This window comes from Populus nigra, chromosome 9 (assembly GCF_951802175.1).
Source record: "Populus nigra chromosome 9, ddPopNigr1.1, whole genome shotgun sequence".
Taxonomy (NCBI): domain Eukaryota; kingdom Viridiplantae; phylum Streptophyta; class Magnoliopsida; order Malpighiales; family Salicaceae; genus Populus; species Populus nigra.
This window is the reverse complement of record NC_084860.1, coordinates 17528100-17637582: the sequence shown is the minus strand read 5'-3', so window position 1 is coordinate 17637582 and position 109483 is coordinate 17528100. Positions and strand designations below refer to the sequence as shown.

Here is a 109483-nt window from a genome sequence, read left to right as displayed (position 1 = left end):
TCTATACTTGCCTGTGGACGTAGCCCAATTGGGTGAACCACGTAAATTCTTGTGTGTCTCATTTCTTATTTTATCTTATTCCTTGCCTTTTGTCTTGTCGAGTTTGCATGCCAGTATCCTAACAAATATAATATGTATGAATTAATGTCACTTGCCCCTTGTTAATCCAAGAATTTTTTAAATAAATTATCATCTTAAATCTATTCTTATATTTGTTCAGAAAAAAAGTTTTTATTTAATAATATAATAATAAAAATAGATATTCATAAAATAATCAAGGATAAATCAAATATCATGATATTTATTTGAGATTTTAATAACCTTATAGAAAATAAATTAAAATAATTTATAAAAATATAAATTTAAAATCAAGAAAATATTAAAAAAATTAAAAAAGAAAAGAAAAGACTACCTCCTTCACTATTGATATAAATATTTGACATCTCAATTCTTAAAAAAAAAATAGAGAAAAAAATGAGAATATTTTAATGTTTTCTTTGATTCCCTATCTTCTAAATGAGTGTTCATGTACATTGTTCTATATTCTAACTGGCATGCCTGGCGGACTTGAGGGTTGATTGAATTTAGGTTTTACAAAATAAAAAAGAGAAAGTAATCTTGTGTATCCATAAAAAAAAATTAATGGGTTGCAATTAAATTTTTAACCGGATCATCAGATTAATTAGATTTTATTTTTTTCTATTTGTTTTTAAAATTAACCCGTCCAGTTCTAGTTGTATTAATATAATCAAAGTTTATTTTTTAAAAAATTGACTTTTTGATTAAAAAATTAAAAAATATTTATTTTAAATTGATGTTATTCTGATTTTTTAAAAAGAATTATAGAATGATAAAAATTCAACTAGGAATAACTTGCTTGACCCGTGAACATGACTTAGACCTTATCATAGATAGAACCCGTGTTGAGGATAATAACTATGCCTATGTATTCTTTTTCTTATCTTCTCTTCCTATTTCCACGAACGCCCACTTCTTTCTTTCTTTTCTTTCCCTTCTTTTCTTTTCTGTGTTCTTTGTCGTGTGTCTATCCTTTCTTTCTTTCATTTCACGGCAGAAAAAAGGAACAACTTATGACCACAACAGGAGAGGTTTGCAGACAAAACATGTTAACACGAGCTCAATCAGATAGCAGAAAAGTGATGGGTGACAGCCAACAGGTACTCATCAATGGAGAAGCTAATTAAAGCATCTGGAACCAGACAGAGGAGCCAAAATTAATAAAAGAACATAGACATTCATCTGTTGACATTAATGCATCCCTAGCTAGCCAGGTTATTTCTCGTACCAACAGCGGCAGCACTAGCTAGCTAGCTCTATAGCATTGAGGAGAAGTACATCAAACGATGGTATACAAGCTCCTTGCTAATAAGCAATTATTACAAGGAAATTTCAGTCAAACCAAAGCAGCACAGCAGTAATTAACAATAGTACTAAGCAGGAAAATTAATGATCTCTTGAGAATAACAGCCGCATGGCATAGAGTTATAAAGCACGAAGATTATTGCGTCTTTGGAAGCAGAATTCCTCGAGGCACTTTCATGGTAGTGATCAATGGAGCCAAGCTGACAAGTTGAGTGAAGAACATACATGTATTAGGATTGCTATAAGAAACGAGTTAGTTTAGAGTGAATATATAGAACAATATTGAAAGATAAAAATGCTTACCAATTAGCTAGTGAAGGGAACAGGTAGAACTTGAACATCATCGATATTACCTACCACAAAGAATGGAAGAACGCTGATAATTGAATGTGGATTGTAATGAGTAGAAAGAATGAGAAAATTGAGAAATAATTGAAGAATTTCCTTGATGAAATTGAAATTATCATTTAACTTCGCATTACCTGTAGTATCACAAACCCTTAAGCCAGTTTGGTTAGCTACCCAAACCAGAGCTTCACCCATGCTCCATAAGAACTTTCATCATCAGGATCGTAAGTGCCGTCGTATTGGAGAACTGGTACATGTTTCACTATCCAGTAGTCTTGGCCATTATTGGGTGACAATCTCTCATTGAACTCATCTGACATCTTTGCCAATGATAGCTGTTTGAGATTTTTCAAGTGTTGTATCCCAGAAGGCACCTCCTTCAGACTCTGGCAAAAACCTATTTCTAGTTTTTCAAGAAGGGGCATTGCTCCTTGGTCTATTATCATTGTATTCAATTCAGTCATGCCTGCAAGTCGTAGAGACTTGAGTTTCTGAAACCCTCCTCCTTCAAAATGCATCTTCTCTTCATTGTATCCACGAATGAACCTAAGAAATCTTAAATTGGGCAAAGCTTGTAGGACTTTAATCGAATCACCATCCATCAACATAGTAAGAGTCAATCTCAATTTAGCTAGATGGTGCAGTCTGGAAATCCACTCAGGCAGCCTTTCTAATTTCCCCCAAAGAATGAGAGATTGGAGGTGAAGAGGAGGAGAAGACATTGCCTGCAAGTCAAGAATTGCATCCCCATAACCCTCTGAACCAACCCAAAGCGACCGCAGGTGAGGCATATTCTCTAGCGCAACGCATAGATCCCTTCCATATTCAGTTTTCATATTCATGATCCCCAGTTTCCTCAATCGCTTCAACATTCCAATCTCATTAATTAACTCCCATTCATGATGGAAACCTGCATTAATTAAATAGAGTGTTTGCAACAGCTCTAACTGCCCTAGGCTACCACGTACAACGAACCCATAACCCTGTTTAGGTTCACCCAAAAGATATCGCAATTTAGGGAATCTGTTAACCTCAACTGGCAACCTTTCCACCAAGGAATCACTCAAGTCTAAGAACTCTAGGTTTTGCAGCTTTCCAATTGATTTTGGAAGATTTGACACCAGTGTATCTCTTAAGCTTAAATACTTCAGGTGCAGCAAATTTCCCAACTCTTTTGGAATTTCATCTATCGGACACTTTTCAAAATCTAATGTGGTCAAAAGCTTACATTTTTCAAATATTGCATCAATTATTGGCTTTTGCAGCTTTGCCCCGCAGAAGACCATGACAGAGCGAGTTTGAGACCTGGTGCTTCCCTTTGGATTGTCACTTCCTCCCTTGCTTATGGACATGTGTCGTGCTATGCCTTCCAAAGCTGAGGAATTCCAAGAAACATGGCCGAAACTTAATTCTTCTGACCTGGAAAGAATGACGTCCCGTACCAGATCATGCACTCGACATGTTGTGGGGATTCCTTTCATGCTAGCTTCATCTACTTGGACTAGACTTCGACGAATGAGTCCATTCAAGCACTCTTCCGCGGCTTCTTCTAATGTCAATCCTCGTTTTTCTTGTACAAAACCTTGAGCCACCCATAATCGAATTATTCTTGTACGTTTAATGGAGAAATCTTCGGGAAGCATCCCGAAATACAAGAAACATGCTTTGAGGTCGTAAGGGAGGTCGTGAAAACTGAGGGAGAGAATTTTAGTGACATTCTCAACATGAGGATCACTCGCCATTGTAGAATCAAGACTATTGACCAATTTTTGCCATTCTGAAATGACCCTTTCTTTGGTTGCTAGAAGTCCACCAACAGCCACAATTGCCAGTGGCAATCCTCCGCATCTTCTAACAATGTCTTGCGACAATTCCTCCAAATCTTTTGGACAATTCCCTTCAAAATCAAACTTGAATGCCTTTTTGCAGAAGAGTTCCCAAGCTTCTCGTTGAGGGAGAGATTTCATCTGATAGACATGAACCAATGAAGATCTCCTGCAAAAGTTAGCAACATCCTCATTTCTTGTCGTGGCCAGTATTTTGCTACCTTTGTTGTTATCCACCAAGGCATGCTCCACATCTCCCCAGAAGCGGATTTCCCACACATCATCGAATACAACTAAATACCGTTCTTGTTGTAAATATTTTCTAAGTTCATCAATCAACGATAAATCGTCCATTGTGACAAAGGCCTCAGGAAAAGGCTCTTTCTTAGCTTCATATAATTTCTTTAACGTGCTCCTTAAGAGTTCCACCCTATCGTATGATTGAGATACAGTAATCCAAGCATGGCATTGAAAGTGTTGTTTCACTACGTGGCTGTCATATACTTTCTTTGCAAGAGTGGTTTTTCCCACTCCTCCCATTCCAACCACCGCGATCACTGTCCTCTGACATTCTCCGCTTACCAAGAGGCTTATCAATTCATCTTTTGTAGATTCAATGCCAACAAGCTCGGAATCTTCAATGAAAAGAGAACCTAATCGAGGATCATGCAAGACAATGTTACTTGAGCCTCCCTGCTCTGAAGATGCGAACCGGAATCCTTCACTTCTGTCCTTGATTCTCTGAAGAGTTTTTCTAACACCATAAATGTCTGATGCGATCTTATGGCGTAGAGGCAATTTCCGAACCAAGGAAGAGACTTTAGTTAAGAAGCCCGCGAATACACGCCGATCACGATGTTGTGCCACATGAAGCGTCTTATATTCGTCGATGACATCTTCAATCTGATAAGCAACTTCCCTTGCTTGCTTTACCCATACTTTCACACTTTCGCTCACACCTTCTTTCTCAGCCTTTGAGTCTGCATCTTTCAGAAAAGCTCTGATGGCCTCCAGATCATCTTTGATATCTAAAACTTCTTTGTAAACACCTTTCAATAGTTGCACCCCTTGAACTAGCAATGGAGCCAACTTGTCAATTACAAGACTCACTGCTGACTCTGCCATTTTTTCTACTCCTTTCTATTTGATCTTCTTTGCTGCGAGAACAAATTTTGAATTTAGGCTCCTTGAAGTAATTAAATTATTGTAGGTTAGTCATGTTACAACAGTTGAAACCTGACGCATGTAAGCATCAGACGAGTTACTATGGTGATCTACCAGACCACCGGACTGTTGGGAAATTCCAGAACTCAAACACACATCAATTTACGTGGTTCGGCAACTTGCCTACTCCACGGAGCTACTGGTTTGTATTAATCACTTCAAAGAAACAATACAAACAAAGGAGGAGGAGAAAAAACTCTTCTTAACTCAACTCTACTCACTCAAGCTCTCTCTGCTGCTCTCACTTTTCTTCTGTTCTCTCTGTGTTTTTCACACACACACGCAGCTCTTCACTGAGCTTATATATATACAAGATGGGAGTGAAGGGGCATAAATCATGCCTTGATTTATGCCCACCGTTTGTGTCCTCCACCATGTGCCAAGTGGGAGATTAGGTATTCCCACTTGCATATGGTGGGACATTGTTTGTCTTCCACTTGCTAACAATCTCCCACTTGGAGACAAACAATGAAATCATCTTTTATCCTTGAAGACCAACTGAAGTTTTGCACAACTTCAGTTTATCAAGTGTAACTCCTTTGGTTAACATGTCAGCTGGATTCTTGCTTCCGCAGACCTTTTCTAGCAGTAGTTGCTCCTCATCTAGCAATTGTCGGATGAAGTGATATTTGATCTGAATATGCTTAGTCCTGGAGTGATATGCTGGATTCTTGGCAAGGAAGATTGCACTCTGACTGTCGCTATACAAAGTACCCTTTCCATTCATCTTGCCCAATTCTTTCAGAAAACTCTGCAGCCATACGATCTCTTTTGCAGATTCTGAGACTGCAACATATTCAGCTTCTGTTGTTGAAAGAGCGACGATCTTTTGCAAGGTAGAACTCCAGGAAACAGCAGTACCTCCTAGAGTATATACATATCCTGTAGTGCTCTTTCTGCTATCAACATCTCCTGCTAGATCAGCGTCTACAAAACCTTCAAGTTTCAAACCACCAGCTGTGAAGGTAAGACATGTCTCTGATGAACCTTTTAAGTATCTCATGATCCATTTCACCGCCTCCCAATGTTGCTTTCCAGGATTGCTCATATATCGGCTTACAACTCCCACTGCATGGGCAATGTCTGGTCTAGTACAGACCATAGCATACATCAAAGAGCCGATAGCTGAGGCGTATGGAATCTTATCCATGTATCCACTTTCTAGCTCAGTTTTTGGTGACTGGTCTTTGCTGAGCTTGAAATGATTCCCCAGAGGTGTACTTACTGGTTTAGCATTATCCATACTAAACCTGCTGAGAACCTTCTTGACATACTCTGTTTGTGAAAGCTTTAGTATGCCTTTGTCTTGATCTCTGATGATTCTCATGCCAAGTATTTGTTTAGCAGCTCCCAGATCCTTCATTTCAAACTGTTTTGACAATTGTTGTTTCAGCTTGTCAATCTCTTCAATGTTGGATCCTGCAATCAACATATCATCCACATATAATAGTAGAATGATGTAGGAGTTATCAAAATGTTTGACATAGCAACAGTGATCAGCCTGGCATCTTGTGTATCCCGAACTACACATGAAGTTGTCAAACTTCTTGTACCACTGTCTTGGAGCTTGCTTCAAACCGTATAGGCTTTTCTTTAGCTTGCAGACTTGGTTCTCCTTTCCTGGTATTTCAAACCCCTCTGGTTGTTGCATGTAAATGTCTTCCTCCAATTCTCCATGAAGAAAAGCTGTTTTTACATCTAATTGTTCAAGATGTAAATTCTCTGCTGCTACTATCCCCAGAACAACTCTGATTGTTGTAAGCTTCACAACTGGAGAAAATATCTCAGAGTAGTCAATCCCTTTCTTTTGTTGAAACCCTTTTACAACAAGTCTTGCCTTGAACCGTTTGCTTCCATCATGCTCAGTCTTTACTCTGTAGACCCACTTGTTTTGCAAAGCCTTCTTTCCTTCAGGTAGTGTGGTCAGCTCCCAGGTCTTGTTCTTCAGCAACGAACTCATCTCATCCTTCATGGCTAACTCCCACTTGCTTGAGTTTCCATCTTGTAAGGATTCTTCATAACTTAGCGGCTCACCACCATCTGTCAGCAAAATATAATTCAGTAGAAGTGTGAACCGTTGTGGGGGCTTTACAGTCCTTGAAGACCTGCGAACATAAACAATTGGTTCACTTGGCTCTGCATCATCTTGTGTAGTGGTGGGTACAGATGTGCTTGAATCTTCTTGTAAAGACTCTTGAGTTTTGTTTTGCTCGGTAACATCGGGAAGCCCTTCTAATCTGATGAATTCAGATTTTTGTGGACTTGTATCTGAATCAGTCATATCTGTTTCTGCACTTGATCTGTCTTTGTACAAAACTTTCTCATTGAAGATCACGTTCCTGCTTCTGATAATCTTTCTGTTCTGATCATCCCAGAACCGAAATCCAAATTCTTCATCTCCATAGCCAATGAAGAAACATTTCTTGGATTTGGCATCTAGCTTGTTGCGAGCATCAGAATCTATATGCACATAGGAAACACACCCAAAGACCTTTAAATGAGAAAGTTGTACCTCTTTTCCTCTCCATACTTCCTCGGGCAATCTGAACTCCAAAGGAACTGATGGTCCACGGTTGATCAAGTAAACTGCAGTATGAACTGCGTCAGCCCAGAATGTTTGAGGTAGCCCTGAATGCAGCCTCATGCTTCTAGCTCGTTCATTGATGGTCCGGTTCATTCTTTCAGCAATGCCATTCTGTTGTGGTGTGCCTGGAATGGTCTTTTCCATTCTGATACCATTAACAGCGCAATACTCCTTGAAACCTCCATCAATGTATTCTCCTCCATTATCAGATCTTAAGCATTTCAACTTTAAACCTGATTCATTTTCAACCATAGCCTTCCACTTCTTGAATGTTTCGAACACATCAGATTTATTTTTTAGAAAGTAGACCCATACCTTTCTGCTGAAATCATCAATGAAAGTTACGTAATACCGAGAACCTCCAAGAGATGCCACTGGAGACGGTCCCCATAAATCTGTGTGCACTAGTTCTAGCTTTCTTGGTCTTAAGGCCCTGCCAACCTTTAAGAAACTAAGCTTCTTCTGTTTTCCAAGAACACAGCTTTCACAAATGTCTAGATCAACATTTTTAAGCTCTGGCAGTTTTCCCTTCGACTGAAGTATCTTCATCCCTTTTTGACTCATATGGCCGAGTCTACAGTGCCATAGCTGTGCTTGATTTTCTGCTTCAGTAGAGGCAATAATGTCTGCAAATCTTGTGGTCATATACAGGGTGCCGGTTTTCTTTCCACGAGCCAAAACCATTGCTCCCTTTGTTACCTTCCACATACCTCCAGAAAAAAGGATTGAATGACCACTCTCATCAAGTTGTCCGACTGAGATCAGCTTCTTCTTTAGTCCAGGAACATGCCTTACATTTTGCAAGTTCCATGTAGATCCATTCATTGTCTTGATCTGCACTTCTCCTATGCCCACAATCTTCATTGGTTGTCCATCGGCTAGATAGACTACACCGTGATCTCCAGCAACATAGTTTTGCATCATCTCATGGTGTGGTGTACAATGGAATGAAGCACCAGAATCAAGAATCCAATCATCAATTGGACTTTGTACAGCAAGAATCAAAGCGTCTTGCACCTCATCTGTGGTAGTGTTTGCAGAGTCAGCTTCAGGTTTTTTCAGTTTTGTGCAATTCCTCATGAAATGACCAGGTTTGCCACAATTCCAACATTCAACCTGCTTTCTGGGTCCGAACTTGCTTTTACTTCTGTATTTTGATTTGGATCTGCCTCTGGATAAACCTCTATCCTGTCTCCTCCCTCGAGTGTTAATGTTGAGAGCTGATCCTGAACTTGAACTTTCACCTGAGTCTTTCCTTCGCACTTCTTCAGCTAAAATCAAGTCTCGGATATCATCATATTTCAGTTTGGATTTTCCAGCTGAGTTGCTCACGGCTGTCCTCATACCTTCCCAACTGCTTGGAAGTGAAGCTAGTAAAATGAGTGCACGGATCTCATCATCAAACTCAATCTCTACAGATGACAATTGATTTGTGATAGTATTGAAGTTGTTGAGATGTTGCGTGACGGAGGTGCCTTCTGTCATTTTCAGGTTGAACAACTTCTTCATCAAGTGCACTTTATTGTTTGCCGAGGGCTTCTCATACATCCCAGACAAAGCTTCCATTAGTCTTGCAGTGGATCTTTCTTTTGTAACATTGTGCGCAACTCTTCTTGATAAGGATAGCCGGATAATACCCAAAACTTGTCTATCAAGAAGCAACCAATCTTCTTCTGGCATATTTTCTGGTTTGCTCCCCAACAGAGGAAGATGAAGTTTCTTCCCATATAAATAGTCTTCAATTTGCATTTTCCAATATCCAAAATCTGATCCATCAAATTTTTCAATTCCCGCAGCCTTTATTTCATCTGCCATTTTTACTGTATCTCCGATTTGAATTTGTCAAATCTGACCTTACAGATGTGTCCGGAACGGCCAAAAATATTGGAAACGACACTGAGATCACCCCAATCGGACTTCGGATGGCTCAGATCTTAACAGTCAAAGTTTTGGATCAACGGACGGTGCAGATGAAGCCGCGTGTCAGTCCAGAATAGTGTCTGCGAAGCACTGGATCAAAACCCACGTGTGATGACGTGGCAAGATGACGTGGCCTCCACGTAGACCACCCCGGGACCCACTTTGCTGACGTGGCAAATACACACGCGATTTTTGATGACGTGGCGGGGTCTGACGTGGCTGATGACTGGGTGGATGACGTGGCAATTGACTGCTGAGGTGGCAGGTGACGTGGCAGGTGACTGTACGGTTTGCTGGCGTGGCGGGTGACGTGGCGGGTCAACCCGGTTCAGATGCAGGTATCCGGGTAGAGACGACGCGTGGAGAGCGTGCGGCGCGTGGGCGCGCGTAGGCAGTGGCTTCGTCGGCGCGTGTGGGCGCGTGCGGGCATGCAGGACGTCGGTTTTTCTCCGGGTTTTCACCAGTGAATTCGTCTCCTCTTGCTCTACACGATGGTATGTTCAAAAACACGTTTTGAGAACTTTGATTTTTGAGTTTGGATCAAACACCCTCTTTTTCAAGAACAAGCTCTGATACCAGTTGTTGGGAAATTCCAAAACTCAAACACACATCAATTTACGTGGTTCGGCAACTTGCCTACTCCACAGAGCTACTGGTTTGTATTAATCACTTCAAAGAAACAATACAAACAAAGGAGGAGGAGAAAAAACTCTTCTTAACTCAACTCTACTCACTCAAGCTCTCTCTGCTGCTCTCACTTTTCTTCTGTTCTCTCTGTGTTTTTCACACACACACGCAGCTCTTCACTGAGCTTATATATATACAAGATGGGAGTGAAGGGGCATAAATCATGCCTTGATTTATGCCCACCGTTTGTGTCCTCCACCATGTGCCAAGTGGGAGATTAGGTATTCCCACTTGCATATGGTGGGACATTGTTTGTCTTCCACTTGCTAACACGGACTAGGTTAATAGGGTGTTTTATTAAAAAAAATGATGTTAAGGATAAATTTTTTAATAAACTTCATTGCACAGCATTATTAAGCTCTCTACTCCAATTCATATGGATGATGACAGTAAACACACACAAGTGATTAAATTCCCTGTGAGCTAAGCTAATGAAGAAATGAAATAGTGCATAGTCTACGAATTGAAGTTGATTACCTTGCTCCATCACATATATAAAACTGAGACTTGAAGAGATATGCTGATTCTTATGTAAAATTTCCTCTAGCTTTTCACATTACATTGAAATCTTGTTGCTCAGCTGACATTTCTAGTTTATAAACAGAAGAGTGTAAGCAAATAAAGTAAACAAAAGAAATAATAATTAGAGTGTACGTATTATAGAATAGAATAGAATGTATTTATATAGGAAATATTGTATATAGGAAATATTGTAGACATACTCTTGTGTGGTAAGCTCCACCATTACTATTGTATATTGCCCTACCTATATATATAGAAAGGGTTGGCTAACCATTAGGTTAAGTCTCCCAATTATTCTCAACTGTACAAAAATTGATTTAATCAAAAGTTAAAATTTTTAAATTCTAAATATAGATTCCAACTTATACTACATATTTTCTTCAAAAACATTGTTTGATTTGGGTGATTTTTACCAAATATACTTTCATATTTTTTATAAGAAAATAATGTATTTTTTTAAAGCTTTAAATTATGATCTAAAATCAAAAGTCTATTAATTTCATAAATAATTTCAAACGAACTCTAAATTCATATATTAATGTAGAAATTGAAAAAGAAATTAAGAAAGCAGATATAGATGATGCCATTTATTAGATGGTTTGATCGAAACCAGAAAAGTTCGTAATCTTGTCATTCTGACAATGAAATTTCATAACTTAGTGAAGGGAGTTTGGTTGGGGGGAGCAGCACAGGAAAACTTTGGTTTGATCAAAATATATATGTGCAAAGGAATTATACAAAGATCACCAAATAGTATTCTTATGTGGATAAAAAAGGAAAGAGTGCATAGTAAATTCTCATGGATTCCTCTTCCTCAAGGTATGCTTAAGTGGAATGTAGATATATATATATCTATAAATGGCGAGCCTTAATCCGACCCTTATGGGTTGGGGGTGTCCTAAGAGATAATAAACTAAGGAAGATTTCTTTGTATCTTTTTTCTTTCCACAAGTATTAAGGGATTCGTTGAGGTTGAGATTTTCATTATTTAAAAAGCTTTTATTGTGAGTACTGATTATTGTTATGTATCTGAATTATGAAGTTCAATTCATACAATGCATTTAATTGGTTAAGAGGAAACAATATCATAAAGTGATGCCTGTTGTGCACGCAGCTGCACAAAAACTGGACAACCTAGCTTTTATATCTCATGGAAACTAGCCCGGACACTAGCAATTATCAATAATAATGATGCTTTCGCTTTTGCTTGATGGCCACCACAAAAACAAAGAAGCATGTACGATGTGCCTAGCCTTGCCTTTTGTCAATGGAGCTGAGTAGATTCCGACTGTGTAACTGACATTGCAAATAAAGATTGATCACGGCTTGCACGATTAAAGTAGATGTACAATTTTGTTTCTCGTTTGGGTATAGAAAGAACAGAGAGATCGATTAGACATGTGTTCTTGTCTTTTTTTTGCTGTTTAGGGTTTAAGATATTTTTATAGATCCATTAGGATTTAACAGGGAGATGATATTGCGTATCCATGGTTTTGTTTTTATTCCCTCTTTAAGACAAGATATTTTCTTGCTTAGACAGCTCGAGTGAATCATTCGGTATAAATAATCCATTTCAACTGCCCATTTGAGCCTCTGCAGATAAGTAAACCCACATATATTCTTGGGAATTAATTATACACGCACATAAATTGTTTTTTTTTTGTTTTTTTTAAATACATTATATATATATATATATATATATATATATATATATATATAATAATTTTTAAAATCACCACAACATAATAATGCAAAAGCACAAAAAAAATTCAAAATCTTTAAAAACTCTAATTCTAGCACGGGACCAAATTTTTTTAATATTCATTTAGGAACTCAAAAATCTACCAAGAAATCTAGTCAGGCTAAAGTCCCATTTGTTTTCACGATCAACCATGTTAAAAAAAGAAATTCTTGTTTTTTCTTCAAAATAAAATTTTTAATGTTTTTGATCGTTTTGATGTGCTATTTTTATATTTGTTTAGAAAAAAAAGTTTTTACTTAATAATAAAATAACAATAATAAATGTTCATAAAATCAAGTATAAATCAAATATTATGATATTTATTTAAGATTTTGATAATTTTATAGAAAACAAATCAAAGCAATTTATAAAGATAATAATTTAAAATCAAGAAATAATGAAAAAGAAAGAAAGAAAGAAAAGACCACCTCCTTCACTATTGATATGAATAGTTGACATCTCAACTCTTTAAAAAAAAATAGAAAAAAATTAGAATATTTTAATGTTTTCTTTGATTCTAAATGAGTGCCCATGTCCATTGTTATATATTCTAACCAGCTTGCCTGGTGGACTTTACTGTTGATCCATTTTAGGTTTTACAAAATAGAAAAGAGGAAGTAATCTCGTGTACCACGATATAAAAAAGAAAAAGAAAAGGCATTGACATGTGATATGATCAACCCGTATTAAACACTGCCGAAGTCTATTTTAAAAAACATTAACTTTTTTATCAACAAATTAAAAAATATTTATTTGAAATTGATGTTATTGATTTTTTTTTAAAAAAATTATAGATGGTTGAAGATAATATCATATCTACTGAAAATAATACTGATACTAAAGATAATTATGATTAGGGATTGCTATCATAATCAGGGATCCCTGATACTGAAGAGATCATGATCAGGGATCACTGATACTGAAGATAATTGTGATCTCTGATCATATCTGCACAATAGATTACTGATACTGAAGATAATGTAATCATATCTGCAACAGATATTATAGGACTTAAGTATATATCTTATCATTCATTGCATTCTTAATGATAGGATTTTTGAATCAGGGATTGTAATATATATAAGACCATGATGTAACAGTATTGTAATAAAGCAAAAATATTTCTGTAATTCGTCTTCTACACATCTTTCTCTCTTTATTCTTTTATCTTTCATGGTATCAGAGCCATTGACTCACGTCACACAAATGACTTCTTCTTCACTAAACACCTCAGATGCTGCTACTAATGGCAATCCTCCACTTGTTTCTCCTCCAGCCATAAATGTTACAAAACTCTCAAAAGACAACTATCATGTCTGGAAAGCTCAATTAATCTCTTTCTTCTGTGGGCAAGGTCTCTTTGGATACCTTGATGGAACCATTCCCATCCCACCCAAAGAAGTTTCCATGGCTGAAACCTCCTCTGTCACCTTCAACCCTCTCTATGAACATTGGCAGCGATAAGATGCCATCATAGTTGCTATTCTCTTCTCTACAATTTCAGAAAATGTTCTTATTCAAGTGGTTTCTCACACCACCTCTGCTGCAATCTGGTGTGCTCTAGCCAAATCCTTCTCCTCTCAATCACGTGCTCGGGTTATTCAACTCCACACTGAACTCATTAACACTTGTAAAGGAGCACAATCAGCACATGATTTTTTTATGTAGATCAAGCGCATGACAGATGAGCTTGCTGTCACCGACCATGCTCTTCATTGTGATGAAATCATCTCCTATCTACTATCGGGTCTTGGCCTTGATTATAACTCCTTTGTTACTACCATTACAGCCCGCACATATCCTATCACTTTAGAGGAAGTATATGCTCTCTTACTCACCACAGAGTCACGTCTGCTGCACAACAATTCACCCATTGTCCAGCCCACTGTTCACGTTGCTACTCGTCAGTCATCTTCTTCTTCCTACAAAGGAAGAAATTCATACAGAGGCAGAGGCTGTAATTATAGAGAAGTCTCCTTCTATAATGGCTCCAATGGTAGGAACACATTTCATAGAGATACTATGATCTGTCAGGTCTATGATAAACCTGGCCATTCTACAAAAAAATGCTATCATCGGTTTGACGTTACCTATCGTGACAATGCTGCCAAATCTAACAATCTGCATGGTCTGATGGCTACAACAAGTGTTGTTTCTGCAACTGATTGGCATCCTGATACAGGTGCTACACACCATCTCACCAATAACATGGCCAACTTGAATCTACGGAGTGAAGACTATACTGGTTCAGATCAAGTCCTTGTTAGCAATGGTGCAGGTTTGTAAATTTCTCAAATTGGTTCTTCTATTTTAACTCCCTAAAAAACACCGTTTGTGCTCAAACAATTACTTCTTGTCCCTGAAATTCAAAAAAATCTAATTTCTATTCAACAGTTTTGCAGTGATAATCCTGTGTTTTTTGAATTTCATGATCGTTTTTTCTGGTTAAAGACTACTCGGGGAAAATCCTTCATCGCGGCACCTTTAAAGATGGTCTGTATTCATTCTCCAGCTTGTCAGACACACTCCCTCCTCATGCACTCACTGATGTACAAGCTTCTTACCAAATATGGCATAACAAGCTTGGTCATGCATCCTTTCCAGTTCTTCAAAAATCTATTTCTGTATTTATGTTACCTGTTGCAAATAAAAAGCTTCCAGTTTGTTCAGATTGTCAACTAGCTATAAGCAGTCAATTGTCTTTCAAAACCAGCAATCATAAATCTATCAATCTTTTAGACGTAGTGCATACTGATGTTTGGGGACCAGCACCTATCTTGTCAAACAGTGGTGCTCGATACTATTTATGTTTTTTAGATGATTGCACTAAATTCATATGGTGGTTTCCTCTTAAACTTAAATCTGATGTTGAGAAAGTCTTTTTGCTCTTTAAGACTTCTGTTGAACGACAATTTAATCGTACCATAAAAAACATTAAATCTGATTGGGGAGGCAAATATCACCGCATGTCTACACTTCTAACTCAAATTGGCATTCATCATTGTAGAGCATGTCCATACACTCATCAGCAAATGGGTGCAGTTGAACGTCGTCATAAACAAATTGTTGAAGTCGGCCTTTCATTACTTTCACATTCTAAACTTCCACAACAATTTTGAGAAGATGCTTTTCTCACAGCAATTTATATTATCAATCGTCTCCCTACTCCTATTATCAATAAAAAATCTCCATACGAAATTGTTTATCGTCATACTCCTGACTATCATTTCCTTAAAGTTTTTGGTTGTGCATGCTGGCCTTATCTTCGACCATATAACAAACATAAGATTGATTTCAGATCTAAAAACTGTATTTTTATTGGTTATAGATTGGACCATCATGGATATAAATATCTTCATCTTGCAACAGGTAAAGTTTATGTATTCCATCATGTCGTTTTTTATGGAAACCATTTTCCATATAAAAGTCCTGATCACCACCCTTCTATCTGTCCAGACACACCCTCCACAATAGTTCCATTTTCAAATACCATTTCTTCCTTGTCACCAACACTTACAAGTACATGTGCAACTTCACCATTGCCACACATTGACTCTTATCTACCAGCATCATCTTCAACTCCAGAGCCGACACCTCAATCATTAACGGATACTACCCCTACCTCCCCTCCCATACCAGTTCTAAATCCCACATTCACAATCCCGGCTATTTCAAATACTCACCCGATGGTAACAAGATCCAAAAATCACATTTCCAAACCAAAAAGAACCCTTGATGGACACACCTTATATCCTTTGCCCCGAGCACTGCATGTTTCTGCCTCTCTCTCCTGCAAAGAACCTACCTCATTTACTAAAGCCTACAAATCTTGTCATTAACGATTTGCAATGAATCCTGAATTTGATGCCTTGCTCCGCAATCAAACCTGGGAACTAGTCCCTCCATCATGCCATCTTAATCTCATTGGCTGTCGCTGGATTTTCAAGATTAAAAGGAAAGCTGATGGCTCCATTGAAAGATATAAGGCCCGGCTGGTTGCTAAAGGTTATCATTAGGAGCTAGGAGTGGATTTTCATGAAACTTACAGTCCAGTTGTAAAACCTGCAACTATCCGGCTTGTTTTATCCATTGCAGTCTGCAACAATTGGATAATTTGTCAGCTGGATGTCCAAAATGCATTTCTTCACGGCAATCTAACAAAGTGGTTTACATGGATCAACCTCCAGGCTTCAAACATCCTCAATTTCCTGACCATCTCTGTAAGCTCAAACGTACCTTCTATGGCCTTAAACATGCACCTCGCTGGTGGTTTTCCTGTTTTGCTGTTATGTTGATACAATTCGATTTTATTGGCAGCAAGGCATACTTGTCACTGTTTGTGCACACTGACACCTCTAGCATCATATACATCCTCATTTATGTTGATGACATTATCATCACTGGTTCTAATGCTGCTATTATCACAGATATCATTCAGCGGCTGCATAAGGAATTTGCTATCACTGACCTTGGCCCTCTCAGTTTTTTCTTAGGCATTGAAGCTATATTTGATGTTACAGGACTCTATCTCACTCAACGCAGATACATTGTTAATCTTATTACAAAATCCAAAATGGATGGTGCCAAGCCATGTTCCACTCCAATGTCCACCACTATGGCATTGACAGCAACTGATACTGAACAATTTGATGATCCTACCCTGTATAGAAGCATTGTTGACGGCCTTCATTATCTCTCATTCACTCGGCTTGATATTGCTTTCGCTGTTCATCGCGTTAGCAAATTCATGCATCAACCGAAACAGTCCCACTGGATATGTGTAAAGAGAATCCTGCGCTATCTCAAACACTCCATCTCCTACTGTTTACTATTGTCTTGTAGTAGCTCCTTCACATTTCAAGCGTTCTCTGATGCAGATTGGGCAGGGGACACAAATGGTCGTCGATCTGTTGGCCTACTGTGTGTTTCTTGGCTCAAATTTAATTTCCTGGCATAACAAACAATAGGCTACAGTTGCTCATAGCAGTACCGAGGCTGAATACAAGGCTCTCGCAAACACTGCAGCTGAACTCCAATGGTTGCAATTTTAGCTGCAGAACTTGGTTTGCACCTATCCCAAAGTCCCACTCTTTGGTGTGATAATATCAGTGCCACGTATCTATCCTCCAATCCAGTGTTTCATGCACGCACAAAACACATCGAGATTGATTTTCACTTCGTCAGAGATCCTGTTTCTAAAAAAAATTGACTGTTAATTTTTTGTCTGGTACTGATCAGCTAGCCAATCTCCTTACAAAACCACTCTCTGTTGCACGGTTCAATCTTCTGTGCTCCAATCTCAACGTTCGCAACCTCCCGTTCAGATTGCGGGGGCGTGTTGAAGATAATATCACATCTACTGAAGATAATACTGATACTGAAGATAATCATGATTAGGGATTGCTATCATAATTAGGGATCCCTGATATTGAAGAGATCATGATCAGGGATCACTGATACTGAAGATAATCGTGATCTCTGATCATATCTGCACAATAGATTACTGATACTGAAGATAATGGTAATTATATCTACAACAGATATTCTAGGAATTAAGTGTATATCTTATCATTCATTGCATTCTTAATGATAGGATTTTTGAATCAGGGATTGTAATATATATAAGACCATGATGTAACAGTATTGTAATAAAGCAAAAATATTTCTGTAATTCGTCTTCTACACATATTTCTCTCTTTATTCTTTTATCTTTCATAGATTAATAAAAATTCAACTAGGAATAACTTGCTTGACCCGTGAACATGACTTAGACCCTATCATAGATAGAACCCGTGTTGAGGATAATAACTATGCCTATGTATTCTTTTTCTTATCTTCTCTTCCTATTTCCACGAACGCCCACTTCTTTCTTTCTTTTCTTTCCCTTCTTTTCTTTTCTGTGTTCTTTGTCGTGTGTCTATCCTTTCTTTCTTTCATTTCACGGCAGAAAAAAGGAACAACTTATGACCACAACAGGAGAGGTTTGCAGACAAAACATGTTAACACGAGCTCAATCAGATAGCAGAAAAGTGATGGGTGACAGCCAACAGGTACTCATCAATGGAGAAGCTAATTAAAGCATCTGGAACCAGACAGAGGAGCCAAAATTAATAAAAGAACATAGACATTCATCTGTTGACATTAATGCATCCCTAGCTAGCCAGGTTATTTCTCGTACCAACAGCGGCAGCACTAGCTAGCTAGCTCTATAGCATTGAGGAGAAGTACATCAAACGATGGTATACAAGCTCCTTGCTAATAAGCAATTATTACAAGGAAATTTCAGTCAAACCAAAGCAGCACAGCAGTAATTAACAATAGTACTAAGCAGGAAAATTAATGATCTCTTGAGAATAACAGCCGCATGGCATAGAGTTATAAAGCACGAAGATTATTGCGTCTTTGGAAGCAGAATTCCTCGAGGCACTTTCATGGTAGTGATCAATGGAGCCAAGCTGACAAGTTGAGTGAAGAACATGCATGTATTAGGATTGCTATAAGAAACGAGTTAGTTTAGAGTGAATATATAGAACAATATTGAAAGATAAAAATGCTTACCAATTAGCTAGTGAAGGGAACAGGTAGAACTTGAACATCATCGATATTACCTACCACAAAGAATGGAAGAACGCTGATAATTGAATTTGGATTGTAATGAGTAAAAAGAATGAGAAAATTGAGAAATAATTGAAGAATTTCCTTGATGAAATTGAAATTATCATTTAACTTCGCATTACCTGTAGTATCACAAACCCTTAAGCCAGTTTGGTTAGCTACCCAAACCAGAGCTTCACCCATGCTCCATAAGAACTTTCATCATCAGGATCGTAAGTGCCGTCGTATTGGAGAACTGGTACATGTTTCACTATCCAGTAGTCTTGGCCATTATTGGGTGACAATCTCTCATTGAACTCATCTGACATCTTTGCCAATGATAGCTGTTTGAGATTTTTCAAGTGTTGTATCCCAGAAGGCACCTCCTTCAGACTCTGGCAAAAACCTATTTCTAGTTTTTCAAGAAGGGGCATTGCTCCTTGGTCTATTATCATTGTATTCAATTCAGTCATGCCTGCAAGACGTAGAGACTTGAGTTTCTGAAACCCTCCTCCTTCAAAATGCATCTTCTCTCCATTGTATCCACGAAGGAACCTAAGAAATCTTAAATTGGGCAAAGCTTGTAGGACTTTAATCGAATCACCATCCAACAACGTAGTAAAAGTCAATCTCAATTTAGCTAGATTGTGCAGTCTGGAAATCCACTCAGGCAGCCTTTCTAATTTCCCCCAAAGACTGAGAGATTGGAGGTGAAGAGGAGGAGAAGACATTGCCTGCAAGTCAAGAATCCCAGAATTCTCTGAAGCAACCCAAAGCGACCGCAGGTGAGGCATATTCTCTAGGGCAATGCATAGATCCCTTCCATTTTCTTTTTTCAAATTCATGATCCCCAGTTTCCTCAATCGCTTCAACATTCCAATCTCATTAATTAATTCCCATTCATGATCGTCACCTACATTAATTACATAGAGTGTTTGCAACAGCTCTAACTGCCCTAGGCTACCACGTATAAAGAACCCACGACCCTCTTTAGGATCACCCAAAAGATATCGCAATTTAGGGAATCTGTTAACCTCAACTGGCAACCTTTTCACCAAGGAATCACTCAAGTCTAAGAACTCTAGGTTTTGCAGCTTTCCAATTGATTTTGGAAGATTTGACACCAGTGTATCTCTTAAGCTTAAATACTTCAGGTGCAGCAAATTTCCCAACTCTTTTGGAATTTCATCTATCGGACACTTTTCAAAATCTAATGTGGTCAAAAGCTTACATTTTTCAAATATTGCATCAATTATTGGCTTTTTCAGCCTTGCCCCGCAGAAGACCATGACAGAGCGAGTTTGAGACCTGGTGCTTCCCTTTGGATTGTCACTTCCTCCCTTGCTTATGGACATGTGTCGTGCTATGCCTTCCAAAGCTTAGGAATTCCAAGAAACATGGCCGAAACTTAATTCTTCTGACCTGGAAAGAATGACGTCCCGTACCAGATCATGCACTCGACATGTTGTGGGGATTCCTTTCATGCTAGCTTCATCTACCTGGACTAGACTTCGACGAATGAGTCCATACAAGCACTCTTCCGCGGCTTCTTCTAATGTCAATCCTCGTTTTTCTTGTACAAAACCTTGAGCCACCCATAACCGAATTATTCTTGTACGTTTAATGGAGAAATCTTCGGGAAGCATCCCGAAATACAAGAAACATGCTTTGAGGTCGTAAGGCAGGTCGTCAAAACTGAGGGAGAGAATTTTAGTGACATTCTCAACATGAGGATCACTCGCCATTGTAGAATCGAGACTATTGACCAATTTTTGCCATTCTGGAATGACCCTTTCTTTGGTTGCTAGAAGTCCACCAACAGCCACAATTGCCAGTGGCAATCCTCCGCATCTTCTAACAATGTCTTGCGACAATTCCTCCAAATCTTTTGGACAATTCCCTTCAAAATCAAACTTGAATGCCTTTTTGCAGAAGAGTTCCCAAGCTTCTCGTTGGGGGAGAGATTTCATCTGATAGACATGAACCAATGAAGATCTCCTGCAAAAGTTAGCAACATCCTCATTTCTTGTCGTGGCCAGTATTTTGCTACCTTTGTTGTTATCCACCAAGGCATGCTCCACATCTCCCCAGAAGCGGATTTCCCACACATCATCGAATACAACTAAATACCGTTCTTGTTGTAAATATTTTCCAAGTTCATCAATCAACGATAAATCGTCCATTGTGACAATGGCCTCAGGAAAAGGCTCTTTCTTAGCTTCATATAATTTCTTTAACGTGCTCCTTAAGAGTTCCACCCTATCGTATGATTGAGACACAGTAATCCAAGCATGGCATTGAAAGTGTTGTTTCACTACGTGGCTGTCATATACTTTCTTTGCAAGAGTGGTTTTTCCCACTCCTCCCATTCCAACCACCGCGATCACTGTCCTCTGACATTCTCCGCTTACCAAGAGGCTTATCAATTCATCTTTTGTAGATTCAATGCCAACAAGCTCAGAATCTTCAATGAAAAGAGAACCTGATCGAGGATCATGCAAGACAATGTTATTTGAGCCTCCTTGCTCTGAAGATGCGAACCTGAAGCCTTCACTTCTGTCCTTGATTCTCTGAAGAGTTCTTCTAACATCATGAATCTCTGATGCGATCTTATGCTGTAGAGGCAATTTCCGAACCAAGGAAGAGACTTTAGTTAAGAAGCCCGCGAATACACGCCGATCACGATGTTGTGCCACATGAAGCGTCTTATATTCGTCGATGACATCTTCAATCTGATAAGCAACTTCCCTTGCTTGCTTTACCCATACTTTCACACTTTCGCTCACACCTTCTTTCTCAGCCTTTGAGTTTGCATCTTTCAGAAAAGCTCTGATGGCTTCCAGATCATCTTTGATATCTACAACTTCATTGTAAACACCTTTCAATAGTTGCACCCCTTGAGCTAGCAATGGAGCCAACTTGTCAATTACAAGACTCACTGCTGACTCTGCCATTTTTTCTACTCCTTTCTATTTGATCTTCTTTGCTGCGAGAACAAATTTTGAATTTAGGCTCCTTGAAGTAATTAAATTATTGTAGGTTAGTCATGTTACAACAGTTGAAACCTGACGCATTTTAAGCATCAGACGAGTTACTATGGTGATCTACCAGACCACCGGACTAGGTTAATAGGGTTTTTTATTAAAAAAAAAATGATGTTAAGGATACATTTTTTAATAAACTTCATTGCACAGCATTATTAAGCTCTCTACTCCAATTCATATGGATGATGACAGTAAACACACACAAGTGATTAAATTCCCTGTGAGCTAAGCTAATGAAGAAATGAAATAGTGCATAGTCTACGAATTGAAGTTGATTACCTTGCTCCATCACATATATAAAACTGAGACTTGAAGAGATATGCTGATTCTTATGTAAAATTTCCTCTAGCTTTTCACATTACATTGAAATCTTGTTGCTCAGCTGACATTTCTAGTTTATAAACAGAAGAGTGTAAGCAAATAAAGTAAACAAAAGAAATAATAATTAGAGTGTAAGAATCTTGATTTAATCAAAAGTAAAATTTTCAATTTCTAAATATAGATTCCAACTTATACTACATATTTTCTTCAAAAAATAATTGTTTGATTTGCGTGATTTTTACCAAATATACCTTCAACGTATTTTTATAAGAAAATAATATTTTTTTTAAAGCTTTAAATTATGATCTAAAATCAAAAGTCTATTAATTTCATAAATAATTTCAAACGAACTCTAAATTCATGTATTAATGTAGAAATTGAAAAAGAAATTAAGAAAGCTTATATAGATGATGCCATTTATTAGATGGTTTGATCAAAACCAGAAAAGTTCGTAATTTTGTCATTCTGACAATGAGCTTTCATAACTTAGTGAAGGGAGTTTGGTTGGGGGGGAGCAGCACAGGAAAACTTTGGTTTGATCAAAATATATATGTGCAAGGATTAATGACCACAAACCTCATATGATCTTCGATCCGAATATAGCTTTAAGACTTCAGCTACACCAATATCCCAGTTGGCCAGTGCCCCTTGCCTTTTTTATTTAGAAGAGTTAATTTGTTGAGAAGCTATGGATTTGGTTCGAGCTGGAGGAAGGAGACCAGTGCTTGCTGCGTCAACTCCTCGATCTCTGTGATATATGGGTGCTCTCTCTCTCTCTTGCATTATTGTTTTCATTGTGCAGTGAACCAACTTAAGTACGCTGTAAATTAATGGCCAGAATAGTCTAGTGTTGTGGAAGTTTATATATATGGTGGTACCAGCAGACAAATTAAATTTAGACACATTTCTTTTAACAATGACAATTAATAATAAAAGTACTTGGGCAATCCCAAGAAAGCAAATTAAATAGGAAGATAATTAAAAACGTCTGCTACGTACGATTTTAATTAGTTTTAATAACACAAAATTCTATCAATTAGATCATCATATTTTGATTAAATTCCGAATAGGTTACCTTCTCTGTTGCATAACATATGAAATTCCCTAGTTATTATAATTGCAAAATATATTAAAAGAACTAGCTAAATCATTTTAGTAATCCATAGTACCAAAATCCTTTTCACTTTCATCCTCGAATTTTTTTTTCAATTATAGTCTACTTACAATTTTATTGAGCATTCATATCTCCAATCCATAAGAATCATCTTTGTATGGAGACAATTTTCTTTCCAACTCCGGATTAAATTTTAAACAAAGACATATATATATATATATATATATATATATATATATATATATATATATATATATATATATATATATATGTCTTCATGTGATTTGTGGAATCTGAACCTTTTTTTTTTTTTGTCTCGAACAAATATAAGAATAGCTTTAATAAGCTGACAATTTCTAAATAAATTACTGGATCAAGAGAAGACAAGTGACATATTAATTCCTACGTACATTAGATTCATGTGTAAAAAGAAAAGCTGACAATTTAGCCTCCAACTTTATTTTTCTTGATAGATATCACCACCGCAAACAAGTTCTTCACTGTTAAATCAAAAACTGCACATCACAAGAATATATTAAACAAATCGAAACCTTCAAGAAATTGCATATAGTTTCACGGAAAGTACTGAAATTACTTGCTGCAATCGACATTAGGGCTGCTATTTGATAGGCAGGGTGACATGGAGTTTGCAAAGCTTGGGAAGTCGCTGAACTTTCTCAAGGTTAACAGGGAATCTCTTTATAGCTCGCTCCCACAAAACATTTGCAAAGATGGTTGAGTTTGTCAACGGTAAAATTACATGAAATTAAAAATTTAAAGGTAATTATAGATGTAATTAAAAGAAATTAGAGGAATAGGGGTTTAATTGAAATTTATCGGTCTCAAATCAAAAACCCTAAACGAAACATCATTGAAACTTAAAAAAGGGGTTAATATCCAAAATATTATAAGAAATAATAAATATTATTCACTTTTAATATAATAATAAAAAAACCAAAAAGGGTTCAAAATTCAAAATATTATTAGGGATGATATTTTTACTACTTACTTTAATATAATGATAAAAAACTCGTATGACGTTAATATCCAAAATATTATTGTGAATAATACAACTCATTTATTTCTAATATAAAGATAAAATCCGTAAAGAATTTCATCTGAAATATTTTTTGGAATGATGCGTTAGTAAAAATTCTAGTTTTACCCCGAAAGAAATCTCAACAATAATTGAGGATATTTCACCCTTCTAGATTGAGTTCTTAACCTGGAAAACCAGGGTTTGTTTATCTTAGTAAGTCCATCATAGTAGGCCAGTAGAAATAGACATCATCAGACCATAACAAATAAAAAAAAAACATGGCTTACTTTAGGTAAAGCGTATTAGGGGTATTAATACCTTCCATTTACACAGTCAATTTATTGCCTAGAATCTCTATAAAAAAATCAATTAGGGTTCCTAGTAGCCGTAATACTAGATGGTGACTCCCTAACCAATCAAAAAGACCTTTCAGACCCTCATCTAGAAAAGGTTGTCGCGACATCACGCCCTCGCAATTCAAGAGTACGACTATTTTTTAGGTTTAATGGGTTGATAGGTTGGTTTCTTGGTGTTCTAAGGGTGTTTTAAGGGTGTTGTGTAGTTGAAAATCATGTTTTGTTTTTTTTGTAAAAAACTCGTAGACCCAATTTTTTAGCCATCATAGTTGTGGCTGAATTCTAGGTTGGTATACAACACATAATCTGTCATAGCGAGCAGCATGTCATCTGTCTATTTTTTTTTTAAATAGAGGCATTTGCTCCTTTTTAAAAAAAAAAATAATTTTGCAGACTTAGGCGCATGGGCCTGGGCTTCAAGGCCCACAGTCCTGAACTTTTCATTTTTTTGTTTTTTTTTTTCATTTAATACCTTTTTCATGGTCTTCAAATGTTTCTTAAGTTTTTTTTTTAATGAATATCCCTTCTATGTAATTTGTTTTTGGCTTATTTAGCCCCTTTTAAATAACAATTATTTTTTGTGTCTTTAATTTTTCGTGAGGTTAATATGATTATTTTGTAATTTTTTTATGTATTTCATATAAATTAAAATTATTTTTATAAATTAAAATTTTTATTATTTATGATATTTTTAATATATGCAACCTTACATAATATTTTGTTTTTCATTTTATCTTATTCAAAAAAAAATTATGTGTTTGTCAATTTCTTTTACAAATTGATTTTAATTGAAAAATATTAAATACAATCAGGTAAATAACCTGTGTTACGCTATTAAATATATTGATTTATATTTATCTTTTAATTTTTACAATTTCACTTTTATTTATCATCAATTTCTTTTTGTATCGAATTATCTCGACCTCGTGATCTGGGTTATTGATGGACACATAATCTTGATATATCTCATGTTCAAATTATAAATTTCACGTGTTAACCCAGCTTTGTCCAGAACAATATTTTTTTCATTTATATTTTATTGTAATTATTTTTTTATCGTATTATAAAATTAATCAAGATTTAACTAATCTCTCTCAACTTTTTTAAAACATTATCATTTCTTTTTTATTTTTTGTCAAGGTTTAAAAAAATTGATCATGATCGTGGCAGTGCGCAGACCATCAATCCAGTGAAGGCATAAACAACGTTCTGTTCACAAACCATCAAACCAGTGAAGGCATAAACAACGTTCTGATGTTTCAACATCTGGAATGCATGACTCTTATGAGTGTTCCTTCTGCAATCCAGTTGATCAAGTACGCATAACTTTTAAAGATGATGGACTGGAAACTGGAATGGAATATAAAGAAAAATGCAGCATGACACCATAATTAATTGAAACCATTAAAAGCTGATAGACATAGTTGCCCAAAAGTTTGAGCTGGTTACTGCGCGCGCGCGCGCGCGCGCGCGCACATGCACACCTGTTAACTTCTAATGCCAGAGTTACGAACACTAATTAACATAACCAAGAGCGTAAGGCTGGTTTTACCACTACTCTGACATTTTTTTTATTAACATCTTCAAGCAATCATGTACAAAGAGGTGCTCTAGTCTCCCTATAAACATTAAACAAACCCCCTTGTTCCCTCTGGGTGGTGACCATATCTGCGTACAATCTCTCGATGCTGTGATAATGAGTCCCCGTTGCTAAAAGGTTGATTAATTCTCTGAAGTCCGTGGGACGTATATGGATTTCCATGCATGAAAATTTCTGAGAATCTTACCATGTGCCTTCCAAACTCAGACATTGGGACTTCGTTAACAGAGTTGCTCCAGTGCGTAAAACCTCTGCCACATGTTCCAAATGAGTGACTAACATCTTCCATCGTGATATCAACAGCCAAAGGTGTCAGCCTGTAGTCTGAGAAGTCTTTTGAATTCATGCTGAAAGTTGTTTGAGGAATTCCTCGATCAAATGTGATTTTCTGACGTTTCCATATTTCCATTGGATTGCCCTGAATCTGCCGAGATCTTTTGAGTGCGGAATCTGAGTTATTTATCACTCCATAAATCTGCTTATCAGTATGGGAGGATCTGAATTTGAAAGTACTACACTCTCCCAAAGGGAAAGGCTGATCGCATCTATCACCTTCTCCTCTCTTGTTGCTGTAACCTGGATAGTCTTCCATCTTAAAATCATCGCGCCCGATAAATTCTAAAGAATTTCTCCGAGCAAGTTCCAAAATGTTCCAGTGGCAGAATGGAGATGATGTTTTGTGGGTTACATGAATTTCCCCATAAGCTTGTAACATGTCATTCGCATTCCCAAAGAAGTTTCCCACAAGCTCCTTATGCATCCTAAGATATAATGCCAGAGAACAGGTAACAATAACAAGTATGTCCAGTTATGTTGTGATTAATTGAACCAAACAACTATAGATATCATAGGATTTGGATACTCTCATGTTCCAAGGAACATGATATAACATTCACAATTGCTACGTATTCAACATCCATGTAAGTCTAATGCACTGTCAGTTCCTTAACCCTGTATGACATCTAACCATTTGAAAGAAATTTCCCTTCTATTTATTAGATTCAGCAGTACAGTCCTTGCTAGAATGAACCAATAGCAACACTGTTGAAATTCAATAGCAACACTGTTGAAATTTTAGGCACAAAAAGCTATAATTGATCTCCATCAAGTCTTAAACTTCATAGTTCGACTCTGTCAAGTTTGAAAATATTGCATATTTATGCTTGTATTGAATATAGAACAGCTATTAAGCTAGAGTAGGGCTGTAAGATTGCCAAATATGTAAATTTTCAAGTAAATGACCTTTCCATGTCTTATAAGCCCCAAAGAATAGAAAAGAATCACATTATAATAAAGAAGACTACTTCACCAATAAGATGAGTACTGAAGGAAAATAGCTTACTCAATCATAAGGTTATTGTCTTCCTTTAAATAAAAACCTGCATGAGGAAAGTTGAATATGATCCGATCAAACTTCTGCATCCTCAAAGGTAAGTGATGCTTCATTTTTGTTGCATCCATCCACTCCATATAATGTAGATGCTCCTAACTCCTATAAAGATTCCAAATTTGATTTTGCTTTCTTGTATTTCTGGATCACGGCATCTAATAGAGGAGGAGGAAAAAAATGAAAACAACTAGTATGAAGCACATTATGACATGAAACTGCAACGACACAAAGGGTCTATTGTTTAGGTTTTGTCCAGAAAAGCATTTTCAATACACTTATCAATTACAGTAACAAAAATTCATTATATTTGACAAACCATAAAGCCTCTCTGTTTGATACCCGGGGGATAAATAATTAATAAAAGTAAACGTCAATTGCATAAAGAACTAACAATCTTTGTTGCATAAACAGTACCAAATATATGTTACAAATGCATAAAAGAGCATAGAACGGTCTACAGAGAGATTACCGTAGGAGTCAAGAGAAGAAGCAACAATCTTAGAGCCAGAGCCAAAAGAGCGAGCCGAGCACCAAGAGAAAGAGAAATCACCTTCACCAACTAACAGTATCTGATGTTTTGATGAATAGTGTTTCACCCATTTCTCCTTATCTTCTCCTTTTCCAAAATCCACTTGTTTGCCTGCCTGTTTATCAGCCATTATTGGACTCTCTTTAGTAGAGACAGTATGATGTTTTTTTGAGAAATTCAGTGTATGATCAGCATATAGGCCAGAGGATGAATTGCCACTGCAGTCCAACTTTAGTTGAGTGGTGATAGTGTTTCTCTCATTTCTCCTTATCTTCTCCTTTTCAAATATCCACTTGTTTCACTGCCTGTTTATCAGCCATTATTGGACTCTCTTTAGTAAAGACAGTCTGATTTTTTAAGAGAAATTCAGCGCATGATCAGCATATAGGCCAGATGAATTGCCACTGCAGTCCAACTTTAGTAGAGTGGTGGGCTTTTGTGATGGTGAGCTAAAGAAGGGTATCTTTAGAGATGGTGGACTAAGAGGGGTAGTTTGGGAAGGAAAAGAACATGTAAGTTTGCTGCGTTATGTGGGACACTGCTTCTCCTACAGGGACATGAATCAATGATCATTGATTTGACTAAAAACTATTACAGGAGGAGCACCTGAAGCTGCTATCCTGTTTCAAGTCCAAATGTGTAACTTAGGTCATATAAGCCCATGGAAAATGTATCAGAAAACAACACATTGGCCATGGGCTTGTGGCCTAGGCTAAAGAAAGGGAAGATGAACAAAATTCACTTTTTGGATGCAAACCCTGCTATGTAAACTAAACTTGCCTTTTGAAATAAGTTTTCAGATCTGCACCAAAATAATCTTCACAAGCAAATAAAAATGACAATCGGCGCTATCAAAATACCACTTACCACTGCTGTCCCGCCTGGTCCGCCTTTGAAGAAGCTAAGTTTTCCTTATATTGATTTCATTATCTTAGTCAGATCACGGCATTTATCTTTTAACTTTCCACTCAATGTTTTCTTAATGCAGTCTAACAGAGCTGATATCATATTCCAGAACTATCTTAAATTTCATATAACCAAATCATAGCCATTGGATCAGTAGGATTTTGAATCATTGGTCACCAACTTAAAAGGTCCAAAATACAAAAAGTACTTGATGAAACAGTTTAGAAACTTGAGCCTTTTGCGTGACCATTTCTTTAGCAATTTCTTATACAGCAGTGCATATTCAAAAGCAAAGGGCAATTCAAACCAAAACAGCTGTGATTTCCAACTTTAAATCCACATACACATCCTTTCGCCAATCTCAAAAAACAAATGTTGGCCCACTACCAAAACTTTACTTACTCCACATCCTAATACACTTAAAGAAACAACAATTTTAATCTCCATCTTCTCCAACAAAACTTGCTTTAGAAGTTTTTTCCTTCAAAAAACCTAGAGATGCTTTCACTCCCTCCTCCACCACCCTCACCGCTGCCCACAGAAGCAGCTCCACCACAAGAAAAGCGAAGCTTTCCAGTCTCTCTTAATCAGATTGTTATATCAAAGCAAGCCAGAAATCCACAAAGTTCTTCAGCAGAGACATCAAATTCAGACAGCAAGAAATTAAGCAAGCCACCAATATTCAAACATCCTCGACCTCGCCATACCAATCCAGTTATATGGTGCGGCGCAATCCTATGCCTCATATTCAGCCTTGTTCTGATCATCTTTGGAATAGCAACTTTGATCATCTACCTAGCCATTAAGCCAAGAAACCCAGTGTTTGACATACCCAACGCAAATCTAAATAGCATATACTTCGATTCACCAGAGTATTTCAATGGGGATCTTACCTTCCTTGCAAACTTCTCCAACCCAAATCAGAAAATTGATGTAAGATTTGAGTATGTGGATATAGAGCTCTACTTTTCTGACAGACTTATAGGAACCCAAGCTCTTCAGCCTTTCACACAAAGAAGTAGGGAAACAAGATTGGAATCAGTTCATATCATATCAAGCTTGGTCTATTTGCCCCAGAATCTTGCTGTGGAACTTCAAAGGCAGGTGCAGAGTAACAAGGTAAACTACAACATAAGAGGAACTTTTAAAGTGAAAGCAAACATGGGTCTGCTCCATTATTCATACTGGTTACATGGAAGGTGTGAGATAGAGATGACCGGCCCACCCACTGGTGTTATTGTTGCCCGAAGTTGCAGAACAAAGAGATGACGAAGATGAAATTCTTAATTTTTCTATTCCTCGTTTGTTCAGATTGATGCCTAGCTAGAATTTTTGCTATTAAGACATTGTCTGATAAGCTTTGTGCGATGGATCAAACAGAATTCTTAGAGGTTGTAAATGTCTACGCCCTAATGATGTTATTTTGAAACCTTGAGCTCAGCAAACACAGATAATATTTCAATTTATATTTGAGTTCTTGTAATTCTGGTGGCTAACTTTTGATGAGGTAACATATGAAGTGAACTAGCATAAATAACTTCTCAAGATGCCAGATTAAATTATGCTAGAGGAAAGGATTAAGCACATAGAGTGTATAATATTGAGAAGTTTGATATTCAGATACCTACTTCAATAAAACAAATGTACTAAACCACCTTTGATCAAGTAAATTAAAGCAGGTTATTCTCTCAAATTTGAAAATCCTCACCACCTCGCCATAGGAATTCACATATCTTTAGTGGATTCAAAGCACTTCACAAAAAATTATTGTCAGAACTCATTAAAGAAGGACCACAAGGTCTTCCTATGCTGATCTCCCTGTTCAGAAATTAACTAAAACCAAATATTAACTATCAAAACTCGCAATCAATGGCATTTGCAGCAGCATGTACTGAAAACAAATCAAAACCACCTCATGTAAGCCAAATTCATTCAATATTTCAAAAATATGCAACTGATTCAATCATTTCAAAGATCATTATCAGTACAATTTAAACTTTCTGACCAATCACATTGTCTTTAACAACTGAAAGCTAGAGACAATATTTAGAACTCAGCTGTAGAATCAAATGAAAGAAGAAAAATGAACCTCTATTTGCATCCCCTCTTCACCTCTCACCAACTTCATCCGGCGTCTTCGCTACAATAGACAATGCATGTAATCCACTCTCCAACTCCTCTTGCAACAAATTATAAATCAGCCTATGCCTCTTCACCAAGCTCTTCCCTCCAAACTCCTTTGACACAACTTTCACATTAAAATGCGTCTCTCCATCACTCCCTCTCACACCAGCATGCCCAGCATGCTGATATGAAATATCATCCACCTCCAATTCAACAGGACTTAGCTCCTTCTCTAATTTCTCCCTGATCCTTAATCCCCTACTCCCTAATCCCTCTGAATTCGACCCCTTTTCACTTCCCTCCAATCCCAAAGTCTCACCACCATCAGTTTTCCCATCAAAACTCAAGCCCTTAACAAAATTGTCACCAGAAGTTTCAACACCAACATCACCATTTGATCCCAAATCTTCAACCTTTCCCTCATTATCACCATTACCACCACCAAGCTTCGAACTTTCAACAACCCCGCTTCCCTTTTCAGCCTCTAAATACAATTCAAGTGCTTTCTTCTGCATCAACTTCAACATATTCAAAAAACCATTATTCCTAGACGGTGTCAAACTCTGCTGCAACCCAAGAAGAACAACAAAATTAGGAGAAACCCTCAAAACTTCCTTAACTGGCCGGCCCGAAAGCCCTTGAACAAGCAAAGCAGCAAGACCCTTAGTTAAAACCGAATCAGAATCAGCTTCAAACACAGCATTCTTCTCCAAATCCAAATAAGCCCTAACCCAAACTTGAGAAACACAGCCTTCAACCTTATTCTCCCTAGTTTTAAACTCACTATCAAGTGGTTTCAAATTCTTGCCATAAAAAAGCAACTGCTCATACTTAGCTTTCGGTTCTTGAACTGACTGAAAGAGCTTGATGATTTCTTGAAGCTTTGGAGGTAGTTCTTCAATGGGTTGCAAAGACATAGAACTTGATGATGAAGAAGCAAGTACAGGTTGAGTCTTTGTAGGAATTTTTTGGAAAGAAACAGGTTTTGAGAAGATAAAGAAGGAAAGATTCATGGGTTTTAAGGAGGAGGCTAAGGTTTTGGTGGAGTGAAGAGAATTTGGGATTTTTGTGGTCAATATGCGAAGAGAAGTGGAAGACATGGTTGAAGAACGAAGAGAGAGATGCAAAGGTTTCTAGAGAGAGAGTTAAAATAGAAGAGGGGAGGATATAAATAGATTGTGAGGGAGATCTAAACGCACCGTTTATTATTTTATTTTATTTTTTTGGAATATATTTTGTAGTAGTTACTTACTTATTTCCGAATTTGATATTTTTGTGTTGAATGATTATTTACCTGTTCGTACTGATGTAAATGTTGTTTTTGAATGTATATTTTTGTTTGGAAATACTTTAAAATAATATTTTTTTATATTTTTAAATTTATTTTTAATATTTTCACATCAAAATAATTCAAATTGAAACATAAAAAATAAATAATTAAAAAAAATCAAAATATTTTAAAAGTATAATTAGACCGCAATGTCAAACACCACTTAAATAAATACAATATTTTTTGCATATAGAATTTTGAATTTAATGGTTTTAACTAGAGAATTGAAATGTATCTTAATATTTAAAGAGTGCGCATTTACTATTATTAAATAGAGTATTTATTTTTGTAGTTAAACTTGTTTTTTAAAGTAATTTTTAATTTGTTTTTTGTTTAAAAAATATTAAATTGATATTTTTAGATATTTTTTGATATTTTTAATGTGCTAATATAAAAAAATAAAAATTATTTTAATATATTTTTAAAAATATCATACACCGCATTACCATATAATTTCTAATAGTCAGCCAATATTCTCATTTGGTTATAATAAGATTAAAAGTATATAAAACAAATAAATAAAAATAATAATCTAAATAAGATTTGATGAAAAGAAATTGAAAAACTAAACATTATTTTAATAGTTGAGATATATAAATTAAAAAACTTTTGAAACCATTACATGGAATTAGAAATTAGAAATTTTATACTATAATGTTTTTTTAAAAAAAATATAAATGAGAGAGTTTGCATCAAGCTATGATTTATGTTACATACTATCATTAGTGTAAAAAAAACATAAACTAAATATTTTGGAGCATGCATACCATGAAACCATGTAAAACACTCATTAATTAATAATAATAGCAATTTCTGCCAGCTTAATTCCAAACTAATTAATATAGCCAAATTAAAGCTTTGAACAATAATAACATTGCTAGCAAATCAAATTAGTATTTCCCAATACTATTATGTGTGTGGTTGGGAGATACTATATAGTTAAAACCTGTCATTATACAACATATACATATAATAAATTTTATGATATAATTAAGAAAAAAATATTCATAATATCATCATCTTTTTCTTTTATATTAGAAATTAATCTGTAGTTAATCACCAATACTGTTAATTAATATGGCTAGGAGATACTATAGAGTAAAAATCTGCCATTACACAACTTTTCCTAGAGCACTAGAGCAAGAATAAAATATTATGCGTAAGATCTAGCATGAAATATTCTCGGTAAGGTGCCTATGTCCATCGCATCATTTCATATTTTTCTTTCAAGATTTTCCTCTCTTTCTCCCATCTGCGTCTCTCCTCGTCATGCTTGGCTTCCAATTCTTCCTCCTTGATTTTCAGCTTCTTCTTGAATTCTTCCTCGCATCCTCCTTTTGCTTTCCTCAGTTCTTCATCACCGAGGGCTCGGTATTTCTTGAATTCATCCTCCACTTTGTTCACCACCATTTCCTGCCATTTGTATGAAAGCTTTTCTGCATCACAATTATTTGTAGCTTTCTTCAATATTTCAAAGAGTTTGGACGTCATGGTCAAGTCCTCTCCTCCTTCACCAGAGGTAGCTCTGTTGTTCACTCCATCCTCATCAACTGCTTTCTTTTCTTCGTTGGTGTTGCTCTCGACATCAGAACATCGCTCGATATTGATCTAGCTAGAGAAGGTAAATTATTAGTAAGAACCTCAACTGCATAAAAGAAACAAAATTTACACAAGCAAATTATTATTATAAAGATTTTGTAGATAGTTTTAAGAGTAAAACTCATAATTACTCTTGAGTTTTTCCATATAATATGTATTTTGATATTAAAAATACACATTAAAATAACTTTCAAATATCAGAAAAGAGAACTAACCCTCGAGTCAGAGTTCTTTAGATTTTTGTGGAGCTTCTTCAATTTTACTGCAGAAGCCTTTTCTTCCATGGCACACCTAAACAGGAAGTTAGACAGTGCCAAGAGACCAAGCACGGCCCCCCAGCCAAAGCCACAACTTTCGATGCTGGTAAAGCACGATAACAAAAGGAAAGCAATTCTCTCAACCCAGAGAGCAACAGCGGTGGCTTCCATTGACACACACGCGTACCTTCACTAGCTAGGGCACCAAATATGTGTGCGCGAGGAGGAAGGGTGTGGGTTTCACAGCATCTCATGAGCACATACGTATATATAGACACCTTCACTAGTTGGGAAAGTTTTCCTGTTTTGGTATCTTTCCTGTACAGGAGGGTGTTTTTGCCAGGGAGTGCCCAGTTTCTCCTTTTCTGTTGATAAAGGAAGAATATTTCCTTTCCGCATATATTCTTCGAGCTTCTTTATTTGTTTGTGGATTTGTGCTAGCCCTAGAAAGTGGGTCTAGAAAGAAAGGACTAGCATTCTTTGGCCTTAAAAATCAATGTTTAATTAATCTATATAAATTAATAATCTCGATATAAATAATATTTTTGTTTGATGCCAACTTAAGTATTAATTAATTTTAATAATGTAATTGATAAATTTTAATAATCACAAGAATATTAATTTATAGAAATTTGCCATTATGATTTTTATTTTCAATGTTTGGTTATAGAAAATTGAACCTGGCTAGGGAATTATAGTTTTTTTATTAGATTATAAAGAATATATATATATTCGAGATTGCTTGAGAATCAATCAAGCTAGTCATTTACTCGATCGATTAATTTAATCATGCCACTAATGTTTGGCAATGAAGTTTTAATAAATAATAGACCACAAGTGATCTAAAGCATAATTTTTGCGGTATTTATTATTATAGTAATTAATGATTATTTTTTAAATATATTTTATTTAAAAATATATTAAAATAATTTTTTTTTAAAAAAAAAAATTATTTTTAATAACATTATATCAAAACAATTTAAAAATTATAAAATTACACGACATCCGCAAGAACAAGCACAGCCAATTGTGACGAGCAATGAATAGAACATTCAAAGAGTGGCCTTTCTCAAAGCCCTTATGAACATGAAAGCGTTGAAACCATGGAATTCAAGTGTTCTTGCGTTTGTCTCAAGCTCTTAAAATTAAATTAATTACTCAAAATTCTTAGATCTCCACCTTTAGCTTTCGAGCTTCTTTGTACGATCATCATGTTGCAAGGATAGCAACAGGCAAATCTAGTTGGGGGTTTGTCACTGTAATCAGATCCGCGCGAGAAGTATTTTTATTTGCAGACAAATACTAATATAGAATCGGTGATCCATGAATTCACACCGATAAAATCCTTGATGTTATAGAATGATCAGCGCATGTAATCACCGGAATACATTGAAACTATATATCCACAAGTGCTGAGCAATAGCACCCATGACTTGTAAATTACAGGAAAACTTGCCATGGTTTAGGATATGTGGAAAGGCAGTCATCTGGACTACCAGCCTTAAAATCTCTTGAAAGATGAAAGCAACCAGGTATCCAAACAAGAACAGTCACTATACAACATGTGGAAATAATATTTGTGGAAGTATATTCATTACTATATTCTGTCTAGTCTCAAGGTAAGATCGTAAACTTTCCACGAGGAGTAGATCGACTCCTTCTGAATTCAGGCATGGATGTGTTTCCGGCTTCTTTCGCATTACGAGTTATGTTGTTTGGAAGTTTGTTTTCAAGTTTGCCAGCCAATAAGGGTTCCACAACTTGAACAACTCTGCACGTCATTGGCAATATTTCTACCATTGTTAACACAAGCATATAGATAGATATACCAAGATTCACGGGAGAAGAAAGAAAAAACTTCTCTGTGATATCAAGGCTTCAAAAAGAACAGTTTGAATCATACCTTGGCTCAAGATTCTGTGAGTTCTTCGAGAAATTCATCTGAAGCTTCTTCACCATTAAAGCACCTATTGTTGGAGACACGGGAAGCAAACGCTCGTTTTCTGGCTCAGAAGAGTCACTCTTTCGCGGCTCCTCTATCTTTTCACCGGCATCTATGTCAGAGAGCATTGTTGTCCCAACATCAACCTCGTGGAACTTTGCTGGCATTTGATGCTTCGCCTTAGCTTTGCTTTCATTTTTGCTTTTTTTAATGCCTCCTTGTCTTATATTAAGAGCTTGCCTACACTGCTCCTCTTCGTGTTCCGGGTAATATTTCCTGGTGCTAACCTTTTGGAGGTTATAGAATGCTTTGGAGATGTTATCCTGCTTCAGCGCTTCTTGTGAGCCTATATATGGACCTTTTGAGCTGTTATCTGCTGATGGGATCACTGGAATTGCAGCTATGGATTTGTTGACAGGCACTATAGCTGGAAAGGGTACTCTTGCAACTGGTTGATTCTCAACTCTCTCCTTGACCCTGCTTCTACTGAGGGCTCCTCTATCTGTTGAGGTTGATCTCCTAACAGGAGGGGATGGTGATCTTGGTTTTGCGGAGTTTGCTAACCTCTCTTCGCCTAGGAAAGGAATCCTTGGTAATGTTTCCTTGTCTGTGAGTGAAGAAGGAAAACTTGATCTCCTTTGCTTACCCGAAGAACAACTTCTAGCCTGAAAATCAAAATCAACCCTTCAGGATATTCCTTAAGAATAGAAACAACTCAAAGATTGCAGCAAATGAAATAGTCTCTTGTTTTGTTTTACCTCTGAGCTTCTAGAGTCATCAATTGACCTATGAGATGTCTCGGGTTTTGAGTTGGCACTTGTACCATATCTTGGCACATAGAAAGGAGAAACCGCTCTTGTTCTTTGAGATTCTGCTGTGCTTCTAGTACTGCCACCTTTGATTTGCTCGATTTCAGCTTCCTTCCTCTCCAATGCCTCTTTGAGGTTTGATATCTAGACAAGGAGAAATGATCACATGAATTTCCACCAAAATTAAAATAAGTCGAGAAAAGAATGTACAAATGAGAGAAGAAAACTAAACCTCTTCTTTCAGCTCTCGGATTTCGCCAGTTTCTTTGTTCGATCTAGCTGCCCCAAGTTCAACAGATGCAACTCTCTCAGCAAACTTCAGTGTGCTAATTGTCTCCCCAATAGAATTAAGTTCAGGATTTATATGTACAAACATTAGTGTTTTAGCATGCCCACCTAAATATAGAAAGAAACAATAAGAAGATATTAGTAGGAAAAATATTTGCAAGGAAAAGTTTGCTTCTTATGATCATATGAGCACCTAAAGAATCCTGCAGAACTTGTGTAAGCTTGCTGTTTCTATAGGGAACATGTGGACTCTTCTGTGCAAGAGCAGAGATGACATCTCCCAAAGCGGAGAGAGATCGATTAATATGTTGAGCTTCTTTCAATCTCTCGCCAACAGCTTCTGATTTATCCACTCTTTCGCTTCCAGCTAAATCCACCATGTGTAAGCAGCCTTTAAGAATTGATCCAGAAACTAATTCTTTTCCATAGACATGAACTGTCAAAACACTGCAGCAAAAAAGAACCATTACAATGAATACTTGAAGAGTGAATTTTAAATTCTGCTAGAAATATGTGTTCCTACCTATGAGATCGACTGCTTCGCTCGTTTAAAGCAGTTGCACCGACAGCACGATTTCTTTGACCGATTTTCATTAGATCAAGAACATCTTGTGTACTTGAAACTGGAATCCAGCTTGCGTCAGGTACATTAAGCCCATTCAACTGGGAATTGTTACGGATGTCTAATGTTTGAATGGTTGAGGTAAAATCAACTCTTCAATGAAGAAATTTAGCTGATAGTTTATGAAACTTTAATAAACAATAATCATGCTGTAAAAGTCAGTTTTGAAGGATATCTTCTGTTGGAGCCATCACTGACTAATAGGTCTCTCACTTGTTCATTATATATTTCTACCATTTGAACTCCAACTTCATACCTAATGACATCTCCCCTTGTCGTTGAAATCTGAAATAAGTCGCGCAGAGCTCGATAGTTCACACCCCATGTTTGTTCAGAAGTCAAATCAGGGCCACTCTGTCAAATTCAAACAAAAACATTGAATTGCATAATTGATATTGCTGAAAATATTGTTAGCTCAGAACTAAACATCAATGGCATACCATTGTATATGTCTTCCCTGATCCGGTTTGTCCATATGCAAAGATGCAAACATTATAGCCATCTAGAACTGACCGGACCAATGGTTGAGTGTCCACATATATTTGGTCTGCAAACGAAAATGAAAATCATTAATATTTAAGAAAACCTGTGGGAAAACAAGTAAGCATGTTGCCTGTATTCTTCTTAAAGGCCCATTCGCAAATGTTTGCGCCGTGAAGAGTTACAGAACCTTGTGAGACCGACCACCATCTCACAATTCAGCTACAAGAAAGAGATCGTACCTTGAGTAACATTCGTTCCAAATACTTTGTTGAAGGAAAACACCTTTCTTGCTTCTTTCCCGTTCTTAAGAGGATTAACAATCATGATATTTCCATTTTCTCCAATGTAGTCCACAGTAGATTGCACATTCGATTGCCCCCGCAAGAAGGGTCTGACTCTACAATAGACCCTGATTGTTCCTGCTCAAAAAACAGATGTCATAAAGTGCATAAAGTTTTAAGTTACTTAGAACAAATCACAAGAAGTGTTCACCTTTAAGGTCTTGTACTTGATTGTAAAGCTGGCGATTTTCCTCTAAAACTTGGTGACAAGAAGAAGATGCTACTTCAAGATCCCTGATATGTTGTTCTGAGACACAAAATCAAAATGTTTAAAGGCCTAACAAACCATTCTAAATAGACAAGGAAAATTCACTGAATATTATTAGAAATTTTAGTATTCTGACCAAGCCTGCTGACTTCTTCTTCCCAATCTGCTTGAATTTGTTTCACTTGTCGCCTCATTTCTTTGTAATAAAATCTCAGATCCTGAAAGTGACAATCATGTCAATATAAACAAAAACATATTATGTAATGTAAGTAGATTGTTGTCGATAAAAAGACCATGGGAGTAAACTTCTGATGGCTGACATTCAAACCTCAAGCTGTTTCTGATGAAGATCAATTACTTCCGTGTGACCGGAAGAGTTACTAACAGTATGCTGAATAGTTTCTCTTTTGCCACCACAGATGCAAAACTTGGAGAAATCACTTGAACCCAAACTAGCTCTTTGTCTAAGATATTGGGAAATGGCTTCTATGAATTCATTTTTTGATAGGGAACCGATATCACCCTTCAATATTTTCTTCAGAAATTGTCCAAGCTGCAAGTAGTGGTAAAAGGAGACTAAATTACTTTGCAGGAGCACTGGATTAGTAATATATTGATCTTAGGAGATCACTTTTAGATGGAACTGGGAAAGAATACTCAGTGAGACTCCGAAATTCTTATTACCTGTGTGCCCTGAGAAACAAGCAATGCTGAGAAATCTTTAACTGCCTTTCTGAGCAAAGTATCTATTACCTGAGATTTTTCACCCATATAATCATATATCAAATTCCTTTCAGTGATAGTATTGAGTGGCAACACACTGTCTAGTTTTCGATTCCCATTGTTGGATTTCATTCCCATATATATTAGGTAACTTGTACTCAGGTCTGCTTAGTACAATTGTAGACATATGTAACACAAACTCGAAAGGGTCTTACCTACCATTCCATTCAAAGGCAGCTCTTCAATCCCATTGATCTCCTGAAGGTAAGCTTGTAGAAGTCGGAGTCCAAAATGATCGAAAAGAAAGGCCAGAGCATTGGCAGTTTTGGTTTCTTCAATTGAGACCTCACTGGAAAGATGAAGAAACTCTAATACTTGTTCATATTGTGATGATTCAGATTCATCAACAGACTCATCAGCACTTTCGCTGCCGACCAGAGAAGATGGCGATCCCTTCTGGAATGATTCGATCTTAATAAGCCCTCCATATCTCCATACACCAATTCCACCAGCCTGCTTCCATTCATAATATCCTTTCAAACAGAGAATGCAATCTACAACCTTACTCGACGAGCCTCCCTGTATCCAAGATTTCAAACACAAAAATGCTTGACTATCAAAGGCAGAGGACAGCAAATAAAGCGCAACAGATGTGAGAAGATAGAATTACACCGTTATTGTCTGAACTCTGAATTACACTTGGACTAGAAGAGATGTGGAAAACTAGAACTTGATTAGCAAATTCCAGTGCACATAAACCTTTCTACATTGTATATTTAGGGAAGATTTCAGACCTTCTCCAAGTCAGATGCTTCAAAAGTCAAAAGCTTCATATCTTTAACAGCCATCAAAAAATTCCTCATGTTCTCAAAGTACTGAATCGCAGACTGTGCTGCTCCTTCCGTAGACTGCACTGTGAGATTCGGAACCACCTATTTCAATTTCAGAGATGAATCAAAGCTCCCATTATTATTAGAATGAACAATAGAGATCCTTGTTACAATTATGCCAACAGAATATTGTTAACTCATATCTAAGTTATAGAAACTGTCAGGTCCTGACTAAAATTATGCACCCAGAAGCCAGCATTTACCTTTTTGTCATAGTAGAAATAGAACATCAGTTTCATTCACGAATGCTAATAACCTAATGCTGACACTCCAAGCTTCTATCAAGTAAAAAAGTTTCTGCACTTGGCAATTACTGACACAAAATGAAGGGTTTGAAGAAGCAAGTACCTTGAGAACAGCACCAGGGTTGACTTTATTGAGGACATTGCAGAGAATGAGGCCATTTCTTAGAGCAAGGCAAAACTCTTCCTCTGAGGGTTCTTTGGGCAGGGTTCTTGATGCCCCCGTGTCCATCTGCCTCAGCCAATCTGCTGCTTGGTACCTCCTTGAAGCTGAGACCCATGAACAACAGATATTGCAGTAAAATTCCCAAGCCCATTTTTGCACTTAGATTTCTAAACTAACTCGTACCGAATTCAAATCCATTAATCCACAAATGGGAAATAATGTAGAAAATCTGCCAATAATTTTCTTTTTATTTTTTTGTTTCTTTTGAATTATCATTCCTAATATAACATAAAAAAATGATTTTAATTATAGGTCATGTTGTATAGGGAGGTTGGCTGGCTAAAACCATTTGAGCTTTGAAATACCCTCCAATTAGACTTGGGAAGATGTTATTTGAGCCACTTTCATTATTTTCCTTCTTATTTTTTTATTTTTAGCTTAATTTCAGATTTTATGTTGACTTTTCTATTTATCTTAGGATTTTTCTGACTTATTTAAAAAATCATAAATCTCTTTAAAAGACAAAATATATTAAAAAATAGTAATAAAATAAGAATTCAACCAACTTTATCTTTTTCTTTGTGATCATTATTTTCTTGTGTTGTTTTCTTCTATGTTTTGAAAGTACACAATTTATACATTAAATCTTGGTGGTTTTTTCTTTTACCACTACAAACCTTGCCTTTTTATTTATGGTCCTAAGCAAAAGAATTTGCTAGGGACAGGGTTTTCGTCAGCATCCTCGAATATGTCATAATTCATCATCATTAGCATTTCAAAAAGCGAACCTTCTGAAATCTAGTCCTAAGGATAGTCTCTTCCTACTTACTAGAGGAGACTATCACTGGGCTAAATCTTCATCAGCTTCAAATTACGCATTTGTTTTCGAGACAAGAAATGTTTCAGATTGTGACAGAACATCAATGAAAGAAGAAATGATCCATGGTTTAGGCCCTGCTATGATTAATTGCAATGTTCCATTGCTTCCACCAGAAAAAGGGTGACAATGAGGGTAGGTCTGTTTCCATAATGAAAGCTTCTTTCGGCTACCAAAAACACAGGTAGGGCTAATTTGGACCCACTTCAACACAAAGTGATGAATACCAGTTTATTTTCAACTCTATGGGATCACCCACATTCTTCCTTTCATCATGATATGCTGCACAATCTTTTATTCAAACTTTTTTCAAGCAAAGGCAAATAATTACTTGACCACTCAGAATTTATTGCATTGGACAAAAATTTAACAAATTTTTTGACAAAAAAGTGTAGGAACCATCAAACGCAAAAGAGACAACATTGGAGGAAGAATCTGTGTGAATTTGTAATGGTAGAACATGGAAGATTAGCATTTCTTACCTGCTTCTTCAGCTTTTCTTTGAGCTAATTCGCGGTCATTGATAATCTCATCAGGGTAACAAGCCTCATTGCTGGGAATCAAACCTCTTAACCCTCTCAAGTTCTTGCAAGGAGAGGTGAAAAGGGAGCCATTGTTGGTTTCGTGTGGCATCTTTATGCCTAATCAGTACTCTCACCTGGAAATGCTACCCTGCTTATCACTGCGGAAACAGACATAAAATTGCACAGAAACCTGATCAGAACATTTGAAACAAGTTGGTTAGAGATTCAAACCTAGAAAGTAGTAATATATTCCAACTTTATTAGAGCAGTAGGTTTGGTAAGAAGTTAATGTAATGCTCTTTAAGAAACCAAAAACATGAACATTTAACACAAACAAATGTTGGTAAGAAATATAATGCTCAAAAAGAAAGAAAATCCAATAGGATTGGAAATGATACAGAGAAGATTAATAGAGAGAGAGAGAGAATTGGCACAAGAAGCTACATAGAAAGAAATGGAAATGAGAGGAGCTACAAACAAGAAGTCTTGCAGGAACTACACTTGATCATCACCACCACCCTAGAAAAGAAGCAGCAAGCGCTTTTGCAAGGAAGAAGCGATAAAGTTCAGTTTCTATAAGGCACAGACCTTGAAATGGCCTTCTTCAAATTCAGAAAATTCAACAGGTTGCATAAGAGTTTGAGCTATATAAATGTGGAGCAGCACATCCAATGTAGTTATCCAGATATATTGGAAGGTGAGAGAAACAAGGTTCTCATGTGTAGTGAATATATGAGAGAGAATTCAGAAATAACATAAGATTGGCATTAAATGCTTCCCCCTCTCCACTTGTTTGTGAGAGAGACACTAGAGAAGGAGATGTTGTGTGAGCTCAAGAGGAGAAAATAGGAATAGACCTCGTCAAAATTGAAACGTTAGTACTCTCTAGTCTCCCTCTTTTTTTACCCTTTGCCTTCATGTACCTTAAGAAATAAGGGCAATTGCTTTTCCCAACTCCCAGTTTCACTGATGGTGTTGATCACTACCATTTTATCAACTCTGTGAGTGTGAACATTTGCTTGGAAAAACACAGTAGTGTTTTGAGTTGAAAATGTCCTTCCAAGTGGGCATGCAGTGAGACCAAAATTAGATGATGACAAGTGTGGTCTCTTCTGGGGCCCTTGGATAGTTGGACCGGACGGCAAGATCTGGCCAAAATGATGGCATGGATTGCTTTACAAAACTTTGGACCATGATTTTGTTACGACTTTCTTTGATGTAATTGTCTTTTCCTTCATGATACATGTACATTCCATGCCATGCAACTCCTTTTTTTCCTCTAGCAGTATATATTTGCGATGTGTTTGTACAGGATATAGTGGGTGGTGGATCCAGACCATTTGATGTTCGCATTGATTCTTGGAGTTGGTGATGATAAGGTTGTCTATTGATGGGATCTAAATTACTTTGATCACTTGTGTTGGGATCACTGTTGTTTAAATCCTAGGTTACCGAGTTGTTTGGTTAATTAATGGATTATTGGATTAATTGGAATTAATTCCAAAAAATATTGAGATAAAATTAAAAAAATCTTTTAAATTTTTCCTTACCAAATCTTAACCGGGTTTGATGGGATTAACTTATTAAGTAAAATAGTTTAAAAGGGAACCTTAATCAAATTAATTAAGCCTCTGATTAATTGCCAGGTTATACCTAGATTAATTACTATAGTTGACTATATATAATTACTAAGTCAATATATATGTATATATGCTCTTTTACTTTAAAAAAAAAAAAGAATATATATGGTTTGGGAATAGTAATGTAGCATTATCAACCTCCCTTGATTTGAGTGACTAATCTAAATGTTATCATAAAAGTATATAGTATGTGTGTTTGCTTTGCTAAATTTATTAATTAGTCCCATCAAGTCTGGTGTCTAGCATGAGTTTCAACCACAAATTCTGGGTGAGATCAGAAAAGTAGATTGAACAAATGATTTCATTCTTTAGATAATTAATTACAACAGCTCCATCTAGATATTGTGAATTTATATGAGCCATTCAAAAGTTTGAAAGAACATTATTTTATGTAACACAAGACATTCTCACACATATAATATCACAAATCCTTTCCTTCTTTCTTTCTTTATGAAAACGGAGTCTAGTAATGTTTATTTTTTGGGAGTCTTTTAAAAGTATATTTACATTGAAAAAACATTAATTTAATATTTTTTTAATATTTTTCGATAATTTAGATATATTGATATCAAAAATTAAAAAAAAACTATTTTAATATATTTTCAAGTTAAAAATATTCACCATCACAGTACAAAACAAACCATTTATATATATATATATATATATATATATATATATATATATATTGTTTGTATTAATGAACCACTTGGAGAAGTTTCCCCTTCCTTTATCTCTCTGAATTAAGCCATATGGCCCTAGCTAGCTAATTGAATTGCTTTACTGCTTTTGTGAGGATCACTTTAACCTAGCTAGTTAAAGGTATGTCTAGGAGAAGATCTCTTTTATAATTAAGCAATGGTGATGAGTGTGATGTGAGTCAAGATTTTTACAGTAAAAAAGAGCGTGCAGTGCATATATAGTCAAAAGCCAGTAATAGCGATATTCCCTTTTCTTCTGAGGCATTGAAACCAAAAAAAAAAAGAAAAGAACAAGTTGTTGGGAATTTCTTTTCATGGGACTTGTTAATTGAAGGTTATTTATTTATGGATTTTCCATTTATCGATGGTATTTTTTTTTTTTTATGAAGCTGAACGTCAATGTTTTTCATGATGATATTCATAAGATATTTCTATATATATTGATACGATGTGTTCATGAGAAATCCTTCTCAAGATTCAAATCTATTAAGTTAAAGAAACAAATAAACTTCATTAATTAATTATTACAACTACCCTTTTATGTTTTTTTTTTTTAAAAAAAAGATGAATATTTGCAGTTATTTCTCGCTAAAAACCAACGTGAAAATCTGTAATTTTAACATTTTTGGATTTGTTTTCAACATGGAAAAGAGATTGATGAACACAAGTTGTGAAATAATGCTTGACACAATGGTTTTCTTCCATGAAAGAAAGATCAGGATTGTGTAAGAGAAACATGATGGCTTTACTTAATTTGGTCTCTTCATCATAATTAAACGCATGCTTTACCTTTTAATATTGTCAATGGCTGGCTTTATAACCTAATATATATATATATATATATATATATATATATAAAATCTAGATAAATCTAGGTTATCAAGGAAATATTCGTCATGTTACTCACTTGTCCTGTAATCTAGCCATGATTTATTCCTTCCTTCCTTCCACAATCATCAACGGACTGGTCCACAAAAATAAAAGTTGATAAGCCCAAAAATAGATATTTCATTCGAGTTCTGTTCTGTTCTCTAGAATGAGGGCCACATAGCCCAGATAAAGAACACTGGCAAGTTTTGGCCAGAAATATCATATAATGATATCCCTTTTGTCTACCATCAAAGTCTTTGATAGGGCAACACAAGGCCTTTTCAGGAACAGAAAACACTCTCTGTTGCCCTACCTTCTTCAAGTTCTCACCTCCTTGAAAATGGGTTGCTAGCTGCTCAAGCAGTGGTGCCCATCGTCATCATGATGAGATTAATTAGCTAACATCAAGATTTTTCCACCGGGAAAATGCAATGCTTGCTTATATTGTAAAGAAAACATTCTCTGCTTCCTTAGCCTTCAGCTTTCAACTCCTTTTCTATTGCCATTTTTGCTGTAAAATATGTTTAGATTGCACAACTTATATAAATAAATTTGCAAAATTTAAACTATGTTTGTATGTTTGTTTGTCTATGCAGTTCAAGCTTCCTTTAGCTTGAAAAAACATTAAAAATTATATATTTTTAAAAATCAAACACGGTTTAAAATACAGTATTATCACGTATGAATTTATCTTGGAAAATTCAAGTTATATATAATAATCACTCTCACCCAAAATCAAAAATCCATTTTAAATTTGGTATTTGATCAACTAGAACTTTTAGCAAACTTTATTTTGATGTTGCTCGAATTTCACTTCAACAACTCAAAAAAATAATCAACTTTTTATCATTCATTACCTAAATCATAATCAACGCAAATTAAATACAGAACCAAATGATTGATAAGTTTAAACAACAAAATCTTCAATCATACCAGAAAGAAAAATCTTCAAAACAATGTGAATTCTCGATAGGCAAAAATCAAATGAAGGAGCTTAATTTGGACATAAAGGAAGACAGAACTAGACACCACAACTACCCACCTTTCTGGCATGGGGTCACCTCTTCCCTTTCGTCCCTCCATCTCCTTGAACTTTTTTGCTTTGGAGGTCCTACCAAGCTACAACAGTACTATTTTTCTCTCTATCAGATCAATAATTTTGAGGTAAAACAAAGCAGATGCCATGCTGTTTAACATCCACAGTGCCTCTGGTCTTTGGCTAGCCACTCGAAACATGGTAGAAAAAATGCTTCTACTTGCTGAAAATCGTTTATTTTTCTTGAAGATTTCCTAGAAAATAAAAAACTAAAGAAGGATATATTTGATAATTCATTTTGCAGGCATGATTAGGTACATGATCCTGATCAACACAATCAATCAATACATAGAATTATGCCATATCAAGTCCGACAACCACCGTAAGCATCACGTAACCTACTTTGCTAAGGATGCCAGTTTTTGTTAGAAACAAAATAATCAAGAAAACTTATGGCAAACAAATTGACCACAGGGACAGATTTCGAAAGACAACATGTTCAGCCATCAAAATAACGTTGGATGCTGCAGCATGTTGGTGCCCGAAGGGGGACAGACAGAATCGTGGCTTAGCTAATTGGAACTAATCACATAATTTCACATGCATGACCCAACACCCAACACTACTTTGTTGGAGTGGCTATTACCCCCATGCACATCATGGACGGTGAGCTATCCCCTTTTTCTGATTTTTTTTTCTTTTTTTTTTGTTAATTACATATATGGTGCTTAGTATTTTCAGAGAAAATGTCTTGTCTGTTTGGAATAACAAGACAATCGACTTCAGCAATTGCTTGGAAATTGTGGAGGTCAGATTTCTGGTGTGTGTTTCTCTTATATATAGTTTGATTTGATCGAAATTGTCACATGTTTTAGATAAATTTTGTTGTTAATCGGAAGATGCACGTGGGATTTCCCTATTGCCCAAAATTGGAATAACAAGACATTAATCGACATATATAATTAGCAATTGCTTGGAAATTGTTCTTTTCTAGCAGTTTGATTTGAAAATTGTCACATTTTTTAGACAAATTTTGTTTTCAAATATTCCTCATGTTTTTAATTGAAAAATGTGTAGTTTCATTGCAAAGGAGAATTATTCGATTTTGAATGCCATTTAATTGATTGAAATGTGGTTATAAAATCGGGTAGAAGCTTGGAAAAATTTAGAGTCCGTTTTGGAAGAATTATGATTTTTAATTAACCGTAGCTATAGCTTTTAATTGTAGTTGTGACTTTTGATTATAGTTAATTAAGAAGCAATGAATTGTAGCTTCTGGAAATAACTGTAAAGTTATGCATGAAAAGGGCTATATATGATATTAGTTCTTAAGGTCATTTTTGAGTCTAAGAGATTTTTATTTTTTGATATTTTTTAAAATTATGTTTGCATTGAAATAATATTAAATTATTATTTTTTTCAGTGTTACTTAATTATTTTGATGTATTGATGTCAAAAATAAAAATAATCTAAAAATATTTTTAATATATTTTGAAGTGACAAACACTTTAAAAAATACTTTATATCACAATACTAAATACATAATAAATATTACCAAGCATGTTGAAAATACTAGTTTTTTAAATAAAATACAATTAAAAATTAAAAAAAATATAATTTTTTTACTAGATTGAATCCGGTTCAATATATTTAACCTGAGATCGGACTCAGTCCGACTACTAACAATGGATAAACAGAATTTTGCAAAGTAAGTTTTTAATTCACTTTGCATGGTTTTGCAGAGTGAATTATTCATCTGTACATAGAGACGGAATGCAGGTATAAGCAATAATTTTTTGCTTTTGTCAAACTTGAGGCACAGCCGCAAATATGATGGTTCCATCCAAAAAAAATTATATTTTTTAACTTAAATAAACATCAATCTTGTCCGCAGCCGCAATATCAAATGGAAGAGTCTGTTTGGTTGTGTGTTTTAATCTGTATTTTGTTAAATTTTGAATTTTTTTTTGTTAAAATTGAGTGCGGTTTGTACGTTTTGGATCGTTTTGATGTGCTGATGTCAAAAATAATTTTTAAAAAATAAAAAAACATCGTTGGCATGCATTTTGACACGAAAAGTTATTTGAAAAGCACCCGCAACCACACTGCCAAACACGCTCTAAAGCAAGATAGAGCTAATCCTAGCTACACAAGTAGATTTCATTTATTTGAATTTCGTTGCAATGTATTTCTTTTATTTGAATGGATATTGAATTCATGATCAATTTCATTTAATAAAACGTTATACATAGGTTTGGTATCATTGTGATGCATTGTGCAGTGGAAAAATCAACGGTGTCATAACTATGAAAAACACTTAGAATATTTATTTTTTATTTATTAAGATTTTATTGTCAAAATAACCTTTTAAATAAAAAAAAGTAAAAAAAAACCCAAATATATAATCCTAAATAAGAAAACAAAATAGAAAAAAAATAAGATCATAAAATTATTATCGACAAACCTAAAAGTCTTAGAAAATCTTATATATCAATTAGAAAAGGTATTACAATAAAAATATCCGAGGCAAAAATAAAATAATTAATACATGCCTCGCATCATATTGTTTTAAGTGAAGTGGATGGTGACGTTTTATTCTAGTAATTAATCTATTTTGAATCTTTCATTTTGCAACTAAAAACAAACTGATATTGTTATGTAAATTTATTTTATTTTCAAGTAAAACGCATAAGGTTTTCAAAGCATGATCATAATTAAGTCACTTACACTAACTGTGTTTACGAATTAATTATACAAAGATAAATGTGAGTAACAAGCTCCAAATTAGAACAAGATATTGCTAAATGATTATATCCGATTCGAATCTAGATTAATCATAGCTCTATATGGTCTTATTAAATAAAAAATCTCTTTCTTTAAATGATTCTTAATATATTATTGTGTCATGTTATTTTGCTATACAAATTTTATATTATTATAGATATGGTGTGATCATCAAAATTATATTTTTTTATTGAAAATTATAATGATAGAGAGTTTGATTTATTTTTAAATTTGTAAATAATTAATTTTTTTTAATAAAATTATATATAATATTTACTATTCTCAAGTCATAGATATTATTTACAATTTGTTAAATTATGTTATTTTTTAAATAAATTTTAAACTATATTATTTCTCTATTTTTTTACTATACTATTTTAAAAAGAAAAAGAAATATCCCCATCATACTTTAAAAAACAATGGACCCCACAGCTGATTCGATGCTTAGGTGGATCCTTCTCCTCCTCGATCCAATCACTTCTACTTTTCAAGATCTGGAATCTGTACGACAGATGGCGGTGGTGCGGGGTGGAGGAGCAGTGCTCTCGTTCCCTTTCTGTGTGAAACGCTGGATAGAGTAGCACTAGGGTTAATACTATTTCACTTAATATTCATAATATTCTTTTTTAAAAAAAAAAAAACAAATAAATAAATTTGAATCTCTACTCTATAGACTATAATCAAGAGATTTATAATATATCAAACAAATAAATGCTAAATCCACGACATTCTATAATATGACATTTTACTCTAAACTTTAGAGATTTATATTTTCAATAGTATTTTTAACATTTTTATTTATATATTTTCTATACATTAAAACTGAAGATAATAACATTACCAATGAAATAGATATTGCAATAATTACAAATATTTTAGGAGTTGGGAATTATTTCTGTAATCAAAGACTTTGTTACAAAATCAGACTCTATAAAGACTCCAAATTCAGTAATGTCTAACACACGCGCGCGCGCCTAAGCAATCATTCCGTCCCTGATCTCTCTCTGCTTAAACAGGAAAAAATAAATCACAGCCAGCCTCCCTAATAATACTTTCTTCAAACGGCAATCTGTTATTATTCCCAAATAAATAATTAATTGAAAAGCAAAAATTTTTACACTCATAAATCTCTTTCTCTCATTGATCTCTGAATTTTGGAGCTGTACACCAGGTACAATCTGCATTTTTTTTTGTTTTTGATATGTTATTTCTTGTTTGATTGATCAAATCTAGAATCTCCGGTTTTTGTAATTAATTAAAGTTTTTATTTTTGATTTCTTTGTGTGTTCATTGGCTGATTGTTGTTTTTGGGTGGGTTAGAAATGGTGAAAAGAGTGACCCTTTCGTGTCATCTTGATGTTTTTGTGTCCTGTGACGCTGATACTTTTGTTGGGACTTGGGAATTTTCATTAATTGATTTTTCTGCTTTTTTAGTGCTATGGCTATGCAACTTAGTGATTGTTATCGAATTAGAGAATGCAATGGTTGATTTGGTTGCCCTTTGATTATTGGACATGAGAGATTTATTCTTTTTGTAAAAAGTGGGAGTTTTAGAGGGGCGGGGGTGGGTGCATAAAGTGGGAAATGTGTTTTAGGATAAAGGGCTCTTTTGTTTTTTGTAGGTTTTCTTCATGGGTGCTAAATCAGTTGAGGATATGATAGAGGCATCATCAGGAGTTCATTTTTCTGGGTTTCATATGAATGGTTTGGAGTTGAGAAATACACAGGTGGGGCAACCGACGACGCTGGCAGCTGAAGAGATGCATAAGCAACCCTTTGTCATTGGTGAGTTAGTGAGTGTTCACTTTGTCGATTTTGTACTTGTATTGTTTTGATATAGGTTTTCAGTGAATTCTTTGATTGGTTTATACCGAGAGGTGTTGTGTGGTTCTCTACTTGTTTTGGGAGATCAATCATTGGTAATGTGCTGACTGACTAGCAATGGTTGCTGAAATTCAGGATGTATGATCGGCGTTTGCAATGATCAAGAAAAGTCCTTTCATCAAAATGAATTTTTGAATTTCTCACTCTTCCACGTTTCGGCATGTCCATGGAGATAGTGAGAAGAGAACAGATTAGAGAAAGCTCATGAATTATTGCATTTATTTATTATCAGCTCAAAAGACATGTTTTATGCCTGGGTGCATGCAAATTGTCTTATGTACATTTTGATAATGCCATATCGAAGTTTTTTCATATTGGTTTGGCTGAACATTGCACTTGTTATCTACCTTCTTCTATTAGAAACTTCTAACTGGTCTACTCTTACCTATCAGTTGAATGTTTTTGAACAGCATATATTTGCCTGCTCTAACCAGAAAATGAGAACAACAGAGGATACACGAGTTTGGTGTGCAGAGCATAGACATTTGAAGTGTGAAAAAATGAATCTTTATGTGGGTAATGCAATTGGAATCATCTAATAGGGAGTTGGATAACAGGGATGTAGAGTAATCTCGTACTGAATTATGCTCTTAAACATCTCCTAGTCAATCATGAAATGGGTGACATTGGTTTCGATGTAGATTTGGTGAAGCAAATTAAAACAGCAGGATTAGGTGGGCAGGAGGGATCTGATGTCGAAGAAAAAATGAAATATTTCTACATCTATAATTGCTGCTGATGCATTGGTTTCTTCTAATTTTTTCATGGGACCATGTATTCCCTTTTCACTTTTTTGATATATTTTTTATGAAATGTGCCATTTTTACTAATTGTGGTACAGGAGTTGCTGGTGGAGCGGCTTCTGGGAAGACTACAGTTTGTGATATGATTATTCAACAGCTTCATGATCAGCGTGTGGTGCTTGTTAACCAGGTAATGACTTCCTGATTCCAAATTAGTTTTGGAAGTTGCTAAGGAAACACAATATCAAAATTTGAGTTCTTGGTCATAAAGGTTTGATGCTACTATCAGGATTGATTGAATATAAAAATAAGTCTCGTTCATGGATGACATGGCAGGATTCTTTTTATCATGATCTGACTGAAGAGGAACTTACAAGAGTTCATGAGTATAACTTTGACCATCCTGGTGAGTAGACTTCTCTAAGATACATTTTGCTATTTGAGGGATCTTGGATACAATGATTGGTGTGTATTTCCTCTTACACTGTCATTATCCAAAATAGGCCTGCTCTTCTACTTGATTCTTGGTGAGAAAAAACCTATACCCACTAAAGCCAGAAAATGCTTTGCTATTTTGTCATGCTCTGAGCTTCCTTCTTTCTCATTTCATTTTCCAAACAGGAACATTCTGTAATGTACATCTCTAGTGGAGGCATTTAAGGACATAATTCTTGCCAAGTTTATTGAAATGGCGGGGAGAAATTTTTTTGTGTGGTGGATGCTATTTCACCCTGTTTTTTAGCATAATATTTCTCTTATTGTCAGATGCATTTGACACTGAGCAACTATTATGTGCTATGGAGAAGTTGAGGCATGGGCAAGCAGTAGATATTCCAAAATATGACTTCAAGAGTTACAAAAACAATGTTTTTCCAGCAAGAAGGGTACAGTTTTTCCTATTGTCCCCTTGTCTTGTAAAAGATAACTCTCCTTGATTTATGCCAAATCCCATTGGGGATATCTTGCAATTTGATCTTGGCTACAGATACACTTTGGTTCTGTACTATCATAACAAGTGTTCTTCAGAATTTTCTAAGATTTTTATGTAGTATTTACTGGAAAGCTTTGTTTTCTATATGGATATATATTTTCTGGGGGGCATTATTTAGTGAGGGTAAAGTCGTTAGATTGTAACCATAAGGTTGCCAAAGGAGTTGTGAGAGCAGCCATTTCATGCAAATATGTTGAAGGTAGGACTATCCCAAATCATCCCTTCTGAGAGTCTTGGACATTGCTTGATGGGACCTGAATTGGATAGTGGAAAATGTATTGTTTGGCTTTATGTTCACTTGCCATTTTCTTTGTAAAATTCTTAATGTTGAAGGAGATTGCTGGTGAACCATGAAATTGCTTGTAGCTAGATTTTGGGTTTTGCCTTGTGTTTGATTGTGTGTTCTATTGCTTATATTGTCCAACATGGAATGTTACGGGCACAAAAAATTCTACATGTTAGAGCTACAAAAAGGTAAAAAAACTAAAGGGAACAATACTACTATTATGATTGTACTATACTATACTACATTACATAATTGGATTCCTTCCTTTTCTTTCTCTTAATTGGGTTCTTTTTTGAATTTAGGGAACTATTAATATAACAAAAAAAAGAAAAGAAAAAAGAAATGACTTGAAACTTCAGTAGTTAGCAGTTTCTCTTTTCCACCGTATTGATTGTAGTCTTTGTCAGTGACTTGGGTGTACATGTGCAAGTATGATGGGCACCTTCATATTAATCATTGGTGGACAAATGTCTCCTTTTATGTTTCAGCTGTACATGCTATATTACACTGGTACCAGTGTTTTGCCATACTGAAATTTCTCTACATAGTGCATTTGAATACTTCTTCCATGATGTCTTTGCACAACATTGTTATTCGAGCTCATCTCTGATCTTGTAGTTGGACTGATAGAATGTAAATCCCATGTCTGATTCTTCCATGTGCATTACATTCTGAACTCTTATTACTACAACTATTTTACAGGTCAATCCTTCAGATGTTATAATCCTGGAAGGCATTCTAATTTTCCATGATCCTCGCGTTCGAGAGTTGATGAACATGAAGCTATTTGTTGATACAGGTTATTTAGTTTTCCAGCTATCGGTTAACTTTTGCATCACTGTGTATAATCTATACGGGGACATTGTGTGAAGATGTGGGTTCATAAAATGCTTATAACCTATAGGGCATGTTATATTTTAGTTGTAGCCTTCTGAGAAATGTCATAATCCTTACCTTACTGGCCTTATTATTGGAGTTTTTTAATGGCAGCCTATCTTTCTCAGGTTGTCTCAAGTAGCAATTGGTTTTTTCCTTTAACAAAATGTTTACACGTACCTGTTTTTCTCCAAAAGATAACAATTTTATGTTGTTTCTTGCCATTTGTCTTTCTGTTTTGTTTTGTAACCAGTAGGTTCTGATGTTCCTTATAAAATGATTGAATATATGACACAAACGCATCTTATATGTTGCTAGCACCATTGCTTGACATTGTTCAATTTTCAGTGCAGATGCTGATGTACGTCTGGCAAGGAGAATAAGGCGTGATACTGTTGAGAAGGGTAGAGATATTGGCACAGTACTTGATCAGGTTAGAGACCTTTTATTTTGTAGGTTTGAATCTTGAACTAACGGGAGCCTAAAAGTGGAATTGTTCTTTCGTTTCTTGTATTGTTCTCTTACAGTTTTATTGAAACTAAAATCCAGGAAATATAATATTTTTTTTCTTTTTGGTTGTTTGGTTTTTAAATATGGTGAGAAAAGAGAAAGGAAAAAAATGAAGGACTTCTTAGATCTACAGCCTGTTCCCCAGCCAATTTATTCAACTTAGAACATGTGAGGCTTGGAGAAGAGAGATAGGATGTGCACTCCTACTACTCCCTTTTCTTTTTTCCATTGAGTTTTTCTTAATTTCTACCCATGCTATCCCAAAATCACTGTCATTCTTCCTTTTTACTTTTATTATGTTAAAAAATGAGTTTATGTGTAACCTCACCCTTCCTTTGTTGTCTCCATCTTTAAAGAAAAAATCCAGTTTCCTTTTTATTTACTATTAACTTTGGATGGTTAACAACAACACGTGATTTCTTATGTTTTCTTTTTATTTTTAACTTGATGAATTATGATACTTATTTAGAGACAAAGAGAATCTTAAAGTAAACCAATAGAAAGCCTTTTATGCAAGTGAGGCTAGGTTTCATCTCATCTAAATTGCTATCATGGTGTATTACCTTCCTCTGGTAGTAAGTAATAGAATTATTTTGATGCAGTACTCAAAATTTGTGAAGCCTGCTTTTGATGACTTCATACTCCCAACAAAGAAGTATGCTGACATCATCATTCCTCGCGGGGGAGATAATCATGTAGCCATTGATTTGATTGTGCAACATATTTGTACGAAGCTTGGCCAACATGACATGTGTAAAATATATCCCAACTTATATGTCATTCAATCAACTTTTCAGGTGGGGCTTCTTACACTCTAATCTAACCTGGCAAAGGGATATGAATTCTAATGGAGATCTAATTAATCTTGATTAAGAAGAACATATTACCAGCTTTTCTGGCTCTGTGTACTGTACTGTAATTTGCTTATTCTCATCCAATAATCATTACTTGTCTCATGCAGATACGCGGTATGCATACCCTAATACGTGATTCCCAGACAACAAAACATGACTTTGTTTTTTATGCTGACAGATTGATTCGTTTGGTGGGTTTATGTTTTCTTAATGAGTTTGTTTAGTATGTTTCTTTCTTGAGAGTGGGATATAGTGGCCTTTTCTTTTATTCAGTTTGTTCACTTGTCCAATCTCTTTCATTTACCAGGTTGTTGAACATGGTCTGGGACATCTACCATTTACAGAAAAGCAGGTGACCACTCCCACTGGTAAGCTGATGTTTCTCAATGTTCTGAGAATCTTTAGGCTATCCAGTTCTTGATATCTAGTTCACTCTTACCTGGTATTTATTTTGTCAATGAGAGATGAAATCTTGGAGAAATATTTGATGTTTTTTTCTACAAATAAAAAGGTTTATACTTTCTCTTTACTAGATAGCTATAACATGGATGATGTGCATGTTGGCACCCTGGTAACAGAACATATCTTACTTGTGATGGTACGTTTATAGCTGCAAGATTAGGCATATGGCTTATTTCTACTCAGTTCATACTTTTAAGTGATGGGTCCATGTTTCTCTTGTTTGAGCTTGTTTTTTAATTTTGTAAATAAAACTGCTTGGATCATGGTTTTCACTACATTTTTTTCCTGTGTGATGCAGGGTCTGTTTACACTGGTGTGGATTTTTGTAAGCGGTTATGTGGTGTCTCCATTATTAGGAGGTTCTCATACAATCTCAATTCTTGAAGCAATGGATTGATATGTTCCATTGTCTGTTTAACATTTTGATTTACTTGCATGTTTTATTCCCCTGCATCTTCTATCGCAAGCTGTACATGAGATCGAATACCATGGGCAATGGCAATAAGTTAGCTATATAACATCGATCTTTCTTTCTGTATGATTGATACCAACTGCAGTTATAGTGAAGTTCCTCTCCTGATAATATTATGCAAGAAACCAACAATAAGCTAGGTTGTGTTAATTTCTAAAGCTCAATGTGGTGGTCACATGAATGGTAGCATCATGATTGATTGATTGTTCTAGTTTCTTGGTTAGAGGAAGAGAATCAGGAGCACAATTGGAATCTGTAGCCACTATAACAATCATTTCTTATTTTTTACTTTTTTATGAACTTCTCCTGCATCTTTCCCGGTGTCATGAAAAACAACCACTTATCTCTCTTATATTGACACCAGTGGCGAGAGTATGGAGAATGCTCTACGAGCATGTTGTAAAGGCATCAAGATTGGGAAGATTCTTATTCATAGGGAAGGTGACAATGGTCAGCAGGTTTGTGAAGGCTCTTCTCTTTGTTTTCAAGCGTGTCTTGAGTTGATATCTGTGTGTGTCATACAATCTCTGAGTTCTGACTATTCTTAACGCTTCAATGATTTGGCAGCTTATCTATGAAAAGTTACCACAAGATATCTCGGATAGACATGTGTTGCTATTGGATCCCATTCTAGGGACAGGTTGGATTGTTTCCTCTATGGATTTTTGTTTTGGAATACATTAGTAGTAATAAAAAATTTACTGCATTCAAGGACTCACAAAATCTTGCGGTTTTATTTATTTATTGTAACTTGATGGAGAAGCACTTACTCCCTTGAACTTGGCTACAACTTATCCCCCATCATTCTCTACTGGCATACAGCATAAAAGATAGTAGTTTCTATATTCAATTCAAGTTTGAATCTGAATATTATAGCAAATTACCTGACTGAATGTATGACTTGCACTGCTTATTGGTATTAACATGACTTTCTACCTTTTGTTCAGGCAATTCAGCTGTTCAGGCTATTTCTTTACTCATTAGCAAGGGTGTGCCAGAATCCAATATCATTTTTCTTAATCTCATATCTGTAAGCGAGATCGAATTTTTGGTTTCATCTTTACGTGACTCATCAGTAGACATTAATTTAGGACTTTCCAGTTCTCTGCTTACAAATATGATGTTTGTTTCCACCAGGCACCCCAGGGAGTGCATGTGGTCTGCAAAAGATTCCCAAGAATAAAGATTGTAACGTCTGAGATTGAAACTGGCTTGAATGAAGATTTCCGTGTCATACCTGGCATGGGTGAGTTTGGAGATAGATATTTTGGCACAGACGACGACGACGACGAACTAGTGGTGGCCCATACACAATAGAGATATTAAGGGCTGCGCTGATTAATCTGCAGAGAGCGAGCAGCCGAAACTGCTGGACTCTTTATGTGCTGAGTTGTGCGATTTCAGTTTTGAACAAATTTTGACTCAAATCAAACCTATAGTTTCTTCCTTCCATTTCTATATGTTTATTTTTTAATAAACAAAACTGAGTCACAGAGGAGGTGTTTGATTCTCTGTCACCACCTTAGTTCTATTTGCAGAGGGTTTCTCCAAGGAAAAAAAAGTGCAATAAATCCACAACCAAAAAGTTACTCGGTTTGCATGGCTCAGAGGAAAGTGATTGGTGATTACAGGCACCTACTCGGAACTTGATGGTGACAGCCTCCCCATTAATATATGTATCTGTGAACCCAGATATTTTATATCATATGTGGTGATAAAATTTTATGGTGAACCTTTATTTTGGTTCAGCTAGGTTTGAATATCCTATGTCGATTCTTAGTTGTTATTGCGGTTTGCAGATTTTCTCTCCCAGGCTGCATTTTTCCTTTTGTTTCTTCCCCTCTTCTATAGTAGGGCATTTATCAAAAAATGAAGTTCAAATGAATTAGAAGGGACATTGACATTAATGGTTAAAAATTATTGGTTGAGACAAAGATGTTAGCATCTACCTCTTCAAATTTTGGAGGGAGCAAGCTGCAGATGAGGGAGGAGCTTTTCCCCATGATACTTTAGGGTGCACAAGCTAAGATATAATAATAAGAAATGCCACTTGGCAGAGACAATGATCACCCATTGCTTTATCCAAGGATGATAATCTGTGTTGGGCCAATCTTTTGACACGCGTTGAGATTTGTGGGGTGGATTTCTTTTGGTATATTCTATTGAAGATGATCTATATAGAGAGGTGCTTGTGAAAGCTTGTTTTTGCATTTTTCTCTATTCGTCATTCTTTATCCAATATCCATCCTTGAAAAAGCTTTAGCATGTCGGCCTTTGTTGGAAAGTATGCAGGTATTACACCGCTCTCCCTCTCCCTCTCCCTCTCCCTCTCCCTCTCTTTTCTATGGCCTACCTTTTGAACTCCGTGAAGCTTATGTCGAGCACTCAAGCTCACTTCAAGGCAACATTTTGACTACGAATTCATCACCACTGAGCTGGAGGCACTACAGCAGAGAATTTCCTTCTCCTTTGCAGCTATGGATATATGCATATCCATGTTCTTTTGGTGGTTACAGAAGAGAGGCTCGAACGCGAAATCACTTCAGGAATGTGGGATATGGATGTGGTTGAGCTACTAGTTCAGTGGCGAATTAAATATATATCCAGTTTAACTTAATTGCCTTTGTTGTAGACTTTCATATGCAAATGATTGAAAATTCACCTCTTGCAACACAAAATCATCTAGTGTTGTGAGTATGGGGCAATGAGTCATAGTGTATGGTTTGACAGATTCCCTACTATACTCTAAATGCATGCGTACACATTTATTGAAGCTTCAAATGCTAATGTATAGGTTATCTACTCAAGCGTTATATAGCTTCTAAGGTGGATGGTTTTTTCCATTGTTTACTCCAGATGAGCTGATCAAGACTGCCAAGTACATTGCCACACCAGGGAAGGGCATTTTGGCTGCAGATGAGAGCACAGGCACCATTGGCAAGCGTTTATCAAGCATAAATGTTGAGAATATCGAGTCCAACCGCCAAGCCCTGCGTGAACTCCTATTCAAATCCGGCAAAGCCCTACCTTACCTCTCTGGTGTCATCCTCTTTGAAGAAACCCTCTACCAGAAATCCTCTGATGGGAAACCATTTGTTGAAGTCCTCCAAGAGAACAATGTCATTCCTGGAATCAAAGTTGACAAGGGTGTAGTTGAATTAGCCGGGACTAATGGTGAAACTACAACCCAAGGTTTTGATTCACTCGGAGCACGCTGCCAGCAATACTACAAGGCCGGTGCGCGATTCGCGAAGTGGCGTGCTGTCCTCAAGATTGGCCCAACTGAGCCATCTGAATTGTCTATCCAGCAGAATGCACAAGGGTTGGCTCGTTACGCTATCATTTGCCAGGAGAATGGTCTGGTGCCTATTGTGGAGCCTGAGATTCTGACTGATGGGGCTCATGACATAAAGAAATGTGCTGCTGCAACTGAGACTGTGCTTGCAGCTGTTTACAAGGCATTGAATGATCACCATGTTCTTCTCGAGGGCACACTCCTCAAGCCTAACATGGTGACTCCAGGCTCTGATAGCCCAAAGGTATGATCAAAATACCAACATCACTGCTTAACCTAATTCAGCTTGTCATACTTGTCTTCGATTATTGATTAATCTTCAAAGGGTTTGATTCTTAAAGGTAACACCTGAGGTGATTGCTGAATTCACAGTGACCGCGCTACGCAGAACCGTTCCACCAGCTGTACCAGGCATTGTGTTCTTGTCTGGCGGGCAAAGCGAGGAGGAAGCAACACTGAACCTCAATGCAATGAATAAGCTTGAGGTGTTGAAACCATGGACTCTATCATTCTCTTTCGGCCGAGCATTGCAAAAAAGCACACTCAAAACATGGGCTGGAAAGAAGGAGAACGTTGAGAAAGCTCAAGAGGTATTCCTGGTTAGGTGCAAGGCGAATTCAGATGCAACTCTAGGCAAGTATGCTGGAGGAGGTACAGGTGGGTTGGCTTCAGAGAGCTTGTTTGAGAAGGGGTACAAGTACTAGGCTTCTCCTTGTTTATGGGGCTGGTGATTTCATTCATGTAATGTATAACTAATTGTATTCTCCCTCCTTACATTGCTAATTAATCAATTGCTTTTGGTATATATTTCTTAGAGATAAATTGTTAACGAGTACAAGGGTTGAAGGATTTTGTCATTTTCTTCTAGCAAGATGCTCAAAGATACATAATTATGAGGAATTTAGATTTCAGATTTCATATAGAAGAGCCTTGGGCTTGCTTCGTTTACGATAGATTGATGGTCTTTATGATGATGTATTGGGCCTATGGTCTACGTTCACCTGCAGAAACAAGTTTTTGCATGGCACAGAGATTATTTGATGATTAAATTAGTAAATTTGGAGGATAAAAAAAGGTCTATAGAGTATCTGCGATGTGATGAAGAAGAAATGAAGTGTAGAGATATATAGGTTTGATAATTGCGATGATCGGATATTATCGAGGAGTATTTGTACTTCAACCAACTTGCATGGCAGTGAAGGCATAAATGACAAAATATTATCAGACCTCGTAGAAGGGCAGTAATGAAAAATCTATAACTCTTGGGTGTTTGCAGAATGACAAAATATTATCATTTTTAAGTGTTCCCCCATGCAACAGAATCACGTACGTACTGGTGCAGGATCAAGTGGATTTTATTGCAGTAGGGCTAGTCTTTCCCGGTTCGTTAATGATAAATCTGGGCTTTCTCGGAGCACAGAAGTCACTTTTATGGACAAGGAGATGCATGAGGCCTTCTCTTATAAGCTGTTTGGTTTGAGCTCGAAATAAGAGAAACCTTACTCATTCTTGTGGAGCATTCGGAGAAGAGATATGATCGGATGATAGATAGCTCGAAATACTTCTCCAGCCTGTGTTATTCTCTAAATTTTTTTACTAAATTAACTATATTATTTTTATACAAAAAATCAATTTTAGACTGCACATGGATTATAGTTTCTTATTATTTATTCCAGTTTCCTCTTAGTTGATTTATTGCAACCAAGATTATCAATTGGCGTTCTATTTTTTTTTATTTGAACAATAAATTTTGATTTCAGAGCATTTTATCATTCTGTTTCGAGTCATGTATTGCACTCACACACACACATACACAAATGATTCAATAAATTCTTAATTGTGCCGAGTTTGAACCCAACCCTATCAGTTTTATTTTTTAAAAAAAACGCATGCACTTCAATTAGAAATCTTATGGTTTATAGATAACTTGAACAAACAACACAATAGAATTGCACTTAGACTAGAAATCTTTCATAAACAATGTAACACTAGGTTCGTGTTTCATCGAAAGCCAGGTTGATTTTTCTTGTAACTTAAGAAAAATAATATTTAAGCACTGCTAGCGTGTTTTAAAATGGAAAAAAAAACTTGTGATTCGAGTTATAGACCCTACTAGATCCAATAAGATAGTTTAATTTATTTATATGATAAAAAAAAAAGCAATCATAATAAATGTACTGAATCTAAAGAGAAAAGGTAATAGTGATTTCATGAAGAAAAAAAGTGCTAGAAAAAAAAAACTATGAAGCTAAATTCTAAGAAAGAAATCGAAAAGAAAACTGAAATGAAAAAAATAAAGCTTTGAGTCAATCTAAGTTAATATGAAAAACTCATGACTTTGATCGTGAAGCTAGCCATCCTCATAAAAAGCAAATAAAACAAGAAGTTCAATATTTAATATACTCAATGTTGAAATGAAAAAAAGAAAATTGGTGTAAAAAAATATAAAAAAAAATGATCAATTTCAATTTACATTTTATATTTATGACCTGGGTCATAAGACCAGGATCATCATATCGGGAAAAAAAATTATGAAGCTTAGCTCTCAACAATTTAATGTTGAAGGATAAAATTAAAAAAAAAATTTCAAAAAAGGATCCAAAGAAAAAAAAATTTTAGGGTCAAATTTTATATAAAAATAAAATGAGATAAAATGATGTAAAAGCCTCGAGTCAATTTGAGTTAGCAAGGCAAATCTACAACCTAGATTATGAAGCTGGGCTAGTCTTATTAGGTTGTTTGGAATCAATTCTCTACTATAATTGAATTCAATTACAATGTTTAATTTGAATTCAATTACCAAATAAATTGAATTAATTCACATGTTTAAAAGAGATAAAATTTAATTTATTTTGTTTTCTATATTACCCTCTTTACTTTCAATTTATTTCTTCAAAAGTCTTTTTTTTTTAGGGGCTAGATGAGTATTTTGAAAAAGTTATTTTTACTGGGTGTTTTGAACCAATTCTCTACTGTAATTGAATTCAGTTATAGTATTTGATTTGAATTCTATTGATAAATAAGTTGGATTTACATGTTTGGATGAGATAAAATTCATTTTGTTTCCTATATTACCCTTATTACATTCATCTTATTTCTTTAAAGGTTTCTAAGAAAATATGAGTAGATGGGTATTTTAAAAAAAATAGTTTTCACATTAAATTTCTCATATTTAGAATTATAAGTAAGAGGGGTTGACCTTTGATTTATTTTTGTAGTCTTTTTAAAGATTGAATCCCATTTAAAATTCAATTCTTAACACTTAAAAAAGTTCCAAACATGAGATTTTATTAAAATTATCACACCCAGGTATCGCGATGACCGATAAAAAAAAATTAAATCTCATAGAAAAAGAACATATATTTGACATCTTATTCTTTGATAGGAAATGTCTAGTTCAAGGAGTCGCCACCTAGTATTATGGTCACTAGGAACCTTAACTGGTCAACAGAGATTTTATGGTACGGGATTGGTTACGTAAAAGGAAAAATACTATCACCCCTTAAACGTCCTACCTGAGGCAAGCTGCATTGCTGATTTTATCTTAGATTGCTAAAGGTTTGTTTTTGTTCTATTCTTATGTTCTTCCCATAATATTCCTGACTTTGACGTCAGTGAATATTCGCCTATGAATATTTCCAACTCTGGCGTTGAGAAATATTGCGTAACCCAAAAAGTACGATATTCCTGACTATGACGCCAGTAAATGAATCCATAAAATTCTGTATTAAAAAAAGCAGAAACTATTTTTTTTATTATTTATGTAGCTCAGTCTCAAAACTTAAAAAAAAAGGGTTGGGTCACTGGTCCAAACCAATGACCTGACTAGCCACTGTTGCACGCATGCGTGAATGGTTCACTCATGCATGCAACAGTAATCAGTTAATTATTTTAGCAAGTAAGGAAGGAAACTTACCTGGGCATGCCGCTGTTATTATTTGAGATAATTTATGAAATTATATTTTTTTAATTTCATTTTAATTCAACTTTTAATTTGTAAGATTTGTTTCTCATTACTTTAAAAAACTTGAGAAAAATAAAATATTAATAAGTTATTTTCCAACTCATTTTCCATGACATAACCAAACACTGAAAAATATTTTTTAATTTATTTTTTATTATACTATCAAACATCAAAAAATAATTTATTTTTTTCAAATTTATTTTTTTAAAACTTACTTTTCAAAATAAAAATATTTTTCAACGAATAAATAAACAGGGAATAAATTTTTTGCAGAGTTAAAGAGGTAGTAATTACTTAACCTCCGTACTGATCACTTGTGAAGTAGCTATGTCAAAATCACTTTGACTTCGCTTCACCAGACTCGCCGTTACTGACCTACAGATCAAACGGTATCGTTTCTTTGAAAACTATCATTTTCCCTTGACTTCTAAGCTTCAAACGGAAATACCATTTCACCTCCACTGTTTCACCGAACTGATAAGCATCAAGACAACATCAAGATCGTTTCTTTTCTCAAAATTCTCGAACCTTAACAAAAATCATCAATTGGGCTGTCTTTTGTTTCAATAAAAACAATGCAGAGTTGGTTTTCAAGCAGTGGAGAAGATCAACAACAAGAAAAGCCCGCATCTTCTTTGTTGGCTGATTGGAACTCATATGCAGCAACGAGCAATTCAAATGAATCCTCTACTGGATTAGCCAGCATCGGTAGCTTTGATCTTGAAGCTGCTGTTCGCTCTGCTAATGACACTGTTTCTGGCACCTTCAATGTGTAAGGAAAAAAAAAACTGAAGGAAAGAAAATTTATTTTCGGGAATTGAAATTTATGTATTTTTCTGTTTTTAAATAGAGAAATTTAACTGTGAGATGTCTTGATTTTGTTGATTAGAGGGGTTTTAGGCACCTTCAATGTGTAAACATATGCAAAAAGAAAGCAGCTTTATACTCAAGAATTGGACTTTATATATGTATTTATGTGATTATATGGGTGGATTTAATTGTGGGTTTCTTTTTTATGTCGTTCATAGGAGTAATTTTGGCAAATCTTTAGTCGTAAAAAGAATTGAACTTTATGGGTGTGTGTGTGTGTGTTTATATAGATGAGTGTGATTGTGGGATTTGATTTTGATTTGAGGAGATTGACTTATGATTTGATGGAAGATATAATGGTTGTGGGGTGGGATTTGAATTTATTGTAATTTAGAGTGTTGCAAGTTAACTGGGTAGTAACTTGTATGGCTTCTGTATTTCTAGTATGCTGTTTTTATGCAATGAATGTGAGTGAGCTGATTCTAGTACTTGTCTGTTGCTGCGTGCCTTTGCTGACTTATCTCTCCCATTTCACTTATTCCAAATATCCTTTCGCGATTTAATTTCTATTAGCTACTGGAAGGATTGACGAATTTCAGTCGGAATAGAAGATGGGATGTTATTTTATTGTAGTGTGTACTAAAATCAATTATCTTAGGTTTTCTGATTGGATGGTAATATTACAGTGGATGAATGCTATCAGATGACCCTTTTTTCACAGTTTAGATGTGAACCAAAAGCATTTGTTGCATGGTATGAAAAAGTTTGCCGATCAGAGAAAGTTCTTATTAGTTACAACACAAAGAATCTCCTGGACCAGGGTTTGATTACTCTAGTCATGCAGTAGTGTCATGTGGAATCCATAGGACTTTGTTGATCAATATTGAAATGCATAACGTCTTTGCTTTAGTTCTGGCAGGGTATTTGAATTCTATGATTGATTAAACTCCAATAATTGCACCTTGGCATTTCCATTAGTATATGAGTATGAATATGCCACCAACTGCACCACAGTACTTCATCAGTGAGGGAAGTGTTCACTTATATCATATCATCTATTGTATTTCGTCGTGCCTTGATGTTATGTCTGAAATTTTGAATACAACCTGCATTGCGAAATGATTTCATTGGTGAATATTTATTTAATTTTTTTTTATCTTGCTTCTTATCGCAAACTCTTAACACATTTTGTTTTTTTCAATCTAAGCTCAATTGAAAGGAAAGTTTTGAAGAAGGTGATAAATCTTGTATTTCTCTTTTGATGCCTATCCAGGGTTTCTAAAGGTGTGAGTGGGAACTTCCAGTCTGCCACCAGTAACATCCCTTCAGGAAAAGCTCTCATGTATTTTGGTTTATTTCTAGCAACAGGCGTGTTCTTTGTTTTCACTTCATTTGCCCTGTTCCTTCCTGTCATAGTACTCGTGCCCCAGAAGTTTGCTATCTGTTTTACACTTGGTTGTGGCTTTATCATTGCGTCATTCTTTGCACTCAAGGGTCCCAAGAATCAACTTGCTCACATGTCATCGAAAGAGGTACTGGCTATGCCTCCATTAGAAATTTGCATGGCATGTTTGTTTTCTATATTGTGGCTGTGCACTTCTAATCCGATTTTCTTCTCTTCAATTTTTCTACAGAGGCTTCCATTTACTTTGGGATTCATAGGCAGTATGGTGGGTACCCTATATGTTTCCATGGTGCTTCACAGCTATTTTCTATCTGTGCTATTCTCTGTGATACAGGTAGCTACCACCATACAGTTTCTCTCCTTATATCTCATCTGTTTATGTCTTGCTATGAGAGTTTGGCTCGAGATACTGATTTTATTGCAGTTCATCTGTGTTTGTTTTTCATAATGTCCTTATTTCATTAGAAGAGTAGATTAACTCGTGTGCATGATTGAAGTAAATATCTTTCGGAAAGAGGAGTACTGGAAGTTGCCAGATGCATCCATCAAACATGATTTGAAACACCAAAGAATACCCTTTCTGATGTTTTCATTGAATATGCAGGTTCTTGCCCTTGCATACTATGCGATTTCCTACTTCCCTGGTGGATCTACTGGGCTGAAATTCCTCTCATCTTCCCTGACCTCATCAGTGATGAGACGTTTCGGGAGTTGACATTGGCTGCCATGCTCATTTTTCCCTTGTATATCTTTTCTTTTTCCCTGGCTTCTTGTTCTGCTAGTGTATCTAGAAAGTAGGAACTGTGAGGCATGTTCCTGAATTGCAGCTTTCAGCTTGAATACTTTGGTTGCCTTTACTCTAGTCTGAACTCTTAAAAAAGAAAAGGAGAGTGAATTTCAAAGTCTGCCACATTATTCACATATAATTTTGTTCATGTGCTATGTGTATTTGAAGAGAAATAGAATTTAAAAAATTAAATTAAAATCAAAAGAATAATTTTTTTAAAAAAACTATATAACATATTTTATTTTCTCTATGCATATCAAATTTAAATTTTTAATTATTCTTGATTCCTTAGAAAAATATTATTTTATCATTGATTTCATTATTTTATTTTTAAAAAATGTTTAATTAAAAGATAATAAAGAATTAAATAATACATAAATGAATCTTATACTGTATAAGATTTTTGAACAACTCGAAGGGTGGTAGTGGTGATAATTTTCTCCAATGCTAGGGTGTCCCTTCCCAAACCGTCGCCACCTGGATTGATCGGAGGTTGTGCCCAGAACGGGAGAGAAGGGATCGCAGAGGGAGGTCATGCCTATGACTGGTAGCTGGTTTGCTTTTTTTAAAATTAAAATTAAAATTAGTGCCTAAACAATTTTACAATTCATGGACATTCTCTGTTCATCATGTAGAAAAATACTTTTTTATAACGTTTGATTGTTTGTTGCTGCGAAGAGAGACATTGAACATGTTTTTCTTTTATATTTTCTATTTTAAAAATACAGAAAATTATTTTAGAACTATTTTAAAGATGTATTTATTTTATATATGTGTATTTATTATTTTAATCATATATATATATATATATATATATATATTCATTAAAAAAACACACATAAATGCATAAAAGATATCCCAAGGCAAACCTTGCTCCAAGGCCATGGGCGATTTTTTTAATGATGGGTCATATGGTATGGGTATCATTCATGTCTTTCAAAAGGCTGTTCTTCCAAGCCCAAACATTGGTATCCATCATGCAGATCCTTTTCTTTGTTTCCCTGGTATGTCAAGTTTTAACCATTATTGTTTTTGTGTTTAAACAATATTTTTGAATATTTGAATTTTTTTTCTTCAATTTTTTTATAATTTTTAATTGTTTTGTGTGTATGTCAAAAATAAATTTTTAAAAATTTAAAAACAATACTTTAATATATTTTCAAACAAAAAACACTTTAAAAAGCAGTCTCTGCCGCAGAATCAAACAAACAATGTTAACAAACTCTAAAGTTTAATTTGTAGGGCTTAACCAAATGTTAAAGATTGAGGAAAGAAAAGCCCAAACACTTGGATTTTTGACTCTTGACCCTCATTAATTATATTAATAGGCTGCAAATGCAAACACTAGCTGTGCTCTGAGGCAAGGCAGTCCAAGAGCATAATCCAACTTTACCACTCGTATAATAAACATTAAGAGATATAGAAAATTAAAGGGATTTGTGAACAAAATCCTGAAATTAAGGAAGATTAGGTCATCAAAACTTCGAAATGGGGGCATGGATTTGACCTTTTAGAGTCTTGTACATGACAGAGCCAGAGCCATGGTTTTTTCAAAGGGCATTATTGAAAGCAAAAGGCAAGTTGGAAAAAACAAAGCTAAAAGCAAATGGGTCAGAAGTGAAGTGAAGTGAAGGGTTGATATTTATCACAGTATAAAAATATACACACAAGGTTAAAATAAAATGTTGAACCCAAAACTATCATCAAAACTAACTAGGTTTGAAGGTGTTTCTATTAATTACTAGTGTTTGGATTTTTCAATATACACACACACACACACATACACACACGCAAAGTTCTTCGCTTGAGCAATTCAACAAAAAAAAACGAAAAAAAAGAAGAAAGGAACACAATAAAAAAGAAATAATCAAAGGAAAAAAAATGATCTAATTAGATCTCTTGTTATGATCATATAAATTAAATTTTAATTAATATTCTTAATGGAATGGATCTTATTGGAGATGACTTGGAATGTGGGATTAAATTAAAAAAAGTGCCAAGTTCATCTTTGAATGCGTTTTAATTTGTTCAAAGTCCAAATCAGTATATATTAATTAAATATGTCTTTTTTAAATCATGGGTTCGCATTGATTTCTAAATTAATAAAAGATTTAATCATGACCATGCACGATGATATATAAATGTTATCAACATATTAATTTCTTTTGTTAATAAAGCTAAATGACATACTGTATATTTTATGATAGATTAATTATTATAGATAATTAATTAATATATAAAGCTGCGACAAATTAAGGGGGATTATTCCTTTCTTTTCTTCAAGCCAGGAGAGATTCCTTTCTCTAATGTTTCAAATGTCCACAAAATCAACAAGTTAATTGGCCATAGATCGATGATCACACACTAGCTAGCTTTTGTGAGGCCAAAAAGTAATTCCTCCATGCATTTTTTTTAATCGAACTTTAATTTGAATCTTTTTAATTTGTCAGATATTGTCAAGATATTGTTTGAGATATTGACAACAAGAGCTAGCTAGAGAAAAATAAACTATATATTATTAATATTGTTTTATTAGTTACACAACAACTTAAACAAAAATGAATATAGTAATTATTATTTTTTAATATGTTAATGTAGTTTGTAAATTTCTCATAAACATGGTAGTATATTGGGGATTTTGGGTGAAAATGATTAACAAAAACAGAAAAAAAAAAAACAATATAATTGTCAAGATGCATGTAGGACATAGATTTGGCAAATTATTAAGAGTCAAGTAGTCTAATATTGAGACTTGAAGGCCAACCAAGAAAATCAATGAGTGAGCTAAAATTATATGCACGAGCAACTAATCCTTGAATGGATAGGCAATTTTCTTTTGGAGGGCTATGGACCCTAGGGATTTAATTGATGGGATTTCAATTCAGCAAATGCCAAATCTTGTTTTGGATTCATCATAGTGTATTATTAAGGGACTTGAAAACGATAAAATACATCCTAGCTAGGGTTCATATCCCCCCCCATTAAATCATCCATGCACGTGTGGCCGATCGTGTACCAACCAAGAAAGTCTCTTGATAGCTCTTAATTTGGTAGACCAGAGGCTCCACCTCTTTTCACAAATCCAATGTCTAATCGACCCATCTACCTCCCTTCTCCCCCTCTCTCTAATTTCTTCCCTCTCCTCTTTTCTTGCTTGCTCGCTCGCTCAAGTGTGAACATGTTCTTGTTTTACTATGTTGTGCAAGAAATGTAACATGTACATGTGTCATACAGGCATACAATGCAATTTCTTTGATTTGATTTGACCCTCGATCGAATTATATCAATGTATCAATCATGTTCATCTTCTTGTTCTAAGTTGGGATATTTATAAAAATATGTCCGTCTTCCCTTTCTACTTAATTTCCGATCAACTTACAGTAGAGAAAGTTATATTTATGTTTTTGATGATATGTAATTTGAAAATTTATAGTTCGTTTGTTTTACGAGAAATATTAAATAATAATATAAATTATATGTTGGAATCTTATCTAATAACTTAAACTTTAGGTTAAGATGATTCTTTGATATGATATCAAAGTTTTATTGATCAAGCGATCATCTCTTTGAATCTCATCACCCCTATAATATTTAAAAATTAAAACATAAAGTAGCGTGAGTATGTACAAATTTCAAGTCCAAAAAGCTTTCACTTGAGGGTATGTGTTAAGAAATAGTATAAATTATAACTTAAAACCTCATCTAATAGAATAGTGTCGATCTGGAGAAAAATATTTTAATATCATGAATAAAGAAGAAGTAATTTCTTTGACACTACTAATTCATAATATTCACTAAATACTATTACAACTAACACTACCACCAACCTCATCACCACTACCGCCATCCATCACTATTTTATCATCATTCCACCAAACTCTCCGATATCACCACTACCACATACATCACCATGTTCATTATCTACTATTTTGTTATCGATATAACCATTATTTTATTATAATTCTCTAGCATTACTATCACTACAATAATTAATTATTGTCACTCAACTATTCATGAATTTCATTTATGAACATATATGCTATTCATCTATAAGAAATTCATTTGTACGTGACCTTTTTCTCACTTTGTATTTTCATAATCTTTTATACATACCCTTGAAAGTCACTATCCATTCCTCACTCACTCACTCCCTCTCATCATGTGCAACTATCCATGCCAAAACCAAAACTGACAAAAAAATCAATTAATTAAAGCTTCCACCACGAGGGGAAGGGAAGCATATGCTTTATCGCAATAAGAACACCCAAAAATATATCTTAATTAGATCAAGTCATGTGCCCTTCCATCTCGATCGGTTGATGCCAAGACATTGCTTGATCGATCGGATTCCAATATCTGATCATGTTTTGTCAAAAATATTACATGAGATCATGTCCATGTGATGATGATGAGGCTCGACAATATTTTTAAGAGCAATGATTGGTTTGTCAATAATTTTTATTTCTGTAAATAAATGAAAAAACATGAAGAATTGAAAGGTTTGATTAGGAGTTAATTACCAATACAATGGAGTCCTTAAATATTAATTTTCACATGTAAATAATAAAAATTATTGTTTTATTATGTCAAATCATTGAATTAAATAAGATTCTGTGCTCTCTTATAGATTTATTCCCACGTAAAATTAAATCTTCAAATATACATAATATCAAATCACCAAATTAAAACCCCTTAATTTTTCGTCTAATAATCATCACTAAGGCTTACAATTTATTCTACATAAATACTTTAAATCTTAAATTAATTTTCAGTATAGATTTTCAGTAAGGATCTTAATTAAACCTCTTTTTTTTGTCATTAATTTTTTCTTAGCGTTTAACTTGCATTATTAATTAATTTCTAGGTGAGGAAATTACAATATCACCCCATTTGGGTATGAAGAATTCATTAAAAAGCATACAAATGGACCCTTTATTTCTAGGACAGGGAACCCTTTTCAGGTTGCCTTCCATGCAAGGATTAAAAGGTGAGGATATAATTTATCTATCTATTGTCGTCTTTGTCTCTCCTTTTAATGTTGTTTGTACGACGTCGTCCTTTTGTTTTTCTCAAGGTTTGGCTCATAGATCTTCACTTTTTCACCACCGAGAATTTCTTGCCCTAATTCCTTTTTTTCATCTTCATGAGTAAATTATAAATTATTCTCTATAGTTTTTTTTTAACAAATGTTGCCATTATAAATTATTAAGAATTCATTAAAAAAATCATGAAACGATGTTATTTTTATTTTTAAAAAAAATATTATCATTAACTCAGCTAAGACTAAAATCAGCTCGATGAATATTTTAAAAAACAAAATTAACTATAGATTTTCCTATCAATTTAGCCAAAATTATACAAAGTCACTATATAGATTGTCCTATTTAACTAGTGTATATCTTATAACAATTATAACAATGATTAATTAAGAGGAATATTAATGTATATCCAAGTAAGTCTCGCTATCTAAAAAAGTTATTTGTCACCATGCATTTTGAGTTTGTTATGCAACTAATTAATCATTTAATTAAGAAGCTTCATTCAATTAATCTTCAAGCTTGTACAACTATTGATCTACTCGCCTTCCTGTCAAAATTAAGCTAAGCATATGAAAATTAAAGGCCTGCAGGCTTAAATCTATAGTTGCATTATAATTAAGGCTAGTATTTAACTTTTTAAAAAACTTTTTCTTAATTAAGAATATGTATTTTCATTTATACTAATGATAGTGAATTATCATTATAATTTTCATAGCACATGAAAATTGAATCTAAATAAATAAAAATAGATTCGATAACTAAAACAATAATTATTGAATTTCTAGGTTTAAATCTATAGAATAAAAATTTATTAAATTCAACTAGATAATAGTTCTAAAAAAAATAAATGAAAGTAAATGGAAACTACTGATATGACATTTTTTTTTCATGTTTGATAAATAAATTATTGCTAATTAGCACAGTTTTATAAAAAAGTTTACATATTAAATTTGTTTGTATTTAAACAAATTAAAAAATAATTAATGGTTACAATACCGAGTAATTAAACTTGGCACATATAAAAGAGAATGTTCCTCAGTAAGAAAACAAAGATAAATTAAGAAAGTTAATTAATTAGTGCTTCCACTACAATAATCAATTCATAAAACTTCTACTAATTTTTTATTTATTTTATTTTTCTAGATCCTGCCCGTGACCGGTAGCAAACTGTTATGGCACGTGACTAGTACTGGCCTATCATTAGTGGCAATTAACAAATCCTTAATTAATTAGTTAAGTCGGTGTATTTCATGTTGTCCTTTCCCATCATTAAGACTTAATTTAACGTTGTTGCATTTTATTAGTGTCTCGTAATTAACAAATATATATATATATATATATATATATATATATATATATTAAAAGATATAAATTTGTTTAGTTAAAGAAATAAAATGAAAATATAAAATAAATATATCTTGATTATAAAAGTGTAGCCAAAACCTGTAATTTGAGTTAAGAGACGAGAATACATTATAAAAAACAAATTAAAATAAATCATGAAATTTAATTCTTAAGCAAACTAATGTTGAATAATAAAATTAAGAAAGAAAATCAATTAGATAAAGGGAAAAAAACTCAAGTTAATTAAGTTAATTTATCAAACTTGTGGTCCGGATGATAAGACTAAAATAATCTCATAATAAGTAAATTGAATAAAATTACGAAGTTTAACCCTGTAATAAATCTAATGTTAAAAATTAAAATTAAAAAAAATATAAAAAAAGTCAAATGAAAGAAAAAACACTTCTAGTGAACAACGTTATGAGAGGATCAATCCTCAAAAAGCATGCCGTGATGACAAAGGGCTCGAGATCTGCACAGCAGGTCTCGAGTTCGAATTAGGGCGTGCACCTCTTGTAAAAGCCTGGGACAACCAATGTTTTACTCGCTCATCTAGACCCATAAAATACACTTTTTAGAGGGTGGGGTTTCCTCTAATAAAATTAAAAAAAAAAAGAAGTTATAAGAGGATCGGTATAATAAAATTCCCTTTTTAATTTTTTATTAATTAATATCAAATCTATTAACTATATAAGAGCCAACTTCTTAAGGGTTGGGTAGCATAAGTTGTTATACATTAATCTATTTACTGTATAAGATTCTGTACTTAAGATTGGTTAATCACATCAAACCGTAGAAAACCCAGTGAAGAAACTGTAGACTGAGCTGCTAAAAGCACTGAAAAGCCATTAAAACACTGCAAGTAACAGCACAAATGATAAACTCAGCAACTGTGACCACACAACATGATGGACCACCTTCTTCAGTTGTCTTGGATTTATTATTAAAGAAGAAACGATCATATCTTGATTTATGGAATCCTCAGCAAATTGATGCATATCCAATGGTTCCTGTGTCAAGTTGGTTTGATCTTAAGGCAGCTGGCTATCACAATCTAGTTTAGAAATCCATCAATCAACCATGCCCTAGAGATGCAAACTCTTTGATTTTAACCATAATAATATAAGCCAATTAAAAAAAATCTTTGGAGATTTAATTTCCTTGTTCTTGTAAGCTTGTAGCTGTTCTGTGACCAGAAAAGTGCATGCAAGATGGTTCAACTTGACTTGAAAAGAGGAGACAAGATTGAATAACTCTAAAAAGTGAATCTTTAAAAGGGAAGTTTGGTTAACAAGTCATTCAGCGCCAGATTTTTCTTTTGCTGCTCTGCTGGGAGTTACTCTTGGTAAAAATATGAGCAGCTTTTTACACATTAGGGTTTAGGGTTAGCACAGTCTATGGTCATTGACCTCCTATCCCAGCATGGATGATGGGAAAAAAAACACCCAAGTTTTGCTGGGGGATATATAAAAGATATAAATATATTTGGTAGGAGAAACGCAGATAAAAATATAAAATAAATCTATCTTATAACGATTTGTTTTGGAATGAATTTATGTTTTCTTAAAACAGAGAAAATATATGATATATCTCGTTTGTCTAAACTGTTTTCATCTTTTCTATCTTGAAATACTAATTAAATGTTAAATTACAAAAAAAAAACTAAAAAAAAAACTCATTTATAAATTAAAGATTAGAGCATTCATTCAGTAATAACTTTAAATAAAACCAAATGTGCATCTGCATCAACATGTCTGAATTACAGCTATGTCAATTAGAATATTAATAATAAAGAAAAGAAAAAAAAAAAAAGAAGAAGGTGGTGGTGGTCTTGGATCCAGATCTTCTGCTTTTCTTCTATAAACAAAACATGGGGTTCCCCCCTCAACAATCCCAACACAGACCAACTCTTCTCTTCTATCAGCAGCAATGCCTGCTCCTCTAAGGAATCTCTTATTTTCTCCCAGTATCTTCTCCCTCACCTTACTTCTATCTGTAAACTCTCTTTTCTTTCGTTCTTGTTACTCCATTGATGAACAAGGCCAAGCCCTTTTAGCATGGAAGAACAGTTTAAACATCTCCACAGATGTACTCAATTCTTGGAACCCTTTAGACTCAAGTCCATGCAAATGGTTTGGGGTCCATTGCAACTCAGATGGCAACATTATAGAGATAAAGTTGAAAGCAGTAGATTTGCAAGGCCCCCTGCCTTCAAATTTTCAGCCTCTCAAGTCCTTGAAGAGCCTTATCCTTTCATCAACCAATCTTACTGGTGCAATCCCGGAAGCGTTCGGAGATTATCTTGAGCTTACTCTCATTGATCTTAGTGATAATTCTCTCTCAGGTGAAATCCCAGAGGAAATATGCAGACTAAGGAAGTTGGAAACTTTGTCTCTCAATACAAATTTTCTTGAAGGTGCCATTCCTTCTGATATTGGAAACCTTTCAAGTCTAGTGTATCTGACTCTCTTTGACAATCAACTCAGCGGCCAAATTCCACAGAGCATTGGAGCATTGAGAAGATTACAGATTTTTCGAGCAGGTGGGAATAAAAATGTTAAGGGTGAGCTGCCTCAGGAGATTGGAAACTGCACCGAATTGGTTGTTTTAGGCCTCGCCGAAACCAGCATTTCTGGGAGTCTTCCTTCATCAATTGGGATGCTGAAAAGGATTCAAACTATAGCCATTTACGCAACACTATTATCAGGTGCTATCCCAGAAGCGATTGGAGATTGCAGTGAGTTGCAGAACCTGTATCTATATCAGAATTCTATATCCGGTCCAATCCCAAGGCGAATTGGGGAACTCAGCAAGCTTCAGAGTCTGCTCTTGTGGCAGAACAGCATAGTTGGGGCAATCCCGGATGAGATTGGAAGTTGCACAGAGCTTACAGTCATTGATTTATCCGAGAATCTTCTAGCAGGAAGCATACCAAGAAGCTTTGGAAACCTTTTGAAGCTTGAAGAGCTTCAGCTGAGTGTTAATCAGTTATCAGGTACCATACCTGTTGAAATCACAAACTGCACAGCTCTCACTCATCTTGAAGTAGACAACAATGGAATCTCCGGTGAGATTCCTGCTGGCATCGGCAACCTAAAGAGCTTGACTCTATTCTTTGCCTGGAAGAACAATCTCACAGGAAATATCCCAGAGTCTCTTTCAGAGTGTGTCAATCTTCAGGCTCTTGATCTTTCATATAACAGTCTTTTTGGTTCAATACCAAAGCAGATTTTCGGATTGCAAAATCTCACCAAGCTACTGATACTTTCCAATGAATTATCGGGCTTTATACCGCCTGATATAGGAAACTGCACCAACTTGTATAGGTTGAGGCTGAATGGCAACAGGTTAGGAGGTACTATTCCATCGGAGATCGAAAAGTTGAAGAGTTTGAATTTCATTGATTTGAGCAACAATCTTCTTGTTGGAGGAATCCCTTCATCAGTATCTGGATGTGAAAATCTTGAGTTTCTTGATCTCCATTCAAATGGGATCACTGGTTCTGTACCTGATACTCTGCCTAAAAGCCTACAGTATGTGGATGTTTCAGACAATAGGCTTACAGGTTCACTGGCTCATAGCATTGGGTCATTGATTGAATTAACCAAGCTTAATTTGGCGAAGAATCAACTTACAGGAGGAATTCCAGCAGAGATATTGTCATGCAGTAAGCTACAACTGCTTAACCTTGGAGACAATGGTTTCTCTGGAGAAATTCCAAAGGAACTTGGTCAAATTCCATCACTGGAAATCTCTCTCAACCTAAGCTGCAACCAGTTTTCTGGCAAGATCCCATCGCAATTCTCTGATCTCATCAAGTTGGGAGCACTTGACATCTCTCACAACAAGCTTGAAGGGAGCTTGGATGTTCTTGCAAATCTCCAAAACCTCGTTTCCCTTAATGTCTCCTTCAATGACTTCTCTGGTGAATTGCCTAACACCCCATTTTTTCGAAAGCTTCCGATAAGTGACCTTGCTTCGAATCAAGGACTCTACATTTCTGGAGGTGTAGCAACACCAGCAGACCACTTGGGACCTGGAGCACACACTAGATCAGCAATGAGACTACTGATGTCTGTGCTTCTCAGTGCTGGTGTAGTACTGATACTACTAACAATCTACATGCTAGTTCGTGCTCGTGTTGATAATCATGGGCTGATGAAAGATGATACATGGGAAATGAATTTGTATCAGAAGCTTGAATTCTCCGTCAACGACATTGTTAAAAATCTAACATCATCTAATGTCATAGGCACTGGCAGCTCTGGAGTTGTGTACAGGGTGACCCTTCCAAATTGGGAGATGATAGCTGTAAAGAAGATGTGGTCACCAGAAGAGTCTGGAGCATTCAATTCTGAAATTCGGACACTCGGTTCAATCAGACACCGAAATATTGTCCGGCTTCTAGGCTGGTGTTCAAACAAGAATTTGAAATTGCTTTTCTATGATTACCTCCCAAATGGGAGCTTGAGCTCCCTCCTTCATGGTGCTGGCAAGGGAGGAGCAGAGTGGGAAGCTAGATATGATGTTTTGTTAGGTGTGGCACACGCACTTGCATACCTGCACCATGATTGTGTGCCACCTATTCTACATGGGGATGTTAAAGCCATGAATGTGCTTTTAGGACCAGGCTACGAACCTTACCTAGCTGACTTTGGCCTAGCAAGAGTGGTAAATAACAAATCTGATGATGATTTATGCAAGCCAAGTCCAAGACCTCAACTTGCTGGTTCTTATGGATATATGGCTCCAGGTACTCGTTCGTTTTTGCTCAATCAAATTAATTTAATTTCTTCAGTTAATTTGATTCCACTAAATCACTAGCAATGTCTAATTAATCTTAATTTTTGTTTTTGCTGTAGAGCATGCATCGATGCAGCGTATTACCGAGAAAAGTGATGTGTACAGTTTTGGGGTGGTGCTTTTAGAGGTTTTAACAGGAAGGCATCCATTAGACCCAACTTTGCCAGATGGTGCGCACTTAGTTCAATGGGTTAGGGAACACTTAGCAAGCAAGAAAGATCCAGTTGACATCCTTGATTCAAAGCTTAGAGGAAGAGCTGACCCTACAATGCACGAAATGCTCCAAACATTAGCAGTTTCGTTCCTGTGCATCGGTACTCGAGCTGATGATCGCCCAATGATGAAGGATGTTGTTGCAATGCTGAAGGAGATTAGGCACGTTGAGACCGTAAGGCCAGAACCTGACCTGTCAAAGGGGGTTAATTTGACAGCAGTTCGCTCATCACCTCCTGCTAAGATTGTAGTTTCACAAGGATCTTCTAATTGTTCCTTTGCCTTCTCAGATGATTCAATCTAATATTGAATAAAGGTTTGGACAACAGGAGGTTTCTTTAGTGCTTCAGTCATCAAGACAAGGATCCACTAAAACGTGCAACCACAGTGGGAATTTTTAGTGTAGTCTTTTTTTCCCTTTTGAACTGTAATTCTTACCATATATGGAGCTGTAGACTGTAATACTGAGTCATTAGAGTAAATTCAGCCAAGCACATTAACAAATGTAACAAAAATAAGAACTTCTGAGGTTCATAAGAGGGTTAAATTGAAAGTTGTTTGATAGCTCCAATACTAGAGGTGGATTGGATTATCTTGGGAGTAGCGATGGAAGCTGTTACTTAGTGGCAAGAGAATGACTGCAAGGCATGTGGACCAATGATTGGCTCATTTGGATCCAAGTAATTAGAATTTATTGCCTGGGAATGGATTCTCTCCCCCTCTCTCTCTCGCATAATAAATCCAGTCTTTCCATCAGAGCTCACATGGACCCACGTTTCTAACATCACATGACCATGTGCTGTCTGAGAGAGACTTTCCAGCAATGAACAAGAAAAAGCTCTTTCAAAGCATACTAAACTTGATTTATAAGAGACTGTATGTCTTAACTTGGAAGCACATGCACAAGCAGGATCACCAGACCTGTTTATAAAAGCAAGATAATGATTTATAAACAACTATTGCTCACATGCAAAAGGTTTCGAGACCCACGCGATAATTATAGTAGTCAGGAGAGAGCCGTCAGCTAGTCCCTTCTTTTTCTTTTTTTTTATAAGTGTAATTGTATGGAAGGGAAGAAACTGTATAGAGTACGAGAGATATACCTTAAGAATTATAAATACTTGTTATCCTAGTTTATTTGATGAAAAATAACAAGGAAAAGAAGCAAAAGCTAAAAAAAAAATGAAAATGAATACAAGTAGATTGTGAAGACAAACAACACATGAGTCGATCAATCGGTTGATTACATATGAACCTGTGTTAAACATAATCTCAATATCAATAAGAGCAATGATATTTCATAAGTCTTTGAGGCGTCAAATAGACTTGAAAGTAGCTAGGATGTGAAACCTTGGTTTGAGCTCTACAAAACAAGATCGGACCAAATAAAAAATATTCTCGCAAACATCCTAATGAGATTGATAAATTTTAGTTATTTCTTTCATACCAAATGAAGTAAATCAAGGCTAAAAGGGTTTACTGAGCAAGTAAATGTATAAACTCCTCTTTTTTTTCAAGTACGTGTATCCCTAATAAAGTAGTTGATGTCACGTCAAATAAAGTCAACTCATAAAGGTCATGCTCATGATAGCACCCTAAACTGTAGTAGAGAAAAGGCACTGAAAGAATAAATGTTCATGTATTTCAACATGTGACCCACAAAGAATACATGTCGAAGAGGAAATGATTAGAAAAGCATGTAGTATGTCCATTGTATTGAGACGAACTATAGAGGCAAGCTACAAGATAAAAAGGTGTCCCAGGATGAAACTTGAGAACAAAAAAAGATGGTGCATAGAGTTTGTGAGTCCGAAATCTTTAAGAACCTTTCATGCCAAGTCAATGGAGAACCTCGCCGATAAGTGACCATTCTAGAAATAATAGTTTGGTAAGGTGCTCTTGGGGTTAAAAGTGACCAAGTTCTAAATAGGCTGGAGCTCCGGTCTACTCGATGAGAAAGCTCAAGTATCCTTATCAATGATGCCTAGGACCTTACCATTCCACAACAGTGCAGTAGAAGTGAGCACCCTGAAAGGCACTAGGTCGCATAACTGTTGTCCATCTGGAAACCAATAATCTAAACATAAAATGGTAGTAGTCTCATCACTAATACTAAAGACAAACTTCCCTTTATACCAATCTCTACTGAGTATAATCTTCTTCCATGACCAAGAGGACACTGTAGAAGGCCTGACATGCTAGAAGGATCTGTATATGAGAATAGCAGTTGCCAAACATGTTTGAGAATAATAGCTTTATTCCAAGTTTGAGCCCTCTTTATTCCAAGACCACCCTCTTTAAAGAGATAACAAATATAGACCCAAATCATCTTAGCCTTTGAGTGGGGGAGAGAGCGGTATTTATAAAAGAAGGCAGCCAATATACCGTTTTATCCTCTCAATAATAGAACAATGGAGAATAAACATGGAGGGCCAATAAGCTTAGATGGAAAAGAGAACTAATTTGATTAGTTGAAGACGTTGAACATAAGTAAGAGAAGCTAAGGTCCACGACTTACTCCTAGAGAGAATCGGCTCCACTAAGGCTTATAATTAGAATGAGTCAGTCTAATAGATATCAATGGGATACCCATGTATCTTATCAACAGAGAAATGCCACTCGAAACTAGTGCTAGCCAATTCTCCTCAAAATATATCGAGGCTTAGTAGTTGACTAGAAATCTAAGGGTAAAGTACTATTTTGATATAGGTTGTAAGAGCAGTATCAAATCGAGGTAAACGTTGAATACTAGATATGACCTTAAAATAAAGATAAGGGTGATTTTTTAATTGTCATGCACTTAAAATTCAAAGGTATTTTTTTTTATCATAAAAATAGTCTCTAATTTCACATCCATTAATTTCATCCACGAATACTTTGATACACATTTTAACATATAAAAATCATAAGGTTATAACACTCTTGATTGTATGTATAAAAATTTATTTACAAAACTTTTATCAAACATTACAAGTTTTTATTGAATATTAGAATTGAGTCCTTAAGAGAAGGTACCTAAAAAACAAATAGAATCACACAATTAACATACACAATTTCACCATCATAATTATTAATACTTGCCAAAACTAAACAAGCAATCCTCACATCTTTAACAACTTTATAACCACATCAATTCTTTAATAAATCCTTAGTTTAATACACTCTTTCTCTCTTTTTTAAACAATAGATAAACTCTTATTTTTATTTCTTTTATATAATCATTGAACTATCATTGTTCTATTCACAGTATCTCTTGATTAAGAATCCAATTTTGCATTCATCTCAAACTTTAAATTAATTATATTAATTGTATTTTTACAATCATCTTCATTCAAATTTTGATTTAGTCTCCTTTATATAATCATCTCAATTATTCTTTGTTCATAGCCCAAACCAATTTGGACTTTATTAAACTATAAAATACCTTAATCTTATTATGTATATTCATCACATTCAATGTTTAAAACTCTTACTTTAACCTTCTTATAGGTTCATTGACCACATTTCATATCTTGAATTATACTTTATTTTAACTCTGGTTCACCAATTATATTTATTTCTTTTAACGCCTATTAAATCATTTTTGACTAGCTAAACTTTTATTAATTCATTTTGAATCTTATGGTCTCATTTATGGCTTTTCATTATAAATCTTCAATCATAACACCAATCTTACCTAATATGACTCGTCTATATTACTTTAAAATCTCAAATATTCCTCAGGCTCATTTAAGACTCACTCGTATATTTTCAATATCAATATTACTTAAGCTAGTTTATAGCTCATTTAAAATATTCATGACTACTAATCCTTTTTAATTATACACAACTTATATTTCAAAATATAATCTCTCTTATTTTTATGGATAGATTAATATTTAGTATATTGGACCCATCATTGCGACCAATTTAAGTTTTTCCTATTAAATTTCATCGTTGTGGACAAGTTCAAAATCATGTAAAAAAATTTATCATTGCAGTCTATTAATGTTTTTTCCTTGTTATATTTTTGCTATTATGTTCCATTCAACTTTTCTTTTTAGTTTTTCATTTTAGTCCCTTAATTTCTCACATAATAAATTCCACCATCACGATTGATTTAAATTTTACATAATAATTTTGCCCTAAAAACATCACAATATATTCATCATGATTTACGAGGATGTGAAAATGTTATGTAGGAATATATATATTTCACATCCTTGTAGATCTAGATCGTAGATCATGATGAATTTATACTCATATAAATCATACAAATTTATGTTCTCCTACTTCATATCAAATTCACATTAACATGATTCACCTCAAATTTAAACTCGCAACATCCACCAAATACATGTTCGTATATTTCTTTTACAATAACAAATAATTAAATAAAATGCGTCTTTTATTAAAAATAAGGTGGGTGGTAGACACCAATAACACATATAACAATTAAAGAAATATTGAGTATTCACTTGCACATTTTATATATATAAGTTTGAAATTAGTCAAACTCTAACACAATCGATCAACTAGATATGTAACTTCTTTAACTTGCATACTTAATTTAACTCAATCTCATTTATAATTACCGTCTCACATCAAATATTTATGAAATATATAATTTAAATCAACTAGTTATAGTTAACCTCTTAAATCTTTCCAAAATCTCTAAACTAGAAATTTAATCAATTGTACTAAAACTCATAATTTGTCATGTTTTTCCCAATTTATTTCTCAAACATGTTAATTTTAATGCCAAACATATAATACATAAACCCTCGACAATTAATCATCAAAATAGAAAAAATCCCTAAATTCAATACATGGCCGGCCACTTATAAATCAAGAAACTCATGTCCTTCATCCAATTTTATTTCATTTCATCAATTTCTTAAATTGTTAACATAGTTAATTAACCCTTAACTTTATCTCATTAAATTCACATTTTCACATCAATATTTCAAAGTTTCATTCTCACACTTCCTACAACACAAACCTAACATGAAAGTCATACATCCTATTAAAAAAACCCACTTCAAATACAATCAACACATAAACTATTAAAACAATATAATTTAATCAATTTATGAAGATTATCTTCCCGTATGTTTTTCAAAATTCTATAACTAACCATTTGATCAAATCTTGACAAAATCCCTAAATTTTTCATATCTCTCTTACTTCCTTTTTTTTTTTTTTCTCAAGTGTATTTATTTTAATATTCAATCCTACCAAAACACTATATATACAATCAAAATTTTATCCATCATTTATACGTTTTAAACAACAAAAATATTAACTTCCATACATGTCATTTATTTCTTCAACCGCAATTATATTAGCGCTTAATCTTTAAAGGCTTCCACATTGATTTATACACATTCCATGTCACTAAATCCATTTATCATGAAATTCACATATTCAATCCAAAACTCTTTTCCAAACACAATTTATCATTTCTACACATTTAATAAACCTACAACATCACAAATTTGAACTGGTGTCCCATCTCCCCCAAATATTCACCATGGCCGGCCCTAGGTAAATTTATTACTCATTAATTTTTTTTTTTAATTTTTTCTCTTGAATTATCATTACCATTATCCATTTCATGCTAATTAAATCAACAACTATAAAATAAATCCCCCTAAAAAAAAGGAAAAAGAAAAGTGTTAGAAACCCAAAATTTATTTTTCAATTCTCTCAATCTTCCCCTAATTCAAAAATTCTCAAGTATCCCATTATCAATCCCACAATTTGTAATTCTCACAAACATCAACAAACCCTAACAATCTAAAAATTAGGGCTTTTATTTTTCTCTTCAATAAAATTCAATTAAAAGGATATAATTCATCTTACCCAACAACAATCAAACTCATTCTCTTTTGATGAGTTAGAAGCAAATCTTTCACAATTTCCACCCTTTCCTTCCCAAAATCACCACTTTTCTCTTCTTGATTTTCCAAGCTTTCAAAACAAAGAGAGGCAATTGTGTTGTTGAGACTTGTTTTACTTGCCATGATTAGACATCTTTAGCACAAAAATATAAAGCAATTGTGATATAAATTGATATTGATGATAAAATAGTACTGTAAATTTATAGAAACAGAAAAATCATAAAACCAATGATAGAACATTGATTGAACCTTGAAACATGATTGGTTTAAAACCAACAGATGCATGTTTCTGCATACAAGCCATCATTGATCATCCCTCTGCAGCAAAATAAAAGATCAAGAACTTCTAGAGGACATCCATAAAGGTCCATATATTTTAATGTCAGCAGAAGCGCAAAAGTCCCTCAGTGAAAAGAGCAAATGCCATCAAATACTAAAAGTGCAAGGAACATGGGAACTCATAACACAGCCTGAAAAGCACTTCATAAAATAAAGCCAGTCATGCACCTGCTCTGGAAATCACTGCCTCCATGGTATCAGGAGGAAATCTCTTTCCATGCAGTTTCTTTCTCAACTCGACTGCTGCACATGCTCTGCAGGAAAAGTATACAAGTTTAAGATGATACGAGTCCATACAGATAATTATGGCCCTAAGAAAAAAAAGTTGTCAATAAAAACTAAAATTGCAAAACTCAAATATTCTATTTCAGACAAGAAGTGAAACAATTCTATGATATGGCTAACAACCAATAAACAATAGTAAGGAAGCACTGAAATTAAAAACTATGCTTTTACTTTTTTTGCAAGTAAACCAACAGCCACCCTTTCAGCATCTTGTATAATTTTACGCACCATCATAGTCTGATCAGAAATATCATTTTCTTGTTGCATTGCTCTCTCTTCGACATGCCCTTCAGGCTCTCCCGTGAGATGATGACTTCTGGGCCTCAATTCATGATTGATTTTTTCTTCTATCTGTGGAATTGTTGTTACCTCAGGAGTATTTTGCTTCATTCAAAACCTTCTATTCCCACAATCCTGACGCTAACCATGATGAAATAAAATGATCAAGAACACACCAATACATTGGTTTCAGAAGTTGTTAATGATATGGATACAGGATAAGCTGAGTGGACTTGTTTTGTTGAATTCTGAAAGGGCTAGACCCTGAAAGGATATAGTAGTTGGCATTTTGCGATTTTTGATGCCCCATGTACAATTTGGACTTTCCTTTTTGGATTGAGCTCCATAGCCATTCTTGTGGGCAACTTGAGCAAGTAGCTGTGTATGTGATTGTGAAGTTGAAGAGAGATTTGTACCTTGTGGATTTGGTTCCACTCTGTGCTCCCTGTATATGTGTAAAATGCAACATTCATTGTCATGCTATGCAAGAATATGAAAGTGACATGGATTGAAATAAATCCATATCTTCTGTATTTCCCAAAAATTGACTTCAGAGTCAACTTGATTAAGAGTTGTTTGGAGTTGCGGTGCAACATATGTTTTCATAATGTTCATTTTTTTTTATTCTTTGTTTATAATTAATTTTTTTATATTTTCGGATTCTTATGGTATGTTAATATTAAAAAATATTTTTAAAATATATATATATATATATATTATTATAATGTACTTTTTAACAAAAAAAAATCTTTAAAAAACAATTACTACCACACACAACCCATAAAACAAGCTATATTACAGAGAATAAAATATAAAACACTATGAAGATCATGCCTTACTTCACTCCACTTGCTAGTAAAGTTGATATGGACATAATAACAGTTACCTCAAGCACATAATCTGATTGAACAAAATAAAAGAATTTAGGACCATAATGATAAAAACATTGTAATGAATATAATTTCTAGCTTTCGCTAGGCACTCGGGCCATTCCACTGTGAAATCCAGCTGCAGCATACTATTTGCCAAAACCATTGTTTCAGCAGGACCTCCATCACCCTTCATTCTGAGGTCTATCAGTCTCTTATTCCAAGGCGAGAGGGGGGCGTCGTGCCTCTTCTGCTACTCTAAGTTCCAAATCCTCCAATGCTTGACTACTAGTAATGGAGGTTTCAGTGGTGGCATTGGCGCGCAACCAGGCTTCATGAAGTTGCAAGACAAATTCCAAATGCCACAGAACTTCCCCCATTGTTGGACGATTCTTCCCCTCATCAGCAAGGCATTTTTCTGCTATCTCTCCAAACTTCTTCAATGACTCAGGGCAAGTATTTCCTCTGAGACGTGGGTCAACGATGGTCTCCAGTGACTTCTGCCGCTGCCACTTCATTGCCCACTCTGCGAGGTTGATCTGGTCTTTTGGCAAGCTTGGGTTTATAACAGGTCGAGAACAAACAACTTCAAACAACACCACGCCAAATGAGTAAACATCAGATTTCTCAGTCAACTGCTGTCGACGATAGTATTCAGGATCAAGATATCCAAAGCTTCCTTTCACTGCTGTACTAACATGTGTGTGGTCCAAAGCTGGACCAGCTTTAGACAGCCCAAAATCTGCCATTTTTGCTACAAAATTTTCATCAAGCAGTATGTTGGTTGTCTTAATATCCCTGTGAATTATTCCACGATCTGCTCCAGTATGGAGGTAATGGAGTCCCCTGGCAGCACCAATGCATGCTTCTAGTCGCTGCTTCCATGTCAATGGTGGGAAATCACTCCCAAAAAGATGACTTCGAAGAGTTCCATATGCCATATACTCATAAACCAAGATCATCTCATTCTGTTCTTCGCAGAACCCAATCAACGAGACCAGATGCCTGTGCCTTAACTTTGAAAGCATCTCAATTTCTGTTTCAAATTCAGTCAGGCCTTGCTTGGATTGTGGGTTTGACCGTTTGATTGCTGCAAGAGTGCCATCTTCAATCTTCCCACTGTATACTTTACCAAAGCCTCCAACTCCTATCACCAAACTGTCATCAAAATTGTTCGTTGCCGCACGAATCTCTGACAAGGTGAAACGCCTGCCAACTCTAGTAGACGCTGCCAACGATCCATTTAGAGAATGGACCCCTCCCTTATTATTAGCAATGCTACTTACAACAGCACCATGCATGAATAGTGGCCGCCATCCAGGAGGGTTGTCTTTGGCATCACTCATTTGTTTTCTTCTATTTTTGCCGAAGCAAAAGATGCAAGTAAATGTAATTGCAATAATGAGGACAGAAGCTACACCTGCTCCAACCCCCAGCCAGAGAATCCAAGATTTTGAATGACTTCCAGATTTCTCAGTTGAATCAATTCTGTCAGCATATGCAAGATTCGCACTTCGGCTCAGCTTGAAAATCTCCAGTCCGTTCAAGAGAGCATCAGTTCCTGAAGCACCAACTGCAGTGTCAGGACCCAGTTGGACCCAAAGGGTGTTGGTCTTGGACGAAACCGTATCAAAATAATCCTGATGATATGCTATGTTCTTCCCTCCTGCCCGTACATAAACATCAAAGCTATCAGCAGCTGTCTTGTTGTTTATATAGACCCTGAAAATCCTCTGGTTTGCTTTGTCATATACCAGCTCACAAAAATGTAACCGGATTAAATAATCAAAATCAGGATCTACATCGAATTTCCATGACATGTTAAACTTTTTCTCCAAGACTTCTGTGTTGGACATGATTCTTGCTGTTTCATATACAAGAAGTGGAGCCACCGAGGAATCATTGTTCGATGCATAAGTGACATTAGAAGTATTCCTGATTTCAACACCAGCATCTGCTGTAATCATGTAGCTGGAATCCATTTCCCATTTCCTCCAAAGATCTGAATCTTGATTAGTTTTGATCTCCTGTCCCCCAATATTCAACCGATACATAGTTTCAATCCCCCGTCCACTTACATTGAAATTGGCATTACTTCCACCCACTTTACTAACTGAGTCTGCAAAAAGTGTGCCAACCACAGGGACAACCTCTATGGCATTTATGAACCCGAATGATCCCCTAGATGAAACAAATTCAACCACAAGAACATCATTGATTGCTAGAATATACTCTTTGACCAAGGACAAAGAACTTGAATTGCTGTTGGAATTCTGCAAGTGCAAATTCTTGTCTGAAATCTCGACCGGAACATTGAACTCAGTCATCAGTTTCAGACCATTAGCCACGACACTAAACGAGGACTCATTGACATTATAATTCTCAAAAGGGAATGGACAAAAATGGAGTCTAAGAAAGTAGTTTCCCTGCATTCCAGCAAAAGTATAATTCGAAGCATTGAAAATCCGGGCAGTTTTGTAGAGTGGCCCTAAGGTTGAATTGCCATCAGCATTTGAATCAGTAGCAGCAACACCAGGAGAACTGACAGTGAAATTATCATTTGGGGCCAAATCACCAATCCATCTCCTACCATCCACATTAATACTGCTATTTGCACCACAGTTTACCAGAACAGGCTTTGACTGAGCTTCTCCACTGCTAACAGATAGGAACACTATGATCAGAAATACAAGACCCCAAATCCCTCTTCCCTGGACCTTCTCCATTACTGCCAATTTCCCTCAAGAACCTTCAAAAATACAAAATCAATCCTCAATTGTCCAACAAGAACCAACCAAGAAAAAAAACAGTATTTCACAAAATGCGTGAAAATCCCATCTCTTAATTCACCTAAATTACCTCACCATCATCATCAAAAGGCTCACAACAATTTCATACATTAAAGCAGCATCAAGAATTCTCAACAGACTTCAACAATGCATCAAGTTACCTTCTCTAGTCCCATACAGGCATCTGAATTCCCACTTTCAGAGACTTCAAAAGTTAAAAACCAAGAATGTTTATCAAAAGCAGCTGCACATCCTCCATGAATCCACCCTCTCCAATCAGCAACCCCAGTAACCATTCAGATCTGATGAACCAAGAAGAAACATGCAAGAACTGGATGCCAAATGGCAATGAGATGTAAAGAAACAAACTTTTGCTCACAGGAAATGAGATTGAAATCTAGAGAAAATTATCACAAGAAACAAATCTTGAAAATACTAATTTTGGCTATCAAAACAAAGGAAATAGAACATGGGTTGTAGTTAAAAAATAAAAAAAAGGATTGGAAAAGTTCACTTCTTTCCATCCTGTAGTTTTCCGCTCTATGCTTTAAAGACAAGAATCTGACATGGCTTAAGCTTCCTTTTATTATAATCTTTTTTAACTGTTGTCATTAGGCTATCACACACACACACACACACACAAAGACACCATCTTTTGTGATCTTTTGATATTATTTTTCTCTACTTTATGGTGGTTTTTGGGTAGTGTAACCAGAGATCGATGAGATGGGGTTCCATTATTGGTGAGGTGCGTCACATGCAGATGTCTGGAAGATGATGAGCAGTGATGCTGTACTGTAGTGACTGAGGATTAACAAAACTACCCTTTGAGTTTCAGCTAGGGCTAAAAAAGCTGTGCCTTGTCTCCTTTATTGTCCGTACCAAGAGTACCCCTATTGGGTCCTTGTCCTGATCTCATCTCTATGGTCAAACTAACCAGTTAATGCCTGCCATCTAACATGCATGCATGTCTTCCTCCTCTCTTCAATCTGCATCCACAATTGCATTGAAAATACATATATCCTTGTCAGTACAATTTCTTTATGTTCATGCAGCGTGGGACAAGAGAATACATTGCCGACTCTTGTTTCTCACGCTAGTTTTCTTTTTCTTTACTTTTTACTAGAGATTAGGGTTTTTAGTATCCAGATTTTTGTGCAATGAATCCATTATGCTTAGTTAACAGAGAATTTAAATACATATGTTCTGGTTATTTACTCTCTCTTTTTTAGAAAGAAAAAATTATATATAATATAAACATAAACATTTTAGTTGAAAAAAATAAAAATAAAAAACATAAATAAATATGTTGATATTTTTTATAATAAAGATTATCATGATGAAGATTATAAAAGTGACACATATATTTGAAATTTATCCAGCTTAGGTTGTTGGACTGCTAGTCCTTTTAATATAATACAAGAAAATTAAAGGTTAGGAAAACAATCAAATCCAAGTAGTTTTGAGTGATTATATCATCCAAACAAGTCTATAAATTGGATTTGATGGACCAACAACCTTGAACCAAACTAGTCATCTATATATCTTTAAAATTCAGCAATTCTATATTTTATTGAAAAATCAATGAATTATTTATGGATAGCTAAAAGGGAATTTTTTATTAGTTTTTGTCGTGGCTGGATAATAAGTTTGATACGTCCATCTAATCAATTTAAAAACGATATTTTATTAAGAAATTTTTAAAAAATTTAAAATGTAATCATGAAAAATAAAAAAGTTAAGTTAAATTAAAATCTTAATTAAATTTTGTTAAATTAATTGTTAACCTGATTCAACATAAAACTCCCCTCGAATCCCCTAGTAGTGAGTTAATTTACAGTGTGGAAAGTAAGAAATATTATTCTATGAATTGTTCTTCTAGCTAATTAAACACATGGTTCCACCACATCTTCCAATCAATAACATAAGATTCCTTGTGTCAGTCCATCAAATTATTTTGTTCCATAAATAGGGATAAGGTCTATGTTTTTTTTATATATATATAATCTCTAAATCTCTTTCTTTCTCTCTTTCAAAAATCAATTTTATTAATGTTATGGAAGAAAAATAAATCGATGAGATACAATAGATAGTAGGATATCAACCACATATATCTCGTTAATTATACATTAACATAAGAAAATCATATGCTAATTAATCTCTATTAAATTACTAATGAAATGAGATTAGGAATGGCCTTTAAGTTTACAATATTTTTGAAAACTTTATCATTTCATAATCTCAACTACCAATCCATACTTTTTATTCCATGGATAAATTATAATAATTAATCAATTAATATTAACCTGATTAATCAATTCGGTGACTTATTAATTTGTAATATGATTTGAGCTAAGTTTTTATTTTAAATAAGATTTTTTTTATCGAAACAATATTGTTTTTCTTTATAAAAAAAAACTCAAAATAATTTTTTTTTAATTTTTTAAAAATATATAAATTAACCTACCAACCCATAATCAGACTTTGATCAATCTATAAACTGATTAGTTTCATGATAATACGAATTATATGAACTTGACATGCTTGATTTTATTAGAGAATAATATAAATAATATCTTGAGACCTTTCTTAACAGTTTAAACTATTAGGTTGAGATTGTTATTTAATAAGGTATCAAAGCCTTGATAACCAAGCGGTTACGAATTCGAATCTCATCATTTCCATTTATTTGATAACAATTAAACACAACATAAAGTGGACATGTGTAAGTTTCAAAATCAAAGGGCTTTCACTTGAGGGGTCAGATTGCGAGGATGAATAAAGGGAAAAAAAAACGTAGAGGGACCTTATTAACAAATAAAAAGAACTAAAGATACCAAACGAACATTTAGCCGGTAAACAACTTTACCGATTCGCCCAGGACACAACGCCACAATTTCCAAAGTCCAAACCATCGACATTTCCCAGAGTAAATTATTCTTTACTCCCTTTGTCTTGAATAACATTACAAATTAGTCCTCCATGTTTGAAAACCCACAACTCAGTCCCTTAACTCTTGCTGACCGTTGTGTTATTGAAGTATCTTTGCCAGAAGAAGCAGGATTACATCGAGTCCCCAATAGGCCAAGACCATGGGAGCTGGCAATGGGGCTTTGGGGCCAATATGATTTTTGCGGTTTGAGAAAAAGTAGATTTAAAAAAAATTATATATTATATTTTTTCTTAATCCATACAAAATTATGTTATATACTAATTACTATATATTTTTAAATACATAATCACATACATAATAAGAACAAAACGCATGAGCCTCATCCTTCACTTGGAAATACGAAGAGGGGAAAGAAAGCATGTCACGAGAGGCTCCACGTTGGGACATTGGTTGATCTTAGCTTTACTAGCTGCTGCTGCTTCATTCCGTCCATTTACACAAATTCAATATCTCTTCCAGCCTGAGGTAGCAAGAATCATCAGGAAGAAGTCAATTGGGTTAAAACTCTCTATCCTCCGAGTTGCTCATTTTAAGAACTGCATGACCACATTAAACATATTGGACTAAGTTATAAATTTGTTCATAAATAAGTGACGAAAAATAGTACACACTTTCTCCGTATCAAACAAAAATCCTGATGTCAAAGTCTCCGTTTTTCTGGTTAAAGTCATCGCTCTCTAACTTGTATTTCTTTCCTTCATAGCTTTTCTTTAATCTTTCATTTCAAAAGAGAGAGAGTGTTAGAGATATTTTTCTGTTTCAACGATGAATAATTATGGGGAAAGCAATGGAGATTCAAATGTCCATGAAAAACAAGTTGAAGGTCATGATCACTGTGAAAATGGAGATGGGTCTGATAATAGAGTCATTTTGGGGATTGATGGTGGGACTACTTCAACTGTTTGTGTCTGCATTCCTTTATTTTCTTCCTCAAAATCCCTCCCTAACCCTCCTCCTATCCTTGGACGTGCTGTTTCTGGTTGCTCCAATCATAACAGCGTTGGAGGTATTTTTGTTGTTCTTTTTTGTTACCCTTTTGATTTTTTTTGTGTTTTTCGAATGGTGGATATAGTGGTTGGTGTTTGATTTAGTTAAAGTTTGAATCTTTTTTTGTTTTTGATGTGGTTTGTTTTGGGTTTTGATTATGGTGATCATTAGGTTAATGATTTTTGGTGAGTTTTTATGATTTGGACTGACCCAGATGGGAATTTGGTTGAATTTTGGCTCTTTTCCCTATAATCGGACTCAAAGATTGGTACTATATGGGAAAAAAAGGAAAATAAAAATGGAATTAGACCTTCACCTTATAATCTTCGGAGATCTGCTCTTAAATTTTTTTGTCCCCAATTATTTTTAGTTTTACAAATTCGAGTTGATTTGTTGGTACCAATGCTAAGCTATATGTTTTGGCCCCTGATTTAATCTGATTGTATGTTTATACGGGGAAATTTTTAGAGTAATTAAGCTGCTGTAGAGTGGACTTTTCCCTCTGATTAATATCTTTAATGTTTGTGTTGTTTGCACAACACTTGAACTCACTTTTTTGAGGTTGCTGATCTCTTAGCTTTGCCAATTGTCGCCTGGATTTTTTTTTTTTTTTTTTTTGTTGATCAACTTGATTTGTTCATGCTTTCTTTTGAGAATAGGGGTTCTTGGATGCTTAAATGAACTTCTAAATTGATAGTTTTTAAGAATTCTAATGCTTAATGTTTGTTGTCTTCTCTGTATCAGTTCCAATATGGACGCTAATAATCAAAATTTTCTGATAAGCCTTCAATTATTATAGCCCTACGTCACATCCTTTATGTTATCCACACCATTGTTGAATACATAAATATAATATCAACATTCTCTCACATTGTCAACGTTGAAGAATCAAAATGGAAAAACATTGTTTCATTTTCTTTGCTTTTGTTAGTTACTGTTCATGTATCATATCCTACAGAAACTGCTGCCAGGGACACATTGAAAGAGGTTATGGCTGAAGCCCTCTCAAAATCAGGTTCTGATTGGTCGGCTGTTCATGCTGTTTGTTTAGGCGTTTCTGGTGTTAACCATCCAACTGATCAAGAAAGGATACTAAACTGGCTAAGGTTTGCATCGGAGTATTACCTAGCACCTTTTTTTCTCACTGTGCAGTGACCTGACCAGTGGAAATTGAACATAAATTCTATCTTTTTTCATGTCTTATAAGAGCCTATTATTGTTCATTGAGACCTTAAAATATAATCTTGTTGCTTTCATTTCTCCTGTGTTTTAGTTGGAATGTTCCCAATTCCATATAAAATATTTTTCTGCTTGTGGCCATAGATTCACCCGCACCATTACTACTTGCTTCTTATTTTCCTTCTCCTTGCTTATTACCAGTGAGTTACTCGTGGATGTCTTGTTCTGAATCAGATGCTCTGTTTTTACAGAGAAATATTTCCTAGCCATGTGAAGTTGTATGTTCAGAATGATGCTGTTGCTGCTCTTGCAAGTGGGACCATGGGAAAGCTTCATGGCTGTGTATTAATTGCTGGTACGGGGTGCATTTCTTATGGATTTGCTGAAGATGGCAGAGAAGCTCGAGCTTCAGGTGCAGGACCTGTCCTAGGTGATTGGGGGAGGTATGCGCTATACACTCGGTGTGTGGTTAGTTCTTTGCCTAATGCAGTCAGGGTGTATGAGATAGGTTTGAGTTTTAGTTTCCTTGTCTCTTCTTAAATAATCAACAGTTTGAATGCTAATTACTTCGTTTTCTGAAAATAACATCCATTGGCTTTTAATAGCTTGAGGTTTTATAAAAAGAAAATTGCTTTGTTAGTCGATCATTTGCTAGACAGTCTTCTTACCTTTTCAAGTATCGTAATTTTTTTTTAGTAATGTGTGATAATGCAGTGGATATGGAATTGCTGCAAAGGCACTGACTGCAGTAATAAGGGCTCATGATGGTCGTGGTCCACAGACAATGCTAACAAATAAGATTTTGGAGGCGCTCAGCCTCTCGTCTCCTGATGAACTTATCGGGTATTTGTTTTAAAACCGTCTTGACTCTGGTCATCATTTTTATTTTCAATTATTGGTTTGAACTTTGAAATTTGAAATCGAAGTATCCTTCATTGTTTGTGTGTTTCCTTTTCATGTTTTGTCCTTTCTTGTTCATTTTCCTTTCCGCTTGCATATATGTAACCAACAAATGGTTTAAAGCACGTGATATTTAGTATTAATTGAAATGGCTATAAGAGAAATCCTGCTCCTCTAAAGCCCCCTGATAATCATTCGGTGAACTGATGCCTATCTTTTCATTGGTTTTTTAGGTGGACTTATGCTGATCCATCTTGGGCACGCATTGCAGCACTTGTTCCAGAAGTGGTATCTTGTGCAGAAGCTTGCGATCAAGTAGCAACTAAGATCTTGGTCAATGCAGTCCAGGACTTGGCTCTAAGTGTGAAGGCTGTTGTCCAAAGACTTCATTTGTGCGGTGAAGGTGCAAACCTGATTTGACTATACTCGTTTAAAATGTTGCTCAAGATAAACATTGTTTTCATATAAATTTTAGCACTGGGGGGATCCCTTGTATGAACTCAGGATGCCTCAGCTCTTGGTTATGGTGTTCTTTAGCCTTTATCGCAAGTTGATGTGATATATTCCATATAAACCATTCTAACAATAATAGGAATGCAATTTTGGAAAGCTATCTAGTAAAGCATGTCTGTTGGCTTTTCTTACCTTTTATTTTCATAAACTTAACCTTCTTAAAGACTTTTTTTCCTTGCAGATGGAAATGGTTCTTTCCCGGTTGTGATGGTTGGTGGTGTTCTCGAAGCTAACAGGACTTGGGATATTGGGAAAGAAGTTATGAAATGTATTCAGGAGCAGTTTCCTGGGGCTCATCCCATTAGACCACAGGTTAGCATCGATTCACTTTTTATTCTTGAAGCATTCATTTCTCAACAAATTGCAAAACCTGATTTCAAGCCTTGCTTTCATTTTTGTCAAATTTAACCCTTCCCCCCTGTCAAATCTGAATGCATTGAACCAAGTTGCAACTGATTTTAGTGATTTACAATTAGAAGAGCAATGCTACAACTTTCTAAACTATAAAACCAGAAAGGGATCACTAAGGAAATCCTCGGACTAAATTGCATCTTAATTCAAAGCATGACTTGTTGGTGTGGAGGTACTTGTCATGGTGCAAAATGAACAGTTGTCTGATTTTTGGGAGTGAGATGACCAGTATTGATTCTTGTTTTGAATATTCAGGTGGAACCAGCAGTTGGGGCAGCGTTGCTGGCCTGGAATTTCTTGATGAAAGAATCAACAGGGAACTCCCATAGCTGACTGGTTCCGTTTTAGGGTGCTGAATTCTCTACTGTACAGATCAAGATATAGGAAGGTTTCTTGGAAATAAAATGTATTTAGTGAAATTCTTATGTGCGTTCTGCCTTCATTTAAGGAAAAAAAAAATGAGAAGCAGCTACTTGTTCATGATTTAACCCTTGGCACATCCATTTCATTCTTTAACTTCCACATGTTTTGGAAGAATATTTCACGCTTGTTCTCCCCATTTTTCAGCTGTACGTAAAGATACTGAAAGACTAGAGAATTGATGGTAAAAGCATTTAACATGCCTTTTTGTCTGCTTGTTTTTCAATGTTTATTTCCACCTTTTGTCCTCCATTGTTTGATCTAGCTAGATGCTCCTATGTGGTCTGTCCAAATTTGCTGATGTCTCGAAGTATTTATATTTATGATTGCAAACTAATTAATATGATCACACCAGCTTGTTGGTAAGGAAATTGCTTAAGATTTTCATTAGTTTTGATTAGGACTCACTTTTTGATGATTCCCAAAAAATCTGCTTGCAAGAGATTTCTTTTCTACCTGGGATAACAGCTATCGTATCTCAAGAATGAAGACAGCTGAAAACTTGCCTACCAACTAGCAAGAATGATTCATTAACCGCTGAAAGACCTATACATTAACAGGCTGTAAACCTATGGTATGATAAAACTATAATCTATGTAAGCAGAAGGGGGGAGGGAGAACTGAAAACTGTCAATCACAGAACCAGTCTGTGATTCACTGTGACAAGCAGTCCAGAACCAGGAATGTGGGACCATTCTGTATCACAAAAACCAAATTTTCTAAAGTTGCCTCGCCTCTTGTTGCGGGCGTTTGGCGTGCCCCTCCGAAGGCCAAGGGGGAGACTGTATCCCTTTCCTTCTGACACCAAAAACTAAGAATATTTTTTTGACTTTCCACTTTGCAAGAGTTTGAAGCTTCAATGTGTTGTAGAAGGCACTTGGCACCTGGCACTTGGCACTTGGTAAAATTCCCTCCCTCACTATGCAGTATCATCTGTTCAACAAAACTTATTGATGAGGAAATAACGAGAGGATACCTGTAAAATGCACCAGAAAATCTTCATAAATAATCATCAATTTACTCCAACATACAGAATGCTATGTTTAGGTGACAGTTTGAGCTAGGAGCATACACCAATGGCCTTTGGCTCACTTTCATCTTGCCATGTCCCAAAAGACATAATGTTTAAGATGGAACCACCTAATTTGGAAACATTACCTTGTCGAATCAAACTGGTTTCATAGATTCTCCATTCAATTCTCTTCTAACTAGCTTTAGAATCTCAGTAATCTGCAACAAAAGAAGTAAACGGTTAATGAATGGATGAATCAAAAATTAAATGTCTTAAGGGTATTGATGGGGTGTCTTACAATATTAGCAATGTATAACCATGAAAAACATTATTTTAAATTAGGCAAGGTTGATGTGCAAATGTTCAATAATCAATCTATTTTGTGTTCGAATCTATTCATGGATTACCTTCTCATTTTACTAGTTTCTTCGTGATCAAAATTGAAAATTTTGAGTGGCTGAAGCCTGAATGGAATTCAACCAACATAGGGAAAGTTGTAATATTTACTTCTATGCAATTTCAAAACAAAACATGTAATGGACTCTGTGCAAATATTAGTCAACAGCAATTGTGCAAAGAGTTGTCTCCCCCTCATGTCCCACTTTGCAACTTCAAGAAATAATCAAATTCAATCACACACACACACACACAAGTTAAAATGAAAGCAAGCGAACACAAATTAATTCCAAATACATTAAGTGTTAGTGGCAGAAGAAAAAAGCATCTTACTCCAGAATAATGTTTCAATATCGGAGAATAATGATCCAGTGCTATGTATATCTTTTCAAGGAGGCTTAGAAGATTTTCTACCTCGTCACCCAAAAGATCAACCTGAAATTCAGACAAAAAAATTCCAGTAAACTAGTTAAGAAAAATGAAAAACACATATCAATACACATTTTTTCAAGTTCATGTGTGTGCATTTTCATGAAATTGGATTAAAACTTAAAGAACCAGGGGTCACTGTGAAGAGTTGAGCAAAGGATGCATTGAGCATTGGACAAGATCACCCAAAATTACAAAAAATATAACTGATTCACTGAATATACTTATTCACAAAAAAATTCACCCTTTGAAATAAAAAGCTCCATCCTCTTAAATAGCAGATAATCTTGATCACATAGCTATGTGAGTATGAAGCGGAAAAAAATCTCCCCAATACACCTCTCTGCGCTATCTTCTTTTACTCCAACAAATAAAACTTCAAAATCTTTCCAAAAGGAAAAAGATTTCCAGGGTTCCAATTTTTTTCATTAATTCAATTTAAGTTGGTTACTTCATACTTACTGTCTTTTTTTTCAGAAAAAATAAATCCCTGGTGGTTCTGTAACTCCAATGAGCATGTGAGTCAAGCCTTCTCTATCCATTAACGTCTATCCTATATATTATAATATTTTGGAATATAGCATGAAAACTGTATCAAAACATTAATCAGAAAAGACAACCATTCCAGAAAAAAAATAAAAAGCTACTTCCTCAAGTAATGAAATAACATAGTTCTACATATGGACATATACACCACCGTTTAAGTTATTGGAATTTATCTCCAAACCAGTAAGCATAGTGTATGCAAAAACATACAAAACAACCAATACATTGTGTTCTGTAGAGTGTAATTTGTTATGAGATGATGGTTAACCACTAAAAGATATGATAAGTCTTGCAAAGTGTGAATTCTAAGGCATACCTCAGCTTCAGCCTTTTGAAGGTCAGAACACCTACTTTCCAACTTCTGCTTGTGCAGAAATCCCATTCTCTTAAGTATACCAGCCTTCTGAATAAGAGAACCCGATTGTGAACTAAGATTTTCCAGCCTGCAAAAAAGCCATATATTGTTATGGCTGGTTTCTAATCAATAAACTTATTCTCTACTACGCAACAATTTTCTGTCAAAACATCATCCTCTACAGCATAATAAACTCTTTCAAGCTTTATAGGTTAATGATATGAAAAAATCAGGTAATACAAATACAATGGGGGCATACCATTTCCCACATGCATAATCTAAGTAGCAGAATCCTTTATATTATGAATATGTGCACGCATTAGTGTAGTTTAGGCTTCATTAAGCATTTACGGTTACCATTCTAAAAAAAAGACCCCAATGTGTCCACACGTCAATATAAATTAACATATGGGAAAATAAATAACTCTTATATCAAAACAATGGCAATTTAAGCACCTCAAGCTACTCCTTTTAATTTCTTTTGTGGCTCTGCTTTCAAAATCAGTAACTGCTCTTGATAATCCATTGACAAGAACAACTATTGAATCCAGTTGCTCCCTGTGCTCCCTTTCTCTTGCTTCAACCAATGATTGCTTCTCTTGAGAAACAGCAAGCAGCATGCTTTTCTCTTCAGTAGCTTCCCTCAAGTTCTCTGTCACTAGCTGAATCTTCTCTTGCAACTTGCTAATCTCCTCTTCACAAAGTTTGTTTTTGTCCAAAGCCTCGAGCAAATCATGTTTAATGATCTCAGATTCTTCACTGTTTTGTGAAATTAATAGACGCTGCTGACTTGTCTGAGCCCTTAAATTGCCAAGCTCTCTAGAAGCCAACTCTAAATTTTCCTTCTCCTTTTCCAACGCATCTGTTGATTCCCGCACTAGTTTGTCTTTCTCTTGAATTGTTGCTGTTAGCAAGTGTATATCTTGGTCTAGTTTTTCTTTCTCTGCAATGCTCATTCTTAATGCCTTTTCTTTTTCCATAGCTTCCATCTCAAGCGTCAATCGAACTTTATTTTCATCAACATATTTCTGGTTCAAACTACCAAGTTTCTCCTCAGCTTCCTTGAAGGCCTCTTGAAGACCAACTTCCAACAGCCCTTGTGTAATAATAGACTCCATATCTGAATCTTCAATTTCCAATTTGCTAGCAGATTTGGCATTTTGAGCTGCTTCTCTGAATATAATTTCATAAATTCCCTCCATGAAATCATACTCCAGGTCTGATTCGTTAGTGAAGCATTTGATCTGGCCCATGAACTCCTTGAGAAGTATTTTATGCAGATCTTCACTGATTGTAGTTTCAACATGTGTATCTTCTATTAAACTTTTAAGATTTGTGATTATTCTCAACAAGTTTACCTCTGTCAGAGAATGTTGTGACATTTTCTCAGTAGCATCAGAAACTTGTGAGGAAAGGAGCTTTATTTCCCTTTTCTTTTGTGCAAGCAAGTCTCGTAGTTCATGGTTTTCTAAACGAAGGGATTCAAGTCTGTCCTTCATATTGTCAAGACTCTCTGCATTGTTGCTCGCTGAAGGCAATTTCTCATTTTCAACAAGAATGTCATCCAATTTCAAAATGACTTCAGCGATCTTTTTCCTCAGTATGTCTAAGTCCTTATCCTTCCTCACTGGCAAAGAAGAACCCCTTTCTTTTAAGTACTCCCTCTTGAGGCTGAAAATTTCTTCCGTCATCTCTTGCACTTTTGACTCATGGTGTCTCTTCATTTTAGTCATCTCAGTCTTGAAATAATGAAACAATTCTTCCCTGTTCATGTGCTTTAGTTGGGCAGCTTCCAAATTTTCTGGCATAGTAATTATAGACTCATCGTGATTTCCATTTGAAACATGATGACCTGAAGACTTCCGGTGCTCAAAGGAACCATGAGAAATTAACTGCCCGCTTTCAGATACAAACAGTGACTTTGCAATGGCATCCAATTCCTGACGTAAACTTGAAAGCTCTTTCACCTTTTCAAGCCAACTTGCACTTACATTGCCAAAAAACTGGGTATTTTGATCCCACAAACTCTGCTCAAACTCTTCTTGGAGACCCCTAATACAATTCTGAATAACCAGCCCTTCAATTTCTGCCTGAAACTCCTTCTCCTGCTGCCACTCAAAGAGTGATAACTTGGAGAAACGGACCAGATCATCTGTGTGTTTGTAGAATGAGTCCAGAGTAGCTCCTAGATCCTCAAGCATTCTGTCCACATCACTCCATTTATCAGGCACCTTTTCTGGAAGAATACCACTCAAACCCACAATTTCAGAAGCTGAATTCCTGCTCCTCGTAGAACAGGAACCTTTAACCTTGTGAATTTCTTTCTTGAGCTTCTTAAGCTTCCCTTTAACTGCAATTTTAAGATTTTCCAAAGATTCTTGTAACAGAGCTTGCTCCACAAATGTATCTGAATGGGTAGAATAAAGACCATTTTTTCTATATTTTTGCTCTTGGCACATCCCTGAACACAAAGATTCATTTTCATCTGCGCCCACGTGGTAAAGATGCAATTCTTCCTTCAATCTAGTCAACTCCAATTCTTTCTGAGCAATCTTCTGCACTGCCTCTTGTTCAACTGCAGATACCATGCCCTTTATGACCGAATCACTAACCATTCTAGAAACGGTCAATCGATCCTCAATATCTTCCCAACACAAATCAAAATCTTTAAGTAGATCAGCGCCTAGATTCTCACTCTCCTCGATGCCATTGGTGTGCTGGACCATTGATCCATTGCATGAACTCATACTAACATCCATAAGAGTAGAATTCTCCAAAACCTCTTCACTCCCCATCCACTCTCAACATAACAACACCATCAAAACTCAATTTGAACAGACCATCAATCTCAATAAACACAAAAACCCTGCAAAATTTAGCAATGCAGCAAAAGAAACTTTTAAGAAAACAAAAACAAAAACAGAAACCAGAAAAATCTACAATCAGGCAATCCACAAGCCAATACCCAAAATCCCTTTTTTACTCAATTTACTGCAGAGAGAATTCAATGAATAAATAAATAAATAGAAAGAGAGAAAGTTTTGAAGCTCAAAGTGCTCCATTTAACCATAAACCAGAAAACAAAACAAAACACAACTCATCTGAGACTAAGCTTATTGCAACTATATGAGCTTATTTTAAGTAGAAATAAAAATTACTCAGGTAAAAATCAAATCTTTTCTACCTTATTGGCAACAAAAACCAAGAAGCTTCAAAACCCAGTTCATTGAAAAAACAAGCTAAATCTAACTGAGCTAAATTACAACCTAAAACCATCTTGCTTAAGCTTAAATTAACAATTCAAATGACAAAAATTTAGTACTTTAAAAACCAAAAGACTCAAACTTTTCATTTTCTTTCCTCCCATTTTCTCAACCACCATGCAAGACCAACAAGTAAATTATAAAACCATGTTAAAAACAAATTCCACTTAAGCTTAATCAACACTTCAAATCATAAAAAAAAGAGTGAAAATACATAAAAAAAAACAAAACTTGCCTGTTTCTTGAAAAACGTAAAACGGGTGTTGAATTTCTTGTCGATAATGCTGTAGAAAGGCAGTGTCTTTCTCACTTTTTGTCTCTCTTCTGCGTGTTTTTTGTTCTAGGGTTCTGTTTTGTCGATGTAAGAAAATAAGTAGAGAGAGAGAGAGACAGTGATGGAAGGGGTTGATTTGGTGAGAGCGGGAGTGGAAAAGACAAAAGTAATTTCAACGTTTTACAAGTATAATTTTCTTCACACAAGCTGCCCTTTTTGTTCTTTTGACTTCTCTTTTGGTTGAGTATATGAATTTTGTTTTTTTTTTTTAGAAATTTTTTATTTTTAGTGTGAACAGAAATGCTAATGTGTATTCTCAATTTGTCTGTATTTGTATTTTGGGTGGAGGCAATTTGATTTGATTTTCATAGATTCCTTTCTTCTTTGATGGCTGTTAATGGTCATATACTTTTAATAATTGATATATTACAGTCTTCAATTATTGAATTATTATATACATCCTTATTCAACCAATCTAATTTGAGAGGTTGATTAGGTCAACCATCTCCTGGACTAGGACGGGTGTAAAATAAATTTATCTCGAGATTGTTTCTTAAAATATATTCATGCTTGTTTTTTATTTAGAAATGTATTAAAATAATATTTTTTATTTTTTTAAAATTATTTTTGATATTAGCGTATCAAAATAATCTAAAAATATCAAAAAAAAATATTTATCTGAAGCAAAGAAAAAATAATAAAATTTTAATTTTTTTCAAAAACGCTTTTAAAACACAAAAATAAACCAAGTCTTAGTTCCATCAGTTATAAGGTCAAAACCTGTTTGATTTCTTCTTTTCTTTTTTTAGTAAAATGATGTTATTTGAATTTAAAAAATTAAAATAAACTTGAGTTTCAAGTCGAGTCGTAGTTGGACGAGTTTAATAACTTTAAGAAAATATTTATTTAAGATTAGATTGGGTTAGTTTTGATGTATAAAAATTCCTATAATATTAACTCTTCATCTTGTCACTGCATGGCATGATTTTTTTTCATAATAACTCTTCATCTTGTCAATGCATGGCATGATTTTTTTTCATAATAATTGAATTGCATATATAGGCAAGGAAAGGTAAGTGTCCATTTCATGTGATATTTCTGATTACTGTCTTGATCTTAATCAGGATGAGCAAGCTTTGATCTAAGTTTTCGATCGGGGGAGGGCATAGAATAAGTTATTTGATTAATTTAGTTGGCACTCTTTTGAAGCACTGGAGAGCCCTTTTTCCTTCTTTATTTGTGCTCTGTGATTTTAGCAATTTAATTAATTAGATCTTTTTTTTCATATCTTTAATACATATTATTGTGTTTGATAGCTTTTATAATGTATGAGAAGTTACAATGAGAGATGGTTTGTTTTTGTGGTCAAAACTATATTTAGTACATATATTTGGTATGAAAAAACATTAAATAATTATTTTTTAAAGTGTTTTTCAATGATTTTAAAGTGTTGATAGCAAAAATAAAAAATCAATCTAAAAAAATTTATTTTAATGCATTCTCAAGTGAAGATATATTTTTAAAAATCACCCTAAACCACAATATCAATCTCACTATGACAATATTGTATAACATTGATAAAGAAAAAGCCAATATTGTTTTAGCATAATAATGGTAATGATATTGTTTATCTAGTTAACTTTTTAAATCCGTGACTTGGTCATTAGACCGAAAGCATTTTATTTGAGAAAACCATGAAATTTAATTCTCAATCAATCAAATGTTAAATGATGAAATTAAAAAAAATCTAATTATACAAGAGGATTAAAAAAATAGAAATTAAAAGAATGAGAATCAAAATTTAAATACAAAATAAATTTTATTTTTGATTGAAAGGTAAAATTAAAAAGAAAAATCAATTTAACAAAAGGCCTAAAAAAATCAAAAGAATATATGAGGATCAAAATTGAAATAAGAAATATAAAAAGAAATTTGATTGAAGGGTTAAATTGAAAAGGAAAATCAATTTAACAAAATGTCCATAAAAAAAAACAAGATAAAATAATCAAGATGAAATTGAAAAAAATAACATATTACAAAATTGAGATTGAATGATAAAATTAAAAGCAAATAAAACTTCTACAAAATGATCAAGAACAAAAACAAATCAAAAGAAAAAAAAAGACTGAAATTGAAATATCATCAACAAAAAGGACCAAGTATACCTTTTGGGTTAAAAAAAGAAAAGAAAATAAAAGTCTCACTGGCGACAAATCACTCGCTAGTAGCAACATGTGTCGTACCAACAACAAAAAGATATGGTGACGCTTTTAATGACACAATAAAAAGATATTTTTGGTCATTAGGTCTTCTCACGCCCTATTTGTAGTGCATGGACACCTCCCACGCATCAATGGTTGTGTCACATATGCATACACATTTTCCCATTAATTTAGATAATATTTAATCTATGTTAAAAGACTAAATTTCCCTTTATGAAACTTACTATAACAAAGGAACAATAATGAAAAGACCAAAGGTCCTCGATGCATAAAAATGTATTTTAAAAATTAAAAAAGACATAAATATCATTTCATAGTAGTTTATAAAAGCATGCTTTAAGGAGTAATTTAGTCATTTTTTTATGCTTAAACAATATAAAAAGATACATATACCCTTGGTTAATTATTTAATGACTGGTGGGTATTGTAAAAAGATCAAAATACATACCAATATCAAGGCATTTGGTTTTTTTTTTCAGGATAAAGACGTCATTACACTATTCTAATGAACAATATTAATAAGTTTATGTTTACAGTGTTTTTCAAATAACAACTAGCTTTTGTTAATTTTAGATCTAAAATAAAAATGGAACTAACTTTTACTAGAGGCATGAAATGGTTTTGATCATATTATTAAACCTGACTTGGCCCAGCAAGTTAATTTTATAATTTATTGATTCAGAGTTTGAAATTGAACTGAGTTTTTCTTAGATTGACGTGATTAAAGTTAAAGAAATATAATTAAGTCAATTAAAATAATTTTTATTCAAAACAATGTTATTTTAATCTGAATCTAGTAGGGATTGCCAGAATTGCAAAGGAAATAAAACCTTAATGAGATGTTAAGTATAATCTTTGGCATTTTCTCATGGGTATACATTTTAATTTGTCACATAAGAAGACACATATAGAAGTCTTTTATGCAATTTGATTTGATGGTATGATCATATATCTACATGAACATGAACCTTTGACAAACAAATTTGTGTCCTTCTATAAGAACAAAACAATATTAAGAATTCCACTTAATTTGCTTGTTTGGAGAACATGTACAAGAGAGCACATATGAAAAGACATAACAAGGAAAGATAACCTTATTTTGTTGCAGTTAATCTATTAGAAGGAAACCCTAAATGTTCCTCTTGCATTTTTTCTCGGATATGCTTCAAGGGTTTGGCTCAAGTGTCACAGAGAAATATTATACAATTTGTAACCTTGTATTTTGAATCTTATTATTGTTTCATAATGAAATGAAATACTAATATTTGGTTAATTATATTTTTACAAATTTTAACTTGAAAATCGATTTAAAACCTGACTTGAATCATGTTTTATATGTAACTAGATGGGAATTGATCCAATTAAAATTTGAATGAGATTCAAAACAAAATCATTCTTAAATATATTTTTTTGTTAAACCTGAAATAATATCATTTTAAATTAACTTGAATAACTTGAGTTAATTTATTTGATCCAAGTTTTAAGGGCTGTATTATATGTTTAAGCGTAAAATATTGCTTTTTAAGTTGGATTTTAAAATAAAATAAAATAAAAATTACTATTTTAACTCTTGTAATTTAAAACGCAGCATTCTGTATAGAAAAACAAGCTTTAAACTAGATTATAAACCGGATTAATCAGTAATTTTATAATTATGCTAAGTAGGAATGAGGCAGTGGGGCCAAGAAAGCTACAATAATTTTCAGTTGGTGCGTTGCATGGAAGAAATATTTTTGGTCTGTTGCTGTTGCATTCCTTGATGAATTATTAATCTAACATCTCATTGTTTACACCAATATTATCGAGTAAACAATCTTAAAGCTTATCGAAAAAGAAAAGAATAATTAATCTCACAAAGCACAAAGTCCAACTAACCACAATCACTTGTTTATTTAGTAATCATGTTCATGATGATCACTGGTGCTGTTTCTTTCCATTCTTTTAGGTCAAAATTTTGTCATTTAACAGACCTAAACCAAAGCAAAAGTTATGGAAAATCAACCTTGGACCCCTCCATCAATCCAATGGAAAACTTCCATGGTAGAAAGTGAAGGGTAGCGTGTTAAATTCTCCAAATTGGAGACGAACACTCGCATGTAATTCGATATGGAGTCCATGAGGATCCAGCTGGGGTGGGGAACCCTTGGTCCCCATTCTCTTCAACCTTGTATCATAACTCTTTCATAATAGTTGTTGAGAGAAGCTTTTTGGCCATGTAAATTTTTTGGAGAATCCTATGCTCTTACAAAGAGGAAGCAAGCAAGCAATTACCCATGAAAATGAAGACTTTTTGCTAAATCCTCTCCCAAAAAAAGAACTCCAAAATCAACAATACCATATGGGTTTGAAAGCCCATCTCAGATGGGACAGTGAATGAAGCTCTTAATACTTAATATGCATGGTTTTTAATTAAAGCCTCTTTCAGTTTCAGGCTCCTTCCATAGTCGTCACTGCCTTCTTCAATCCATGGCCATAGGTTATTTCCAAGCTATTGGACTGCGAGCACTTAGATTTGAAGGAGTGACAGCTTCTTTTTATCTTTACGATTGGTGATTGGTTACTGTATCATACAGAAAATAGCAGAGTTTCATATTTTTTATTTTGAAAATATAAAAATTATTTTAAAATAATTATAGAGATAGGTTTATTTTATAGATTTGTCCCTGCTATCGTATAATACTAACTAAAGGAAAAATGTTTTGCTCATGGATCAACAAGTCTAGCAACCCTAACTTTTGCAACCATTCTCTTTTATTCATTCAGTGTTGCCGTTTCTTTCTTTAAGAATATGGTTGGTTGAAGCAATTTTGAGAAGTGTAACTTAATTAATCAAGTTTTGAATTTGTGTTTTAAAAATTACTAGTTCGAATTTCACAAACATCAGATCACTGGAGGCTTATATGATCGTTAACTTCAGAGCTCATGAGATTAATCGAGGTGCGCGCAAATTGACTCGGACACTCACGTTAATAATAATAATAAATAAATAAATAAAAGAATATGTTTGAAGCTTTTAATGCCTTAAATCATGTATATATTGCCAAATGAAGTTGCGAACAATGTATGTTTCCTTGCGAGAATTGAACTAGTTTTGTGGATGAGAAAATTGTTGCCATCACTCGACGGTTTATGCATGCATGCATGCAGCACACAGAATCTCTACGCCCATCATGCCCATTGTTCATCATCTCACCCAGGTGATGATGATGCCCTCACGTAAAGGCACAAGTATATATGTTCAAAATTTGTCATCCATGCATGTTAACATTTTTTTTTTTAGGGAAAAAAGTTTTTTCAAGACTACACCAAAAATGAAATTAATTGGAAATAAGTTCCTCAATTATAATGGGATTTTCAATCGAGTCCTTGAAGCATTATAAAATCAAGCAATGCAAACTTATCAGATTTAATAAATATATATTGTAACCCTTAAAAAAAAGAGCAAAATCTATTTGTTGCGTTATTTTCTTGTGCCAATATTAGTGGTTTTCTTAGCAGTTAAAAAAAATCCAATTCGAAAGTGATAGAAAACAAAATATTTATTCAATGCAAGTCCTCTTAATGAATCCCATGCATACTGTCCACGAATCTAGCTACATTGCTGACTCTTTTCTTCTTTCAGTCAAATTTGGGTGTTCAATCATTCTCACAAATCACAATTTGCTATATAAAGTGCATTATCATCCTCAGCACTTTCCATCTTCATCAAATATTTCTTGCCAATTTTTGTCTATCTTCAATTAATTAGCTTTCGAGACGAGAAATGTCACACCCAATTCACCGAGCTAATGACAAAAGTCCCCATGGAGACCTCACAAGAGAAGAATTCTACAAGAAGCACCAAATTCTTCACCAAGAAAGCTTCATGTTCAACAAGAAGAACATGAAAATCTTCACACAATCTTGGAGTCCGGATTCCACTTCTCAGCCAAAAGGGATTGTAGCCATGGTCCATGGCTACTCCTCAGAAAGCAGTTGGCTCAAAATTGAGCTAAGTACTGTTGTAGCCATAGCCAAAGCAGGATTCTTGGTTTGTGCACTCAGATGGGTTAGCTGGTCATGGCTACTCAGATGGGTTAGCTGCTCATATATATCACAAATATTCAAATGCTGTTAGTGATTGCATTAAGTTTTTTGACTCAGTCAAGGCTAGCAACCCTAAGGTACAATTATTAATTTACAATTCTAATTCACAATGCAAATAAGTCTAAAGCTAAAATATTTGACATTGTTTCTACCTCCCTTTTCCGTTTTTGTTTTTTCTTAATTCTAAGATACAAGAAATATATATATATATATATATATATATATATATATATATATAATGCTACCTTAAAGCTCAATTTTTTTAAATAGTAAAAAGCTACCTTAAAGCTCAATTTTTTTAAATAGTAAAAAGCTACCTTAAAGCTCCTCGTCGTAGATGAACTGGATGGATCCACCCTGCTTAATTGCATCGGAAATTCAATCTCTCTGCTTTGACTAGCTTCAAATCAAAGCTCGACTATGATGAGCGAAACTACATGTTATCCAACAAAGATCTAAAATTAATTCGTATTAATAAACGAAAGTCATCTACATGCATGTGATTTCTTCGTCCCTTCCATCAAATCAAAGCTAGAAGCTAGGACTCTCCCCTGCCCTGTGAAAGGGGATTTGAAAAGTCTGACCTAAGGTGTTGGAAGGTGTCTCCTGAGTGATAGGCAATGAAAATGGAAGGGTTCCATCTAAAGGTTTAGTGCTCAAAACCTATAATGCTCGAACTGGGACTAGAACAAACAAGGTGAGGAAACACTAGCAGTTCCAATAAGCCAAGTTAAACCACAGCCCTAGCTAGGACAAGAAGTGTGTTTAATAAAAT

At 34.8% G+C, this 109483-nt stretch overlaps 15 protein-coding genes and 1 non-coding gene across 26 annotated transcripts; 7 read left to right on the top strand and 9 right to left on the bottom strand.

Annotated features, from left to right (window-relative positions):
- Window positions 1-1235: 1235 nt before the first annotated feature.
- Window positions 1236-10557, bottom strand: LOC133703091 (disease resistance protein RPM1-like). Its single transcript, XM_062127507.1, has 4 exons — window positions 10450-10557; window positions 1866-4714; window positions 1687-1736; window positions 1236-1583 (listed from the first exon to the last, which is right to left on the bottom strand). Exon 2 carries the CDS (start codon window positions 4680-4682, stop codon window positions 1902-1904), a length of 2781 nt encoding a protein of 926 aa, XP_061983491.1. The 5' UTR covers window positions 4683-4714; window positions 10450-10557; the 3' UTR covers window positions 1236-1583; window positions 1687-1736; window positions 1866-1901.
- A 3385-nt stretch (window positions 10558-13942) lies between these two features.
- On the top strand, window positions 13943-14081 carry LOC133703999 (small nucleolar RNA Z247). Its single transcript, XR_009843967.1, has one exon. It is a non-coding gene; the product is annotated as a small nucleolar RNA Z247 (small nucleolar RNA).
- A 4261-nt stretch (window positions 14082-18342) lies between these two features.
- Window positions 18343-23014, bottom strand: LOC133702983 (disease resistance protein RPM1-like). The gene is made up of 5 exons (XM_062127357.1): window positions 22771-23014; window positions 22153-22264; window positions 18973-21815; window positions 18794-18843; window positions 18343-18690 (listed from the first exon to the last, which is right to left on the bottom strand). The coding sequence occupies exon 3, from the start codon at window positions 21781-21783 to the stop codon at window positions 20209-20211; it is 1575 nt and encodes a 524-aa protein (XP_061983341.1). The 5' UTR covers window positions 21784-21815; window positions 22153-22264; window positions 22771-23014; the 3' UTR covers window positions 18343-18690; window positions 18794-18843; window positions 18973-20208.
- Window positions 19009-20184, bottom strand: LOC133702816 (disease resistance protein RPM1-like). The gene has a single exon (XM_062127128.1). The coding sequence runs from the start codon at window positions 20182-20184 to the stop codon at window positions 19009-19011; it is 1176 nt and encodes a 391-aa protein (XP_061983112.1).
- A 3208-nt stretch (window positions 23015-26222) lies between the features above and the next one.
- LOC133703548 (heavy metal-associated isoprenylated plant protein 41-like) lies at window positions 26223-29346 on the bottom strand. 2 transcript variants are annotated; one of them, XM_062128147.1, is made up of 3 exons: window positions 28163-29346; window positions 27646-27848; window positions 26223-27064 (listed from the first exon to the last, which is right to left on the bottom strand). In XM_062128147.1, the coding sequence occupies exons 2-3, from the start codon at window positions 27771-27773 to the stop codon at window positions 26332-26334; spliced, it is 861 nt and encodes a 286-aa protein (XP_061984131.1). In that variant the 5' UTR covers window positions 27774-27848; window positions 28163-29346; the 3' UTR covers window positions 26223-26331. The 2 variants fall into 2 exon arrangements, with proteins under 2 accessions (XP_061984131.1, XP_061984130.1); XM_062128146.1 differs by having other exon boundaries at window positions 27646-27682.
- A 166-nt stretch (window positions 29347-29512) lies between these two features.
- On the top strand, window positions 29513-30594 carry LOC133703549 (NDR1/HIN1-like protein 2). Its single transcript, XM_062128148.1, has one exon. It carries the CDS (start codon window positions 29627-29629, stop codon window positions 30395-30397), a length of 771 nt encoding a protein of 256 aa, XP_061984132.1. The 5' UTR covers window positions 29513-29626; the 3' UTR covers window positions 30398-30594.
- A 472-nt stretch (window positions 30595-31066) lies between these two features.
- LOC133703547 (sufE-like protein 1, chloroplastic/mitochondrial) lies at window positions 31067-32395 on the bottom strand. The gene has a single exon (XM_062128145.1). It carries the CDS (start codon window positions 32350-32352, stop codon window positions 31237-31239), a length of 1116 nt encoding a protein of 371 aa, XP_061984129.1. The 5' UTR covers window positions 32353-32395; the 3' UTR covers window positions 31067-31236.
- Window positions 32396-33584: 1189 nt separating this feature from the next.
- LOC133703370 (uncharacterized) lies at window positions 33585-34699 on the bottom strand. Its single transcript, XM_062127851.1, has 2 exons — window positions 34397-34699; window positions 33585-34190 (listed from the first exon to the last, which is right to left on the bottom strand). The coding sequence occupies exons 1-2, from the start codon at window positions 34607-34609 to the stop codon at window positions 33777-33779; spliced, it is 627 nt and encodes a 208-aa protein (XP_061983835.1). The 5' UTR covers window positions 34610-34699; the 3' UTR covers window positions 33585-33776.
- Window positions 34700-35766: 1067 nt separating this feature from the next.
- Window positions 35767-43583, bottom strand: LOC133702541 (kinesin-like protein KIN-14F). 5 transcript variants are annotated; one of them, XM_062126846.1, is made up of 18 exons: window positions 43477-43583; window positions 42512-42711; window positions 41093-41256; window positions 40649-40786; window positions 40074-40433; window positions 39816-39890; window positions 39460-39684; window positions 39268-39349; window positions 39075-39170; window positions 38822-39001; window positions 38540-38646; window positions 38275-38453; window positions 38001-38165; window positions 37671-37924; window positions 37422-37585; window positions 37139-37333; window positions 36342-37045; window positions 35767-36209 (listed from the first exon to the last, which is right to left on the bottom strand). In XM_062126846.1, exons 2-18 carry the CDS (start codon window positions 42660-42662, stop codon window positions 36053-36055), a joined length of 3396 nt encoding a protein of 1131 aa, XP_061982830.1. In that variant the 5' UTR covers window positions 42663-42711; window positions 43477-43583; the 3' UTR covers window positions 35767-36052. The 5 variants fall into 5 exon arrangements, with proteins under 5 accessions (XP_061982830.1, XP_061982828.1, XP_061982826.1 ...); XM_062126844.1 differs by having other exon boundaries at window positions 43032-43549; XM_062126842.1 differs by having other exon boundaries at window positions 43142-43549.
- A 6809-nt stretch (window positions 43584-50392) lies between these two features.
- On the top strand, window positions 50393-58421 carry LOC133703367 (uridine kinase-like protein 3). 3 transcript variants are annotated; one of them, XR_009843872.1, is made up of 16 exons: window positions 50393-50752; window positions 51204-51366; window positions 52307-52398; window positions 52545-52614; window positions 52974-53092; window positions 54188-54284; window positions 54715-54794; window positions 55474-55668; window positions 55833-55916; window positions 56033-56093; window positions 56259-56323; window positions 56486-56546; window positions 57024-57117; window positions 57227-57299; window positions 57607-57689; window positions 57797-57852. XR_009843872.1 is itself a non-coding variant. In XM_062127848.1 (15 exons), exons 2-15 carry the CDS (start codon window positions 51213-51215, stop codon window positions 57974-57976), a joined length of 1443 nt encoding a protein of 480 aa, XP_061983832.1. In that variant the 5' UTR covers window positions 50424-50752; window positions 51204-51212; the 3' UTR covers window positions 57977-58421. The 3 variants fall into 3 exon arrangements, 1 of the variants encoding a protein (XP_061983832.1); XR_009843873.1 differs by lacking the exon at window positions 56259-56323 and having other exon boundaries at window positions 50397-50752; window positions 56033-56077; XM_062127848.1 differs by lacking the exon at window positions 56259-56323 and having other exon boundaries at window positions 50424-50752; window positions 57797-58421.
- Window positions 58422-58796: 375 nt separating this feature from the next.
- On the top strand, window positions 58797-60757 carry LOC133703369 (fructose-bisphosphate aldolase 5, cytosolic-like). Its single transcript, XM_062127849.1, has 3 exons — window positions 58797-58951; window positions 59516-60198; window positions 60296-60757. The coding sequence occupies exons 1-3, from the start codon at window positions 58924-58926 to the stop codon at window positions 60656-60658; spliced, it is 1074 nt and encodes a 357-aa protein (XP_061983833.1). The 5' UTR covers window positions 58797-58923; the 3' UTR covers window positions 60659-60757.
- Window positions 60758-64257: 3500 nt separating this feature from the next.
- Window positions 64258-67059, top strand: LOC133702667 (protein transport protein SFT2-like). The gene is made up of 4 exons (XM_062126980.1): window positions 64258-64690; window positions 66002-66260; window positions 66363-66467; window positions 66738-67059. The coding sequence occupies exons 1-4, from the start codon at window positions 64494-64496 to the stop codon at window positions 66846-66848; spliced, it is 672 nt and encodes a 223-aa protein (XP_061982964.1). The 5' UTR covers window positions 64258-64493; the 3' UTR covers window positions 66849-67059.
- An 8102-nt stretch (window positions 67060-75161) lies between these two features.
- LOC133703860 (LRR receptor-like serine/threonine-protein kinase RGI3) lies at window positions 75162-79024 on the top strand. The gene is made up of 2 exons (XM_062128570.1): window positions 75162-78056; window positions 78166-79024. Exons 1-2 carry the CDS (start codon window positions 75233-75235, stop codon window positions 78621-78623), a joined length of 3282 nt encoding a protein of 1093 aa, XP_061984554.1. The 5' UTR covers window positions 75162-75232; the 3' UTR covers window positions 78624-79024.
- Window positions 79025-85899: 6875 nt separating this feature from the next.
- Window positions 85900-89716, bottom strand: LOC133703538 (probable receptor-like protein kinase At1g30570). Its single transcript, XM_062128132.1, has 2 exons — window positions 88924-89716; window positions 85900-88722 (listed from the first exon to the last, which is right to left on the bottom strand). Exon 2 carries the CDS (start codon window positions 88697-88699, stop codon window positions 86189-86191), a length of 2511 nt encoding a protein of 836 aa, XP_061984116.1. The 5' UTR covers window positions 88700-88722; window positions 88924-89716; the 3' UTR covers window positions 85900-86188.
- A 2371-nt stretch (window positions 89717-92087) lies between these two features.
- On the top strand, window positions 92088-96338 carry LOC133702682 (uncharacterized). 3 transcript variants are annotated; one of them, XR_009843782.1, is made up of 7 exons: window positions 92088-92721; window positions 93661-93808; window positions 94133-94342; window positions 94596-94724; window positions 95015-95184; window positions 95459-95606; window positions 95961-96338. XR_009843782.1 is itself a non-coding variant. In XM_062127004.1 (7 exons), exons 1-7 carry the CDS (start codon window positions 92481-92483, stop codon window positions 96036-96038), a joined length of 1107 nt encoding a protein of 368 aa, XP_061982988.1. In that variant the 5' UTR covers window positions 92107-92480; the 3' UTR covers window positions 96039-96338. The 3 variants fall into 3 exon arrangements, 2 of the variants coding, with proteins under 2 accessions (XP_061982988.1, XP_061982989.1); XM_062127004.1 differs by having other exon boundaries at window positions 92107-92721; window positions 95476-95606; XM_062127005.1 differs by having other exon boundaries at window positions 92125-92721; window positions 94133-94324; window positions 95476-95606.
- Window positions 96339-96533: 195 nt separating this feature from the next.
- Window positions 96534-102592, bottom strand: LOC133702681 (WPP domain-associated protein-like). Of its 2 annotated transcripts, none has more exons than XM_062127002.1 (6): window positions 102362-102592; window positions 99320-101729; window positions 98825-98951; window positions 97867-97968; window positions 97284-97355; window positions 96534-97101 (listed from the first exon to the last, which is right to left on the bottom strand). In XM_062127002.1, exons 2-5 carry the CDS (start codon window positions 101656-101658, stop codon window positions 97293-97295), a joined length of 2631 nt encoding a protein of 876 aa, XP_061982986.1. In that variant the 5' UTR covers window positions 101659-101729; window positions 102362-102592; the 3' UTR covers window positions 96534-97101; window positions 97284-97292. The 2 variants fall into 2 exon arrangements, with proteins under 2 accessions (XP_061982986.1, XP_061982987.1); XM_062127003.1 differs by having other exon boundaries at window positions 96534-97058.
- Window positions 102593-109483: the final 6891 nt, after the last annotated feature.

What these genes read in the sequence shown, in the direction of transcription:
- LOC133703091 (XM_062127507.1), bottom strand. Translation starts at nt 4,682, where the DNA reads ATGGCAGAGTCAGCAGTGAGTCTTGTAATTGACAAGTTGGCTCCATTG.
- LOC133702816 (XM_062127128.1), bottom strand. Translation starts at nt 20,184, where the DNA reads ATGTCCATAAGCAAGGGAGGAAGTGACAATCCAAAGGGAAGCACCAGG.
- LOC133702983 (XM_062127357.1), bottom strand. Translation starts at nt 21,783, where the DNA reads ATGGCAGAGTCAGCAGTGAGTCTTGTAATTGACAAGTTGGCTCCATTG.
- LOC133703548 (XM_062128146.1), bottom strand. Translation starts at nt 28,352, where the DNA reads ATGGCTGATAAACAGGCAGGCAAACAAGTGGATTTTGGAAAAGGAGAA. An exon ending in TTCTTCTCTTGACTCCTACG is followed by an intron (nt 27,683 to 28,162) that starts GTAATCTCTCTG and finishes TTCCTCATGCAG; the next exon opens with GTTTTTATTTAAAGGAAGAC. An exon ending in GACAATAACCTTATGATTGA is followed by an intron (nt 27,065 to 27,645) that starts GTAAGCTATTTT and finishes ATTATATCTTAG; the next exon opens with GATGCATAAGGAGCTTGTGG.
- LOC133703549 (XM_062128148.1), top strand. Translation starts at nt 29,627, where the DNA reads ATGCTTTCACTCCCTCCTCCACCACCCTCACCGCTGCCCACAGAAGCA.
- LOC133703547 (XM_062128145.1), bottom strand. Translation starts at nt 32,352, where the DNA reads ATGTCTTCCACTTCTCTTCGCATATTGACCACAAAAATCCCAAATTCT.
- LOC133703370 (XM_062127851.1), bottom strand. Translation starts at nt 34,609, where the DNA reads ATGGAAGCCACCGCTGTTGCTCTCTGGGTTGAGAGAATTGCTTTCCTT. An exon ending in TAAAGAACTCTGACTCGAGG is followed by an intron (nt 34,191 to 34,396) that starts GTTAGTTCTCTT and finishes TTCTCTAGCTAG; the next exon opens with ATCAATATCGAGCGATGTTC.
- LOC133702541 (XM_062126846.1), bottom strand. Translation starts at nt 42,662, where the DNA reads ATGCCACACGAAACCAACAATGGCTCCCTTTTCACCTCTCCTTGCAAG. An exon ending in TTCATCAGAAACAGCTTGAG is followed by an intron (nt 39,350 to 39,459) that starts GTTTGAATGTCA and finishes TGTCACTTTCAG; the next exon opens with GATCTGAGATTTTATTACAA. An exon ending in AGAAGAAGTCAGCAGGCTTG is followed by an intron (nt 39,171 to 39,267) that starts GTCAGAATACTA and finishes TTTGTGTCTCAG; the next exon opens with AACAACATATCAGGGATCTT.
- LOC133703367 (XM_062127848.1), top strand. Translation starts at nt 51,213, where the DNA reads ATGGGTGCTAAATCAGTTGAGGATATGATAGAGGCATCATCAGGAGTT. An exon ending in TAAGCAACCCTTTGTCATTG is followed by an intron (nt 51,367 to 52,306) that starts GTGAGTTAGTGA and finishes ATTGTGGTACAG; the next exon opens with GAGTTGCTGGTGGAGCGGCT. An exon ending in TTTTTCTTAATCTCATATCT is followed by an intron (nt 57,690 to 57,796) that starts GTAAGCGAGATC and finishes TGTTTCCACCAG; the next exon opens with GCACCCCAGGGAGTGCATGT.
- LOC133703369 (XM_062127849.1), top strand. Translation starts at nt 58,924, where the DNA reads ATGTCGGCCTTTGTTGGAAAGTATGCAG. An exon ending in CTTTGTTGGAAAGTATGCAG is followed by an intron (nt 58,952 to 59,515) that starts GTATTACACCGC and finishes TGTTTACTCCAG; the next exon opens with ATGAGCTGATCAAGACTGCC. An exon ending in CAGGCTCTGATAGCCCAAAG is followed by an intron (nt 60,199 to 60,295) that starts GTATGATCAAAA and finishes TGATTCTTAAAG; the next exon opens with GTAACACCTGAGGTGATTGC.
- LOC133702667 (XM_062126980.1), top strand. Translation starts at nt 64,494, where the DNA reads ATGCAGAGTTGGTTTTCAAGCAGTGGAGAAGATCAACAACAAGAAAAG. An exon ending in CTCACATGTCATCGAAAGAG is followed by an intron (nt 66,261 to 66,362) that starts GTACTGGCTATG and finishes ATTTTTCTACAG; the next exon opens with AGGCTTCCATTTACTTTGGG. An exon ending in TGCTATTCTCTGTGATACAG is followed by an intron (nt 66,468 to 66,737) that starts GTAGCTACCACC and finishes TTGAATATGCAG; the next exon opens with GTTCTTGCCCTTGCATACTA.
- LOC133703860 (XM_062128570.1), top strand. Translation starts at nt 75,233, where the DNA reads ATGCCTGCTCCTCTAAGGAATCTCTTATTTTCTCCCAGTATCTTCTCC. An exon ending in TTATGGATATATGGCTCCAG is followed by an intron (nt 78,057 to 78,165) that starts GTACTCGTTCGT and finishes TTTTTGCTGTAG; the next exon opens with AGCATGCATCGATGCAGCGT.
- LOC133703538 (XM_062128132.1), bottom strand. Translation starts at nt 88,699, where the DNA reads ATGGAGAAGGTCCAGGGAAGAGGGATTTGGGGTCTTGTATTTCTGATC.
- LOC133702682 (XM_062127004.1), top strand. Translation starts at nt 92,481, where the DNA reads ATGAATAATTATGGGGAAAGCAATGGAGATTCAAATGTCCATGAAAAA. An exon ending in AGGATACTAAACTGGCTAAG is followed by an intron (nt 93,809 to 94,132) that starts GTTTGCATCGGA and finishes CTGTTTTTACAG; the next exon opens with AGAAATATTTCCTAGCCATG. An exon ending in TCTCCTGATGAACTTATCGG is followed by an intron (nt 94,725 to 95,014) that starts GTATTTGTTTTA and finishes TTGGTTTTTTAG; the next exon opens with GTGGACTTATGCTGATCCAT.
- LOC133702681 (XM_062127002.1), bottom strand. Translation starts at nt 101,658, where the DNA reads ATGGGGAGTGAAGAGGTTTTGGAGAATTCTACTCTTATGGATGTTAGT. An exon ending in ATTAAAAGGAGTAGCTTGAG is followed by an intron (nt 98,952 to 99,319) that starts GTGCTTAAATTG and finishes GCTTTTTTGCAG; the next exon opens with GCTGGAAAATCTTAGTTCAC. An exon ending in TATTGAAACATTATTCTGGA is followed by an intron (nt 97,356 to 97,866) that starts GTAAGATGCTTT and finishes CTTTTGTTGCAG; the next exon opens with ATTACTGAGATTCTAAAGCT.